The sequence below is a fragment of the Oncorhynchus kisutch genome, linkage group LG1 (assembly GCF_002021735.2).
Source record: "Oncorhynchus kisutch isolate 150728-3 linkage group LG1, Okis_V2, whole genome shotgun sequence".
NCBI classification, from domain to species: domain Eukaryota; kingdom Metazoa; phylum Chordata; class Actinopteri; order Salmoniformes; family Salmonidae; genus Oncorhynchus; species Oncorhynchus kisutch.
In genome coordinates, this window is record NC_034174.2 from 40,135,962 (window position 1) to 40,280,140 (window position 144,179).

Consider the following 144,179-nt stretch of genomic DNA (forward strand, 5'->3'; position numbering starts at 1 on the left):
TTCTAAATATGCTTTTCAACCATAGCTACACAAGCATTTGTGTAAGATTATTGATAGCTAGCATAGCATTAAGCCTAGCATTCAGCAGGCAACATTTTCACAAAAACAAGAAAAGCATTCAAATAAAAATAATTTACCTTTGAAGAACTTCGGATGTTTTCAATGAGGAGACTCTCAGTTAGATAGCAAATGTTCAGTTTTTCCAAAAAGATTATTTGTGTAGGAGAAATCACTCCGTTTTGTTCATCATGTTTGGCTAAGAAGAAAAAAACGAAAATTCAGTCATTACAACGCCAAACCTTTTTCCAAATTAACTCCATAATATCGACAGAAACATGGCAAACGTTGTTTAGAATCAATCCTCAAGGTGTTTTTCACATATCTATTCGATGATAAATCATTCGTGGCAGTTTGGTTTCTCCTCTGAACCAAATGGAAAAATGCACGCAGCTGGAGATTACGCAATAATTTCGACGGAGGACACCAAGCGGGCACCTGGTAAATGTAGTCTCTTTTGGTCAATCTTCCAATGATATGCCTACAAATAAGTCACAATGCTGCAGACACCTTGGGGAAACGACAGAAAGTGTAGGCTCATTCCTGGCGCATTCACAGCCATATAAGGAGACATTGGAACACAGCGCCTTCAAAATCTGGGACATTTCCTGTTTGAAATGTCATCTTGGTTTCGCCTGTAGCATCAGTTCTGTGGCACTCACAGATAATATCTTTGCAGTTTTGGAAACGTCAGAGTGTTTTCTTTCCAAAGCTGTCAATTATATGCATAGTCGAGCATCTTTTTGTGACAAAATATCTTGTTTAAAACGGAAACGTTTTTCTACCCAAAAATTAAAAGAGCGCCCCCTATATCGAAGAAGTTAATGAATTAATTATGAATGATGAATAAGCTAAAATCATGCAAATATGACTTGTCTGCAGTATATAAGAGAACTAACAGGAATTCCCCAGGCAAGCTCCTGATCGACATGTGTCCTTGGTGCATTGAGTTGGTTGGAATTGCCCTTCTTATAGAGTATTAGAAAAAAAGGTGCCATCAAAGTCCAGGTCCTGGACGAGCACCCAAATATGGCTGTTGTTGGTGAATGTTGAACTTCTCTCTCTTCTTTGTCTGTGTCTCTCAGGAGGAGGATGAGAAATGGGTCCAGGACTACTGTATGCAGGTGGGCAACGCCTACGTCATAGTTTACTCCATCACGGACCGCAGCAGCTTCGAGAGTGCCTCTGAGTTACGCATCCAGCTGCGGCGCATACGGCAGGCCGAGAACATTCCCATCATCCTCGTGGGCAACAAAAGTGACCTGGTCCGCTCCAGAGAAGTGGCTGTAGAAGGTAACGTTAATTCTAATAATGTAATCATTAAAGCGTCTCTCCACACCTTCTGAACAGTGACTTGATGAGAGCCATTTAACAATATGAGCAGCACTCTGCTTATAAAAGAGACAAACAGTTTGGCATACAATAGTCTGTACTGCACTTTCTGTGGCCTTCATAGTCAAATAAACAAGCAAAAGTTACAACTACAGAACATGATCATATATCAAATGTTGCAGTCCACACAACATACTATAAGTTGTTCCCTTAATATTCCATGATTTGCATTTACAGCACACATCTCATACACTAACACTGTATTTTACAATGTCACCGTAATTCTTGATGATTTGGTCAATGTTTTGATATTTAACCTGTTCTGCAGATGAGAATAAGCTTGTGCTAATTCTGGTGCAATGAATCAAATGTATTTATGTTACGAGTTTCACCTGATCCCTGACTAATGAAGACTCAAACGTACCCCTCTCACATGTAAACACCTCTCGTATGACCTCTTCTTCCTCTGTGCTCTGCTCTCTCCCAGAGGGCCGTGCATGCGCCGTGGTGTTCGACTGCAAGTTCATCGAGACATCCGCTTCGCTCCACCACAACGTGCACGAGCTCTTTGAGGGCATCGTCCGGCAGATCCGCCTGCGGCGAGACAGCAAGGAAACCAACGAACGCCGGCGCTCCGTCTACAAGCGCAAGGAGAGCCTCGCCAAGAAGGCCCGCCGCTTCCTGGACCGCCTAGTGGCCAAAAACAACAAGAAGATGGCGCTGAAGGTTCGCTCCAAGTCCTGCCACGACCTGGCCGTGCTGTAATGGTTGCTGTGTGACCAAGTGGTTCACGCCGACAGTGGTCGCAGACTTCAACTCTCCTCTTTGCCCTGATGCTGTGTTCTTCGGGCGGCCATCTTGTGGGTCAAATCCTTAAACCAACCAACGGCTGTATTGTACTGTCTAGAGAGACTAATTCTTTGCTCCAACCCCCTAGTGGTAAAGGGGATGGACGTTGTTATTTTCTATTTATTTCAGCCATTCAAAGCAATTGAGATGAGAAAATGTGAGGCAATGGAGACTTTTTTGTTGCTATATCACAAATCTGCTGAGAGTGAGTTTGCTAAACAGACACCTTATCAACTGTTTGCCTTACATCTAAGTCAATAGATTCCTAGACCAGTGTATCCAGACATAGATGGCATTTGAAGTCCTTTACGGTCTCCTTTGAGAAGGGTTTCTAAGATTATTGAGGTATGAAATAATCATTTTATTTTCTACCAAAGAAAGTGCTTTGAACACACCGTATGATGTATTTTTGCCATGAGGAAAGCAATGCCCACTTAGGTACTTTTAAGCAGACGTCACTAATGATTTGATTTCAAGGTTTTGCACTATGGGAGACAGTCATGTGTTGGGAGGAACCAATGGACATTATTCTACAACAACCAAGAGAGCTCTGGTTTAAGACTTCTGTTCTGTCTATGAGCCCATCAGTTGACAGCTAAATGACATGTGAATGCCGATGTTGTTTGGGAATCGAACACCATCGTGAACTTTCCAAAAGGATGATCCCGTCCACACCTTCCTTTACAAGCACCTCCTACGCTGGAAGGACCAGTGGGGTGTTAACAGTACAACTGTAATGGATGCTTTTGAAGAGGCGTGGTCTGATTGACCACAGTCAAAAAACACCATTGTATGATGACATGGTCCTGAAGAGACCAAAGAAGAAAAATGTTGAGTCTTCAATGTGTGTGTGTGTGTGTGTGTGTGTGTGTGTGTGTGTGTGTGTGTGTCCTGGTTGGGTTGGAAAGAGGTATTATCACTTTTGTACAAAGTTTGTAAATACAGTACATAAATGTCAAGGATTTTTATGAGAAAATAAAGGAGTAGGAAATATATTACCACTATACCATTGTCTGCTCTGGATTTTAAGGTTTGTCACATTTTTGTAACCTTTTATAAGATATATATATATATATATATATATATATATATATAAAATATATAAAAGCCCCTATATATATATATATATATAATAAATGGAAGAGATAGTTGTGCTACCTTTCTGCTTTTTTCCTCATTGTCAAGTGACAATTTGGCTGAAGTAAAACCAGACCAGGCTAGAAATTACACTCTGAACAACGTGATCATAGAGTTTTACAAGTGATAGTGATAGTTGTGCTGATTCTGGTGGGCACCTTTAGGCCAGAGTCTTCCATAAACCTGCTAAAGGAATCGGCGACTAGAGAACATAGTTTTACAATGTCTACTTCCCAAATGGCACCCTACTCCCTAAAAAGAGCACTACTTTTGACCAAGGCCCATAGGGCTCTGGTCAAAAGTATTGCACTATATAGTGATAAGGTGCCATTTGGGACATAGGACAACGTCTGTTTGTGTTCCATATGGAGTTGTATGGCTGCCTCGTAACGTTGACAAAGTACAGATGATCAGGAGGTTTCCATTGATTAATGACAATGCCCATGTTGTGGTTTAAACCCCTAGATGGGTAGAAGCTCATGTTAGCATGAAATTCATGTCCAGACACAAACGTGTTGGGATAAATATGGAATTGTTCAATGCAACTTCTTTCATTTCTTTTGATATGAAAGAAATACTGATCTCATTTGATGATCCAGTCTTATTATATTACACGTTCCTTACTTTGTTACATTATGGACATTTTTGAATCAAATTTGAATTACATCTAACATGACATTTAGATATTGAATTAATGAAAGGATAACAAGAAAAACATTAAAACATATATGAACTGGTCAACCCTGGATTATTCTATGGATAATACCATAATTGCATTTTATCGCCAAAACTGTCATTTGACACGGTTTAGATCAGGCCTTGGAATTTTACGTGGATTTCCATGATTAGTTGCTGGCTTAAAAAGAGTAACAACATAAGTGGATACTCTCCCTGCGTCTCAAATGGCACCCTATTCCCTACATAGTACACTGCTTTTCACCAGAGCCCCCACATAGGGCTCTTATCAAAAGTAGTGAACTATAAGGAAGGGTGCCATTTGGGACGTAGCCCCTAAGTGACATCTTCACAACCAACCAGAGCCCAATGTTAGCCAACCATGCAGACTGTATCATTGAAACTTCGGTGTGCTGAGAGGTCCTCAAGTGACATTCACAATAGGAGACTATTCACTCAGTGTTCATTAACACAGGTTATTGCACTGACATTTTGTAGCATTGATGAAACATTCCTGAACAAAATAAAACTCAAAAACAGGATGTAATAGAAATAACAGTTTTTCACTTGTCATTCGTACAATATATAACTTTTTTGTACGTTTACCCCTTTTTTGTGGTATCCAATTGGCAGTTAGAGTCTTGTCCCATCGCGGAAACTCCCCTATGGACTCGGGAGAGGCGAAGGTCGAGAGCCATGCGTCCTCCGAAACAAGACCCTGCCAATCCGCACTGCTTCTTGACACACTGTTCGCTTAACCCGTAAGCCAGCCGCACCAATGTATCAGAGGAAACACCGTCCAGCTGCCGACCGAAGTCAGTTTACAAGCACCCAAAGTCAGCTTGCATGCGCCCGGCCTGCCACAAGGAGTCGCTAGATCGCGATGGGACAAGGAAGTCCTGGCCGGCCAAACCCTCCCCTAACCCGGATGATGCTGGGCCAATTGTGCGCCGCTTCATGGGTCTCCCAGTCATGACCGGCTGTGACACAGCCTGGGATGGAACCCGATGCTGTAGTGACGCCTCAAGCACCTTGATCCAGTGACTTAGACGCTGCGCCACTAAGGAGGCCCGATGTGCAATATCTTAAAGTTCCAAGAATTCAACCAATATGGAACACTGGAATCCATAAAACGCCATTGCTCCTGGCTGCACCTCTGAAATTATGTTTTAATAAATGACAGGTTTTATGTATCTGGGTTTGATAGAATTTGAGATCAACATGCTAAAAGAGAGTTCCGATTCTACATAGTTACAGCAAAGGCCTCATGTTATGGCAGCATTGATTGTTAGTGTTGTGCTATGCCACCAGGATTGATTGTTAGTGTTGTGCTATGCCACCAGCATTGATTGTTAGTGTTGTGCTATGCCACCAGGATTGATTGTTAGTGTTGTGCTATGCCACCAGGATTGATTGTTAGTGTTGTGCTATGCCACCAGGATTGATTGTTAGTGTTGTGCTATGCCACCAGGATTGATTGTTAGTGTTGTGCTATGCCACCAGGATTGATTGTTAGTGTTGTGCTATGCCACCAGGATTGATTGTTAGTGTTGTGCTATGCCACCAGGATTGATTGTTAGTGTTGTGCTATGCCACCAGGATTGATTGTTAGTGTTGTGCTATGCCACCAGGATTGATTGTTAGTGTTGTGCTATGCCACCAGGATTGGTTCCATATATAAACTGATTTATAGAGGTTTGATGAGGTGAATTACTGTGGCTCACCACTACATATAAAGTCAAATCAGCATTACTGTATAGTTGAAAATGATGCGATATGGTGACCACCCACCGTAAGCAGCAGTGAAAAGTAGAATTTTGAAAGTACAACATTGAGTGGTCAAATCCCCCAAAAGCATTGATACAAGTTATTTGATCACTCATAGAAATGCTTATAGGCCTACATGTCAGGGTAGTGGGTTCAATTTCCAGGACTCCTCCATACGTACAATGTATGCATGCATGACAAAGTTGCTTTGGATAAAAGTGTTTGCTAAATGGAATTATTATTATTATTATTATTATTATTATATCAAATCAAATGTATTTGTCACACGCATCAAATAACACAGATGTTTACCATGAAATGCTTACTTACGAGACCTTTCCCAATAATGCAGAGCTAAAAAGTAAGAAAAAGGTGCACACAAAAAATAACAAAATAGTAACACAATGACGAGGCTATTTACAAGGAGTGCCGGTAGAGTCAATGTTCAGGGGTACGTGGCAGTTGAGGTAATATGCACATGTAAGTAGGGGTAAAAGTGACTAGGCAATCAGGATAGACAATAAATAGAGTAGCAGCAGAGTGTGCTGTATGAAAGAGTGTGAAAGTGTGTCTGTGTGTGTGTGTGTGTGTGTGTGTGTGTGTAGCGTCAATATGCATGTGCGTGTGAGTATGTGTGTATGTGTTGGAGTATCAGTGTAGTATGTGAGAGTGTGTGGGTAGATTCCAGTGAGTGTACAAGAGCCAGTGCAAAAAAAGGGTGTCATTGCAAATAGTATGGGTAGCATTATGTAAAAAATAATAATGAAATAAAACAAATAAGATCAGCGCAAAAACACAAAATAGCACAATTGGTCAGGACCCCATAAAACGCCTGCTACTCCTTCCAGCACCATAAAGTCATGTCCTGTTACCCAAAGGGTCATTTAATAATTTTGATTAGCTTCTTCTACTCAGTTCTATTTTTCTATTCAGAAAAATGCCTCACTTGTTTTTTTCACAAATTATATATGTTATTTTTAGGCATATTTATTCCGTTCCTGACATTATTTTAAGCTGTCCTCCCCTCAGCAGCCTCCTGTGCTTTACACTTCTGACAAACCTCACCTTTCACATAAGGTGCCAAAACCAACACATTTCACAGGAATAGTCAAAAGAAACATAAGCAAACAGTAGAACTAAGAATGTGTGTGAATAGTCTGTGTGTGCATGCAAGGCTGTGTGAGTGTGTGTGTAAATGTTATTGGAGCCTGGGTCGCATGTGTTGAGACAGCCACTGTCTGTGTGTCTGTGTGTGTGTGTGTGTGTGTGTCAAGCTCCATGAGCAGCAGCAGGAGGCCAGGCAGGGGGCCAGAGCTACATTGGGGCCAGGCCTGGCCTGACAGGGTTGGGTCAGCTCTTTCCACTCTCCCCCCTAGCACAGCACAGCAAAACCAGAGAGGGAGGAGGAGGAGAGATGTAGGGGGGTGCTAGTTGGCTCTGAACTCACTGCATTGATTTGGTCTGGGTAATGGAAAGAATGCACAAACCCTAACGAACACACACATGCACCATACACACGCATACGCACACACAGACCCACTGACATACGTATGTATGCAAACAGGATGTCACAGGTCACACGCAGACATGTAGAAACACACACACACATCAAACACTCTTACGCCCTTTCATTAATTTTGCATTATATCGTTAGCTGGAGTTATGAAGCCAAGATTCTAAATTGAATGAAATAATGGTGTCATTAGACATTATCCATCATCTGAGACTGATGTAATGGTTGTGGACAATTAGGTGAATTATTGTACTCACACTGTAAGTCATCTATGAAAAACTAAATCCACCATGTTTTTTACTGTACTGTCTAACTGTTGTGCAATCACAATGTAGAGTTTATAGATGCCACCATTAGCTATTCTTAGTAGAATAGCTAATGGATGAGTAACAGTGAAAAAGATCAGTCATTTGATAATCAACTCGAGAGTTTTGGGGAGAGTTTACTGCCTGCGGAGCACCGACAACAAAACAGCAGAAAGCAGAGAGCAGAATGGAAAAAGTGAATAAGAGCAAGAGGAGAAGGGAGGTGGCGGGGAATACAAGAAGATGAATGCTCCTGCGCCAGTCGCAAGGCTGGTTCTTGTTACGTGTCAAGAATCTGGCGTCCTCCAGATGTGTGTCATGTTTATATTGGGCAAATCCCCCAGAGAGATTTAATTCGCCGGCCCTGCTCTCTGGTGAACAGCTAGCAGAGATGGAGAGAGAGAAGGGGAGAAGGAGAGCGAACGTGAGCGAGCAAGAATGAGAGAGAGCAAGAGGGACAGAGAGAGAGAGAGAGGGACAGAGAGAGAAAGAGAGAGAGAGAGTGCGCACGAGAGAGAGATAATTACGGAAAGTTGGCAGCCAGCAGAGGAGCAAGCTGTGGCAGGACACAACGGAAAGAATAAGATTAAACACAGAAAAATGCAGGGTAATAAAGTTTAAGACAAAAAAGATGAGTAATGATCATGCTCCTCAGCCTCTAAAAGGTGAACTTCCTCTCCTAATGTTTTGGCTAGTTTGTCCAGGAGTGCAGACTGGTTGTAACAAGGATAACTTGTAAGGGAGGGGTGATCTCCAGGTCATGCGAAAGGTGTACTTTGGGGCTCTTGTTTCAGGGCAATTATTATTTTTGTTCATTCATTTTGTTTAGATCTTTTGTTTTTAAAATGTAAGACATGCAAATATTATAATCCATACATATATTCGGGGTATTTTCTCACTGACTTCGATAGTCTACTGGGAGAGTTTTAAGGCCAACTGTTCGCTGTCCTCTTTCTGTCCCTCTCCCACACTTCCTGTGTGGACCAGCACCATGGAAATCACGCTAATTAACTATCCTTGAACTGTAAATCTCAAAATAACATTCAAGATAGCAATCCAAAACCATGGATTTCAACATAAAGCCCTATATAACATGAAGGATTTCTTGTTACTTGCAAGAATGCTATGTATGTCAACTTCTTGTTGCTCCCCATCTGAAAATTAAATATTGTAATCAAACTCGAGGGAATTTAACTCTCAAACTACACTGTGTTTGAACGTAATATTGCCTGCCCCCGACTTTGACATAACCTCAAATGTAATAAAATGGGGATTATGTACAGTTTCAAAAGTGAAAAAAATAAGACTATTTTAAGGGAGAACGTGCAACTGGTATCAATACAAATGAAATGCTTGTCATACTGTACTCAAAAACATTGTTTCCTAGATGGATTGTAAGGAAAGAGTGCCAATTTGCCATGTAAAGGCTCCGACTTAACCCATACAGCCATTTCCACTCATCCTCCCAAACATCACTTGGAAAAATGTATTTATCAAGGAAGATCATGTAATAGTATTGGGACTCTGTGTCTGCTAGTTCATGAACTTACAATACGGTTGGCAACTGATCTAGACTTCAGATGCAGGTATATAAATATATCTATTGCTGACTGCAGATATGCATTGCTACATGGATTATCCAAGAGTCCAGGCCTAGGTCGAAATGGTATGGAGACGAGGTTGTGTAACAATGACTGATTTAGATTTAGTCTTTGGCTCCCTCCGGCGGATGTACTAAATGCCAGCACACAGTCTGTACTGTTCCTAGGGACTGTACTGTTATTCATCCAGTCAATGTACTATACATAGCCTATCTATTTAGGAACTACATTTTCTTATGTAACTTTGCCCTGTGCTTCTCCAATCTTGTACTTCCTATAGCCTATCGTGCACTGCTGCCGAATGTATTAGAGATCAGGGGCATACATCAATATATACTAAGCAACAAAATAATCACAAAGAAATCTATTACAAATTACATGACCTGATTTGTTTCCTCAAGTTCCCAGTTGTCTTGAACACACTGAAGTTGGAAGTCTGAATTTTCAGAGTTCCCAGTTGTATTGAACGCATTTCTACCACTGTATGGCATCACTACACGCGCTACTTGATTCGCTAGGTTCTCTACACGCCCACATTCTTGATACGCCAAGCACAAATATGGACTGATCGAACAGCCAATGGAAAGGTAAAAGCGAAATGCCCACCAATACTGGCCTTAGCGAGGAGAATGAGAGGGCAGGGTTGTAAACCAAAGTTACATATGGTCTCATTCAATATGTACATTCCAAAATGCTGAAAAATACTGACATTTAATTGATTACAAATGACATGACCCTCCCCTGAGCATAAATAATAATAATACTAAACCCTGTCTGAAATTGAAAAAGCATGACCATCCCCCATTTTCCTCCAGGTAACAATTGCGTAAATTTCAACCACTCCCTAAAAATAAAGGCTCAAGTCAGTGAGCCACCCAGTAAAATACTGCTTGAGTAAAATATTTAAAGTATCTGTTTTAAAATGTACTTAAGTATCAAAAGTATAAATTACATCCTATACATCAAATTCCTTAAATTAAGCAAACAAGACCGGCCAATTTAAAAAAAAATCTACAGACAGCCAGGGGCACACTCCAACATTCAGACATAATTTACAAACCTATTAGTTGCGTTTAGTGAGTTCGCCAGATCAGAGGCAGTAGTGACAACCATGCGTTCTCTTTGATAAGAGTGAATTGTACCATTTTGATGTCCTGCCTGAGCAGGAGCAAGTACTTTTGGGTGTCAGGGAAAATGGGAGTAAAAAGTGCACATTATCTTTATAAATATAGTAAGAGTCAAAGCTGTCAAAAATATATATACACTTGAGTAAAGGACAGATACACACCCCCCAACAACAAAAATTACTCACTTATTTTTACTTAGTTACTTTACACCACTACCTGCCAAGCAAGGAGGGAGATTTAGTTTAGTACCACGCTAATGCCTTGCTGCTCCCACTGTCTAGCCTAGTGTTCCACATTATTTGTAAGTGGGGTACAGACATTTTTTAACACATTGTGCCTTATTGTATACCCCACAGTATCCGTCCAACTCCCATTTATCCCAAGAAAAAAGCCTAGCTATTAGCAACTGTAATAAACTCAACATGGGCATCTTTTCAGGCAAGTAAACAGGAGCTACATTACAATCCTACAATTACTGCTAAATCGATCCTCTAGTGTAGTCTTCTTCTCCACTCCCTCATGTTGGCACTGATCGTTAGATGACATTCTAGAAGATGCTGTGTCTGGCTGATCCACGTGTCTAGAAGTTTGTTGTTCTTCTTTGTAGGCTCGCACGTCCTTTCAAATAAGTGTAGCCGAGCCTGTGAAAGTAAAACAACTCGAGGGCACGGCCTTCACGTTGGAAAGCTAGTTTGATACACTTGAATTACTTGCTTTAGTTATTTAGCAAGAGTAATGGCACAGAGATTTTGCTAACGCTCTTTATCTCAACCACTGAGGTGTGATCACAAGTTTATCGAAAACTACAGAGGACATTCAAGGATATTCAACAGTGTCATACGAAAAATACATACGCTAGGGGGTGCACAGTCCCATAGCATGACGGGGGTTTGAAGTTATGCAATGTGCAGTTCATTGCTCTTTAGAAAAACAAAAATAAGATACATTAAAGAATTAAAGATGGCTCCGGCTGAGAGTTTTTCTATATACGATCATCCAAATGTAGCTAGAAATGTTATTAATAGAAAAAGCGAAACTTTTGAAAATAAAACAAAACAGTTCATGTTATTCAGAGGGTTTCTGTTGATTTAAAACAACCGTAAAAGTAACAAAATGCATTTCATACAAATTGGTGACATTTTTGTTGTTGTCACCAATTAACATGAACGACAAATTATTTTTAAATAACCTTTTCAACAATGCCCCATGGGCTTGTTCAGTTGAGATAGTTTCAAACAGAAATGCAGTATATGGCCGACACAATTCCCTATTCAGTGTCAGTTCTTGCACAAAAGTATTTTCCATTGGACCTAAAAAAACAACTCTGACTTCCGGGTCTTCAAAGCATTGGTCACAACCTTACTTCTGTTTGGACTTCACAGCTGCTTTCAGTTTGGTGTAGAGATATCCACAATTCTTAAAAAGGAAGAAGGAAAGTGGATAAATGAGCACATGGTCAGTGTTTCTTGAGCAACAATTTCAGACCCTGGCACTAATGCATAATTAATATTGCATAATCTCACAATAAAAGAATATGCTTAATATCCCCGTTGGGAAAATGCACTTTTTTGGATCCAGTGACAGGGTTTGTTGACAAATGGGCAGTCTATGTATACCAACCTCGATGGCATAGTAGACTATCGCCAGGTAAGCAGCTATACAGCCCCCAAGGAAGAGGTCAAAAGCTGCTGGCTTAATCCTGGTGATAAAACATGTAGGGAACGAAATCCAGTTAACAATTACCAAACATAATGAAAACATGGAAACAACCTCACAAACCCAGACGATGAAATGCATTGTTTACTTAATGTGTATACACTATTCGTATAATAAAAATAATAAAAATATAAGGTTAGTCGTTGGATTGGCAAGTGTGGGTGTTTGGATACTGTTTTCCTCATTGGACTAGCACCTAAAATGTTTTTACACATTTAGTCCTCATACCTATACATCATCATTGGTTGCTCCATTTGGTCAAAAAAGGTAAGTTCAGGATCCCTGAAAGAGAAACAAAACATTCCCAATTCACTCTTAACAATCATAATTTCAAGGAACGAAAGGTAGGAAGAGGTGTTCTTTATGGCTGTGTGCATGTGCACGTGCGTGCGTCTGTCTGTCTTGTACCTCTTGTCTTGGCGGAAGGTGTGTCTGTGGACCTGGTGCAGATAGTACCTCAGCTCATGTTCCAGAGTGTTCACCAGTATGGTGTGTTTGGGATCCTTATCCAGCTGTGTTGCCCGTGGGATGGACGTCAGGAAGGACATCAGGCTAGACATGCGACTGTCCTGAAACTCCTATACCAGAGATTGAGATGGACAATTGAGGATGCATACTGTACAAGTTTAGGTTAGAGGTACAGTTCCTTCAGAAAGTATTCATACCCCTTGACTCATTTCACATGTTGTTGTGTTACAGCCTCAATTCAAAATGGATGAAATTTAGATATTTTTTCTCTCCCATCTACACACAATATCCCATAACGACAAAGGGGAAAAATGTATTGACATTTCAATAAATATTTAATTTACATAAGTATTCACACCCTTTTGCTATGACACTCCAAATTGAGTGCAGGTTCAACCAATTTACTGTTTCCATCTATCATCCTTGAGATGTCACTACAACCTCATTGGAGTCCACCTGTGGCCAATTCAATTGTTTGGACATGATTTAGAAAGAAACACACCTGTGTATATAAGGTCCCACAGTTGACAGTGCATGTCAGAGCAGAAAATATACCATGAAGTTCAAAGAACTGTCTGTAGATCTCAGAGATAGAATTGTGATGAAGCATATACTGTGTGTATATATATGAGGAAGGGTATAAAACTATTTCTAGCATGTTGAAAGTTTCCAAGAGCAAAGCGGTTTCCATAATTGGGAAATGAAAAAAAATAGAACTACCCAGACTCTGCCTAGAGCTGGTTGTCCGACCAAACTGAGCAAGAACGACCTTAGTAAAAGGCACGTAAAAGACCGAGATCATAAGGCAAAAGATTCTCTGGTCTGATGAAACAAATGTTACTCTTTGACCTGAATGCAAAGCGATATGTCTGGAGAAAACCAGGCACAGCTCATCACCAGGTCTAACACCATCCCTACTGTGGTGGCAGGATCACGCTATGGGGATGCTTTTCAGCAGCAGGGACTGGGAGACCGGTAAGAAGAGGGAACAATGAATGGAGCCAAATACAGGTAGATCCTTGATGAGAACCGTGCAAAAACGGCCTTAGACTGGGGTAAATATTTACGTTCCAACAGGACAATGATCCCGAGCATACCTCCAAAGAAATGCTGGAATCCCATTGACAATATGTGTAAAGAAAGACTTGAAGATGGCGGTTCACTACTGAGAGAAAAATGCCTGAGTCCAGATGTGTAAAGCTGATACAGACACATACCCAAGATGACTCAAAGCTGTAATCACTGCCAAAGGTACTTCTATAAAGTATTGACTCGGGGGGGGGGGGGGGGGGGGGTATTCTGGTTGTAACATAACGTGTGGAATAAGTCAAGGGGTATGAATACTTTATGAAGGCACTCCAAGACGGAATTGTTTCACACAAAAAGTGGCAATTAAGTGTTTCCTTAAGAATGTTAGATTTGTATCTGTATTTGTATTTATGGAACCCCATTAGCTGCCGCCAAGGTAGCAGCTACTCTTCCTGTGGTCCGGGAGAATTAAGGCAGTTATACAATTTTAAAAACATTACAATACACTCATTACATAATTCACAACACTCTAAGTGTGTGCCCTCAGGCCCATACTCCACTACCACATATCACAAAATCCATGTGTACGTGTGTGTATAGTGCGTATGTTATTGTGTGTGTATGCATATGTATGTGCCTATGTTTGTGTTACTTCACAGATCCCGCTGTTCCATTAGGTGTATTTTTACCTGCTTTTTAAATCTGATTCTACTGCTTGCATCAGTTACCTAATGTGGAATAGAGTTCCATGTATTCATGGCTCTATGTAGTACTGGGCGCCTCCCATTGTTTGTTCTGGACTTGGGGACTGTGAAGAGACCTCTGGTGGCACATTTTGTGGGGTATGCATAGTAATCCAAGCTGTATGCTAGTAGCTTGAAAAAACAAGTAATGATGATGTCAATCTCTCTTCTACTTTGAGCCATGAGAGATTGACATGCACATCATTAATGTTAGCTCTCCGGGTACTTTTAAGGGCCAGCCATTCAATTTTCACTACTGAACAATAGCCCAGGTGCGACAAAACCAGGGCCTGTAGGACCTGCCTTGTTGATAGTGTTGTTAAGAATGCAGAGTAGCGCTTTAGTATGGACATCTTAGCTACTGTTGTATCAATATGTTTTGACCATGACAGTTTACAATCCAGGGAAACTCCAAGCAGTTTAGTAACCTCAACTTGCAAAATTTCCACATTATTCATTATGAGATGTAGTTGAGGTTTAGGGTTAAGTGAATGGTTTGTTCCAAATGCAATGCTTTAAGTTTAGGAAATATTTAGGATTAACATATTCCTTGCAAAGCATTCCGAAACTAACTGCAGCTCTTTGTTAAGTGTTGCAGTCATTTCAGTCACTGTAGTAGCTTAAGTGTAAAATGTTGAGTCATCCGTATACATAGACACACTGGCCTTACACAAAGACAGTGGCATGTCGTTAGTAAAGAATGGAAAAAGCAAGGGGCCTAAACAGCTACCCTGGGGAATTCCTGCTTCACCCTGGATTATGTTTGAGAGGCTTCCATTAAAGAACACCCTCTGTGTTCTGTTAGACAAGTAACTCTTTACCCACATTATAGCAGGGGGTGTCAATATTTCCATAAGCAGACTATGATCGATAATGTCAAAAGCTGCACTGAAGTCTAACAAGACAGCCCCCACAATCATTTTATAAATCAGTTTCTCTCATCCAATCACCAGTCATCAGATTAATGATTCCCCTTGCATTATGTTTGCACTGTGCATAGGACAGTCAACTTCTGATAAATCTACTTGGAACTGATGCAACAGTGTACACTAAACTGGAGGACAGAATTGTTCCCTTCATGACTGTAGTTGCCTTTCCTGATTCTGGTAAAAAAAAAAGAATCTTACCATTTGGCCCTTGAAGACCTGTATGTCTTTTGGGGAACCCTATTGGAAAACAAATTGAGATGAGTTCATTTGTTTCCTCATTGATTAAAATAAAGTATTCTTGTGTGTGTGTGTGTGTGTGTGTGTGTGTGTGTGTGTGTGTGTGTGTGTGTGTGTGTGTGTGTGTGTGTGTGTGTGTGTGTGTGTTAGTACATGTTTTATACCTTGTCAGAGAGATTATACATAAACCGAGCTAGCGATTCTGCAATAACGATGGCATTGCGCTTCATCTTCCTCAAGTCCACGTGCAACCTGTTGGGAGGGTAACAGTCTCATTATGGACCTTTTCCAGACTCTGTAATAATACCAATATGTCTAAGAGTCTAGATACTAGACTGGGAAAATCTTGTGGAATATGCATTTAATATACTGTTGTCATTCCACCCTAAAATAAAACAGAGTAGTGCCACTCACACAGTGTCCAGGATGGAGCCTCTGAGTTCAGATTTGGGGTCCTCCAGGTGAGACAGCGTGAAGCCTGGTATCCTGCGCATGGCATAGCGCTCGTGCTCCCAGGAAACAGTGGACTCCCCCAAGTTGATCTTCTTGTGGACCATCCCAAACCTCACCCAAGGGAACCGGGAAGAAACTACCTACATGGAAGGTGGTGGGAAGCATGTACGTTTAGTTCATACAAGTGACACTGGGCCATCCAGCACCTCCACACTTCCTACAGTATCTGCTGGTGGGAGGAGTTACCTGCTCCAGATGTTGTACGAAGGCATGCTGAGGGGTGCCAGGTTTGGGGGGGCGGGACACGTGCAGGAACATGTCGTCCCCATTGGCCAGCGTGTCCAGACACAGAACAAACGCCACATTGTCATGGAGAAGGCTGGTCTCTGGACGGAGACAGACCACAAGGATAGAATCAACTTGAGAGAGACATAAGGCAAGGCTACAATCAACCAGACTGCAGGGCTGTTGTAGCAGTGTCCTCCCAGCCATGGTTCACCCACTAAACAGCAGATGAAAACACAAGGCCTACCTCCCTACTGTAGAAGCCGGGTGTACATGCAGTGGGTAAAGTTTAGGGTGTAGATGCTTTATGTTTCTGACTTGAGATGGTTGGTCTTGGTCTAGTCTTTGATAGTTCTGGTCTCGACTCCATAACTGAAAGACGATCAAGTGAAATAACAACTCACCGGCATGATCCATATTCTCCTCTATAAACCTCTTGGTACCCAGGAAGTTATACTTCCCACCGCCAGTCAGGGAGAAAAGAAGATGGTATCTAGAACACAAAGAACACAAGTGTCATTTCAAATGCCCAAACATTCCCTTAAAACCTGATTGGATAAGGTACTATTACTCAAAGTGTATGATATTTGAAATGTAATAGAAATGTAATATACAGTGCATTTGGAAAGTATTCAGACCCTTTGACTTTTGCACTTTGTTATGTTACAGCCTTATTCTAAATTAGATTTTTTTTTTATCTTCATAAATCTACACACAATATCCCATTATGAAAAAGCAAAAACAGGTTATACATTTTTGTAAATATATAAAAAATGTTAACTGAAATATCACATTTACATAAGTATTCAGACCCTTCACTCAGTACTTAGTTGAATCACATTTGGCAGCGATTACAGCCTCGATTCTTCTTGGGTATAATGCTACAAGCTTGACACACCTGTATTTGGTGGAGTTTCTCTCATTCTTCTCTGCAGATCCTCTCAAGCTCTGTCAGGTTGGATGTGGAGCGTCGCTGCACAGCTATTTTCATTTCTCTCTAGAGATGTTCGATCAGGTTCAAGTCCGGGCTCTGACAGGGCCACTCAAGGACATTTAGAGACTTGTTTTCCAAAAGACACTCCTTCATTGTCTTGGTTGTGTGCTTACGGTCGTTGTCCTGTTGAAAGGTGAACCTTCGCCCCAGTTTGAGGTCCTGAGCAGGTTTTCATCAAGGATACCTCTGTACTTTTCTCCGTTCATCTTTCCCTCAAGCCTGATTAGTCTCCCCAGTCCCTGCCGCTGAAAAACTTTGCCACAACATAATGCTGCTGCCACCACCATGCTTCACCGTAAGGGATGGTACCAGGTTTCCTCCAGACATGCCACTTGACATTCAGGCCAAAGAGTTCAATCTTGGTTTCATTAGACCAGAGAATCTTGTTTCTCATGGTCTGAGAGTACTTTAGGTGCCTTTTCGCAAACTCCAAGCCGTCTGTCATGTGCCTTTTAGTGAAGAGTGGCTTCCTTCTGGCCACTCTACCATAAATTGGTGGAGTGCTGCAAAGATGGTTGTCTTTTTGAAGGTTCTCCCATCTCCACAGAGGAACTCTGGAGCCATGTCAGAGTGACCATCAGGTTCGTGGTCACCTCCCTGACCAAGGCCCTTCTCCCCTGCTTGCTCAGTTTGGCTGGGCAGCCAGCTCTAAGAAGAGTCTTAGTGGTTCCAAACTTCTTCCATTTAAGAATGATGGAGGCCACTGTACTCTTGGGGAACTTCAACACTGCAGAAATGTTTTGGTACGCTTCCCCAGGTCTGTGCGCGACACAATCCTGTCTAAGAGCTCATCAAGGGGTCTGAAAACATTTTCCGAATGCACTGTACATGTGATTAATTATTTTAATTTCATCTATGAATAGTGATAATATTTAATATATATAGTAATCATTTATGCCACTTAGCGACTTAAATACATGTGTGCATACGTTTTACGTCTGTAAATAACTAAAAGATAGTGTGTTTAACTCACGCAGGCTGGCTGTGGGGGTTGCTATAAAGTTTCTGGAAAAGACGGACCAGCTCAAGCAAGATGATGACTCCGCTACCGTTGGAGTCTGCTCCATATGACAGCCACTGTTTTACACACGCACCAATATTTGTGATTGAAACTCCTTATTTGTGAATACATTTTTATTTCACTAGTATACGCAGCGTGCAGTTGACTTACTGGAGTAAGGCCGTAGGAGTCGTAGTGGGCCGTGATAACGATGGTGGGCGCATCCTCTCCAGCACCAGGAAGTACACCCTGAAGGCACACTGACCAATCACAATCTGTACACAAGTCTGACTTGGCTATGTTGGGACCAGAAGGCCTAATACAGTATTTCACATCCAATTATAATTCATTCCAAGGTTCATATGCCATAAGAATTAGCTGATGTCCTTGGTCATAGACAGGGTTGGAGAGAGACTCACCTCCAGAGTAATGATTGTACTGTCAGTGATGGGCTTGATGGGGTTGGTGTTGCTCACTAGAATCTGAAATACGGTGGCTGTGACCATACTACGGAACACTGACAGAGAGTAAAAGAAAGAAGTTCAAGTTGTGTTATGAAAGATGCTGAACCTATTACATTTATTATTATTAAAATCGATTTTCACATTGCGCTGTATCCCCCTCCTTTCTCTTCCCTCAGTCTACCTCCTTTCTTTCATCCCCTTTACTCATGCCCCTCTCCAACCTTCCTACTCTCCAGACCCTCTTCCTCCCATCCCGCCTTCTCCACTTACCTCGGACCAGTATAGAGGAGGTGCGAGAGGCTGCGGCGTGCTTGACCTCTTCGTACATATAAAGGAGCTGCTCGTCCTCCGGGGTCACGTACACAGGCATGATGGTATCCTTTAACAACGCTTCGCTCTCACTCACCATGAAGGTCTGTATGGAAGCAAAGGGTTAACATTATATTGGATTAAAGTGCCACATATCCAGAACTTGAAGGTGCAAGGTAGAGAAAACAGGCATTGTCATAAGCCTGTAGATTGTTGTATACTCCCAAGTGATTGATATTACAATAGAATGGGCCGCCAACCCTGATAAAAGGACTAAGATACCTGTATGATATCCTGGGGGACAGCGGACATGTTTTTGGGTAGCAGGAGGAGTACAGCGGCAGCGCTCTGCCTCAGAGCCTCAAAGTATCGCTCCACGGTGAAGTCCGGCAGCTTCATGATGACACAGCGTCGTGTTAACACTGGTTCGTCTGCTGAGCGGGCCTCCGCCTGCACGATGGCACCGCGACAACCTCCACAGGTCAACACAGAGGTCACATGAAAAAACACAGAAAATAAAAATACAAAATAATGAAAACAGTGCACAAATATCTTCTTTAGGAGTACAGCACATAAAAAGAAAGCTGCTCCACAGAGCTGCACTATATATTTTGAAATGATAAAATAACATGTGTAAACCTTTCTCTGGTGCAGATACTTAGTATGTCTGGCCAAGTGACCCTACCATGTTTTTCCTGCTGAATGGCATACTGCTGCATCCTATAGGCAGTGAACTCGTAGGAGGATACAGTAGGCAGCACAGAGGCATGCAGGAGCTGAACACACAGCATGAGCAGTGCAGCCGCTCGGGGCAAAATTCTCAGCAGCATGGCTCCACGTCCTGATGAGATCCCCTTACTGTCCTGACACAGAAATCTATGGAGGAAGGTTGGCTGTTAAAACAAGCACGATACATGTGCTTATTGAAAACACGATCGCTCAAATAGTATTCCTCTTTTTCAGGAGATTCCCCAGATACGCCAATAGAAAACTCCCTTACTCCTCACCTTACCAACAGATATAGCACTATAGCCAAAGGATTTACGAAGTACCTGAGCAGCTTAGGAGAGACGCATACCATTCTCTCCATGGCCTATGCCCAGAGTTAAGTTGGGGCCCAAACTATCCAGGGAGAGACACTCAGGGCCTGTATGTCTTTACTCACCTGTCTCCTAGGTTCTCTCCCTCTCGGTGGACGGACAGCGAGTTCTCTCCACACCTCCTCGCAGCGTGGACATAGACTAGCCTCCTAAGGGAAAAGGCTCAAGACGCCTCGTTGGTAAGCCGCTAAACCCGTGTCCACCATCTGTCCCTGGAGATAAAGTCAGGCTAATCACCCCCTCTTCCCTTCTCTCCCCTACCCTCCTGGCCTGGCCCATAGTTACTGTCACAACCCCAATCACTAGTGGAGGTAATAAATTGTACAAGCCCTTGGTCATTGGGCTATCGCCTACAATTTGCTCTATTATAAGTTCTCAAACGTTACAAAAATAAACATCTGAGGACATTATTTTAAATCTGTTTTCTATCCAGCACCTGACCATTGGCTGTGCATATTTTATATATCACATGGCGGTTGCACCACAACTTTTAATTCAGACCGTTGATATTTATTTGTAGACATGATACACTACACAGAACAATAACATTGTTACATACAGAAACTTTAATTGTTCACATCTTCATTAAAATCACAATGAGTGTCTGAATGATACCCCCCAAAAAAGCCTATGGGCAATATTTAACATCCGCAAAATGGCACTAAACTCACAATATTATGAGTACTGTAGAATTTCAGTGCAGTTTCATAGCTGTAAGTGCTGCCCTCGGTCTATGTTAAAATGTAGACCCCCCCCCAAATAAATTAAAACAAATAAACAGGCAATAAATATCTTCCAATACAATGCATTACTTAAGGCATACTCTACTTTAGACAACTCTGGGGTGAGAGTGAGTGAGTGATCAGAGAGTGTGAACTTGTGATCACAATGACAGGGGAAGCTAATGCTTAGCGCTCAGACAAAGCAGGGATACATTTCCATTGCTATTTGGATGATGCATCCTTGAATATAGACAAAGCATTTTTCCACTTCTTGCCTACTGAACACAGTGCTCCCTGTTTCGCACCATCCTAAAACAGCAGGTATTGTCATTATTTTGGATTGACCCGTTTGTGCATGATTTGTGTGTATTCAAACTGGAGTCAATCCCTCATATCATTCATTGCACTACAGTGGAATGCACTGGATAACCAAGCACCCAAAGAAATACAGTAAATAACATATTTACCTCATCCATCCCTTGCTTTACATATAGTGCGCTATACACAGTCTTGGATCATTAGACATGAGGAGCAATTTCCAATTTGAAGCGTTCCATAGTGCATTCTGTGTGTGTGTGCCATGTCTACTGTGCCTGTGTGATTGCACAGACTGTGTCAGTGGCAGTGAGAGAAGCACAATGTGGCGCTACAGCCTACTTCTGGAAGCACTATAGGAGGACATGGGCTGCTGTGTGTACAGGCGGACATTTTGCCCAACCACTATCATTCGTGTACTGGTAATATCCCTGCTCAGGAATTCAGAAGGACACATTCTCCATTTCAACTGGTATATTCATACAATATTTTAACACCATCTCATGTTAAATTATGGCTGTTATGCCCATGAAAGTGTTTTTTTTTGGACACTATTATACAAATACATTGTTTTTTTAAATGGCCTTTTGGCACAGTTAAACTACAGTACCCACAACCACTGGGTGCCAGGACTAGGAAATGGTACTATAGTATGGCAGGTACAGTAATGGTTAGCACATGGTTGTTAGCACATTAATCCTATGGAGCATATTGGGAAATGTGCTTTCATATAACAGTTCAAAGCAATTTACACGACAAAATAAAAAGATAAGAAGTACAATAGACAAGTGAAGACAGCATAGTGAAATCAACAAATAGTATACGTATAAGCAGGATGACCCAATATACAATTATATTGAGGGGTAACAAACCATTTAGTGTTACAGAAATATCCACTAAAATAAGTTATCATTTTCATGTGGACAGTAGTAGAATGGCACTAAATACACATTGGCTTCACCATACAGTATCGGACCAAGCCTGGTCCCAGATCAGTTTGTACCATCTTGCCAGCTCCTATGGTCATTGTCATGCCAAACAATGTGCAAGACAGCACAAACAGATCTGGAACCAGGCTTTGTGACCTTTGAATCCCATATCTTTTCTCTAAGTTAAGTACTGCACAAGAAAATGACCAGATCTAATTGGCGCTAGGGTGAAGTCGCAGTAGACTGGTCCCAGATCTGTTTGTGCCGTCTTACCTTGACCATACTTCAGTTTGTCAAAGTTTATCTAAGTGGCACAGTGAGCAACATGCAAAGCTGTTCTCAAGTCATATATCAAAGTTTTAAATAGGAATTGTTATTCTGTCGTCTTTGTATGAGAATTAAAATATCATCATGTGAAACACGTATCACGACAACAGGAAGAGAGAGAAAATATGATCAGAAAAGATAGAGGAGTGAGAAGTCAGACTGCTGCAAATCCACTCAACTCAAAACTCACTTTGCATTTTAACTTGTGAGATGCCTGCTTTGAGAACATAAAATAAATATTTGGGATTCCTCTGTGTTCGTTGCCGTATCTCCTTAAATATTCTAAAAGGTTTGATATTTGATTTTAGACACGTTACACACTCAGACAGCTCTTCAATCAAATGTTTGTCCTTTTTCCACGCTCACAGTACATTCCCTGTTGATCCCTCCATACAGTAACAGCAACAAAGACTTTCAGGAGGTCAAAAAAAAGTTTAAGACGACATAATCCTCAAGTGACCATCTTCGAAACACTGCCATCTCACACAAGTTCAGCATTTGAGACCTTTCCATTGCCATCCATGTAATATTCCAAGATGAGACAAGGGAGAGCTGCTTCTGAATACTACTCAGACATAAAGACCCTATAACGTAACAGACAAACGTATGCACATGTCCTACCATAGGAGGAACCAGTTACTCTCAGTAAATTTGTTCTGCATTTTCACCCTTTTCAAATCCACACTAATTCCAATACACCTATTCTTCTGTCCCGTCCCCACAATCATTTAAACTCCTCCTCTTCCTTGTTGCTGCCCTGGTGGCAGGGGCATCTGTCATGGGGGGGGGGGGCTACTGGATGTGGCAGGCTGAGGAGGAGGTGGCTTGGCAGCACATGCAGGTGGGGTTGACTGATTTGGGAGGGATCAGATCCAGATCCTCGTCGTCAGGGATCTCGTCTAGCCGGTAACCGTCCTTCAGAAGCTGGATGTTGAGGTCCTGGTTGATCTGCTGCAGGGGACAGAGTGGACAAAACATGATCATTTCCCAATCGTAATACAGTGTGTTCGGAAAGTATTCAGACCCCTCGACTTTCTCCAAATGTTGTTACGTTACAGTCTTACTCTGAAATGGATGACCATGTCCCCCCCTCATTAATCTACACACAATACCCCATAAGGACAAAGCAAAAACAGGTTTTTAGAGATGTAACAAAAATATATATATTTTTTCCATGTCACATTTACATAAGTATTCAGAGCCTTTACTCAGTACTTTCTTGAAACACCTTTGGCAGCGATTACAGCTTCGATTCTTCTTGGGTATGACGCTACAAGCTTGACACAACTGTATTTGGGGAGTTTCTCTCATTCTTCTCTGCAGATCCTCTCAAGCTCTGTCAGGTTGGAAGGGGAGCGTCACAGCACAGATATTTTCAGGTCTCACGAAAGATGTTCGATCGGGTTCAAGTCCGGGCTCTGGCTGGGCCACTCAAGGACATTGAGACTTGTCCCGAAGCCACTCCTCTGTTGTCTTGGCTGTGTGCTTAGGGTCATTGTCCTGTTGGAAGGTAAACCTTTGCCCCAGTCTGAGGTCCTGAGTGCTCTGGAACAGGTTTTCATCAATGATCTCTCTGTACTTTGCTTCATTCATCTTTCCCTCAATCCTGACTAGTCTCCCAGTCCCTGCCGCTGAAAAACATCCCCACAGGATGATGCTGCCACCCCGCTTCACCATAGGGATGGTGCCGGGTTTCCTCCAGACATGACGTTTAGCATTAAGGTCAAAGTGTTCAATCTTGGTTTAATCTGACCAGAGAATGTTGTTTCTCTTGGTCAGAGTTCTTTAGGTGCCTTTTGGCAAACTCCAAGCGGGCTGTCATGTGCCTTTTAGTGAAGAGTGGCTTCCGTCTGGCCACTATCATAAAGGCCTGATTGGTGGAGTGCTGCAGAGATGGATGTTCTTCTGGAAGGTTCTTCCATCTCCACAGAGGAACTCTGGAGCTCTATCAGAGTGACCATTGGGATCTTGGTCACCTCCTTGACCAATGCCCTTCTCCCCCAATTGCTCAGTTTGGCCGGGTGGCCAACTCTAGGAAGAGTCTTGGTGGTTCCAAACTTCTTCCATTTAAGAATTATGGAGGCCACGGTGTTCCTGGGGACCTTCAAAAATGCAGAAATGTGTTTGTACGATTCCCAAGATATGTTCCTTGACTCTGAGCTCTACGGGCAATTCCTTCGACCTCATGGCTTGGTTTTTGTACTGTCAACTGTGGTACCTTATATAGACAGGTGTGTGCCTTTCCAAATCATGTCCAATCAATTTAAATATACCAAGTGGAATCCAATCAAGTTGTAGCAACATCAAGGATGATCAATGGAAACAGGAAGCACCTGAGCTCAATTTCAAGTCTCATAGCCAAGGGTCTGAATACTTGCGTAAATTAGGTATCTGTTTTTTATTTGTAATAAATTTGCTAAAATTTCTAAAAACCTGTTTTCACTTTGTCCTTATGGGGTATTGTGTGTATTGTATTATTTAATTTTTTCCCCTCATCAATTTTACGATAAGGCTGTAACGTAACAAAATGTGGAAAAAGTTAAGTGGTCTGAATACTTTCCGAACAGACTGTAATAAAGAGCCACACACGTTATTATTGACTTGAAATGTCACAATGTTTTAGGTAAAACATAAGCGAGTACAGAAATGCTATGGGTCGTGCTAGTGCTAGTCATTGTATAGTCGCAGACCTAACACCAAGTAAAACTCAAGTGAGACAAAAATAAAATGACTACTTAAACACATATAGACCAAAACATGGATAGAAATGTATGGTGATGAAATGTATGGATAAATCACGACTGACGGAAACGCCATAGTTATACATTTACAAAAGTGAATGGTGATCAGAGGAGAAAAGAAATACAGGTTATAGGATAGAAGCTATGGGAATTGACATAAGCAGGGAAGTGACATGACAGGTTATGCAGTGCTTATGACAGCTTATGGTGACATTAGCTGTATGTAGTGCATAGATACCTGGTCCCTCAGACATCTCACCTCGGCTGAGGAGTATCCAGACGAAGAGTATCTGGACATGTCAAAGTCATCATCACTGAAACAAGAAGAGATGGTTAGTCTGACACCTAGATCTCCCAAACACCAGGACGTAACAGACATTGATAGGGACAGTAAAAAAAGTTAAATAAAACAATATTGTGCTATGGAGCTTACATTTCTAGATAATAAAAAAGGGAACTGTAAACTCATTTCGGGACACTTTTGAAAACATTGCTCAGCATTTCAGTGTGTTCCCTTCCAGAAAATGATTTATGAAAACCAAAAACACAGTGTTATATTCTAGATCTCCAGGCATCTCCCTAGTAGATAATTAGGCACCACGAGGAGCTGACATTTCAGCAGGATTGATTTATTCTAACAGAGACAACCAGCAGAGACAATCTGGAACGTTCCATTGATCCTGACTCCAGGAATGATTGGTCCTTTTCTTAATGAGGCTGAACTCTATCAGACATGCCCAAAGACAATAAAAATGTACTTTCATACATGTGTTTTTTTGTGTGTGTGTTTTTGAGTAAGGGCAGATGAAGGTCATGGAAAAACAACACAGGGTACAGGACCCATGTATTTGTTCCAAATGGCACCATATTCCCTTCATAGTGCACTACTTTTGACCAGGGACCTAGTCAAAAGCAGAACACTATGAAGGGAAAAGGGTAGAAAAGGGTGCCATTTGGGACGCATCCCATCTGTATCACACGCTGGGCAGGGAGCGCTGAAGGAGGGAGGACACTGTGCCTCTTTTCCCGGCGGTCCAAATCCCAAACCCCCTAATCCGGCACCCTGGGAGAGGATTTTCCCTACATTTGGGAATGAATCTGCCTGCTTGCCGAGAGAGGGAGGCTCGGAGCGGAGCTGTAACAGCCAACAGAGCAGTTACATTTTTCCTGCTTACCCCGAGTCGGATCACCCTTTTCTGGTATGTGCTACTCTTTCAGCCTGTATTGAATAGTAGAAGTAGTTAGTCCCCTACGCACTGTGACTGAGCTTTGAAAGGCTGAAGGCGGAGGTCTGGAACAAGTCTGTCGGCAAGATGTGAGATGGATATCTTCTTCTCACCCTTTTGAAATCCCATTCAGAGAAATATTAAATTCACCGTTACCTGTCTGTATCCAGCGCTACCAGGGGCTTCTCATCTGGGCTGGTCTGGTCTAAAGAGGAGTAGCCTTTGTTTGGCACCACCAACCTAAAGGGAAGTAGAAGAAAAGACACAAAACGTGTGTGAAAATGTCATGGGGATCCTCAAAGTAACATTTTCAAGTTTTCAATAAAAAGGGCAATATATCCCAAAATCGTAAACTTGAATGTTAGGTCAGTTCCAGTTATGTGGCGCCAAAATGAAGATATTCTGGTTCCTGGGTTTCTCCTCCGATCTCTTGAATGCAACAGATCTGTGGCTAAATCTGGGCCAAATCTGGGATATCATAAAATGGCACGAACCAGCCTCCTCCTCAGCAGCAGCTGTTAGTCACAGCAGGGGTTAGTATTCTCCTAGCCTGGTTAGAGCGCTTTTGGCTAAATCGCCATCCTCCAATCTAATGGGTGCTGCCCATAATCTGGGGCTCTGGGTGTAGGGGGAGCTGCTTTCACATCTCTGCTAATCCACCGAGGGACTAGGATTACAGACAAAGGGAAGGGCACCTGTTAGTGGGTTTGACTGAACCAGGCCCATACGCTTATCAACTAGAGTGAGTCTGAATTTAGCATTCACACAGACTAATTTCTAAAGTCCCTGTTTAGTTATGAATGGTTTATATTTTGAGTTTTAAAATGTTAATGTGTTGTGTATTTCTGATAACATCTACCATAAAGTCTTAAATGTTTTCTAAGACCCCTTTTCCATCTGTTCACCCAGAAATCAAAGCCTTTACCTATGGCTAAATTTTAAAGACGGAAAATACAGACTCCGCTTTCATTTGACACCCAATTTGATATGACCTATTAAGTTCACGTTGGTGCTCATTGGTCCTTTTCCATGGAAATGCCACAACATAATAACATGGTGAGGAAACCATAAAGTTTGAGCTTGTTACCGTGTTCTGGCCATGACGTTGTTCTTCTTGGGTTGCTGGTTGACGGGGCTACCCACGGTGCCATTTTTTACTGATACCTTCCTGGCCAGCTCTCTCTGTTTCTCTGCCAATCACAGGAGATATCATCATAGTTAGAAACAATTAACAAACAAGGCAACAGTAAACATGTAGTCCCCCATGGATGATGCAGCGCCCAACCTTGGGCCAATTGAGACAGCGCGCGTGACTAACAAATTTCAGCTAATTACTTCAGCCCCCGCCTTGGGCCAATCAGTGTAATTTTAGCAAATTCTGGATCTCTACTGCAAGACGCGTCATTCACCTAGGTTTCTTCAAAATCGGACCAGGGCTGTCTAAGATATCACGTGTCACTAACATATGAACGAACAAAAAGAGAGAGCTCCAAAGTCCCCTCTCCGATTTCATCGTGAGCGACAATGAGGGAAAGTGTCACCCCCTCCATCCCCATTGTCTACCTGAAAATGACTAAAAACAAAATGTTAGTAGGCAACCGTACTGCAACACTGGTTGTGCTGACATATGGAACACTGTGGTCATTTATAACTCATAGCCCTACTGGAGGGGCATGTGGGGTTTATAATGTAAACTTTGGGCTTGACTTTTATTGGACTTCCACACTGTCGTCTGTGTGCTTGGAATTCCTCTGCAGTCCAGTAGTGAATAAGCAGGCTGCCAAGACAATGATTGTGATGCAAAGCTTAATTAACATCAACATGACACTTCATTTATTTAATCTCTGAAGCACAGTGCTGCTGACCAACTGAGTACATGAGAGGGAGATAGGGTTATGGGATTGGAAGCGGTGACCTCAAAGCCCTTTCAAAGTTCCTGCCCTGGGTTACATTGAGTAACTTCAGCCTGTTACTGCTAGCAAGGGCAGAATGGCTATTGGGTATTGGCTTTAGGCAATATACCCCAAACAACCACAGAAATGCTCAGGGAGATCAAACACACTAAAGCTTTATTAGGCTTTATTGTGGAAACCATTTAATACAGTGCATTCGGAAAGTATTGAGACCCCTTTACCTTGTCTACATTTTGTTAGGTTACAGCCTTATTCTAAAATGCATTACATTATTTTTCTCACCAATCTACACACAATTCCCCAAAATGACAAAGTGAAAATAGGTTTAGACATTTATGCAAATTCATTATTTACATAATTATTCTGTGTCACAGGAAGGCCCCAAAAAAATGGTCAAAGACGCCAGTCATCCAAGTCATAGACTGTTCTCTGTGCTACCACACGGAAAGCGGTATCGGAGCGCCAAGTCTAGGTCCAAAAGGCTCCTTAACAGCTTCTAACCTCAAGACATAAGACTGCTAAACAAATTTATCAAATGGCCACTTGGACGATTTACATTGACACTCCACTCCACCCTTGTTTTTACACTGCTGTTACTTGCTGTTTATTATCTATGCATAGTCACTTTACCCCTACCTACATGTATAAATTACCTCGACTAACCTGTACCCCCACTAGAGTTGCAAAGGGTCGGAGAATTTCCGGTAAATTTCCCAGAAATGTTCCATGGGAAGTTAAGCCCAGGAATTTTGCTGAAATTCATTTTTTATAACAGTGAACCTTTGTGGGATACACAAGGCAATTCTAGGTCTTGTGGCATATTTTGGTTAACCTATCCCAAATTCAATGGAATTACAAGCCTTTGCATTCACAGTGCATTCTTCCATCACATGTGCAGCTGATTCTCAAGATCTTGCACACTAATGAGATGCTATTGAGCCCACACTACTACACTGTCTGAGCCAAGGACTATATGCTTTCTGGTATGTTTTGATTACAATACTGGGTGGGGTGAATATATTTAATATGACATGCATGATTTTTTGTTTACTAGTAAATAGTAGCCTAGAGCAGAGTGTGTTTAAATCATTTATAACTTGTTAATTTCGGCTAGTTAGTTTTTTTCTACCATGTGGGTTTTAGCTTGCTTGAGCCTGCTAACTAAGGAGTGTTAATTCACCTGTTTCCATACATGGTTCATTTTAAAACATGTATCTTACAAAAGGGGTTATTTAATCTAACTGCTTAACTATTTATCTGGAAATGGAATTGTAATTGTTAGTTTTTTTACTCATTTTCTTCTAATCTTTACACAAAAATGCCATGGGCACTATCTGATGTGTGGAGAATTTTCACTGCAGCCAATGTAGAAGGAAAAGCTGTGTACATTTGCAAATACTGTGCCAAATTATATGTTGGACCACAGAAGGTATTTGCACTGGTGACAGACAATGCTGCGAATATGAAGGCTGCTTGGTCTAAAGTGGAGGAGTCGTATCCTCACATCACACCCATTGGCAGTGCTGCTCATGCACTGAATCTGCTCCTCAAGGTTATCATGGCACTGAAAACAATGGATACACTCTACAAGCGAGACAAGGAAATGGTTAGGTATGTGAAGGGTCATCAAGTTATAGCAGCAATCGACCTCACCAAGCAAAGTGAGAAGAATAAGAGCACCACATTGAAGCTGCCCAGCAACACCCATTGGGGTGGTGTTGTCGTAATGTTTGCCAGTCTCCTGGTGGGGAAGGAGTCTCTCCAAGAAATTGCCATATCACAGTCTGCCGATATGGACAGCCCCATCAAGAGGATCCTCCTGGATGATGCAATTTGGGAGAGTGGTAAGCAACCTAAAACCTTTGGCAGTAGACATTGCACAGATTGAGGGAGACGATGCCATCCTGTCTGATGTTCAGACACTGCTTGTAAGAGAAGAAATCCGTACTGCCCTGCCCACTTCACTGTTGCTCCAAGCAGAGGAAACTGCAATTCTGAAATGCATTAAAAAGCGTGAAGACTTCTGTCTGAAGCCCATACATGCCGCAGCATACATGTTGGACCCCAAGTATGTTGGCAAGAGCATCCTGTCTGGTGCAGAGATCAACAAGGCCTATGGTGTCATCACTATCGTGTCTCGCCACCTTGACCTGGATGAGGGCAAGGTTCTTGGCAGTCTCGCAAAGTACACTTCCATGCAAGGGCATAGGGATGGAGATGCAATATGCTAGTTGTGCCAACATATTTCATTAGCCACCTGGCGGAAGGGACTTTGGGGATCTGAGGCTCTTTCCCCTGTTGCCTCCATCATACTCCAAATCCAACCAACATCAGCCGCCTCAGAGCACAACTGGCCCATGTTCGGCAACACACACACACACACTAAAGCACACAACAGGCTGACCAATACAAGGGTTGAACAATTGGTGGCCATCTGTGCAAATTCGAGGCTTTTTGAGCCTGACAACGAGCCATCCTCAACAAAGTTGGAAAGTGACAGTAAAGATGAGCCCTCAGAGTCGGATGTTCAAGAGGTGGACATTGAGGAGGTCCAGTGAGAAGACATGGAAGCCTGAGAGGAAGACAACCAAAGCTTTTGTTCCTAAATTCATTTTACAGATGTACAGTTGAAGTCGAAAGTTTACATACACCTTAGCAAAATACTTTAAACTCAGTTTCACAATTCCTGACATTTAATCCTAGCAAAAATTCCCAGTCTTAGGTAAGTTAGGATCACCACTATTTTATAAATGTGAAATGTCAGAATAATAGTGGAGAGAATTATTTATTTCAGCTGTTATTTCTTTCATCACATTCCCAGTGGGTCAGAAGTTTACATACACTCAATTAGTATTGCTTTAAAAATTTTACCTGCGTCAAATGTTGCAGGTAGCCTTCCACAAGCTTCCCACAATAAGTTGGGTGAATTTTGGCCCATTCCTCCTGACAGAGCTGGTGTAACTGAGGTTTGTAGGCCTCCTTGCTCGCACACGCTTTTTCAGTTCTGCCCACAAATTATCTATAGAATTGAGGTCAGGGCTTTGTGATGGCGACTCCAATACCTTGACTTTGTTGTCCTTAAGCCATTTTGCCACAACTTTGGAAGTATGTTTGGGGTCATTGTCCATTTGGAAAACCCATTTGTAACCAAGATTTAACTTCCTGACTGATATCTTGAGATGTTGCTTCAATATATCCACATAATTTTCGGTCCTCATGGTGCCATCTGTTTTGTGAAGTGCACCAGTCCCTCCTGCAGCAAAGCACCCCCACAACATGATGCTGCCACCCCCGTGCTTCATGGTTGGGATGGTATTCTTTGGCTTGCAAGCCTCCCCTTTTTCCTCAAACATAACGATGGTCACTATGGCCAAACAGTTCTATTTGTTTCATCAGACCAGAGGACATTTCTCCAAAAAGTATGATCTTTGTCCCCATGTGCAGTTGCAAACCATAGTTTGGCTTTTTTATGGCGGTTTTGGAGCAGTGGCTTCTTCCTTGCTGAGCAGCCTTTCAGGTTGTGTCGATATAAGACAAATTTTTCTGTATATATAAATACTTTTGTACCCGTTTCCTCCAGCATCTTCACAAGGTCCTTTGCTGTTGTTCTGGCGTTGATTTGCCCTTTTCGCACCAAAGTGCGTTCATCTCTAGGAGACAGAACACGTCTCCTTCCTGTGCGGTATGACGGCTGCGTGGTCCCATGGTGTTTATGCTTGCGTACTATTGTTTGTACAGATGAACGTGGTACCTTCAGGCGTTCGGAAATTGCTCCCAAGGATGAACCAGACTTGTGGAGGTCTACAATTTGGAGGTATTGGCTGATTCCTTTTGATTTTCCCATGATATCAAGCAAAAAGGCACTGAGTTTGAAGGTATGCCTTGAAATACACCCACAGGTACACCTTCAATGAACTCAAATTATGTCAATTAGCCAATCAGAAACATCGAAAGCCATGACATTTTCTGGAATTTTCCAAGCTGTTTAAAGGCAGTCAACTTAGTGTATGTAACCTTCTGACCCACCGGAATTGTGATACAGTGAATTATAAGTGGAATAATCTGTCTGTAAACAATTGTTGTAAAAATTACTTGTGTCATGCACAAAGTAGATGTCCTAACAGACTTACCTAACAGTGGTTGAAAAACGAGTGTTAATGATTCCAACCTAAGTGTATGTAAACTTCCAACTGTAGGTCTAATAGGGGAGAGGCGTTGAGTCGCTTTATCTGTTTTTTGAGACCAGGTTTGCTGTTTATTTGAGCAATATGAGATGGAAGGAAGTTCTATGCAATTAGGGCCCTATATAATACTGTACGCTATCTTGAATTGGTTTTGAATTTGGGGACTGTGAAAAGACCCCTGGTGACACATCTGGAGGGATAAGTGTTTGTCAGAGCTGTGTGTAAGTTGACTTGCAAAGAATTTGGGGTTTTCAACACATTGTTTCTTTAAAAAAAAAAAAAGTGATGCAGTCAGTCTCTCCTCATCTCCTAGCCAAGAGAGATTGGCATGTATAGTACTTATATCAGCCGTCTGATTACAATTAAGAGCAAAACATGCCACTCTGTTCTGGGCCAGCTGGAGCTTAACTAGGTCTTTCCTTGCAGTACTGGACAACACAACTGGACAATAATCAAGATTAGACAAAACTAGTGCCTGCAGAACTTGTTTTTTTGGAGTGTGGTGTCAAAAAAGCAGAGCATCTCTCTATTACAGACAGACCTCTCCCCATCTTTGCAACCATTGAATCTATATGTTTTGACCATGACAGTTTACAATCTAAAGTAACGACAAATAATTTAGTCCCCTCAAATTTGTTCAACAGCCACACCCTTCATTACCACATTCAGCTGAGGTCTAGAACTTAAGGAATCATTTGTACCAAATACAATGCTTTTAGTTTTAGAGATGCTCAGGACCAGTTTATTTCTGGCCACCCATTCCAAAACAGACTGCAATTCTTTGTTAAGTGTTTCAGTGACTTCATTACTGCGGTACAGCTTGCCGTGCGTCTTATGGCTTGGGGGCTGAAGCTGTTAAGAAGCATTTTGGACCTAGACTTGGCGCTCCGGTACTGCTTGCCGTGCTTGTAAGTAACCATTTCACGGTATTCGGCGCCAGTGACAAATAAATCTGATTGATTTGATTCAGACCCTTTGCTATGAGTAGTGGTGGAAAAAGTACCCAAATGTCATAAAGTAAAAGCATAGATACCTCAATAGAGAAGGTAAAAGTTACACAGTAAAATACTACTTGAGTAAAAGTCAAAGTATTTAGTTCTAAACATACTTCAGTATCAAAAGTAAATGTAATTGATAAAATATACTTAAGTGTCAATCATTTCAAATTCCTTATATTAAACAAAGCAGACGGCACCATTTTCTTGTTTTTAAAATATACAGATAGCCAGGGGCACACTTCAGCAATCAGATATCATTTTAAAACAATGCATTTGTGTTTAGTGAGTCTGCCTGATCAGAGGCAGTAGGGATGACCACGTGTTCTCTTGATAAATGCGTGAATTGGAATATTTTCCTGTCCTGCTAAGCATTCAAAATAGAACGAGTACTTTTGGGTGTCTATGAAAATGTAGGAAGTAAAAATAACATTTTCCTTAGGAATGTAGTGAAGTAAAAGTAGTCAAAAATATAAAAAGTAGGCCTCCCGGGTGGCGCAGTGGTCTAGGGGACTACATCTCAGTGCTAGCTGTGCCACCAAAGACTCTGGGTTCGCGCCCAGGCTCTGTCGCAGCCGGCCGCAACCGGGATATGCGTGGGGCGACGCACAATTGGCCTAGCGTCGTCCAGGTTGGGAGGGTTTGGCCGGTAGGGATATCCTCGTCTCATCGCGCACTAGCGACTCCTGTGGCGGGCCGGGCGCAGTGCACGCTAACCAGGTCACCAGCTGCACAGCGTTTCCTCCGACACATTGGTGCGGCTGGCTTCCGGGTTGGATGCGCGGCGTGTTAAGAAGCAGTGCGGCTTGGTTGGGTTGTGTTTCGGAGGACGCATGGCTTTCCAGCCCGTACGGGAGTTGTAGCGATGAGACAAGATTGTAGTTACTAACAAATTGTATACCATGAAATTGGGGAGAAAAGGGGGTAAAATAAAAATAAAAAAAATACTTGAAAGTACTACTTAAGTACTTTACGCCACTGGCTATGAGACTCGAAATTGAGCACAGATGTATCCTGTTTCCATTGATCATCCTTAAGATGTTTCTACAACTTGGAGTCCACATGCTGTAAATTGATTGGACATGATTTGAAAAGGCACACCTGTGTGTGAATTTGAATAGTTGAAAGTGCATGTCAGAGCAAAAACCAAGCCATGAGGTCAAAGGAATTGTCCGTAGAGCTCCGAGACAGGATTGTGTCGAGGCACAGATCTGGGGATCTGCAGCATTGAAGGTAAGGTCCCCAAGAACACAGTAGCCTCCTCCATCATTCTTAAATGTAAGAAGTTTGGAACCAAGAACTCAATGGTCACGCTGACAAGAGTTCCTCTATGGAGATGGGAGAACCTTCTAGAAGGACAACCATCTCTGCAGCACTCCACCAATCAGGCCTTAGTAGAGTGGCCAGATGGAAGCCAATCCTCATTGAAATGCACATGACAGCTTACTTGGAGTTTGCCAAAAGGCACCTGAAGGACTCTAACCATGAGAAAAAGATTCTCTGGTCTGATAAAACCAAGATTGAACTCTTTGGCCTGAATGCCAAGTCTGTAGGAAACCTTGAACCATCCCTACGGTGAAGCATGGTGTTGGCAGCATCATGCGGTGGGGATGTTTTTCAGCGGCAGCGACTGGGAGACTAGTCATGATCGAGGGAAAGATGACTGGAGGAAAGTACAGAGTGATCCTTGATGAAAACCTGCTCCAGAGCGCTCAGGACCTCAGACTGGGGCGAAGGTTCACCTTCCAACAGGACAACGACCCTAAGCCCACAGGGGAGACAACCAGGAGAACCTTGGGGACAAGTCTCTGAATGTCCTTGAGTGGCCCAGCCAGAGTCCGGAATTGAATCCAATCAAACATCTTTGGAGAGACCTGAAAATAGATATGCAGTGATGCTCCCCATCCAACCTGGCAGAGCTTAGGAGGACCTGCAGAGAAGAATGGAAGAAACTCCCCAAATATAGGTGTGCCAAGCTTATAGCGTCATACCCAAGAAGACTCGAGGCTGTCAAAGGTGCTTCAACAAAGTACTCAGTAAAGGGTCTGAATACTTATGTAAATGTGATATTTCAGCTTTATTTGTAAGAAATTTGCAAACATTTCTAAAAACCTGTTTTTGCTTTGTCATTGTGGGGTAGTTTGAGTAGATTGATGAGGAGAAAAAACAATTTAATCAACTTTAGAATAAGGCTGTAACATAACTAAATGTAGAAGTCCAGGGGTCTGAATACTTTCCGAATGCACTGTATCTTGGTTATGACTTTCAGTCAGTAACTCAAACCTATTTTGATAGCTCTAGGCCTATGTCAATCATTTTTTTTAGCAAAACATGTTACAAAGATGCATGCCAAAGAAGAATCATCACTTTGGTGCATCTGACTGAACCTGCCTTTCTGCAGGTCGCTGTGCTATAAGCCTATCATAAATATTTATTGTGCTTACGCAAAGAACACAGCATTGCTCCAAAAATAGATGAACTACTGAATGAGAATAACACCGTTGACTCATTAATACATTCTGTCTGGTGGATATGTGGTGTAGGGATGTTATATGATGTACTGTTTTATCTTTAGCTCATTTAGTACAAACATAGTTCACCGTTTCATCTTTTGTTTTAGATCTAATGTGGGTGCTTTGGTGTCTTTGGACCCCAGGACGAGGCAGCAGCTAATGGGGATCCCTAATAAATACATTAACCAATTGCTATAGCTGATTCACTCAGTTTGATAGCATGCCATCAATTTATGCATTTGCTCAAATGCCACAGCTGGTGGTTGTATGTTGTTATATATTGACTGACAGACTGAATGAAAGAATGATTTAATCATTTATAGACAGAGAGATGGTCTTATTGAAGGCCACCGTGTGTTAGTAGAACACAGACACATTGAGGATGTACAGAAAATGAGGAGTGGAGATCCTATTATAAGGCTCACCTATTTTCACTTGCAGTGGGGAGGGCTTGTAGTTCATGGCCACCGTTTCCCCTTCTCTAGTATCGGAGTCGGCCTCGGAGGTGGAGGATGCTGCTGGGTCCTGCTGCAGAAAAAAAAAGATGATTAGCTTTCCCAGGTTTGATATTGTCATTTTCTATCAGACGTGTTCAACTTTTTCCCCCCACCTTTATTTAACCAGGTAGGCCAACTGAGAATACATTCTCATTTACAACTGCAACCTGGCCAAGATAAAGCAAAGCAGTGTGACAAAAAAATAGAGTTACACGTGGGATAAACTAAAGTACAGTCAACTTTCAAGATTCACTGTGGTTGTTTTACATTTGACCTCTGGCACAAATCAGCTTCCATAAGCGACAGTCGTATTTTCAATTCCAAAACAGGCAGACTTCAGCTTAACTTCACAACCGGTGAAAAGATTTGTTTTATTTGACCATGCCCAAAAGGCCTTTTCCAGCCCCTTGAGCACCCTCTTCCCCTCATCTATGGCGTTCTACTTATATTTTACTGTTTAGTTAGCCTCTGCTTCCAGGCTTCGCTCACGTAAGGTGAAAGCCTGTGACAGAGACTACTGTTAAGTGTGTGCCTGCTTGTGACTCTATGCTTGGCCAGTTTCCACTGCCAGAGCATTCTACTTGTGAGACTGGGCTGGGAGTGGGCCAGTGAGGATGTCTGTGAGTGACGTCACTCGGGGGCCGTGGGAGAACAGAGGGGGTTCCTATTGGACGGGATTGTGTCCCAAATGGAACCCTACGTAGTGCACTACTTTTGACCAGGCTCTGGTCACAAGTAGTGCACTATCAAGGTAAAAGGGTGCCGTTTGGGACGCAACCAAGAGCTGCTGGATGGTGGAAGGTCTGGCTGGCTGGTCTGCCTACTCCATTGACAGAGCCCTGCATTATGTTCACCACAAGCCTGTCACAGGCAGCAAAGTAGGCCGGAGCAGAGATCCCACAAGGGCAGCCTGAAAGAACACTGCATTCTCTCCAGGGAACTGCCTGGCTGCCGTGGTGAAACAACAGACCACTAACAAGCAGTACAGCAGGCAGAGCATGAAACTACTATAGAGCACCTAGTGAACATATCCAGTATTGAGTCCCTCTCTTGCAGTTTACCCATTCTGCTGACTTCAATTTTATAAGCATAGTTGATTACATTTAAACACGTACTGTGTAGTCTACACTGTAGACAGACCTAAGTGTCATTACGTAATAGCCTATATTTATATTTGTCATCCAGAGCCACTAACACACACACACACACACACTTATTTCACTCCCAGAACAAGTGTTAAATAACAGACTCAGAGCTTTTCTCCCTGTCTAGTACAATTCATACCAGCACTGGACACAAACAGCTTCATCCGGTGAAATATTGTTCATTAAGCTGAACGAATTAATCAAAAGTGACAACGTGGTGCTAACAGAGCACAGGGACATGGGAAAGTACAACAATGAGCTATTCCCACTGTAACAGCCTGCAAACATCAGGCTATTTTTGTTCTGCGACAAAGACCCATTATTTTCTTTATGAGGTTTTCCAAACACCAGCTTCTCCTTCTACCCATTCAGAGTCACACCTTAGCTCACACAATAGAGCTCTGAGCAGCTGGAGAGAAAACTTAAATATTATAATTTTATCTCCACTCACAATAGATGAAGTGTGGATGATGTATCAAGTTATGGAATTATGTTCTCCTTGAGGTCTTTAATCTAGTATGGATGTATGTAGAAGATGCATCTGTTTTTGTGTGCGTTTTGATGAAGTGAGCTCTCACTGTGCAGAAGGTGAGGGATACATGTTAGAGGTCATACGACATATCATCAACACACACTGATACATCTTCTATATGCATCCATGCTTGATGAAAGACCTCAAGGAGATCATACCATACACCAGTTAAACCAGGTGTGATTCCATTCCCTGTTCTGGTCAGCTATGACCTCCTGAGCTAACAGCAGTGGTGGAAAAAGTATCCAATAGTCATAATTGAGTAAAAGTAAAGATACCTTAATAGAAAATGACTCAAGTAAAAGTCACCCAGGAAAATCCTACTTGAGTAAAAGTCTATTTGGTTTTAAATATACTTAAGTATAAAAAGTAAATGTAATTGATGAAATATACTTAAGTATCAATCATTTCAAATTCCTTATATTAAGCAAACCAGACAGCACCATTTTGTTTTTATTTATTTATTTACAGATAGCCAGGGGCAAGCGCCAACACCCAGACATCATTTACAAATGAAACATGTGTTTAGTGAGTCTGCTAGATCAGAGGCAGTAGGGATGACCAGGGACGTTCTCTTGATAAGTGTGCGAATTAGAATATTTTCCTGTCCTGCTAAGCATTCAAAATGTAATGAGTACTTTTAGGTGTCAGGGAAAATGTATGGAGTAAAAAGTATATACTTTTCTTTAGGAATGTAGTGAAGTAAAAGTGTTGGCAGAAAAATTCCAGGTCCCGTCAGTTAAATTGGATGTGGCATTTGGCTTAAATACATGTCACCCTTCTATAGTGCTGTTTAAGTTAAAGGGAGTGTTGGCACAACCCAACTCAAACCGTAGCCTAATTCTACAAAGGACAGCCTGTTTTATTAATTTGAAGTCAATTTCAGAACATTTGAGAGGCAGTTGTCAAGTTGATTCATTTGCTTTACCATTCACAAAGAACTGATTAGCATGAGAATGCACAGAGCTCTCTGTGCAACAGAACAGCTGGCTCTTTGACTCTCTGATATGGATTGAATAAGGATAGACTACAAGTTGTCACTGCGGTCTACGTAGACCTAACAGACCTAGCCATTGGATTTTCTTCAAGTAAATCAGGCAATCTGAAGAAACATATATATTTTTTAATCACTGACAGCAGTAGTACGTTGAAGTCTTATTACAAAAACAGGCTTGAGGAAAGGTGAATGTCAATGTTGAGAATTTAAAAGAAGTAGGCTGAGAGAAGAAAATAATGGCAATGATGGAGCTCTACCATTCGTTTATGACCAACACACACAAATACATTAAGGCGTAACCAGATAAAAGCATTAAATCCATGCCAGCATTAGCAGACGTGAGAAACATGAGAACATGGACTGTGAATCAAATCGATATGTTGAAGAGAAGCAAGACACGCCTAAATTATTCTCTCTGATTTTGTGCGGGGGGGGGGGCACCTTATAATATCAAGGAAGCCCCCACAGTGTAGTAGCACTGTATCTTTTTCACGTTCAAAGTATTTTCTATCCAATGCACCTTGAAAGAGAATATATAAAACCAGCAGACACTAGGCCTTCCATGGAATGAATTTGACACCCCGGCTGTTGAGGAAATTAAGGGACCTAACCACAGTGTATGGGGCACTAAACACACTGAATGGTGAAAACCCATGAAGAAACAATGAAGGACACTGAAAGACCTAGTTGTGGTGGTGAACCTATACTCATCCTGCACTGACAGGCACCTGCAGTCCCTGTTGAGACTCAAGAGGTACAGAAAGGTCCTTCCTGAAACACCATGCATATATCGAAGCCAGAATGCACAAATTAAAAGTGAATTGACACAGTGTCCAGACCAGTGTGAATGTATACAGTGCAAGTGCGAATGTTAATCTGTATCCAGAGTTAAGCCTATCAGTGGTAGGGTACTGTAATTCTCTCCTCCAGACGAACCTACCATCTTGGGCTATGCATCAGCTGAGGCTGGGACTGAGGCTGCCGGGCTGGGGCTAGGCATCAGCTGGAGACAGCGCATATTCACCCAGCCAACAGTCGTCATATCGAAGCGAGCTCTACTTCCCCCTCCCCAATTCCCAAGAAATAACACGTCACCAGTTTGGTTAGAAACTAATCGCGGTGGCAATGACGGCCAGACGAAGTCCATCCAATAAAATGTTATCGGTCAGAAGAAATGCTTAGGAAGACTCAAACATAATTGTCAAACGGGAACCCACCCACCCCCACCCCAAGCAAACAACACCAGGCAGTCGCTAACCAGCTGTCTGACAAGGATTTTCGACAAACACACCCGTACCACGCATTTACATTCTAGTATGGGCTTAATTTCAAGGTAATTTGAACGCAAATGAAGCTAGCAATAAACTAAACAAGACATGGCACTTACCAAGGGCTGCGTCTCCGTAACTGGGGGTACTTGGAACCTATCAATTTCTTCTTCCTTCATCATTTTCGACGATTGGTGTTAGCTAGCTACACCGCCAAACCGATGTAAGATCTTAATACTTGTAAGCACAAAAATACTCGACTTATTCCTTAGGTTGTCGCATAAACGATCTGTTATTTTTGTGTGATTCACGTTTGTTTTCTGCCTCTAGTCTGTCAGTAAGGCATGGTCAGATCTGGTGACTCAACCAAAACAGACAGAGCTACGTCGGTCCTAGTGATCTGTCATTCGCGAACAAACGGCTCTTTTTTGAATGTATCTTTTTGGTGAACGTCGCGAACATAATGGAATCGGTGAAAGAGCCGTACATTTGGCTCCCTGATTTGCATACTGCTTTTTGACCTCAAAACAACGTTTTTCTGCGGATAAGTTACAAAATAAGTATCTAAAGAGAGTGAATCCTCACTGCAAAAACAATAAATAATGGGGAGAACGCGTCAATCTGGTCCACGCCGTCTTGGAGCCAAATGAGCCGGCTCTTTTACGTGAATGGAGCCAAATGAGCCGGTTCACCAAAAAGACTCGGAATGACCATCACTAGTCGGTGCCATCTTCCGGGTCTGGAAAAATTCATACATTATTCATGACATCACCGTCCAATCATGGACGAATGATGATGGCAATATGAGATAACGCTTGAAAAACATCAATTTAGGAGATCACAACAACCACGTCGACAATATAGGAGGTCTAGACAAAAGCATGTCAGATAAAGGTTATATACATACATACATATATATATATACATACATACATACATATATATATATATAATGTAAATGTAAATATTTGTATGTACATAACAAGATTAAACAAATGACACATAAACTGAACAAGTTCCACAGACATGTGACAAACAAACATTTTATAATGTGTCCCTGAAAAAGGGGTGGGGGGGGGGGTCAAAATCAAAAGTAACAGTCAGTATCTGGTATGGCCACCAGCTGCATTAAGTACGGCAGTGCATCTCCTCCTCATGGACTGCACCAGATTTGCCAGTTCTTGCTGTGAGATGTTACCCCACTCATCCACCAAGGAACCTGCAAGTTCCCTGACATTTCTGGGGGGAATGAGCAGTATGGCTGGTGGCATTGTCATGCTGGAGGGTCATGTCGGGATGAGCCTGCAGGAAGGTTACCATATTTGGGAGGAGGATGTCTTACCTGTAAGACATGTTGAGATTGCCTGCAATGACAACAAGCTCAGTCCAATGATACTGTGACACACTGCCCCAGACCATGACGGACCCTCCACCTCCAGTTTATAGACACACACACACACACATATATATATATATATATCTGCCATGGCCAGCGAATATATATATATATATATATATATATATATATATACAGTTGAAGTCGGTAGTTTACATACACCTTAGCCAAATACATTTAAACTGTGTTCACAATTCCTGACATTTAATCCAAGTAAAAATTCCCTGTCTTAGTTAGGATCACTACTTTATTTTAAGAATGTGAAATGTCAGAATAACAGTGGAGAGAATGATTTATTTCAGCTGATATTTCTTTCATCACATTCCCAGTGGGTCAGAAGTTTTCATACACTCAATTAGTATTTGGTAATGTTGCCTGTAAAATGTTTAACTTGGGTCAAGCGTTTCAGGTAGCCTTCCACAAGCTTCCCACAATAAATTGGGTGAATTTTGGCCAATTCCTCTTGACAGAGCTGATTTATAGGCCTCTTTGCTCCACACGCTTTTTCCGTTCTGCCCACAAATTTTCTACAGGATTGAGGTTAGGGCTTTGTGATGGCCTCTCCAATAGCTTGACTTTGTTGTCCTTAAGCCATTTGGTCTGTACTTAAGCCATTGAGTGTATGTAAACTTTTGACCCACTGGGAATGTGATGAAATAAATAAAAGCTGAAATAAATCTGAAATTGTGAACAACTACATTTAAATGTATTTGGCTAAAGTGTATGTTAACTTTCGACTTCAACTGTATATACATATTCATATATATTTTACTCTTGGAGTGCATGCAAAAGGCTTGAAAATGGCCCTCCGTCCTTGTAGACTTCATCAACAAAATGTAGGCTGCATTTGGAATATCACTACCATTGACATGCAAAGGACAGCTGGAGGCGCTCGTGCTCCACAAGACCCAGACTGGACATGTTCGTTGGCACGGCAACTGATAAACACTTTCAGCAGCTGGAGTGGAGTTACAGTTTGAAAACTTTTCATCTCTCTATTTAAAAAATTGTTGTATAGCGCTCGTTATCTATACAATAAAAGGGTATTTCTTATCAATAGTGTGTTATCTCTTGGACACAATGCCTGTAGTTCACAAGACAGGAACTGTGAAATCCAAGCAGGTAACGTCAACGTTTTATAACGCTAACATTAGCTTTCGTTAGCTAATGTTTTAGCTAATAAGTTCGCTATTGCTGAATGCATGATTGTACAGTAACATACATTGTAACTACGTTGCTATCAAGTAGCACTAAGTGACTGATTTGCTGATTAAGGGCTGCATCTCAACGGTTTACAGTGGCTTCCATTATTTGTTCCTTCTCCTTATCTGCATTGAGGTGAAGAAACTAAAGTTGCTAGTAAACAGCTGACAGGGTCCTCCCAAGGTGATGCTGCTGAGTACGGCTGTAACTGACATTTTCTGCAATCAAAAGCAGAAATGTGCCTCTCATTCTTTGGGGAGAACTCTGAGAGGCAAATGTCTGGTTGCTATGGTCTACTCTGTTCTTTTCAGAAAATTGCAGATAAAGGAGAGAAGACGAGCAGACGAAGCCACTGACTGACTGTAGAATATTGAGATGCAGCCCTAGTGGATCATGAAACAAAGTTATGAAATATGTATGTCTGTTTTGTATAGGGGTCAAACACTCAGTCCCAGAAGGCACCCGCAGCAAAGCCTGCAAAAGCTGCCAGCAAGAAAAAGGTAGGTGGCTATTATAACTATACACACTAAATGACCAAATGACTAAATTCTATTTGTGTCATTGGAAGCAGGTAAAGCACTTCTTTCATTTGTGTTTCTTGTCACATTTGCTTTGAAGTTGTTACATTTGTATCATTTCACCTCACCTGTGAAAGTGAAGAGGAAATCCAGCATCTCTGGAGGACAGTGGAAGTTGATCAAAGGGGTTCTTTAAGATGGACCCTATTCGGTAAAAAGCAACACCCGTAGCTTCAGATTCTAGGCCTACAGTCTGTTTTACTAATAGAAAATGACGGAAGTTTATGTTTCAAAATCGACTCTTATTGGTCAGGTTTTTCTACCAATCCCGCCATGTTTTATGTTGTATTCCCATTTTGATTGGTCACTGAAACCATAGGAGGCAAGTTTGAAATACAGTGAGTTCCAAAAGTGTTAGAAGAATGCATTTTCTGTTGTTGTTATGGCTCTGTACTCCAGCACCTTGGAATGATACAATGACTATGAGGTTAAAGTGCAGACTGTCAGCTTTAATTTGACGGTACTTTCATCCATATCGGATGAAAACTTGTAGAAATTACAGCACTTTTTGTACGTAGTCCCCCCATTTCAGGGGACCAGAAGTGTAGGGACAAATAAGCTTATGTGTATTATAGTAGTCAAAAGTTTAGTATTTGGTCCCATATTCCTAGCACACAATGATTACTTCATTTTGGAGTCACTTTTATTGTAAATAAGAATAGAATATGTTTCCAAACACTTCTACATTAATGTGGATTCTACCATGACTACAGATACAGTGTATTTGGAAAGTATTCAGACCCCTTGACTTTTTAATAATTTTGTTACATTAAAGCCTTATTCTAAAATTGATTAAATTGTTATTTCCCCATGTCAATCTACACACAATAGCCCATAATGACAAAGCAAAAACAGGTTTTTAGAAATGTTTGCAAATTTATATAAAACACCCCCTGAAATATCACATTTACATAAGTATTAAGACCCTTTACTCAGTACTTTGTTGAAGCACCTTCTTGGGTATGACGCTACAAGCTTGGCACACCAGTATTTGGGGAGTTTCTCCCATTCTTCTCTGTAGATCCTCTCAAGCTCTGCCAGGTTGGTTAGGGAGTGTCACTGCACAGCTATTTTCAGGTCTCTCCAGAGATGTTCGATCGAGTTCAAGGCCGAGATCTGGCTGGACCACTCAAGGACATTCAGAGACTTATCCCGAAGCCACTCCTGCTTTGTCTTGGCTGTGTGCTTAGCGTCGTTGTCCTGCTGGAAGGTGATCCTTCAACCCAGTCTGAGGTCGTGAGCGCTCTGGAGCAGGTTTTCATCAAGGATCTCTCTGTACTTTGCTCCTTTCATCTTTCTCTCGATCCTGACTAGTCTCCCAGTCCCTGACGCTGAAAAACATCCCCACATTATGATGGTGCCGCCTCCATGCTTCACCGTAGGGATGGTTTAAGGTTTCCTCCAGATGTGACGCTTGCCATTCAGGCCAAAGAGTTCATTCTTGGATTCATCAGACCAGAGAATCTTGTTTCTCATGGTCTGAGAGTCCTTCAGGTGCCTTTTGGCAAACTCCAAGCGGGCTGTCATGTGCCTTTTACTGTGGAGTGGCTTCCGTCTGGCCACTCTACCATAAAGGCCTGATTGATGAGGAAAATGTTTTATTTAATCTATTTTAGAATAAGGCTGTAACGTAACAAAATGTGGAAAAGGGGAAGGGGTCTGAATACTTTAACCTCATAGTTATTGCATAATTTAAAATCCAAAGTGCTGGAGCACAGAGCCAAAACAACAACAAATGTGTCACTGTTGCAATACTTTTGGTGCCTACTGTATATACAACCCTCCTTCATGTCTCTTTTCTGTCCTGAACAGTCTTTTTTTTAAATCTCCAGTTTGGCATTTCTCTTATGATGCGGTTCACACAGGCACTGACGAATGAGTTTTGAACAAACCTTTCCCACTTTTGTTCCATGCTGGCTGTAGACCTAGCTAGCCAGTAACTAGCTAACAGTAGACACAAAGGGGAAACATATAAGTATCTTTGCCATAGATGAATAGGGTAAACTTGTAATGATATATGCTGACATTTGCCTACAGTAAATTGTTGGCACCAATAGAGGAGCCATCTCGCTATATAAACCACGCCCCTCTGCAAACACACCTTATCTGATGTTGGTTACAAGCCGGAACTACATATGTAAATTAGGTAAAAGAATATCATGTTACCATTGGTGTATTAAAATTAGAGTTAAGATGATGTCACCTTGTCCCCTTAGTAATGAATCCAAGTGTTTGACATGGGTGAGGGCACCTGTAACTTTATGATCAAACTTTATCAGTGTAGAAGCAACAGTCATTGTTCATACTTTGGTCATCATACTTTGATCTGGTTTCCTTCAAATATAATCACATTTCATGAAAAACGTGATTTTGACAGTTCATGACCTTTAAAACCTTATAAATACATAGACTGAGTGCATTTTTTATGTTATCAATAAAGATGCACTTTTAACAACTTCCACTGTCCTCCAAGAGTTGCTGAATTTTCTCTTCACTTCAGTTTGCTCCTCACATAATGCACCTTTCCCTTTGCATTTCACCTGTTAGAACCATGACCATGGGTAAGTCTGTTCCGCTTTGTGACCATAGTTGCGCCTTTACGATGCAGTAAACTGCTCATCTCTAGCCCAAACCTATCGAAAGTTATGACTCATTTACTGAAGCTAAAATGTTTCTTTCTATCGCGGCTTTGCGGGTCACATTTTATAATAATAAAACATTTATAATATTTTCAACGTTATAAACTAGACTTCTTGCGGGCTGCTCACTATTTGTTTGACAAGAAACAAACATGTCGAGCCATAACTTTTTGATGGCACTGAAAGATAGGAAAATAGATCAAAGACACTCATTACTAAAGCACCAGTGCTACCAATGAAAAAGTTCATTCAGAGCCCTGTATCCACATGATCACATCGTTAGCATTAGGCAAGCAATATAGCCTATGTCAACTTTTTTTAGTCAGACAAACATGTTGCTTATGTCCGTTTGGTCATGTTTTTTTGGTCAGGATGAGGAGGATGGAACAGAGATGGGTGAAGGAGATGAGTGGATGCAAGGGAAGACTCTGATCAAGCCACTTGACCAGCTGGATCTCACTGAGGCTGTGAGTTTACTGTAGCTGGACTGTGGTGTCTGGATTCCTGACATGGCACCAAACAGAGCCAGACTGTAATTGAGTCATAAAGGACACACAGAATAGTTCTGACCACAGATACTGTATAAGTAACTTCTTCTTCATAAGACTTTAAGGTTCTGGCTCATTCATTTACCAGTTGTATGTCATGTTTAGAAGTTGTTTGATGTACTGTATCTTTTTGTCACTTAACCAGGAGTTAAAAGAGGAATTCACCAGGATCCTGACTGCAAACAATCCACATGCCCCTCAGAATATCGTCCGCTACAGCTTCAAGGTAAAGTATTACAGTAACCTCCAGTCTAATCCATGATTTTATGAACAACTTCTCTCTTCTTCCCTATTGGGTCCATCATGTAATGGATATTAATGTAAACAAACAAGATTTTCAAGATACCTTGTATGATGGATATACATAAGCATTATCTCTCAGGAACGTTCATACAAGCCAATCAGCAGTGTGGATCAGCTGGCTGTCCACTTTGTGCTGGAGGGTAACCTGTTGCACCAGGACTCAGATGAGGCACGCAGACAGAGGGCCAAACAGGGCCTCCCTGAGGGTAGATAATTTTTGTGTGATCAAATATGCTGCCTTTTACAAGCGCAAACGTTTGAAATAACTTTGATGGTAACATGAGATGTTGATTATTATTCCAGAAAAAGCCACAGTTGAGACCGCTGTAGCTGAAAAGCCTGAGACTCCGGTAGGAAAGCACTTAAGTTATTAACATACCAAGAAGTTTGTGAAATAGCCTACATTCAGTAATTTGAGTGACTCTTAAGTGACTTCCAATCAACGCATGCCAAACCCACACAAGAGTCGGAGACAAGATAGTGAAAATTGTTCTCTGGTTCTTTCTTCTGGCTCAGGCTGCAGGTGGGGAGGATGCAGGGGATGTGGAGGAGGGTGGGGGAGAGGAGAGAGCTGACAGTGTGGAGTCCAAGGCTGGCAAGAAGGAGCAGAAAATCACCAACCAGTTCAACTTCAGTGAGAGGGCCTCCCAAACTCTCAACAACCCACTCAGGGTAGGTAGGTTAGGGCCAAGGCAGACCATGTTGCAGGAAGCATACATTGCCTATAATATTGTAGAAGGGCAAATCTGTCTTGCGAAGATTGTCAAGACAATAATTCTCCGAACTCCTTCTCAGGAAAGGGGATGTCAGACAGAGCCCCCTCCTCGTGCAAACTTCTCAGCTACTGCCAATCAGGTGAGAAATACATCATTTTGAGTTTGATGATTCTCATTGTTTGCTGGTCCTCAACATGAACTTTATGAAGGCTAGTGATACAACAGGGTAACCTCCTCCTCCTCCTGCAGTGGGAGATCTATGACGTGTATTTGGAGGTGCTGCAGAAGCAGGAGAAGAACAAGGAGAAGGCGAAAGCCGTCCCCAAGAAGGACGACGACAAAGGCAAGAAGAAGATGATGCTGGTGGAGACCCAGGTAAACCTCAAGTCAACAGCTATTCACTTTGACATGAAAAATAAACTATGACGTCAAGCCAATCAATTGGAGATAACACTTAGATAAATTGGGCCCTCAACAACACACAGACATTGTTGATCCCATTGAAGGTAGAGAACTGAAAAATGTCCCCCTGTTTCCCCCTCAGAGTGATGACATCACCAAAGTGGCCAAGGTGGCCAAGATCATCGAGCGGATGGTGAACCAAAACACGTTTGACGACATTGCACAAGGTAAGTACTTCCTTCCATGTTATTTTACCTTGATACAAAACCTCCTGATAGTCCCTGCATGGTGACATGATATGAGATGTCACTTCCCTCTTTTAGATTTTAAGTACTTTGAGGATGCTTCTGATGAGTACCGGGAGCAGGAGGGCACCCTTCTCCCCCTCTGGAAGTTTCAGTACGACAAAGCCAAGAGGCTGTCTGTCACTGCCCTCTGCTGGTCAGTCTTCTCACATTACAACAACAACGACAATGCGGCTTTACTATAAATGAAACAGTTCTGATAGGTGTGTGGCTTATAGACAATAGTTGGACCACTGGGAAAACCTGAAATCTTCCTAATATTTTTGGGGAAATGCATGAAAGAATTATAGTTTCTCTGTTCCTCCACAGGAATGAAAGCTACAAAGATTTGTTTGCCGTCGGCCTTGGATCATGTAAGTACGCAAGGTATACCAAACCTGTACCATTTTTTACTTCTTTCTCTGAGCTATCTTGACCCCGCTCTTCCCCCCAGATGACTTCACCAAGCAGGGGCGGGGCATGCTGGTGTTCTACTCCCTGAAAAACTCCACTTTCCCTGAGTATATCTACCCCACGACGTCGGGCATCCTGTGCCTGGACATCCACAAGCACCTGCCCTACCTGGTGGCCGTGGGCTTCTACGACGGCTGCGTGGCCGTCTACAACCTCAAAGAAGAGACGCTGCAGCCCATCTATAAGAGCACCGCCAAGTCTGGCAAGCACACCGACCCTGTGTGGCAGGTTTGTGTTAGTTTGTGCATGTTCTGTATTTTGGATAACACTCACTGACGCATGATGTTCCAAGACTTTGCTTGTCTGTCTGGCTGTCTGTTTGTCTGCAAATCACTGTCTCGGATGTGTGTTTTTTTGGGGTCATTGTGCTAAATTATGTTTGTGGCATTTATTTTTCAGGTGAAGTGGCAGAAGGACGACATGGACAACAATCACAACTTCTTCTCTGTGTCATCTGATGGCCGTGTGGTGTCATGGACTCTTGTCAAGGTGCTCGAGAAACACATTCACTTTCCTCAGTATGTGTGTTAATATATGCATGTCTGCTTGTGAGCATTTGTGCATATTTTGTATTAGGATCCCCATTAGCTGTTGCAAAAGCAGCAGCTACTCTTCCACAAGACATGAAACATGACATAATACAGAACATTAATAGACAACAGCTCAAGGTCAGAACTACATAAAAAAAAATTATATATATTACAAAAGGCACACGTAGCCTACATATAAATACATACACACAAACTCTCTAGGTCAAATAGGGGAGAGGCGTTGTGCCGTGAGGTGTTGCTTTATCTGTTTTTTAAAACCAGGTTTGCTGTGTATTCGAGCAATATGAGATGGAATGGAGTTCCATGCAATAATGGCTCTATATAATACTGTACGCTTTCTTGAATTTGTTCTGGATTTGGGGACTGTGAAAAGACCTCTGGTGGCATGTCTGGTGGGATAAGTGTGTATGTCAGAGCTGTGTGTAAGTTGTCTATGCAAACAATTTGGGATTTTCAACACATGAATGTTTCTTAGAAAAATAAGAGGTGATGCAGTCAGTCTCTCCTCAACTTTTAACCAAGAGAGACTGGCATGCATAGTATTTATATCAGCCCTCTGATTACAATGAAGAGCAAGACGTGCCTCTCTGTTCTGGGCCAGCTGCAGCTTTAAAAACATTAAATATGTGTTAATAAGTACAGTACGTGAATGTTCATGTGTGTGTGTACCAGTCAAACGTTTGGACACACCTACTCATTCAAGGGTTTTTCTTTCTTTTCTTTCTTTCTTTTCTTTATTTCTACGTTGTAGAATAATAGTGAAGACATCAAAACAATGAAATAACACATATGGAATCATGTAGTAACCCAAAAAGTGTTAAACAAATCCAAATATATTTTATATTCTTCAAAGTAGCCACCCTATGCTGAGCACTTGTTGGCTGCTTTTCCATCACTCTGCTGTCTAAATCATCCCAAACCATCTAAATTGGGTTGAGGTCGGGTGATTGTGGAGGCCAGGTCATCTTATGCAGCACTCCATCACTCTCCTTCTTGGTAAAATAGCCCGTACACAGCCTGCTGGAATGTTGGGTCATTGTCCTGTTGAAAAACAAATCATAGGCCCACTAAGCGCAAACCAGATGGGATGGCGTATTGCTGCAGAATGCTGTGGTAGACATGCTGGTTAAGTGTGCCTTGAATTCTAAATCAATCACAGACAGTGTCACCAGCAAAGCACCCCCACACCATCACACCTCCTCGTTCATGGTTGGAACCACACATGCGGAGATCATCCATTCATCTACTCTGCATCTCACAACAACATGGCGGTTGGAACCAAAAATCAGACCGAAGGACAGATTTCCAGAGGTCTAATGTCCATTGCTTGTGTTTCTTGGCCCAAGCAAGTCTCTTCTTCTTATCAGTGTCCTTTAGTAGTGTTTTTTTTTTGCAGCAATTCGACCATGAAGTACTGATTCATGCAGTCTCCTCTGAACAGTTGATGTTGAGATGTGCCTGTTACTTGAACTCTGTGAATAATTTATTTAGGCTGCAATTTCTGAGGTGCGGTTAACTCTAAATGAAATGATCCTCTGCAGCAAAGGTAACTCTGGGTCTTCCTTTCCTGTGGCGGTCCTCATGGGAGCCAGTTTCACCATAGCGTTTGATGGTTTATACGACTGCACTTGAAGAAACGTTCAAAGTTCTTGACATTTTCCGGAGTGACTAACCTTCATGTCTTAAAGTAATTTTAGCTGTTCTTGCCATGATATGGACTTGGTCTTTTACAAAATAGGACTATCTTCTGTATACCACCCCTACCTTGTCACAACGAAACTGATTGGCTCAAACGCATTAAGAAGGAAAGAAATTACACAAATTAACTTTTTCAAGGCATACCTCATTGAAATGCATTCCAGGTGACTACCTTATGAAGCTGGTTGAGAGAATGCCAATAGTGTGCAAAGCTGTCATCAAGGCAAAGGGTGGCTACTTTGAAGAATCTCAAATATAAAATATATTTAGATTTGTTTCACACTTTTTTGGTTACTACATGATTCCATATGTGTTATTTCATAGTTGTGATGTCTTCACTATTATTCTACAATGTAGAAAATAGTAAAAAGAAAGAAAAACCCTTGAATGAGTAGGTGTGTCCAAACTTTTGACTGGTAATGTAAGAGTATTTTTGTGTATTAATTTGTTCTCACAGTAGTTTTGATGTGGGTTTGAATGGTTGCAGAATGAGCTGGTCTTCACAGACATCATCAAGCTGTCGTTGGCGGGAGCTGTGTCAGAAGGACCAGAAGGCGTGCAACTTCCCATCATGGGTAAGACCTGTAATCAACTGACGCATCATTTCAACACTGTTTGATACCTGTTAGGATCATTGAAATATTTGACAATGTTTGTCGTCCCACAGCTTGTGGAACATCCTTCGACTTCCACAAACAGATTGACTACCTCTTCCTGGTTGGCACGGAGGAGGGCAAGATTCACAAGGTGAGCAGACATTCAAACATGGTCCCCAGTCATGTATCCCCCACTGACTATTGCTGTGTTCAGCCACTCCAAAATGTTTACTTATTTTATTGCAACTTAATGAGATATGAATTGTCTTGGGTGTCCTGACCGTCTGCTAGTTGCTCGTCTGAGGAATCAAATGGAGTCTTGTTCTGTTGTGTTTGTAGTGTGGTGTGTGATATCCTGCTGGGCCACAGAAGCAATGCCTTCTCCTTGTCTCTCAGAGAGTGAGGAAGTTCTCTCATTAGCACTAGGCTTTGGGCTTGGCACAGCCTCTTTCCAGCGGGCTGTAAAGCACCACTCTGAAGTGGTGCTTTACCTCTATCTCCGCTCTCAACGGTGCAGCCCTACAACTTGTTTAGTGGTTTTTCGGGGGCTCAGAGGGAAGGCTTTTTCAAATGCTAAATTTAAGAAGCGCTAAATTTAAGAAGAGGAGTAGTCTCGGCGATTGGCATAATTTATTTATTTTTCTTTCGTATTTGTCAGAGATTTGTCAGTCTATGCTAGGATTGTTAGTCTAGGATAGGCTTGTCAGTCTAGGCTGGCGCTCTGGGAGGCCCTCTCACGCGGTGCTAAGCATTTAATGAGAGCCAAAATGAGGGCAGACCCTCCAAACCTCTCCCAGATTTGCTCATTAACAGCAGACAGCTGTAGTTTTTGGCTGGCATCCATCCTCATTTGGCCTTCTCACACAAGTGTCTATCCAGCAGTGGTGCAAAGAGACACGCTACTGTGAGGTTCTGAACACACACACTGAAGCAGAGTTCTACAGGGGATCTTTTTTTTTTCCTCAATCTAGACGGGATGACGGATTCAATAAGGTTCCATCGCTCTCAGCTACAGCTTTGAGACAGATTGACTCAATCTCACACACACAGACAAACGCCTTTTAGAAGCCCCTTACAGAACTGCCACTGCCACGCAGAGCCTCAAGTGACAGGCAGCTCAGTCTACTCTCTCTAAAGGCTATGCTAATTGTGAGCCTTAGCCCACTGTGTTAGCTAGCTAGCTCCCTGCAATGTTATGGTTCGGTAAGCGCATATGCTAATGAAGAGTTTTGGCTGATTGCGAGCTCGCTGTAGCAGTGTCATCAAAAGGCCCATTCTGATTTTCCAGATCTTCCTGACTGTGCAAGCTCATTAGTTTCTCTTCAGTGTCTCGTTGTTGTGGTGTTTTTGCAACATCGGGTGGGAGATAGTTTCATCACACACACGCACTGTGGTCTAAGTCACAATAAACCTACAGTATTTAGTGTTTAATATGCCTACATTATAGGTTTTTGAAAAATCTGTACATTACATTGTAATGAAGGCCTTTTATGTTGTACAACAGGGGTTCCCAAACATTTTCTCTCAGGCCCCCCTGCCAGCATTGGGGAACATCCCGCCATGTTTATCTCTATGGGCATAAGCACTGTAAACAAATTTAGAAGGTTTTAAAGCTTATTTCCTGCAATTCTACACATTATGTCATGAGGTGCAGAGAATGTTCAGTTTGAAAGCAAATTTTCTTGCAATTCTATACATTTTGCCATGTCTAATGTGTATTCATGTGATATTTGAGTGACTGAAACATTACAACAAAATCTATGGTCAAAAAAGCCTAGCTAAAAAAATGTTAGCTTACATGGGCAAGTTGATCTGGACATTTCTGGCAAGTTGTAAATAGCTCTCTTAAGGTATGCAATGGCTGACATGACAAGAGAATTATACTAGTGCATTCTACTATTACAACTTTCAAGAGTAAGTTGAAAGCCGTGCCCCGCCCCACAGTTTGGGAACCACTGTTGTAGAAGATGCGAAGACGTTCATCAGGCTCATGATCGTGTGCTCTATATCAGGATACAATTGAGAGAAAAGATCATAGGTGGCACAGGAGTTTCAAGGTTGGGGAAACTATCTTTTCACCCGTCCCCCAAAAATCACCTATAAGATAAAGCATGCATCTATTATCCCATTTGCAGACTAATGTAAAATAGCCTACTATTTCTAATGTGATGAGAAGATTGAATAGTCATAAATTAGGATTATAATATAACTCAACATTTGCTAAATAATTAGGTTCTGAACAATGCTTTTTTTCTCCTTTGCACAGATTCAGAGCTCAGCCCTAGCTAAGGATTTTTTTGGGGGGGGGTTCGGAATAGATTTTTTCATTTTCGAAACACATTTCATGCAATTCTACGAACACTTTACATGACTGCCGACATATTAGCAGAATCCTAATCTTTAACAAAAATGACAGGGTAGCCTGCTCTGCTGACAAACTGACAGCAATAAAAACAACCTTGTCTTGAATGCAACCATCTAATCTAGGCCTATGAAAAGGTGAGACACATATTGTACAATATGACGTCCATCTAGCCTGGAGGAGGAAATTATATTTTCCTAAAATGACTTTCCAGTGGCACTGACTCACACAACGAATGATAAAGACAGGGAATATGTTCTCCACTAGTGCTAATACGATGGGCAATAATGTTTCGTTCAATTTAAGAATTGAGAATTTTTGTAACTAAAGACAGATTATAGTTTTTACTCTCTTTTCTCTTTAGTGTTTGTCCCACAATTGTATTTAGAAATATTGCGATATAGCCCTAGGACTATTTTAGATGCGTTTTACTGACAGCCGCAACCAACAAACAGCTATGTGCTTGTGATTTCAAACAATCCACAGCTATTTCTTAAAAGAAGCTAATGACCCTCTGTGGATAAATCATGCTCTCTGGTTTAGTCTTTTGAATGATTTAAAAAAGTTATTTCTATCATTTATATTATTATTTTATTTATTTATTCATAAATAGGATGAATTATAGCTAGCTCCTTGTCTCCTCCTTGTTAGCTCTAGCTAGCTCCTTGTCTGTGACATTTTTGATTCATGCAAACTCGCACAAATACACACCCACACACACAGCTATGCGTGTGATATCAGTTCCAATCTGTCACCTCTTGTTGGAAAACAGCCACCTCCGGGAGCTCTTGGGACAAATGTAATATCTCTGCTGTGATTTATTCACTACATATCCCCTTATATAAAAACCCCACTGGGCACAGACATCAGTTCAACATCTATTTTTATGTACATTTGTTGAGTTGTCAACTAACACGAAATCAACAAAACATGTCACCATGACATTGGATTTAGTTTTAGTTTTTAAAGAAATTCCCTTACGTTGGTGACTTTTTGCAAATCCAATCTGTTTTCCACGTTGATTAAACCTCATAATAATGAATTTCTTTGTTGAAATGATGTGGAAACAACGTTGATTCAACCAGTTTTGGCCAGTGGGGGACATACCATTTAGGCCTGGGCTGCATTTTGATTTATCTCTTTCATTTAACTCTGATACTTTCTCTGTGCTTTCACTCCTATCATTCTGTCACCGTGCAAATTATGTAGGTTGCAATAATAGTAGAGAGCAAGTTTGGTTCACAGCTACAGTACATTGTCTATCTGGAGTGGTTTATGGGTGAATGTGAGGACTGACTCCATATTATTGCTGTGTCATTTCCAGTGCTCCAAGGCTTACTCCAGCCAGTTCCTGGAGACCTACAATGCCCATAACATGGCAGTGGACGCAGTTAAGTGGAACCACTTCCACACCAAGGTCTTTATATCCTGCAGCTCTGATTGGACCGTCAAGATCTGGGACCACACCATCAAGTAAGTCTACTCACCATCACACTATTGTGCCCGCCCACCATCAAGTAAGTCTACTCACCATCACACTATTGTGCCCGCCCACCATCAAGTAAGTCTACTCACCATCACACTATTGTGCCCGCCCACCATCAAGTAAGTCTACTCACCGTCACACTATTGTGACCCGAATCAAACTATGCTGTCTCTGATATTTATTTTCACATTGACCACCTTAGATTAGAGGAGTAGCTAAATTCAAAAAGGTCTCGCTGTTCCAAATCTATGTCAGGCTATAATTCTGGTTTTAAAATGGCACCTCAAAAACATCCATTTGAACCCTGGGGGCTCTATTTTTGTCTGCCACAAAGGAGGCACAAGATAGTTTCCAATTTTATGATGTAAAAACTGGCGGTCTGGCATTTTCCAGCTCCAACGTCAGGTTCGGCAGTTTACCTGTCTAACATCAGCTCGATTGCGCTGAAGTGGGAGGGGTGGCAATATCTGAGGCCTGTCCTTAAAAACAAGCACAAAATAGAAAATGCCATAATGCGCTAATTAGAAGTTTTAAGACCCACATAAAGCAGGTCTTAAATGTAACGCATGGTTTTTGAGAGCGGATGCGCAGCCTAGCCAGCCATGACATGCGGTGCATATGGTGATTCTCATTCTTATAAACATAAAAAACTATTGGTTTCCCCCCATTTCGTTTAATTTGATTAGAAAACAAGCTTAGCCTACCCCCCCCCCCTTAATCAAGGGTGGTTTAGCAGCATCACATAGGTTTGTCTTTGTATCCTGGCCATGAGCCAAAAGTAGTATATGAATAAGGGGGTTTTAAATGGTCTACTGAGTGCTTTGAAATATTTTGGAGGTTTTTGCCCTCATGCTTCTTCATTATTCACAATTCACATCCCTGCATTTCACTTGTTCAAGTAGCCATCCATCCCCATTTTCAAAGAGCGCCCCTCGCTCGATTACCAATGACAGCACTTCCAAACTATTCAGTCCTCCGGTAATGCCATATCAATGGGCAATTTCTTTGAGAATCAGTCTCGCACGTAGGCAACGATACAATTGACAGGAGCCTCGTATTTTGTAGACATGCAAATGTTATGCATAAAGACATTTAGGCCTACTTGTGCACACAGTGCCATGAAATGAGAAAAGCGATTTATGACATCATGCTTCTGACCCGATCCTATTTAGAAATATTGTTGTTGGTTTAAAAAACAGTATGATTGTTTTTTGTTGAATTTGATTAAAAACCAAACATATTAGAAAGAATCACGTTCCATGGGTTTATGGCGAGAACGTACTGTACATGGCTCAAATGCAATATTGTCTGCTATTTCTGGAGATGTGCAAATGTGGTCTGTAAGATTGTTCCATGATGTTTATAAAACATTACATTTGCGAGCAGTATAACGGTGAGTGGACATCCCCCCTTTGTCTTTATATTGGATCTTCATCCAGCTCCTGTCAAAAGTTTGGATGTGTTTAAAACCCTCAATAGTCTAAGTTGTCTTGTCTGTATTATACGCCCACATGGAGCAATTATGGTTCCTGGAACTGTATTTAGACTTAGCCTATTTTAAAACAAGTTGTAGTTTTGTTTTTATAAGAACTTGATTAGAATGATGCACAGTTTTTTCAGGCCTTATCAATAGCCTAGTGATTTTAATCTTGCATGTTGACTACGTTTGGCATGTCCAGACTGTATTTACAGTTCGCCTAGCACATGTATCAGTGTACAGTAAATGCTATAGCCTATGTTTAACAAATCAAATCAAAAATACATTTTCACATGCGCCGAATACAGCAGGTGTAGACCTTACCGTGAAATGCTTACTTACAAGCCCTTAACCAACAATGCAGATTTGTTTGTTTTTTAAGTACTAAAATATTTACCCAAAAGTTAATAAAAATAAATAATAATAAAAATAAAATAATAATAAATAATATAAAACGAAAGTAAGTAACACAAAAGAATAACAGTAACGAGGCTATATACAGGGGGTACATGTACCGAGGCAATGTGTGGGGGTACAGGTTACTCGAGGTAATTGAGGTAGTACAGTATGTACTGTAGTGACTATGCATAGATAATAAACAGCGAGTAGTAGCAGCGTATAAAAGGGGGTCAATGCAAATAGTCCGGATAGCCATGTGATCAACTGTTAGCAGTTTAGCAGTGTACACTATAAACGCAACATGTAACAATTTCACAGATTTTACTGAGTTACAGTTCATAATGGAAATCAGCCAATTGAAATAAATTCGTGACTGGGAATACAGATATACAGTACCAGTCAAAAGTTTGGACACCTACTCATTCAAGGGTTTTTATTTATTTTTTACTATTTTCTACATTGTAGAAAACAAAATATACTTTATACTTGAGATTCTTCAAAGTAGCCACCCTTTGCTTTGATGACAGCTTTGCACACTCTTGGCATTCTCTCAACCAGCTTCATGAGGTTGTCACCTGGAATGCATTTCAATTAACAGGTGTGTCTTGTTAATGAGTTTAAAATCAAATCAATTCCAATTGTATTAGTCACATGCGCCAAATACCAAAGGTGTAGACCTTACAGTGAAATGCTTACTTAAAGGCCCTAACCAACAATGCAGTTTAAAAAATATGTATAAGAACAAGTAATTAAAGAGTAGCAGGAAAATAACAAAAGTGCAAATAGTCTGGGTAGCCATTTGATTAGATGTTCAGGAGTCTTATGGCTTGGGGGAAGAAGCTGTTTAGAAGCTTCTTGACCCTAGACTTGGCGCTTGCTGTGCGGTAGCAGAGAGAACAGTCTATGACTAGGGTGGCTGTAGTCTTTGACAATTTTTAGGGCCTTCCTCTGACACCGCCTGGTATAGAGGTCCTGGATGGCAAGAAGCTTGGCCCCAGTGATGTACTGGGCTGTACACACTACCCTCTGTAGGGCCTTGTGGCCGGAAACCAAGCAGTTGCCATACCAGGCAGTGATGCAACCAGTCAGGATGCTCTCGATGATGCAGCTGTAGAACCTTTTGAGGATCTGAGGACACATGCCAAATCTTTTCAGTCTACTGAGGGGGAATAGGTTTTGTCGTGCCCTCTTCATGACTGTCTTGGTGTGCTTGGACCATGTTAGTTTGTTAGTTATGTGGACACCAAGGAACTTGAAGCTTTCAACCTGCTCCATTACAGCCCCGTCGATGAGAATGGGGGTGTGCTTGTTCCTCCTTTTCCTGTAGTTCACAATCATCTCCTTTGTCTTGATCACGTTGAGGGAGAGGTTGTTGTCTTGACATCACACTGCCAGGTCTTTGACCTCCCTATAGGCTGTCTCGTCGTTGTCTGTGATCAGGCCTACCACTGTTGTGTCATTGGAAAATGTAATGATTATGTTGGAGTCATGCCTGGCTGTGCAGTCATGAGTGAACAGGGAGTACAGGAGGGGACTGAGCACACACCCCTGAGGGGCCCCTGTGTTGAGTATCAGTGTGGTGACTGTTTTGTTACCTACCCTTACCACCTGGGAGCGGCCCGTCCGGAAGTCCAGGATCCAGTTGCAGAGGGAGGTGTTTGGTCCCAGGGTCCTTAGCATATTGATGAGCTTTGAGGGCACTATGGTGTTGAACTCTGAGCTGTAGTCAATGAATAGCATTCTCACATAGGTGTTCCTTTTGTCCAGGTGGGAAAGGACAGTGTGGAGTGCAATAGAGATTGCATCATCTGTGGATCTGTTAGGACGGTATGCAAATTGGAGTGGGTCTAGGGTTTCTGGGATAATGGTGTTGATGTGAGCCATGACCAGCCTTTCAAAGCACTTCATGGCTACAGACGTGAGTGCTATGGGTCGGTAGTCATTTAGGCAGGTTACCATAGGGACATGGTGGTCTTCTTAAAACATGTTGGTATTACAGACTCGGACAGGGAGAGGTTGAAAATGTTAGTGAAAACACTTGCCAGTTGGTCAGCACATGCTCGCAGTACACGTCCTGGTAATCCGTCTGGCCCTGCAGCCTTGTGAATGTTGACCTGTTTAAAGGTCTTAGTCACATCGGCTGCGGAGAGTGTGATCACACAGTCGTCCGGAACAGCTGGTGCTCTCGTGCATGTTTCAGTGTAATTTGCCTCGAAGCGAGCATAGAAGTAGTTTAGCTCGTCTGGTAGGTTCATGTTACTGGGGAGCTCTCGGCTGCGCTTCCCTTTGTAGTCTGTAATGGTTTACAAGCCCTGCCACATCCGATGAGCGTCAGAGCTGGTGTAGTACGATTCGATCTTAGTCCTGTATTCACTCTTTGCCTGTTTGATGGTTCGTGGGAGGACAAAGTGGGTTTTCTTATAAGCTTTCGGGTTAGAGTCCCTCTCCTTGAAAGCAGTAGCTCTAGCCTTTAGCTCAGTGTGGATGTGGCCTGTAATCCATGGCTTCTGGTTGGGTTATGGACGTATGGTCACTGTGGGGTAGAGTAGAGGTGGTCTATAGTTTTGTTTCCCTCTGATTGCACATTTAACATGCTGATAGAAATTTGGTAAAACGGATTTAAGTTTCCCTGCATTAAAGTCCCCGGCCACTAGGAGTGCTGCCTCTGGATGAGCGTTTTCATGTTTGCTTATGGCGGAATACAGCTCATTGAGTGTGTCCTCAGTGCCAGCATCGGTCTGTGGTGGTATGTAGACAGCTATGAAAAATACTGATGAAATCTCTCTAGGTAGATAGTGTGGTCTACAGCTTATCATGGGATACTCAACCTCAGGTGAGCAAAACCTAGAGACTTCCTTGGATATCGTGCACCAGCTGTTGTTTACAAATATACAAAGTCCGCCCCCCCTTGTCTTACCAGACGCCGCTGTTCTATCCTGCCGATACAGCGCATAACCAGCCAGCTGTATGTTGATAATGTCGTCGTTTAGCCACTACTCCGTGAAGCATAACATATTACAGTTTTTAATGTCCTGTTGGTAGTTTAATCTTCCTCGTAGGTCGTCAAATGTAATTTTCCAATGATTGCATGTTAGCTAGTAGAACAGAAGTCAGTGTGGGTTTATTCAATCGCATATGAATTCTCTTCACGCAAATAACAGGGATTTGGGCCTGTTCGCGGGAAAGCAGTATGTCCTTCACGTCGGGCTTGTTGGACTCGTAAAAAAAAAAAAAAGCTTCTACCAGTTTGTGGCGAGTAATCGCTGATCTGATGTCCAGAAGTTATTTTTGGTCGTAAGAGACGGTAGCAGCAACATTATGTACAGAATAAGTGAACAAATAAGTTACAAACAATGCAAAAAGATTTACAAAAAAACACGGTTGGTTAGGAGCGCGTAAAACATCAGCCATCTTCTTACGGCGCCATGAGCCAATCAGTTGTGTTGTGACACAGTAGGGGTGGAATAGCCCTATTTTGTAAAAAAACAAGTCCATATTATGGCAAGAACAGCTCAAATAAGCAAAGAGAAACGACAGTCCATAATTTCTGTAAGGCATGAAGGTCAGTCAATCTGGAAAATGTCTAGAACTTTGAAAGTTTCTACAAGTGCAGTCGCAAAAACCATCAAGCACTATGATGAAACTGGCTCTCATGAGGACTGCCACAGGAAAGGAAGACCCATTATTACCTCTGCTGCAGAGGATAAGTTCATTAGACTTAACCGCACCTCAGAAATTGCAGCCCAAATAAGTTCTTCACAGAGTTCAAGTAACAGACACATCTCAACATCAACTGTTCAGAGGAGATTGCGTGAATCAGGCCTTCATGGTCGAATTGCTGCAAAGAAACCACTACTAAAGGACACCGATAAGAAGAAGAGACTTTCTTGGTCCAAGAAACACGAGAAATGGACATTAGACCGGTGGACATCTGTCCTTTGGTCCAAATTTGAGATTTTTGGTTCCAACCGCAGCGTCTTTCTGAGACGCAGAGTAGGTGAACAGATGATCTCCGCATGTGTGGTTCCCTCCGTGAAGCATGGAGAAGGAGGTGTGATGGTGTGGGGGTGCTTTGCTGGTGATACTGTCAGTGATTTATTTAGAGGCACACTTAATCAGCATGGCTATCACAGAATTTTGCAGCAATACGCCATCCTGCCTGGTTTGTGCTTAGTGAGACTATCATTTGTTTTTCAACAGGACATTGCCCCAAAACACACCAGGTTTTGTAAGGGCTATTTGACCAAGGAGAGTGATAGAGTGCTGCTTCAGATGGCCTGGCCTCCACAGTCACCCGACCTCAACCCAATTTAGATGGTTTGGGATGAGTTGGACCGCAGAGTGAAGGAAAAGCAGCCAACAAGTGCTCAGCATATGTGGGAACTCCTTCAAGACTGTTGGAAAAGCATTCCAGGTGAAGCTGGTTGAGAGAATGCCAAGATTGTGCAAAGCTGCCATCAAGGCAAAGTGTGGCTATTTGAAGAATCTCAAATATAAAATATATTTTGATTTGTTTAACACTTTCTTTGTTACAACATGATTCCATATATGTTATTTCATGGTGTTGATGTATTCACTATTATTCTACAATGTAGCATATAGTAAACATAAAGAAAAACCTTTGAATGAATAGTTGTGTCCAAACTTTTGACTGGTACTGTATTTATACTGTATATTGTTTCCTGATCTTTGTTATATCCCTCATATATAGGACAGACACTTCAGAAGAAACTTCCTTTAGATTTTTTGGGGGGGACTATCTGTTGTTCCATGCAGTGAATCTGTTATTTCATGCATTTGTATGGGCTAATAGCATTTTTCATAAAATAATTGTTTTATGTATTTCTTTGATACTTCAAGGGGTCTTAAAATTCTAAATCAAATAGCAAAATGATCCTTGGTATGACCTTCTTAAAACAGAATACTTTTTCAGAAATTGATTCTACATTGTTTAGGGAGCATGGTGAAGGAGCCACTTATTTAGTTCAGCAGTAGTTGAACAGTAGTCCCTCTGCACACTTAAATGGTCATTTGAATAAGATCATGTGGATTGATTAGGTCGGAACTACTTTTTCCTGTTGATACAAGCCCTTGTAACTCCATCTATCTGAATGGGCTGTGAGTGATGAGTCATGCGTCTCAGATCAGATCTAGCCTGAGTCACAAAATGTCAGAAGTAGTGTTACAGATTTCTGTGCAGGTTACAGAAATCAGGACTTCAGCCTGGCAGCCTGTGATAAACAAATAATATCATTCAGCTTACCCCGCACTCTCTTGACATCCTAGTTTCTTTCAGTAGATTCATGTGCTATCTGTCTGTTTATCCACATAGAATAACTATCTCTCTAGTCTATGGACTGGCTGCACCACTTTTTGATTGACAAAAAACAAGCATTTGGCTGCACCTGCAAATCTGTGTATGCGACCAATAAACGTTGATTTCTAGCCTACTTTGTATCTTATTTAACAGAAACGATTTAGAGTAAATGTGTTCTTTAACTGCCTGATACCACTTTGGAATCAGTGTGACCCAATCTGTTTTGTTCTCATTTAATGAAAAATCACTCCAAAGATATTTTGGATTGATTTCTTTAAACCAGGCAAGTCATTTAAGAACACATTTTTATTTTGAATGATGGACTAACGGGGAACAGTGGGTTAACTGGCAGAACGACAGTGGCAGAACAACAGATTTTTTTTACTTTGTCAGCTCGGGGATTTGATCCGGCAACCTTTTGATTAGTGGCCCAACACTCTAACCACTAGGCTATCTGCCGATATGGCATTGACCAGGTTCTATTTGCCATATGTCTTTAGTGCTACTTATCTGCCTGCCTGCACCTCAAAAGACTGAGGACAAACATTTCAAACCATTGTATTGTTCCTACAGTTCACCAAACAGTCTCACCACTGGGAGCAATAACAGTCACTGTTCATGTCTTCTTCCTTTTCTTTGGAAAGAATGGAATATAAGATACTGCAGTTCACGCACTTTCAAACGTATCATCCTGGATCCCCCGCTCTGCCTCATCTCTCTAGACCCTGAAGACCTCACAGGAGCAAATAACATCAATTATAATACACTGACAGGGAGGAGAGGATATCTTTGGTGGGATAAGAGGAGGGCGCAGGTTGCGTTTACTCATCGGCTCGACCCAATGTAGTCTATGTAGCCTGAAGAGGTGCTATTGATTTTTATTTTCAAGCCCTCTCTCTCTCTTTCTTTTTTTTTCTCTCGGGAAGAGTAATGTCTGTCTTCGTCTTTTTCACTCTTTACTCTCTAACTTTTTACTTGTACTTATGATGAACTTATGAAGTAATGTGACCTCTTACAAAAGTTTAGAGAAGGTGTCTATGATGTATTGTTTTCTGCTATCTTTAAGGTAAATAACGTAATCTAGATTTTATAGTATTAGTATTTGTATCCATTACGGAGTCCTTATACTTCAGTGTCCATGTCTCTGTAGGACCCCAATGTTCACCTTTGACCTGAACGCCTCTGTGGGAGATGTGGCATGGTCTCCTTACTCCTCCACTGTCTTCGCTGCAGTCACCACTGATGGCAAGGTATGTAACCAATTAGAGGCAAAGAGACCAAGGCATGCCCTCTCACTCAAAAGTTGTTTTTATGAAACTCCATCAAGGCCAATGTAGTCGAAACGTTGTTAACTAACAAAAGCTTAAATCACTTTTGAGGAGCAGCAAACGGTGAATGGACATAAATGTCTGTCTGTCTATCTTAATTTCTTCCGAAAAATATGTTTAACACAATGACTCTTATATGGCTAAGAGGTAACAAACAACTTATATTACAAGGGTATCCCCTACTGAAGACATGGTCTGTATCAAAAAGAAAGAAATCAATAAGCATTGCCAATGCAGGTTTGATGGAGTCCGTCCCAGAGTCATTTGTACTACAGCACTCTCCAAGTATTTTGTTCTGTTTATCTCGGTGTCTGTTGTTAGCGCGCCAGCCAGCTGTTGTCATTGGTCTACTGACGTGATTGGTCTTCAGTGGCTTGGCCGGTCCATTGATGCGGGAGTAGCTGTGGAGGTTGTCATCTCTCTGGCCTGCCTGGGAGTTCATCACATTCTCCTGTCTCTCTCTCTCTCTCTCTCTTTCTCTCTATCTCTCTCTGTGTCTTTCTGTCTCTCTGTCTTTCTGTCTCTGTCTCTCTTTCTATTTTGCCTGTCATGTGAAATTAAGGAAATTAGTGCCGATGAACAATGTGACGATGCGCTATGAACCATCTGCTCTGTCACTTTGTCTGCAAACATACAGATTAGAAAACTCTGCGGTGTGAATGGTGTCTGATATGGCTGAAAACTGAGTCCTGTACTCCAGGGGTTTTGGGCCTCCCCAGTCCCCCACAGACAGGAAATGATATGGTTCACTGATAAAGACAGTCAAAAGGATGCAATAGCCTACATAAAAAATCTGGGCTAATTCACAAAACATGTATCCAGAAAATACTCAACACAAACACAACAGTAGCCTCAATAATGGCAAATAATTACTGAAATCCAGTTACCTCAACATTTGATGGATAAATAGTTACTGTAGAAATGGAAAAGGCCACATTTACGTAACCAAAGGGATACATTCCATTAACACTATACCTTTATCTAATTCTCAGCAATGTCAAATGAAATACACTGACAGCCATAACAACACAATTCAACTATAAAGAAGAATAGAGACTTCCCAATTATATAATATTACAAGTTATTGACCTGTTTTGTATCTAATCCAGTTCCTAGATGCTAGAAAACTTTCTATGGCATAGCCTAGATTTTGTTTTTCAAGCAGTTTCACAGCAACATCAGTTTCTAAGCAGACAGACCAGAATATGAAATATTCTCGGTTAAGGTTGAAACTGTCACGATACAACCATTCGTTTTTTGTCCTATACAGTACCACTTGTCTAATGACTGCTACAATTTGTATCATTTGGATTATATTTACAGTCATTCATAGTTGTCTCATTGAGATGAAAAATCCCTATTATAAGTGATAGCAAGCCTAGAGGTCAACGGCAGCCCTTCTTTAGAATGTCACCGCTGGCTATGTGGGCTGCTTGCTTCGTCACTCCCGCTAATGACCAAAATACTCCCTCTACACTGTGTGTGTGTGTGTGTTGGTTGACATGTATTTACTGATGAATGGACCAATTTTCAGTGATGCTAAATGTCAGGAGAGGCAAGCTTTTCCTGTCAGAGTCATTTGAATAACAAGACATCGCGCACACACACACACTCTCTCAGTGTTGCGCAAACACTGGTACGAACACCAGATGGTCCGAGTTGCATCCCCACTGAGAATCTCTCTCGCTTGCCTTGCTGATTTGGTTTGTCACTCAGAGGTTCCCAGCTGGAATAGATGAGGATGGAACAACAAGCGCAACTAGATTTCTTTAGAGAATATCTCATATATTGTTCTATAAAAAACAGTATGAGTCAGCTTTCACACTCATTCCAAAAGGCAGCCGGTTCAAACATTTCTGTTCTCCACCATCCCACATTGTATTGCTTTTCAGGTTTGACCAAATGACTCCCCTTGCATTTGCATGAGATAATCTCCTGAACTTTCTATATATCTTTTGCTTTTTTTCCTCAGGTTCATACCTTTGACCTTAGCATCAACAAATATGAGGCCATCTGCCAGCAGCCGGTGGTGGCCAAGAAAAAGACTAAGCTGACTCACATTGAGTTTAACCCCGTCTACCCCATCATCATCGTGGGAGACGACCGAGGATATGTTACTAGCCTCAAGCTCTCGCCTAACCTGCGCAAAAAACCCAAGGTAAGAGCCTAAAGAGCCCAGCAGCGCTGGAGCTGTGTCAGCAACTCTTAGCATGGTAATTTGGTATGTTAAAAAAGCAGCCTTTCTTTGTTGGAATGGTGTGAGCATACCCCAACGACAGAATGGTGTAGGTGTGTACCAGTCATTTAAAAACATTAATTTAAGTAAGCCGTTAATTGGCCAGCTCATTCTCCATGAGGAAATAGCAGACTTTTTTAAAACAGTTTGTTTGAGATATTGAGATACAAGTTTGAGGTTTTTGAAGTGTTTTGTTTCTCTAATTTATGCTTTGGCCACAAATACAGGTATAGGGTGAGTCAATAACATTATTTGTGTGTTAGTTAACAGAAAATTAACTTTTAAAAGTGAGATTTCCACTGGACAGTTAGTTTAACAATCAAGCGCTAGTTTACCATGGATGTGTTGACTCAACAGGAAGCCATGGCACCCTATTGCCTATATTAGTATTTTGGACCAAAAGTAGTGCAGGATATATGGGAATAGGGTGCCATTTTGGATACTTTAGATCTTTAGACCCATTTTCAGAAAGGAAAGCTAGCTCACAGTGCTACTGATGATTAAAAAACGATTAGATAAGCAGTGCTCTAATGATGAGCAGTAGTTCAGTGTTTACTGATTTCAACAAAGTGAGATGAGAGTTTTTTCCCTCCTTGGAAACAAGAAGATGCAGTTTCTTCACTTCCTGATGACTTGATCTCAATGGGCCGGCCATCGATCGGGGACTAAATTGTTCATTGCCAGCCGCTGCGTAGCCGGCCCTTGTCACATGCATTTCTCATAAAGGAAAAACCTCATTTATAATCATTGGTGTGTCTAGCTGCCATAAAACACCATTGATTGAAGGCCTTTGTGCATTTGTTTATTTTCACCTCTGGAGGCTCAAGTGAAAATGGATTGAGGGATATTTTATTACAGTATGGGATTGTTTGTGGCAGATATCCATTTGAGGGCAGAGCGTTCGGCCTTTTAAGGTGCTCATGTTCATTTTCATACTCTCCGTATTAATTCTTTGATAGTTGCGTAAGGCCACGTATTTTCCAGTCACTTAAAATTTCATGTCATGCTGACGCATGGCCTTTCTTCAAGGAACACACTTGTTTGCATCTCAGTGCTACAATGAGACAGCAAAATGACTTCCAAAGCCAAATGCTTCTAATTGGCATCAACAATGCTCCGATAGGCGAGCAGAGTATACTAAATGACAAATCACATTTCAGGGGGCGTGCGGTTATCGTGTCAAAGATGATTCACTTCCTTCGTGGCTTAAAATGACTACACTCTGCTAGCGTCATCGGTGTACTACTTGTACATTCTGTGTTTTTCATTTGAGTGGGGAAACTTTACTATTCACCTGTGGCTGTATCCCACTCTAGATATGTATCTGGCCTTTGCATTATTCATACAGGTCTGTTGTTGTTCTACACAGCTGGGAACAGATCAAATGATTCATCATCAGCAATGCCTACACCCAACGCATAATGCAATAAATAACACTGTTATGTTGTCTCTGCTACTCTCTCCTCTAGGCCTCGAGACACACACACACCTCTTTCTTCCCCCTCCTCTCTTTACACTAAGTGCTTACACATAGGCCTTTGTACAATGTAAACAGTTGATTGAATCACGTGTATAGTATGTGTGGTTCAACATGGGACTACCACTCTCTCTCCCCCACTCTGTCCAATTAGATTTGGTTGCATATCGTGAAGTAGTTGTTTGTTTGTTCATCTGTTTAATTAGATAATCCGTTTCTAAATGATCGTTGTACTGTGGTGAGAATATATATATTCTCAGTTTCAGTTCTTGTTCCCTCTTGATGGCTCCACTGGAGAACATGGGGGTTAGGGTCCGGGCAATTCACGGAGTAAAACCAATTTGACACGGGAGCCTTCAGCTGTTCCCATCTCATTAGTCACACTCCCGTTGTACCCTCTGATAGTGGTGGCTAATGAGGTGTGGTGTTTATAATCACTGTGCGCTCAGTAACCACAGGCCAAGAGAAGGAGTCTCTGACATAAAGGACAACACGGACATCAGGCGTCAAGTCACGGCATATTAATTACACTCATTTTGGGGGTTAGCCACGGCTGTAGTTCCGGTACACGTCAGAGCATTTAACAGTTGGACTCTGATGTTTCTCAGTGACTAAATTAATCATTCATGGGAATCGTTGGTGTTGATGAGACCCGAGTTCTAAGCCAAGTTATATAGTTGAGGGCAAACATTTATCTGTCCAACTTCATCCCCAGCACAGCACCCTCCAGATGTTTATTTAGGAGCATTGTGACAACCAGCCTCTCCCCTCCGTCTCCCGTGGCTGTCCAAAGCCACTGACAGTGAAAAGACAAAGCCTGCCCAAAACTCAATCTGTTGCCCCAGGACACAGCAGAGACATCTCTTCCTTTGTCCACTGGCACACCAATGAGCCTGTAATGTGTATTCACAGTTACCACCTTCACAACGTTGCAGATAGACATCCAATGTATAGCCTAGAGCTGACATAATACACAGCCTAGCCTATCCTCAATGACCGAGATCCATGTAACTTTTACTCCAGCGATTCTCAACTGGTGAACACAAATATGGGTCGAGGGAGGGTTCGAATGTGTCTGAGTAAAAAAATATATATATATCATTTTTTTACTCAGATACATTCAAAAGCTCCCTCGACCCAAATTTGTGTTCAACAGTTGAGAATCGCTGGAGTAAAAGTTACATGGATCTCGGTCATTGAGGATAGGCTAGGCTGTGTATTATATATACAGTGGGGCAAAAAAGTATTTAGTCAGCCACCAATTGTGCAAGTTCTCCCACTTAAAAAGATGAGAGAGGCCTGTAATTTTCATCATAGGTACACTTAAACTATGACAGACAAAATTAGGAAATAAAATCCAGAAAATCACATTGTAGGATTTTTTATGAATTTATTTGCAAATGATGGTGGAAAATAAGTATTTGGTCACCTACAAACAAGCAAGATTTCTGGCTCTCACTGACCTGTAACTTCTTCTTTATGAGGCTCCTCTGTCCTCCACTCGTTACCTGTATTAATGGCACCTGTTTGAACTTGTTATCAGTATAAAAGACACCTGTCCACAACCTCAAACATTCACACTCCAAACTCCACTATGGCCAAGACCAAAGAGCTGTCAAAGGACAACAGAAACAAAATTGTAGACCTGCAACAGGCTGGGAAGACTGAATCTGCAATAGGTAAGCAGCTTGGTTTGAAGAAATCAACTGTGGGAGCAATTATTAGGAAATGGAAGACATATAAGACCACTGATAATCTCCCTCGATCTGGGGCTCCACGCAAGATCTCACCCCGTGGGGTCAAAATGATCACAAGAACGGTGAGCAAAAATCCCAGAACTACACGGGGGGACCTAGTGAATGACCTGCAGAGAGCTGGGACCAAAGTAAGAAAGCCTACCATCAGTAACACACTATGCCGCCAGGGACTCAAATCCTGCAGTGCCAGACGTGTCCCCCTGCTTAAGCCAGTACATGTCCAGGCCCGTCTGAAGTTTGTTAGAGAGCATTTGGATGATCCAGAAGAAGATTGGGAGAATGTCATATGGCCAGATGAAACCAAAATATAACCTTTTGGTAAAAACTCGTTGTATTTGGAGGACAAAGAATGCTGAGTTGCATCCAAAGAACACCATACCTACTGTGAAGCATGGGGGTGGAAACATCATGCTTTGGGGCTGTTTTTCTGCAAAAGGACCAGGACGACTGATCCGTGTAAAGGAAAGAATGAATAGGGCCATGTATCGTGAGATTTTGAGTGAAAACCTCCTTCCATCAGCAAGGGCATTGAAGATGAAACATGGCTGGGTCTTTCAGCATGACAATGATCCCAAACACACCGCCCGGGCAACGAAGGAGTGGCTTCGTAAGAAGCATTTCAAGGTCCTGGAGTGGCATAGCCAGTCTCCAGATCTCAACCCCATAGAAAATCTTTGGAGGGAGTTGAAAGTCCGTGTTGCCCAGCAACAGCCCCAAAACATCACTGCTCTAGAGGAGATCTGCATGGAGGAATGGGCCAAAATACCAGCAACAGTGTGTGAAAACCTTGTGAAGACTTACAGAAAACGTTTGACCTCTGTCATTGCCAACAAAGGGTATATAAACAAAGTATTGAGAAACTTTTGTTATTGACCAAATACTTATTTTCCACCATAATTTGCAAATAAATTCATTTAAAATCCTACAATGTGATTTTCTGGATTTTTTTTCTTATTTTGTCTGTCATAGTTTAAGTGTACCTATGATGAAAATTACAGGCCTCTCTCATCTTTAAGTAGGAGAACTTGCACAATTGGTGGCTGACTAAATACTTTTTTGCCCCACTGTGTATATATACATATACATATATATATATATATATATATATATATACACAGTACCAGTGAAAAGTTTGGACACACCTACGTATTCCAGGGTTTTATTTATTTGTACTATTTTCTACTTTGTAGGATAATAGTGAAGACATGAAAACTATGAAATAACACATATGGAATCATGTAGTAACCAAAAAAAGTGTTAAACAAATCAAAATACATTTTATATTTGAGATTCTTCAAAGTAGCCACCTTTGCCTTATTGACAGCTTTGCACACTCTTGGCATTCTCTCAACCAGCTTCATGAGGTAGTCACCTGGAATGCATTTCAATTAACAGGTCTGCCTTGTTAAAAGTTAATTTGTGTGATTTCTTTCCTTCTAATGCGTTTGAAAGTTTTTTCAAGTTTGTTCAAGTGCAGTTGCAAAAACCATCAAGTGCTATGATGAAATTGGGTCCCATGAGGACCGCCACAGGAAAGGAAGACCCAGAGGTATCTCTGCTGCAGAGGATAAGTTCATTAGAGTTATCTGCACCTCAGAAATTGCAGCCCAAATAAATGCTTCACAGAGTTCCGGTAGCAGACATCTCAACATCAACTGTTCAGATGAGACTGCGTGAATCAGGCCTTCATGGTCGAATTGCTGCAAAGAAACCACTACTAAAGGACACCAATAAGAAGAGACTTGCTTGCGCCAAGAAACATGAGCAATGGACATTAAGACCACTGGAAATCTGACATTTGGTCTGATGAGTCCAAATTTGAGATTTTTGGTTCCAACTGCCGTGTCTTTGTGAGACGCAGAGTAGGTGAACGGATGACCTCCGCATGTGTGGTTCCCAACGTGAAGCATACAGGAGGAGTTGTGATGGTTCGGGGGTGCTTTGCTGGTGACACTGTCAGAGATTTATTTACAATTCAAGGCAATCTTAACCAGTATGGTAACCACAGCATTCTGTAGCAATACGCCATCCCATCTGGTTTGCACTTAGTGGGACTATCATTTGTTTTTCAACAGGACAATGACCCAAAACACACCTCTAGGCTGTGTAAGGGCTATTTGACCAAGGAGAGTGATTGAGAGCTGCATCAGATGACCTGGCCTCCATAATCCCCCGACCTCAACCCAATTTAGATGGTTTGGAATCAGTTGGACCACAGAGTGAAGGAAAAGTAGCCAACAAGTGCTCAGCATATGTGGGATCTCTTTCAAGACTGTTAGAAAAGCATTCCTCGTGAAGCTGGTTGAGAGAATGAGTGTGCAAAGCTGTCATCAAGGCAAAGGGTGGCTACTTTGAAGAATCTCAACTACAGTTGAAGTTGGAAGTTTACATACACCTTATCCAAATACATTTTAACTCAGTTTTTCACAATTACTGACATTTTATCCTAGTAAACTTTCTTAGGTCAGTCCATTCCCATGGACGTTGGAGCACTGGACGGGTGCTCTATAAGCCAAGTCACCCATAACACCACTCCCATCCGCCTATGGGTGTCAGGGAACCACAGCGAGGATATTCGGTTCCTGCTCATCAAGTCCCCTCTGATTCCCGTGGTATTGGGATTCTCCTGGCTCCAACAACACAATCCCCTCATTAACTGGTCTACTGGTGCCATCATAGCCTGGAGCCCATTCTGCCACGCCCATTGACTGAAGTAAGCGCAACCTGCCCCGGGACTTCTTCCTGGGGGCTCGGAAGGTGCCCCAGAACATCCTGGTTCATCCGGACCCAACCTGTCAGTTCGTGGTGGAGGTGAGGGGGCTGTCCTGTCCCAGCGTTCTGCCCTTGACCTCAAGCTACATCCTTGCGTCTTCTCCCATTGCCTCAAAGCCACGGAAAGGAACTACAATGTAGGGAATCGGGAGCTTCTCACGGTGAAGATGGTGTTGGAGGAATGGAGACACTGGCTGGAGGGGGCGGAACATCTGTTCATCGCGTGGACTGACCACAAGAACCTAGAGTATCTCCGCAACGCCAAGCGCCTCAACTCCAGGCAAGCCAGATGGGCCCGGCTTTTCACACGGTTCAACTTCTCCCTCTTGTACCGGCCAGGATCCAAGAATGTCAAGCCGGATGCACTGTCCCGCCGCTATAGCCCCATGACTACTACCCTGGAACCCGAGACCATCCTTCCTACCTCATGCCTGGTGACGGCACTCAGCTGGGGAATAGGGAAGCAGGTTCGTGAGGCACTGCGTTCCCAGCCAAACCCCGGGGGGGCCCATGATGACCGGATGTTCATTCCCGACACTATCCTCTCCGCGGTCCTAGAGTGGGCCCACTCCTCTAGGCTGGCCTGCCACCCGGGAGCCCGTCGGACCCTGGCCTTTGTGCAACAGCGCCTTTGGTGGCCTACCATGGTCCCAGGCGTGTCCACATTCGTCGCGGCTTGCACAGTTTGTGCACAGAACAAGACTCTTCGGCAAGCTCCGACTGGTCTCCTCCATCCTCTGCCTGTCCCCCACCATCCCTGGTCTTGCATCTCCCTGGACTTTGTCATGGGTCTTCCTCCAACTGATGGCAACACCGCCATCCTGACCGTGGTGGATCAGTTCTCTAAAGCCACCCACTTCATTCCTCTCCCCAAACTACCATTTGTCAAAGAGACGGCCCAGCTCATGGTGCAGCACGTCTTCCGGATCCATGGACTGCCCGTGGACAGAGTCTCCGACCGGGGTTCTCAGTTCTAATCCCAGTTCTGGAAGTTTTTCTGCACCCTCATTGGGTCGTTGGCCAGCCTGTCCTCCGGGTTCCACCCCTTGTCCAACGGCCAGTCGGAGCAAGCCAACCAGGACCTCGAGACCACCCTGCGCTGCCTGGTCTCTGCCAAACCCACCACCTGGAGCCAGCAGCTAGTGTGCGTCGAATATGCCCGCAACACCCTTCCCTGCTCTGCCACGGGCCTATCTCCCTTTGAGTGTTCCCTCGGGTATCAGCCCCTCTCTTCCCTGAGCAGGAAGAGGAGGTCGGCATACCTTCTGCCCAGATGTTTGTCTGCCACTGTTGTCGTACCTGGAAGAGAGCCTGGAGGAGGGCCCTCCTCAAGACCACCTCCAGGTATCGACGACAAGCGGATCGCCATCGGACCCCGGCTCTCCGGTATCGTCTCGGGCTGAAGGTATGGCTCTGGGATCTGTCCCCTCTGGATCTGCCCCTCCGGGTGAAGTCTCGCAAACTTTCCCCCCGGTTTATCGGCCCTTTCCTCATCTCCAAGGTCAATTAGCCCCTTTGCTGTTCATCTTCTGTTGCACCGTACCCTTCGTATACGCCCCACCTTTCATGTGTCCCATATCAAGCCCGTGTCTCACAGTCCCTTGTCATCCATTTCCAGGCCCACCCCTACTCCCCGGGCCTTCGATGGCCATCCAGCGTACACGGTGAGATGCCTCCTGAGGGTTCGACCATGGGGCAGGGTTTTCCAGTACCTGGTTGACTTGGAGGGTTATTGCCCAGAGGAGAGGTGCTGGGTCCCTGCTAGAGACATCCTGGACCCAGCCCTCATCGCTGACTTCAACCGCCGGCACCCCGGTCAACCTGGTATGCGCCCAGGTAGGACGTCAGGTGTCGCCCCTAGAGGAGGGTGAGGGGAGTACTTTCACGCCCTGATCTGTTTCACATGTCTTTGTGATTGTCTCCACCCCCCTCCAGGTGTCACCCATCTTTCCCATGATCCCCTGTGTATTTATACCTGTGTTCTCTGTTTTGTCTGTTGCCAGTTCGTCTTGTTTGTCAAGCTTACCAGCATTCGTCCTGTCAGCTCCTGTCTTTTCCCAGACTCTTTTTTTCTCTCGCCCTCCTGGTTTTTGACCCTTGCTTGTCCTGACCCTGGGCCTGCCTGCTGTCATGTACCTTTGCCTCTGTTGCTATAATAAACGTTGTTACTTTGACACAGTCTGCATCTGGGTCTTACCTTATCCTGATTTCAAGTAAAAGTGAATGTCACCCAGTAAAATACTACTTGGGTAATAGTCCAAATGTATTTGGTTTTAAATATACTTAAGTATCAAAAGTAAATGTAATTGCAAAAATATACTTAAGTATCAAAATTAAAAGTATTAATCATTGCAAATAGCTTATATTAAGCAAACCAGATGGAACAATTTTCTTGTTTTTATTTATTTACAGATAGCCAGGGGCACACTCCAACACTCAGACATAATTTACAAACAAAGCATGTGTTTAGTGAATCCGCAAAATCTGAGGCAGTAGGGATGATAAGTGCGTGAATTGGACCATTTTACTGTCCTGCTAAGCATTGAAAATGTAATGAGTAATTTGTGGGTCAGGGAAAATGTATGGAGTAATAAGTACATTATTTTCTTTAGGAACGTAGTGAAGTAAAGGTGAAAGTTGTCAAAAATATAAATAGTAAAGTACTTTTTTTTTTTTTTACATATACCCCAAAAAATTATTTATTGTAGTACATTAATGTATTTTTACTTTAGTACTTTACACCACTGTGACTAAAATCCAGGAAGAACAAGTGTAGACATGATAATGATCCTATATTTTTTTATATTTCATTTAACATCTTAACAATTTTTCTTCAATCACAGTATTATTAGCAGAGGTATTTAGCGAATTTGGTTGATTTTGTGATCACAAACCAGTGACCTTAACATTATTCATAAAAAATATTGGCAAAATTGAATTATTGACAATGAAAAATGTTTGACTGTTGTCATATTATTGGTACATTTACTATCAATATAGCATCAAAAATAGTTTTCCAGCTTGCATTTTGGCAAAACATTATTCGCAATGTGAATATTGGATTGCGACTGAGACAACCTGGTTAAATTTGGGTCCCGAGGCAAAACCAATTGAGAACCACTGTTCTACAGTATATCTATCTGCATGCCCTGTAACGTTGCACCCTCCTGAACAAGCCCCTGATTTAGGAGCCTATGCGTATTATTAGTCTGCAATGCAGTACTGGGGTCTCATCTATACGCATAACCTCTAAACATTGAGAAATCCTATTGAAATAGGTAGGAGTGCCATGATTTGAAGATCTCTGTCCCATGCATGCCGACAAGATAAGCTCCCCCTCGGTAAAAGCTTTCTAAAAAAGGTTATGAATGAGATGTATTTTTTCAAGGCCAGTCAGCTATCTACTCACTGTACCACTGCCTAAATCAGGTCATCCACTACAGCATCAAGTCATCTGTAGCATTTTTGCAAAATATATTTTTGTAGTCTGTGAATATTGCAGCGCTCTGTCACTGAATTTCCATAAATTCAATATTAGACCACCATGTTTAACTGCTGTGTGTGTGTGTGAAGGTCCCTGTGCTATAACACTCTACAGCACAGCCCTGTGAGCTTTGAGTATCCCTATAATATAGTATACTGTAGTGATGTTGTATGAGGGGTGGAGCAGGAAGCAGGAACAGGAATGGGATGGATCTCACTCCACTACTTATCATCTCTGCCCATTCAGCTTTCTCTCTCTCTCCCGTATCTATCAGATATGATGAAATGCCTTAAACAGAGAGAGGGGGCATATTTAAACAGATAGGGGAGTATTTTAATTAAGATACTATGTCGGGTCTGCCCACCTGTCCTCGCACTTCTACCTTGCAACTTCTAGAAATAGCATTAGTGTTTTTCAAGAGTGTTAAAGCACTCTGTGCATGACATGTACCGCAATGCATGTTGGATTGAATCATACCCTTCCTTAGTCCTTACCAGTTAACAAGGTTGGGCAAGGACCACTGAAAATAACCAGCGCTCTCGAGTAAATAATCCAAAGGATGCTAATTCAATTAAAGTCTCACCCCAGGATACACAGTGTTCCATCAGCCAGGTTGGTAACCATAGTGATGATCTCAGATAAGGAGGAGGTACTTGATGTCCTCCCAGGGAGAAATGATGAACCTCCAGAACAGCATGGGAGAAGTGCCAGGTGGCCACATTACCACCGGACACCATGTTGGACCACTTCCTTTACCTCTTGTTGGCCACGTTTGAAGTCAATGGATAAGTTTTAACTGCCAATAACACATTCCATATTGGAAGTTGCACGCTCTGCAAGTCTGCCTTTTTCTAATTTCTTAGTCTCTGGAAAGAAAGGCTTTTATTGGATTTCATTTCTCCAGGTCTTTTATCTTGCCTTTGTTTACCATCCCTTCCTTCCCAGCTTGTTTTCAGTGTATGTTTTTCTTCATTAAGGTCAAGTTGTTTCCCCTGCAGTATTTGACATGTGTGCTACTGTGTCTCTCACCAGGAGAAGAAGGGTCAGGAGCTGCCCAAGGGGCCTGAGGTGGAGATCGCCAAGATGGAGAAGTTGCTGAGTTTACTGCGGGAGCCAGAGAACAGCAATGCTTAGAAACTATGACAACACCATGCAGGACTGTAGTCGCCCACTATTTCTACTACTGCACTCCAGTTATAAACCCACCACCAGTCATGCCTTATTACTACGGTCTTCTAAAGCTGCATACTAAAGCCAACGTTCCTTCCTGTTGAAGTATAGTGGGGTCTATTGGATCTGTGCAATATAGCCTACTGTTTTTCTCACTCTTGCGCTGTGCACTATACTAAACATATAGATAGTCAGTGTGCAACCAGCAAAGTCTCCTTTACCTGATGCGGCAAAACCACTCAAGCTTTGGGTTATATTTTTTTGTTTTGGAAAACAGAGTAGCTCAGTTTGTTTGGAAATATTAATAAAAAATATTTATCATTCCAATGTCTGGCACGTCTTGTTATTTTTGTTGTGAAGGGGAAGAGATGCTATGTCCTCGTCAGAACAAGTCACATAATAGGCGTTGTAGGAGTTCTGTCCTACAACAATGTGTGGGCTGTCATTGACACTGTATCAAAGGAGGTTAGTACTGAGAGGACCACATTTTAAGAGGACAAAGTGAACAAAGCCTCTAAGCTCCTTACATAACACTTAGTATGCATCTCTCAAAGACCACTGCTATGTATGAGTGACCATGACGCACACTCCACACAGCCCGCTGTTACCGTCAATACACACAGGCTTGTTTTTCTTCGCAAGAAAATGTCTGAAATTAGAAGCATTTAGAAGCTTTGGAGAAGTCCAGTCATTCAGAGAAGTCTGGTCCAGTCCTCAGACACTCAAGGTTCTAGCCTCTTTGACCCCACATGAATTAACCTTGTGTTAAACCATGTGTCTTTGACCTCACTAAGTTGTGTGTGAGTGTGTGTGTGTATAACACATTCAAGCCTGCATTCCGTTATACATGTCAGTACTATCAAGGACCAAGAAGATCAAACGGACTATAACAGTTGAGTTATTGATGCCAACTTGTCTCTGAGACACATTTTTAACTGTTACAGGTTGTTTCATTCATTCAGCTGCTGAAGTTAAGAGGAACAGTTATACTTAGATTTTTCAGAGGGCCAGTGGGTGCTGTCTGCTTGACAGTTGACATGCAGTTAGAGCCAATTTGTCTGGCGCCCATTCCTCTACTAGCCAGTTGGCTAGTAGAGATCAGTCTATTCGGTCTACTATACAGGGGATCAGTCTATTCCTCTACTATACAGTACCTCCTGGAGCATTTAATATACGCTGTGGTGCTCACTCTCTCTAGCTGCCAGTCAGGAGGTCAGCAAGTACTTGTGTTCGCTGCTCTGTTGCGGCTGCCCAGCGGGAACAGCCAGCACTGGCACCCTCTCCTGGCTGGAGGGCACCTTGCAGGCCCTGTAGATGATGAGGAAGAGGACAAGGAGGAGGATGGCCACCAGGGCATTGCAGGCGATGGCCACCACAGCTGCCGTGGACAGCCCCAGTCTCTCCCCGGACTCCATGACACAAACCAAACAGGAGCTGAGTCAACTGAAACAAGTCAACCAACACTAGAGTGGGCTCTCTTTAACTGTAGTCTCAGCGTAAGAGTATATGGTGTGAATCTATTCCAATATCTGTGGGTGGTTAGACTGGCGCCAACTAGAATGATTCTAGAGCTCTTGATGTTGTGATACTTGTGCAGGACAGATGATGATATATATAAAGATAGTTCCTCGACTCAAGCTCCCCATCAAAAATGTAACAACTGCTTTTAAGCTTTTAACTTGCTCCAAGGCTTCATCTTCGCTTTCATTCTTGTAATACTGAAGAACAACCTTTAAAATATTAATATATTAGAGTAAAGTATCAGTCCCAGAAAGCAGTCTATGCTTTCATTTTGGGGAAAAAATGTAATTCAACCCTCGATTTTCCTTACCAAAAAAAGAATTTCTTCTAATGATACAGCACTGTATATTGGAGAGATTTTTTAATGTCCTATAGTTCTCAAATCTCTCTTTCTATTTTGTCTGGAGTAAGTCTTCACCACAGCCCCTGCTATGTCTCAGAGTCAATCAGGGCCCAGTCATCAGGACCCCAAGGGTCAAACCGCTGCAGCTGGCTCTCCATGATGATGATCCACAGTGATGTTGGTACATCCTGGACATGTGTGTGTGAGGCGGGCGGCTCTCTGCAGGTTGGCTACAACGGTTGGCTTTACAGTGGTTGCCCTGCAACAGAAAACATTTGAGAAATGTTAGGAGGTGGAGAAAAAAAGCCTGTCAGAAAACAAATATATTTTTGATGCACAATGCAGTCCGTTCATTGTAGCCTTTAGACATTCCGTATTGCTTGTTTTGTCCCACTTACATGTAACATCTGCTCCCTTATCTGTAAATGATCCACTCAGCAACTTTACATCCCTGGGACATACCACATTCTGATGTTCTGAATGCAGCTTATGAGTAGTGAAAATGGAAAGCTGCTCTTATGCTCTTAACATTTGCATACCTATGCATTTTTATAAATGTTCTTGAAAAGCATCATTAAGCATGTATTAGGTAACATTTGTTTACATAGAGAGCATCACAAATTGCACCATGTTTCATATATAGTGCACTACTACTATGTGCCGGGCATATTGTTAAGCACTATGAAGGGGAATATGGTGCCATTTGGGACGCAGGCATACTGTACATATGTTCTTACACATGATTTATATTTAGCACATTTGTTTTAGGGTTGTCACTATACCAGTATCGTGATACTACGATACCTGATTTTCCAGGGCAAAAAGGAAAACACGAAGCAGACCCCATTCTTTGGTCCTTTAAAAAACCTACTGTATGTAAAATATTGTGTGCTATACTTTGCCTTGCAAAAGTATTCATCCCCCTTGGCATTTTTCCTATATCGTTGCATTACCACCTGTAATTTAAATCGATTTTTATTTGGATTTCATGTAATGGACATACACAAAATAGTCCAAATTGGTGAATTGAAATGAAAAAAAATGACTTGTTTCAAAGAATTCTTACAAATAAAAATGTAAAAGTGGTGTGTGCATATGTATTCACTCCCTTTGCTATGAATCCCCTAAATAAGATCTGGTGCCACCAATTACCTTCACAAGTCACATAATTAGTTAAATAAAGTCCACCTGTGTGCAATCTAAGTGTCACATGATCTCAGTATATATACACCTGTTATGAAAGGCCAGAGTGTCTGCAACACCACTATGCAAGGGGCACCACCAAGCAAGCGGCACCATGAAGACCAAGGAGCTCTCCAAACAGATCAGGGACAAAGTTGTGGAGAAATACAGATCAGGGTTGGGTTATAAAAAAAATATCAGAAACTTTGAACATCCCATGGACCACCATTAAATTCATTATTAAAAAAAAATGGAAAGAATATGGCACCACAACAAACCTGCCAAGAGAGGGCCACCCACCAAAACTCACAGACCAGGCAAGGAGAGCATTAATCAGAGAGGCAACAAAGAGACCAAAGACAACCCTGAAGGAGCTGCAAAGCTCCACAGCAGAGATTTGAGTATCTGTCCATAGGACCACGAAGCTGTACACTCCACAGAGCTGGGCTTTACGGAAGAGGGGTCAGAAAAATCCAATGCTTAAAGAAAAGAATAAGCAAACACGTTTGGTGTTTGCCAAAAGGCATGTGGGAGACTCCCCAAACATATGGAAGAAGGTACTCTGGTCAGATGAGACAAAAATGTAGCTTTTTGGCAACAAGGAAAACGCTATGTCTGGGGCAAACCGAACACCTCTCATCACCCTGAGAACAACATCCCACAGTGAAGCATGGTGGTGGCAGCATCATGCTGTGGGGATGTTTTTCATCGGCAGGGAAACTGGTCAGAATTGAAGGAATGATGGATGGAGCTAAATACAGGGGCATTCTTGAAGGAAACATGTCTTCCAGAGATTTGAGACTGGGACGGAGGTTCACCTTCCAGCAGTTGCTCAAGCAACCCTCAACTGGTTTAAGGGGAAACGTTTTAAATGTATTGGAATGGCCTAGTCAAAGCCCAGACCTCAATCCAATTGAGAATCTGTAGTATGACTTAAAGATTGCTGTACACCAGCGGAACCCATCCAACTTGAATGAGTTTTGCCATGAAGAATGGGCAAAAATCCCAGTGGCTAGATGTGCCAAGCTTATAGAGACATACCCCAAGAGACTTGCAGCTGTAATTGCTGCAAAAGGTGGCTCTACAAAGTATTGGCTTTGGGGGGTGTATAGTTATGCACGCTCAAGTTCAGTTTTTTTTTCTTATTACTTGTTTGTTTCACAATAAAACATATTTTGCATCTTCAAAGTGGGAGGCATGTTGTGTAAATGAAATGATACAAACCCCCCAAAAATCTGTTTTAATTCCAGGTTGTAAGGCAACAAAATAAGAAATGTGAAGGGGGTTAATACTTTAGAAAGCCACTGTAGCTTGGAAAAGGAACACGAGTCTTGGGGACAACGTAAGGATGCTTGTTTCCAACATTTTTCTCAGGAAATCTAGTCCTCTTCATGTTTCGTTTCCTTGCCACAATTTTGCGAGTATGGCATCGTGACAACCCTATTTTGTTTACCTGTAAATTTTTCATTTCAAGCTTGAAATGCTTTAGCAGATATTCCATGGCTAGATACTAGTGGCAGGGAGATGCATGGAGTGTAGTTTTCAGAATAAGTTTAACGGTTGACTCCATGACATCATCATACACAGTGGGGCAACTTCCTGCTAACGGACCTCAACAAAAACATAATATTTCAAGAAGTGACACTATTTTCACCCTGCCTCGAGGGCACGCCCCCAACACGAAGCAGGAAGAAAAATTATTTTACCAAAGGATACAAATAAAGAGTTTGGAGGGAGAGATGAGGAAGAAAATAGGTTCAGATACAAAGATAATCTATTGTGCAACAAACACATGCATGCTCGGACATACACACACCTACCGACTGTTACTGTAAAACAGATACTCACACTTATCCACTGTTAAACCGCGATGTGCTAGAGCCGGATCATATACAGTGTCTTCGGAAAGTACTCAGACCCCTTGACCTTTTCCACATTTTGTTACGTTACAGCCTTCTAAAATTTATTAACACGTTTTTTTCCCCTCATCAATCAACACACAATAACCCAGAATGACATTGCCAAAACAGGTTTATAGAAAGTTTTGCTAATTTATAAATAACCATTCACTCAGTAATTTTACGTAAGTATTCAGACCCTTTACTCAGTACTATGTTGGAGCACCTTTGGCAGCAATTACAGCCTCAAGTCTTTTTCTGTATGTCGCTACAAGCTTGGCACACTTGTATTTGGGGAGTTTCTCCCATTCTTCACTGCAAATCCTCTCAAGCTCTGTCAGGTTGGATGGGGAGCATCGCTGCACAACTATTTTCTCTTCTCTCCAGAGATGTTCGATCGGGTTCAAGTCCGGGCTCTGTCTGGGCCACACAAGGACATTGAGACTTGTGCTTAGGGTCATCAGCTTCCTATTTCTCAACAAGGCATCCTTCACTCAGGCTGCCAAACATGCTGCCAAACATGACTATCCTATCAATCCTTGACTTCCCGATGTCATTTATAAAATAGCTTCCAACACTCTACTCAGCAAATTAGATGCAGTCTATCACAGTGCCATCCATTTTATCACAAAAGCCCCATATACTACCCACCACTGCAACCTCTATGCTCTCGTTGGCTGGCCCTCGCTTCATATTCGTCGCCAAACCCACTGGCTCCAGGTCATCTAAGTCTTTGCTAGGTAAAGCCCCGCCTTATCTCAGCTCACTGGTCACCATAGCAGCACCCGCACGTAGCACGCACTCAAGCAGGTATATTTCACTGGTCACCCCCAAAGCCAATTCCTCCTTTGGCCGCCTTTCCTTCCAGTTCTCTGCTGTCAATGACTGGAATGAATTGCAAAATCACTGAAGCTGGAGACTCATATCTCCCTCACTAACTTTAAGCATCAGCTGTCAGAGCAGCGTACATATCATTGCACCTGTACATAGCCCATCTGTAAATAGCCCACCCAACTACCTCATCCCCATATTGTTTGTTTTTTGCTCCTTTGTACCCCAGTATATGTACCTGCACATTGATCTTCTGCACATCTATCACTCCAGTGTTTAATTGCTAAATTGTCATTATTTCGCCACTAAGGCCTATTTATTGCCTTACCTCCCTAATCTTACTTCATTTGCACACAGTGTATATAAACTTTTCTATTGTGTCATTGACTGTACGATTGTTTATTCCATGTGTAACTCTGTGTTGTATGTTTCGCACTGCTTTGCTTTATCTTGGCCAGGTCTCAGTTGTAAATGAGAACTTATTCTCAACTGGCCTATCTGGTTAAATTAAAACTTATTTAAAAAATTGTCCTGTTGGAAAGATCTCTCTATACTTTGCTCTGTTCATCTTTCCCTCGATCCTGACTAGTCTCTCAGTCCCTGCCACTGTTAAACATCCCCACAGCATGATGCTGCCACCACCATGCTTCACGTTAGGGATGGTGCCAAGTTTCTTCCAAACCCGACGCTTGGCATTCAGGCCAAAGGATGATCAATGGAAACAGGATGCACCTGAGCTCAATTGAGTCCCATAACAAAGAGTCTGAATACTTACATAATTTGAAAAAATGTCTAAAAACCTTGTTTTTGGTTTGTCATTATGGGGTATTGTGTGTAGATTGTTGAGGAAAAAAACGTTTTAATCCATTTCAGAATAAGGCTTTAACGTAACAAAATGTGGAAAAAGTCAAGGGGTCTGAATACTTTCCAAATGCACTGTATATTTAAATATATGGCTCGGATAGAGCAGAGTTAACCCTAATCCTTGCCACGTTGTAGCAAAATAATGGTCTACTCTGACTCTAGCAGCAGAAGAAGATTCTGCTGTGTGTGTGTGTGTGTGTGTGTGTGTGTGTGTGTGTGTGTGTGTGTGTGTCAGTAACAGAAGAAAGCAGCTGCAGTAATCACCTGGGGTGGTCATTCCTGCAGAGCTGGCAAAGGATGCACCGATAATTAAACAGGTGATTAGAAGGACTCACCAAGAAAAACTTCCAAAATTATTCCTTTGAGGTAGAAAGGAGTTGGAGCACTCAACAAAGAAAGCATACATTTATTTATTTTAGCTCACTTTAATCCATTGTACAGGATGCAAAATCAGATCAAATTTTATTTGTCACATACACATGGTTAGCAGATGTAGCGAAATGCTTGTGCTTCTCGTTCCGACAATGCAGTAATAACCCATGAGTAATCTAACCTAACAATTCCTTAACTACTACCTTATACACACAAGTGTAAAGGAATAAAGAATATGTACATAAAGATATATGAATGAGTGATGGTACAGAACGGCATAGGCAAGATGCAGTAGATGGTACCGAGTACAGTATATACATATGAGATGAGTAATGTAGGGTATGTAAACAAAGTGGCATAGTTTAAAGTGGCTAGTGATACATGTATTACTTAAAGATGCAGTAGATGATAGAGTACAGTATATACAGTGGGTCAAAAAAGTATTTAGTCAGCCACCAATTGTGCAAGTTCTCCCACTTAAAAAGATGAGAGAGGCCTGTAATTTTCATCATAGGTACACTTCGACTATGAAAATCACATTGTATGATTTTTCATGAATTTATTTGCAAATTATGGTGGAAAATAAGTATTTGGTTACCTACAAACAAGCAAGATTTCTGGCTCTCACAGACCTGTAACTTCTTCTTTAAGAGGCTCCTCTGTCCTCAACTCGTTACCTGTATTAATGTCACCTGTTTGAACTTGTTATCAGTATAAAATACCTGTCCATAACCTCAAACAGTCACACTCCAAACTCCACTATGGCCAAGACCAAAGAGCTGTCAAAGGACACCAGAAACAAAATTGTAGACCTGCACCAGGCTGGGAAGACTGAATCTGCAATAGGTAAGCAGCTTGGTTTGAAGAAATCAACTGTGGGAGCAATTATTAGGAAATGGAAGACATACAAGACCACTGATAATCTCCCTCGATCTGGGGCTCCACGCAAGATCTCACCCCGTGGGGTCAAAATGATGAGTAAGCAAAAATCCCAGAACTACACAAGGGGACCTAGTGAATGACCTGCAGAGAGCTGGGACCAAAGTAACAAAGCCTACCATCAGTAACACACTACGCCGCCAGGGAATCAAATCCTGCAGTGCCAGACGTGTCCCCCTGCTTAAGCCAGTACATGTCCAGGCCTGTCTGAAGTTTGCTAGAGAGCATTTGGATGATCCAGAAGAAGATTGGGAGAATGTCATATGGTCAGATGAAACCAAAATAGAACCTTTTGGTAAAAACTCAACTCGCCGTGTTTGGAGGACAAAGAATGAGTTGCATCCAAAGAACACCATACCTACTGTGAAGCATGGGGGTGGAAACATCATGCTTTGGGGCTGTTTTTCTGCAAAGGGACCAGGACGACTGATCTGTGTAAAGGAAAGAATGAATGGGGCCATGTATCGTGAGATTTTGAGTGAAAACCTCCTTCCATCAGCAAGGGCATTGAAGATGAAATGTCTTTCAGCATGACAATGTTCCCAAACACACTGCCCGGGCAACAAAGGAGTGGCTTCTTAAGAAGCATTTCAAGGTCCTGGAGTGGCCTAGCCAGTCTCCAGATCTCAACCCCATAGAAAATATTTGGAGGGAGTTGAAAGTCCGTGTTGCCCAGCAACAGCCCCAAAACATCACTGCTCTAGAGGAGATCTGCATGGAGGAATGGGCCAAAATACCAGCAACAGTGTGTGAAGACTTTTGACCTCTGTCAAAACACAGAAAAGACAGAAAACCTTTGACCTCTGTCATTGCCAACAAAGGGTATATAACAAAGTATTGAGATAAACTTTTGTTATTGACCAAATACTTATTTTCCACCATAATTTGCAAATAAATTCATTAAAAATCCTACAATGTGATTTTCTGGATTTTTTTTTCTCATTTTTCTGTCACACAATTGGTGGCTGACTAAATACTTTTTTGCCCCACTCTACATCTACATATGAGATGAATAATGTAGGGTATGTAAACATTATATTAAGTGGCATTGTTTAAAGTGGCTAGTGATACATTTTTACATCAATTTCCATCAATTTCCATTATTAAAGTGAGCTGGAGTTGAGTCAGTATGTTGGCAGCAGCCACTCAATGTTAATGGTGGCTGTTTAACAGTCTGGCCTTGAGATAGAAGCTGTTTTTCAATCTCTCGGTCCCTGCTTTGATGCACCTTTACTGACCTCGCCTTCTGGATGATAGCGGGGTGAACAGGCAGTGGCTCAGGTGGTTGTTGTCCTTGATGATCTTTATGGCCTTCCTGTGACATCGTGTGGTGTAGGTGTCCTGGAGGGCAAGTAGTTTGCCCCAGGTGATGCGTTGTGCAGACTTCACTACCCTCTTCAGGCTCCTGTGGTTGAAGAGGCGCTGCTGCGCCTTCTTCACAACGCTGTCTGTGTGGGTGGACCAATTCAGTTTGTCCGTGATGTGTATGCCAAGCAACTTAAAACTTACTACCCTCTCCACTACTGTCCCCGGTGAATTAAACAGGTGGGTGTGTTTACATTCAATCTCTTGAGCAGTTACACCTTCTGATAGAAAGGCATAGCCTACAGAAGGACAGAGATCATCAGGTTATGGAAGTGGATATGGATGTAGAATTCTCTCACTCTTCCTCTCTCTCTTTCAATCTCTCTCTCTTTTTCTCTCAACTCTCCCACTCTTTGTCCCATTGCACCACTGCACAGAGAGATAAAGAAGGCAAGTTGGCCCTGCAGGCCTCTCCAAATCCTCTTCCCAGGGAGGGGTTATCCAGAATATGTCAGAAGCGATATGAACCATGAAGAGGAGAACAGAGTGTGCCTAATTACCCAGGGGGTCTGCATTACACAACAAGCTGTATTTTACAAATGTGCCTGTCACACACACCACTCAATGACTTTCAGCTTGGCTCTCGGCATAGAGCATGGCCCAATCGCACAGTGTTTCAGGGTTTTCCGAGTAGGGAAGTCTGAATGAGCACACACACAGAGAGAGAGAGAGAGAGATTGTGAGTGAAGCCCAGCCATGGGCTCGGTGGAGTGGATCTGAGTGCCAGAGACATTATTAACAGTAGTTAGCTGGACCACTTTTAGACTATAAGGTTTGCCAGGAATAGTTCCCGTCAAGTTGGTAAATGTTGTTGTTGAGGATGTATATCTCTTGACACAATGATGAAAATAATCATTGCCTCTAAACCTTCAAGCTGCATACTGGACCCTATTCCAACTAAACTACTGAAAGAGCTGCTTCCTGTGCTTGGCCCTCCTATGTTGAACATAATAAACGGCTCTATCCACCGGATGTGTACCAAACTCACTAAAAGTGGCAGTAATAAAGCCTCTCTTGAAAAAGCCAAACCTTGATCCAGAAAATAAATAAAAATATCGGCCTATATCGAATCTTCCATTCCTCTCAAAATTTTTTGAAAAGGCTGTTGCGCAGCAACTTACTGCCTTCCTGAAGACAAACAATGTATACGAAATGCTTCAGTCTGGTTTTAGACCCCATCATAGCACTGAGACGGCACTTGTGAAGGTGGTAAATTACATTTTAATGGCATCGGACCGAGGCTCTGCATCTGTCCTCGTGCTCCTAGACCTTAGTGCTGCTTTTGATACCATCGATCACCACATTCTTTTGGAGAGATTGGAAACCCAAATTGGTCTACACGGACAAGTTCTGGCCTGGTTTAGATCTTATCTGTCGGAAAGATATCAGTTTGTCTCTGTAAATGGTTTGTCCTCTGACAAATCAACTGTATATTTCGGTGTTCCTCAAGGTTCCGTTTTAGGACCACTATTGTTTTCACTATATATTTTACCTCTTGGGGATGTTATTCGAAAACATAATGTTAACTTTCACTGCTATGCGGATGACACACAGCTGTACATTTCAATGAAACATGGTGAAGCCCCAAAATTGCCCTTGCTAGAAGCATGTGTTTCAGACATAAGGAAGTGGATGGTTGCAAACTTTCTACTTTTAAACTCGGACAAAACAGAGATGCTTGTTCTAGGTCCCAAGAAATAAAGAGATCTTCTGTTGAATCTGACAATTAATCTTAATGGTTGTACAGTCGTCTCAAATAAAACTGTGAAGGACCTCGGCATTACTCTGGACCCTGATCTCTCTTTTGAAGAACATATCAAGACCATTTCAAGGACAGCTTTTTTCCATCTACGTAACATTGCAACAATCAGAAACTTTCTGTCCAAAAATGATGCAGAAAAATTAATCCATGCTTTTGTCACTTCTAGGTTAGACTACTGCAATGCTCTACTTTCCGGCTACCCGGATAAAGCACTAAATAAACTTCAGTTGGTGCTAAATACGGCTGCTAGAATCCTGACTAGAACCAAAAAATGTGATCATATTACTCCAGTGCTAGCCTCTCTACACTGGCTTCCTGTCAAAGCAAGGGCTGATTTCAAGGTTTTACTGCTAACCTACAAAGCATTACATGGGCATGCTCCTACCTATCTCTCTGATTTGGTCCTGCCGTACATACCTACACGTACACTGCGGTCACAAGACGCAGGCCTCCTAATTGTCCCTAGAATTTCTAAGCAAACAGCTGGAGGCAGGGCTTTCTCCTATAGAGCTCAATTTTTATGGAACGGTCTGCCTACCCATGTCAGAGACGCAAACTCGGTCTCAACCTTTAAGTCTTTACTGAAGACTCATCTCTTCAGTGGGTCATATGATTGAGTGTAGTCTGGCCCAGGAGTGGGAAGGTGAACGGAAAGGCTCTGGAGAAACGAACCGCCCTTACTGTCTCTGCCTGGCCGGTTCCCCTCTTTCCACTGGGATTCTCTGCCTCTAACCCTATTACAGGGGCTGAGTCACTGGCTTACTGGGGCCCTCTCATGCCGTCCCTGGAAGGGGTGCGTCACCTGAGTGGGTTGATTCACTGATGTGGTCATCCTGTCTGGGTTGGCGCCCCCCCTTGGGTTGTGCCATGGCGGAGATCTTTGTGGGCTATACAACCACTATGGTGGTTGAAGATATCCCTCTAGTGGTGTGGGGGCTGTGCTTTGGCAAAGTGGGTGGGGTTATATCCTTCCTGTTTGGCCCTGTCCGGGGGTGTCCTCGGATGGGTCCACAGTGTCTCCTGACCCCTCCTGACCCCTCCTGTCTCAGCCTCCAGTATTTATGCTGCAGTAGTTTATGTGTCAGGGGGCTAGGGTCAGTTTGTTATATCTGGAGTACTTCTCCTGTCCTGTGTGCGTTTTCTAATTCTCTCCTTCTCTCTCTCTCGGAGGACCTGCAGCCCTAGGACCATGCCCCAGGATTACCTGACATGATGACTCCTTGCTGTCCCCAGTCCACCTGGCCGTGCTGCTGCTACAGTTTCAACTGTCCTGCCTTCTTATTATTCGAACATGCTGATCATTTATGAACATTTGAACATCTTGGCCATGTTCTGTTTTAATCTCCACCCGGCACAGCCAGAAGAGGACTGGCCACCCCACATATGCTCTCTCTAATTCTCTCTTCTTTTTTTTCTCTCTCTCGGAGGACCTGAGCCCTAGGACCATGCCCCAGGACTACCTGACATGATGACTCCTTGCTGTCCCCAGTCCATCTGACTGTGCTGCTGCTCCAGTTTCAACGGTTCTGCCTTATTATTATACGACCATGCTGGTCATTTATGAACATCTTGGCCATGTTCTGTTATAATCTCCACCCGGCACAGCCAGAAGAGGACTGGCCACCCCACATAGCCTGGTTCCTCTCTAGGTTTCTTCCTAGGTTTTGGCCTTTCTAGGGAGTTTTTCCTAGCCACCGTGCTTCTACACCTGCATTGCTTGCTGTTTGGGGTTTTAGGCTGGGTTTCTGTACAGCACTTTGAGATATCAGCTGATGTACGAAGGGCTATATAAATAAATTTGATTTTGATTTGATTTGATGTTGTTTCTGCATCAAAAATGCCTCTGTACAGACAGCCCGTCACTTGCAAATACACACACACACACACACACACCCACACACAAACCTTGCCTATGAATAACGATGAGACTCTAGTGATTAATATGACAGACGAGGGCAAAATCATTTCCTGGGAGATAAACACTCAGACACCTCACAATACCCAGGCAGGCAGCCTTGAGATCAGAGTCAGCTATGTGTGTCAGCCTGAATGTGGGAAGGACATGCACAGCAGATAGGCGCTTTGTCTGCCAGTGCGTGGGCAGGAAGGAAGGACTCTGTAAGTTCCAAAGAAGTGGGACACGGGAGCTGGTGATACCCACTGAGGCTGAGTAAGAGCAAGCCGAGCAGAGAGAGGGTAGAACAGCATTCTTCAACGCTGGAGACACACAGGGCAGGAAAGCTTTTGTTTTAGCCCAGTATTAACAAACCTAACTCTAAAAATCAAGGGCTTGATGATTAGTCGATTAGATGAGTGGGGTGCTTTAGTCGTGGGCTGGAAAAAAATGACTGCACACCCTGTGGGTTCCCAGGACCAGGTTTGAAGTAATCAAAGGCTTTTGACCTCTGTAAGTATTTGGTTCTTCTAGTGGAGGGCACTTTATTAGTTATTTAAAACTTACAGTTGAAGTTGTAAGTTTACATACACTTAGGTTGGAGTCATTAAAACTAATTTTTCAACCACTCCACAAATGTCTTGTTAACGAACTATAGTTTTGGCAAGTCGGTCAGGACATTACTTTGTGCATGACATAAGTCGTTTTTACAACAGTTCTTTACAGACAGGTGGTTTCACTTATAATTCACTGTATCACAATTCCAGTAGGTCAGAAGTTTTACATACACTAAGTTGACTGTGCCTTTAAACAGCTTGGAAAATTCCAGAAAATGATGTCAGGGCTTTATAAGCTTCTGATAGGCTAATTGACATAATTTGAGTCAATTGGAGGTGTACGTGTGGATGTTTCAAGGCCTACCTTCAAACTCAGTGCCTCTTTGCTTGACATCATGGGAAAATCAAAAGAAATCAGCCAAGACCCCAGAAAAAAAAAAATGTAATCATTCACAAGTCTGGTTCATCCTTGGGAACAATTTCCAAACACCTGAAGGTACCACATTCATCTGTACAAACAATAGTAGGCAAGTATAAACACCATGGGATCACGCAGGCCGTCATACCGCTCAGGAAGGAGACGCGTTCTGTCTCCTAGAGATGAATGTACTTTGGGGCAAAAAGTGCAAATCAATCCCAGAACAGCAGCAAAGGACCTTGTGAAGATGCTGGAGGAAACAGGTACAAAAGTATCTATGTCCACAGTAAAATGAGTCCTATATCGACATAACCTGAAAAGCCGCTCAGCAAGGAAGAAGCCACTGCTCCAAACCGCCGTAAAAAAGCCAGACTATGGTTTGCAACTGCACATGGGGACGAAGATTGTACTTTTGGAGAAATGTCCTCTGGTCTGATGAAACTGTTTGGCCATAATGACCATCGTTATGTTTGGAAGGAAAAAAGGGGAGGCTTGCAAGCTGAAGAACACCATCCCGACCGTGAAGCACGGGGGTGGCAGCATCATGTTGTGCGGGTGCTTTGCTGCAAGATGGACTGGTACACTTCACAAAATAGATGGCATCATGAGGAAAGAAAATGATGTGGATATATTGAAGCAACATCTCAAGACATCAGTCATGAAGTTAAAGATTGGTCGCAAATGGGTCTTCCGAATGGACAATGACCCCAAACATACTTGCAAAATGGCTTAAGGACAACGAAGTCAAGGTATTGGAGTGGCCATCACAAAGCCCAGACCTCAATCTTCTAGAATATTTGTGGGCAGAACTGAAAAAGCATGTGTGAGCAAGGAGGCCTACAAACCTGACTCAATTACACCAGCTCTGTCAGGAGGAATGGGCCAAAATGCACCCAACTTATTGTGGGAAGCTTGTGGAAGGCTACCTGCAACATTTGACCCAAGTTAAACAATTTAACGGCCATGCTACCAAATACTAATTGAGTGTATGTAAACGTCTGACCCCCTGGGAATGTGATGAAAGAAATAACAGCTGAAATAAATAATTCTCTCTACTATTATTCTGACATTTCACATTCTTAAAATAAAGTGGTGATCTTAACTGACCTAAGACAGGGAATTTTTGCTAGGATCAAATGTCAGGAATTGTGAAAAACTGAGTTTAAATGTATTTGACTAAGGTGTATGTAAACTTCCGACTTCAACTGTATGTATTATTAAAACATTTGTGGAGGATGTATGCTCCTCACGGAGCTATAGAGTTTGAGTCAAGTCACTGTATTACGACTGGTGTTGTAATCTTTATAAATGGTGTAAGAGTAACATTAACGTTAACATCGGGGCATAAGACAGCTGTTCTGTTTGTTATGAAGCCTGCGTACTAAGTTTGACTTCCATTTCGTCGCTGCTCAAAGTCAAGCTTTAAAAGGACAAATAACAAACGTCTTGTAAATCCTGGGGCTACTACGGAGCATATCAGACAGGCAGAACACATTGCCTCGGGACTGTGGATTGTAGGTCAGAGAGAGAAAAAAGAAAACAGCACGGTTTGGCTGTATATGGTAGCAGTATACATGGTCAGAATGTTGAGCAACACAAAGCATGCGTCCCTAATGGCACCCTATTCCCTGTATAGTCCACTACTTTTGACCAGAGCTCTATGGGCCCAAAATAGTGAATCATATTCCATTTTGGATGCACACAAAGTGTCAGACTAAATATTGGTTGTTTTTAAAGGCATGCCATATTTGAAGTCATTTTTATAGAGCAATGCTTTCAGGCAGATTTGGTTGCACTCTCTGGTATTGCATTTTGAATGTTGAATTCAATGCTGTTTATTAACCTAATATTGCATTAACTTCCTTCGATACAAAACAAATCTGTGATGTGCTGAGCTAACGGGAAACTGGTCTTTTCGCTCCTACTCATTTGTTTCCATTCCACGCAGAGGCAATGAACAGTGATTCTGAACCTCTTTCTTTGACTGCTTCACTGATCCATGACATTGAAATCAATTTAAATACGATACTCAACTCAATGTCTTTAATTAAGAGAACACATTGAATAGATGGCAATCTCTCATACGATAACAAGGTCAGCTTATCCTCTTGCCCAGCATTGACCCCAAACACAACGTTACTCAAATGACTGGTTGGAAACAGGGACTACCACTTAATCATTCATAGTAGCATGTACACTGGTCTTAGAGTGATACATTTCCTTGATTCCTCTCTCCTTGCCCCTCCTCAAAATGCATTGGAGGAGAAGATCCGAGGTTCCTCCCCTCTGACGTTCTTCTCCAATGCGTTTTGAGAAGGAAGAAAGGAGAGAGGAGGTGAGGAATCAAGGAAATACAATTGGGATTCATTCACATTTGGAGACATTAAATCAGAAGCATTAGCAGAAACTGAGGATGTTGCTCAAGCACGGAACGTAGAATCTTCAACAACAACAAACCACCCCTTCTTCACCCTGAAGGCAGCAGAACAAACCATCTGTATCAGCAAGGGGGGGGGGGGGGCACGACTGGCCTGGGCATTCATCTGAGATGATTCCCAAGGTCTAAGTCACTGTCAGTTTCGTTCTCTCTAGTCCAGGGGTCTCCAAACCTGTTCCTGGAGAGCTACCCTCCTGTACATTTTTGCTCCAACCAGTTGTAACTAACCTGGTTCAGTTCATCAACCAGCTAATGATTAGAATCAGGTCTTCTAGATTAGGGTTGGATTGAAAACCTATAGGATTGTAGCTCTCCGGGAACAGGGTCGGAGAGCCCTGCTCTAGTCTCACAGTGCCAATCTCAAGGTTAAGTTTACCCCCCCCCCCCCAGGCTCAAATAAGTACATCAAGCCTGCAAGGCTGTAACCCATTGACATCACCTAATTTGATATCTTCATTTTAAGATACTTCATGACATTCAGTCTTGACTCTTTTGTTTGCAGAGCCATGTTCAGTTCAATTGTTGCATGTGGGGGTTTCTGACTGCAGTCTCCTCTTCAGCAAGTCAAATGCATGCTTGACTGGAATCCCCAGTCTGAGGTCCTGAGCTCTCTGGAGAAGGTTTTCATCGAGGGTCTCTCTACACTTTGCTCCGTTCATCTTTCCCTCTATCCTGAAAAGCCTCCCAGTCCCTGCTGCTGAAATCCCCACAGCATGATACTGCCACCACCATGGGATTGTGCCAGGTTTCCTCCAGACGTGATGGTTGGCATTCAGACCAAATAATAGAATTATGTTTCTCATGGTCTGAGGGTCTTTAGGTGCCTTTTGACAAAACTCAGAGCGGGCTGTCATGTGCCTTTTACTGAGGAGTGGCTTCCATCTGGCTACTCTACCATAACGGCCTGATTGGTGGAGTGCTGCTGAACTCTGGAGCCATGTCAGAGTGACCATCAGGTTCATGGTCACCTCCCTGACCAAGGCCCTTTTCCCCCGATTGCTCAGTTTGGCCGGGCGGACAGCTCTAGGGAGTCTTGGTGGTTCCAAACTTCTTCCATTTAAGAAAGATGGAGGCCACTGTGTTCTTGGGAACCTTCAATACTGCAGACATTGTTTGGTACCCTTCCCCAGATCTGTGCCTCGACACAATCCTGTCTCAGAGCTCTATGGACAATTCCTTCAACCTTATGGCTTGGTTTTTGCTCTGAAATGTACTGTCAAATATGGGACCATTTATAGACAGGTGTGTGCCCTTCCAGATCATGTCCAATCAATAGAATTTACCACAGGTGGACTCCAATCAAGTTGTAAACCATCACAAGGGTGATCAATGCAAACAGGAGGCACCTGAGCTCAATTTCTAGTCTCATAACAAAGGGTCTGAATACTTATGTAAATAAGGTATTTCTGTTTTTTCATTGTAATAAATTAGCAAACATTTCTTAAAAACCTTGTTTTCGCTTTGTCATTGTGGGGTATTGTGTGTAGATTGACGAGGGAAATGTTTTATTTAATCCATTTTAGAACAAAGCTGTAACGTAACAAAATGTGGAAAAAGTCAAGAAGTCTGAATACTTTCCGAATGTACTGTATCTTCCTCAATTACCTCGTATCCCTGCGCACCGACTCTGTACTGGTACCCCGTGTATTAGTAGGCAAGTTATCATTTATTCATTTATTTATGCATTTATTATTACTTTTATTATTATGTTTTACTTTTCTATTAATTCTCAATTTTCTTTCTCTCTGCATTCTTGGGAAGGGCCCATAAGTAAGCATTTCACTGTGATAATCTACACCTGTTGTTTACGAAGCATACTGACGAATACATTTGATTTGAAATGATAGTTTCCAAATAATAAAGTATCGTTTTTTTTTACAAAGACATTGTTAATTTTGACAAACAATGGAGTAAAACCATTTATTTTTATTAATACTCTGGGTTATGATGGGGTAAGACAGTTGTAACCATTATGAAGCTTTAACTTATATTTTTGAAGAATAAAATGCCATTGAACAGCTGTAAATATTGCATTTGATAAGCATGTGTGCAGGCATTATCTCTCAACCCACTACACTACAGCCTCTGGAATATAGTCAATTTACTATCAGACAACTGAACCGAACAGGGATACTAAAAATAGAATTAAACAAAGAGCACAAAGAGCCTACCTCTTGAACACAGATGTAGATTCTTCTCAGGATAGGCATCTGAATTCATTCTCAAAGCAAAGCAGATGAAATGCCAACTGTTCTTGACACAGGGACTGTCTGGCTCCAGTCTGCGCAGTGAAATGCTTGTAACCTACTCTCAGTCACATGGTTTGTCACATGTTAACCCAGCAAATGTAAGGGAATTTCTGGATTCCTCTTCAAAATAAAGCTCCTCTTCAAAATAAAGCTCCTCTTCAAAATAAAGCTCCTCTTCAAAATAAAGCTCCTCTTCAAAATAAAAGCGTTATATATAAAACATATAAAAATGTTTTAGAAGAACATTTCGTTCAAATATACACGCAACTAGTACCACGTTTGACACCCCTTTGCCTCCAGAACAACCTGAACTCCTCGGGGCGTGGACACATTGCTCAATTGTCTATGTAAGTTTTTTGTTTGTTGTCAGAAAAAAACGGGGGAATAAGTGAAATTAAATATTACAAGAATCAATGGACCTAACGTGTGCCAGGAAAACATACCCCGTACCATTACACCACCGTCACCAGCCTGTACCGTTGACACCAGGCAGGATGGGGCCATGGTCTCTGCCATCAGCATGACGCAAGAGGAACTGGGATTTGTCAGACCAGGCAATGTTCTTCCACTTCTCAGTTGTCCAGTGTTGGTGATCACGTGCTCACTGGAGCCGCTACTTCTTGTTTTTAGCTGATAGTGGGGGAACCGGTGTGGTCGTCTGCTGCAATAGCCCATCCCTGACAAGGACCGAGAGGGCCCCTCAAATAATGCCCACTCACTTCATATTTGCTGTTGTTTCTTAGTCTACTTTTCTTGTTATCCCTCTCTCTTCAACTTAACATTACAAACCATACAAAATGTCTACTTGTCTTGGACCAAAGTGAAAAGGAATTGGATTTCATTATGACAGACACAGGTGTTTTGGTGTCAGGTGTGCGGCTGCAATCTCAATTGAACATAGCCGTAGAGACTGAGCCAATGAAAAGAAGCATGCAATGTCCTTTAATTACATTTTCCCTTTTGAATGGGGATATGTGGCATTTGGCTGCAAGATACTCTGCAGGGCAAGGCAGTTTCTGAGGAAAATATTGTATACATTTTAATATGCATGCTGTGGTATCACCCCATTGCCATTATATAATATAAAATAAACAGAGCTCTGATGAGAGTATCTCTGTGATTTACATCAGTGCATACCGCTCATCTCATCAGCTCATCTGTCTCATCTGGCATCAGTCATGGCAAAATGTGTAGAATTGCAGGAAGTTGCTGTAAAACTGCACATTTTTCTCTCTGCTCCATGGCAAAAGTAGCATAATTGCATGAAATTAGTTTTTAAAAATTCCTTCGACTTGGGGGGACCCCCAACCAAATCTCGCCTAGGGCCCCAAAAGGTTCAGGCCGGCCCTGGGTAGCACAACACAGCTTTGTTTGAAATTCAACCACACAACAGCAGTTAGAGGAGGAATTATTGTTTAAATCATTATTTCAGGGGGCTCAAAGGTTGTTCCATGAATAGAGTGCCTTTTATGTCCTTCAGACATTATGTGTGTACATTTTGATAAAACTAAATTTAACAGTGACTCTAACTAAACTAAACCATGTTAAAAAGGGGAGTTATTGTCACATCAGCTCCTGCATCGTCCTCTACTGCTCATCCTCTCCATGACCTGGGGGGTGTGCTGGAGTCAGAGCAGATCCCCACCAGCTGCAACCTGTTCCATAATGAAGACCTCTACAAATACTCAGCCCTGCCACTTCCACGCTGCCAGATTGTAATCTCTGCTCAGTCAGTCTATGGTTCTAGCCGTTTGTTACTATTCAGATCCTGTTATCCTTGCCTGACGCTGGTCCCTGTCTCCAGTCCCAGGTCTCATCATCCTGCTACTCTGTCCTGGATTCCCCACTATACTACTCCCTTGGATTCCCCTACGGACCTGCTTACCTTGTCTCAATCCCTCTCGCTCCAGCCTTAGCCTCCACACCTGGTTTCCAGCAACCCGCCCGAGCTTCCCCTGACCTGCACTCCATCTCCCCCATCTGTTTCAATAAATAACTTGGTTACTTCATCCTAGTCTTCTTGTCCGAGTCTGCTCTTGGGTTCCCCTGTTACACTCCACGTAACAGTTATGGCTGATTTAGGATAAAATCGTCAACCATGTTATGTCAACTGTTATAGTAATTTTCCCCTTAGTTTAACATCTTCAGATCGGAAAACATGTTTGCTTGGAAGTTGAACATACTCTTTATGACAGAATGTTAAAATTAGGTAACATAAATATAAAACATAAAATTACACTACACAAAAGGCCCTCTATTCGTGGAATGACACGCATATGCTTGAATTGTGGCATAATGCTTTGAGAGGAGGACTGTGCTTCACTAGTTGTCCATGACCTCACATAATACAAATGTCAACCCTGATACAAAAGTGTTGGAAGTGTCAAACCATTCAAAAAATAGGACTATTTGGGAGCTAATTGATGCCACAATGAAGAAATTAAGATTATACACAATGTCTGGCATGATGAGGAGGAAATCTGAATCTGAAATTTCTGTAATTTAATGAAACGTCAAATGGTTTGTACCATCTGGGGTGTTTATTCACTAGTGTCTGAGGCCCCCTACTGGTCAAGACAATATCTATATTTTGGGCCCTAATTTTCAAGCTAGAACAAGGAATATGCCCTGTTCTCAGCTTTGTAAGAAATAATGATTACATATTTTAAGCTGATGTTAATCAAAACATTGAGGACAATATTTCAATAAAATAACATCTTTTCTCATGTATTTATAGGTCTTTATTTGAAGAGCACACAGACACGTCTTAGTTGTCCATCATGGTCTGAAAGAAAGCCAAAATACAGGCTCAGATGAGTTTCACAAGGCAAACAAAACACATTTGAAACAGAACTAAAGAAGAACACCAAAACACTCAACAGTGAAATGGTTGGAGTCAAGCCCATTTCAACAATTCAGGAAGTAAATTCAGTTCCAATTTTCTTCAGTTATTTTCTATGAGGAAAATGTGGACATGGAATTGGAATTTGAGTTTCTAAATTGACTGAATTGCAATGGAATTGACCTCAACCCTGTGTGGTGATGTATAGCGATGTGTTTAGTGATCTGGTCATCAGCAACTCCGGTTACCTCATCAATCCACTCATTGTAGTCGGAGACGCGGGTGAAGACGGTGGGTTTCTTGATGTAGTTGCAGCCCTGGCCGGAGACGAAGCTAGCAATGCCATGCACCTCCCATACTCCCACAGAGTTCTTACAGTTCAGTGGGCCACCAGAGTCACCCTGAAACAGAACACAAAACACTTCATATCTTTGAAATGTTTACCTCACAGGTTGATGAAAATATAATGCTCATCAGCTTTGCTTGAATTTCTTGTATCTTAATTTTTTTGCTTGTATCTCCTGTATATCTAATTGTCTGCTCCCCAAATGGCACCCTGGGCACCTTATATTGCACTACTTTATACCAGAGCCCTATGGGTGTGTGTGTCTGACTCACGTTGCAGCCTCCCACCACTCCGTCCCCGCCGGCGCAGACCATGGACCTGCGAATGGACACGCCCCACCAGTCGCTCTGGGTACACGTATTGTGGTCCACCACGGGCATCAGGGCCTGCTGGAGGGTGTCGGGGGTGGGACCTCCGGCTGGAACACACACAGCAGGGGGATAATGAGCATGATTGTAATGAAAGAGAACAGACATACAGTATGCTGTCTTGGCCTTACATACAGGCAATTACATACAGGCAGAGACACAGAAGCATGCACGGACACGCACACACACACACACACACACCACTCATCACTCACTGGTGAGTCTTCCCCAGCCGGTGATGTAGCAGGGGTAATTATTGGACAGGATGGTTCCGGGGGCGGGGACACAAGCCAGCTGGACCTGGTCACTCAGAGTCACATGCTCTGCCAGTTTGATCATGGCGATGTCATTGCTGGTCGTTTGGGAAATTAGAGTATGAATGGATCAGAATAGATCAGAAACTGTTACTGGTTACTAGTTTACTGTTATCATGGCCATTGAAACCATATATAAGTTCAGTATTTAGAACAATTTCCCACCAATGTGTATAAACTATTTAATATTTAACTAACACTTAATAGGTTATAAACTCTTTATTGCTTATAAATCTGAAAATTCTGCGTCAATAGTGTAAATGTAAAGTTTTACTTGTGTTTTTACAAGCCATTGCCCAACTTACCCTACTGACAGGAGAACAGGGTTATAGTGTCTGTGCACGATGATTCCTTTCTTAGCTGGGAAGTAAGCCTGAGCACTGGGCTCAGCCTCTGCCAGGTTGTGCTTGCCCACAACCACACGATAATTCAGCTTCAGACTGTATGGAGGAATAGGGGAAAAACTGTCCCATTAAACATCATTTTGCAGACCTAATAGACCTACCCGTTCTTCACATTGGTCAAACACAATTGCTTATTTTTTTCACTGTTTTGTACTGGTCAACACCTTTAAAAATAGCAGCAGTGTGTCTGTGTGTGCTGGCTTACTCAATGCAGTGGGCAGCAGTCATAACCCAGTTGGTAGCGATGAGGGATCCACCACAGGTGTGTCTGTACTCACCATTTCTCTCATACTGCAGAGAGATCTACAAAGACTGACAATGATCAGTATATTCTTACAACACTTAGCAATTAACCTAAACGTAACATTTTAGAGTCCGCTCCATCAACACTTCACAGTCAATATCATAAACACTTCACTTTTACTCAAAACTATCAATGATTTACAGTAGATACAAAGAAAACTTTAGTTTGTTCCATCTAAACATTCCTGTAAGGTCCATTACCATTAAAAGTTTAATTCAGTCAGCACCTCCATCACCTTACCTATTTACAGTTACATTCAGCACCATTTACATTTTGAAATATTTAGTTAAAATTTGAAGTATCTTGAACGAAAACCCTGTCTCGACATCCTCACCTGCCAAGGCCAGCTGTTGGGGCGGGCATCCACGCCATTGACCACGCGGGTAGTATCAGGCTTAATGGCTGGGGTTCCACAGCCAGATGCTGCAGACGAGGAAGAGGTACATCCAGGACTTATTACACAAGGGGTGGCAGGTAGCCTAGTGGTTAGAGCGCTGGGCCAGTAACTGAAAGGTTGTTAGATTGGATCCCCGAGTTGACAAGGTAAAAATCTGTCGCTCTGCCCACTGTTCCTAGGCCGTCATTGTAAATAAGAATTTGTTCTTGACTTACTTGCCTAGTTAAATAAAGGTTAAAGAGACACATACATAAATATAACAGGTTTGGAGTGTTGCACATAGATCTATTTACAGGTTGGGGTCATTCCAGTCAATTCAGAAAGTGAACCAAATTCTAATTCCAAATGTTCCTCATTGAAAAGCATTGACGATTTTGGAATTTCAGTGTACTTCCTGAATTGACTGAAATGAAATGGAATTGACCTCAACCCTGTTATAGGCTATGTAAAGGGCTGTCAAGATGTCCTATTCTAGGCCAGTGTCCCTGAGATGCATAGCCGCGGGAAATAGTGAAAATAGTTGTACTTGTAAGAGTTGTTGCCCTGTCCCTTTCTCTGTGATTGTCATTCTAAGGGAATCCTGAAAGAACAAAACCCTGTCCTCAAACATGTACATCAAATGGTGGAAAGTTATGGACAAAGACACAAAACATCCAAATCAAAATAAATATTTTTCTTGATCAAATAACATGGAAAACAACAGTATTTTGTTCAATATTAATTGACCATCCTTACAAATCACTTAATGTAAATGTACATTACTGTATTGTACATAGGCTGGTCATCTAGGTTTGCACCTGAAGACTTTCCATCACCATGAAAAAAAACATTGCACAATACAGTAATTGAGTACAATTTAGACAAGCGGTTTGTGATGATGTGGCTCAGTTGGTAGAGCATGGCGCTTGCATATCTAGGGTTGTGGGTTCGATTCCCACAGGGGACCAGTAAAAAATAAGAGTGTCTACTAAAATGCAAAAGGAATGAATAGACCATTTCAATTTTCTCTTCAAAATAAGTATTTCAAGAAACTGGAAAACATATATCAAGCAAGTATTTTTAAATTCTACAAGTATTATCAGATTAACTGTTTTGACAGATAATTATCAGACTCAAGGTACAAATGCTGGTAAACACTTAGTTTACATTTTTTCCACATAAGTAGACCATTATAGTTGTCTTCAGCACAGGCACGTTTTTTTCTTCTGCATTGTTGGCAAAGATAATTGCGGCACCACCACCCCCAAACTACTTCCCGCAGCTATGCTGAGATGGTTAGCTAGCTGGAGGAAAAACCATAGCTTGTCAGTCGATATAAAACGTTTGAAAACACTGTTCCTTGAGATATAATGATAATTTAAACACAATAATCTACTTGCCATGTCTGTTAAAAATGCAAAAAGGTCTTACCACTGGCAACAAGGGCCAAGACCAAAATGATAGAAGTCATGTTGCTGCTGTCATGAGTACTGGTGGAACTCCTTTATACTGCTTTTTGTTTCTTATTCGTGACTGATAAGTGAGCTTCATCCAACTGGTTTCGTTTTTTTTAAACTTCCCATTCTGTCCAACTGATAAGCCTGATAAGCCAACTGATTAGTACAGAAGGTGTGAGAAACATGTGTCTGTCATTATTGCTCTTAGGCCAGAGATATTGATTCTGGCCTTCTTCCAACTGTCTGGCTTAGAAAGTCATGTAGGCCTACTCTGAACTGCTATCCGGTCAGGCCAAAGACAACCCAAATCCAAATGTGCATTCTTGCAGTCTTAGAATAATCATGTTCTGGACTTGGAAAACTTGGTCTACGGATTTAATAGGATTTGATTGTATTCACTACACATGTAAAAGAGATGCATCAGCAAAGATTTGTTCTAACAATTATTGTAATGGTCTACTTTTTTTGCTAAATGTAAAAGTACTGGTAATTTATGATGTCCTTAAGTGTAATGTGGAACAGGACATCCAGACAGCACTACTCTAAAACCAACATACAGTAGCCTTCATTTTGAAGGGTCAGCAACACCTGTTTACTTCCCAGAGTCTTCGCATCCACACTGCAAATGTTTAACCACGAGAGCACAACCAATGACAAGCAATTCAATCTTTATTTTTTACTTGAATATGAGAAACTACAGATTACTGAAATTACATGTATGAGGATCAAGTCACAGTGATAGAAAGAGAAATTGGCATGCTCAGCTCAAATATTTGTAGTAAAATAAATGTGGGTGCTTGGTTCAAAAGGCATGTACTAGAAGGAGGGAAAGATTTAGTGGCTTATTTCTTTGCAACAGAGGTCAAAACAAAGACACTTTTCGGCGGCAACCTTTGTCACATTTCTGAGTGAACAATTACGTTTTGGTGGTTCAGTCCGAATGAAGACAACACAACTCCCTGTCAGTCTAAGTTGCCTCTGGCACAGGAAGCATATGTGCATGGAGCAGCAGCAGATCCCATGTCTCAGGTTTCTGTTTACTGCCAGTTCCACATCACAAACCCAGGAGTTCCAAAGAAACATCAATCACACCGATTTGTCTAAAAACTGTTTTCATTTCGAGTGCCTGAGGTGTGTCTATTTGTGATGTGGTGTCTGAACCAGGAAGTTAGTTAAAGTTCCTTTCAAGCACTGAGCTCATGGATATAGTTTCTCTATCCCGAGGGTTTAGACAGTGGACGACACTCGGATGTGGGGTGGGAACTGTTTACCAGTGTGCCATAATTTTTATAAGACATTTATCCCTTCCTATGTACAGATGTCATATATTAATTTGCACAGCAGGAAATGCAAACTTGCAGGCTATTCAAGCTTTAAAAAGGCTTCTAAAGTTTATATTTTCCACTTTAAAATAGATTTGCCCAAATGAAAAATGTATCAACTCCTACAAAATTGTCAATTTATTATAAACCACATAATAATTACCTGTTGCTGCAGGAATATTTTCCTCCTCTGAGAAACTGGTCAAATTAAGATAGGAAATGTCACAGTTTAGTGTCAACCACCCAACACAGGATGTATGTAATGATGGGGCGGTGAGTCGGAAACAGGTGCAGGTGAAACGTTTTAATCAAACAACAAAACTAATAACACGACACTAACATAAGGCAGTATGCCGATAAACAAGAACAATACCAACTGGTGAGTGAAAATGGGAGACTGACATACAAATATGAGGAAATTAGGAAGGTAATGGAGTCCAGGTATGAATCATAATGATTCGCATGTGTGTGTAATGATGAGTACCAGGTGTGCGTAATGATGATTCCCAGGACCGGTGGTTAGTACTCTGGCGACATTGTACGCCGGAGGGGAGTTGCAGGAGTAGACTTGATAATTTAATATTCTCCAGCACACAACCCCAACACACAAGACCAGGACAGGTAAGTATGCTCAAGGTAAGTCATTTTAAATTCATGGGTTAACATGGATCGGACACAATAGAGCCTCCACTCAGGTAGGTTATCCTCCGTCTGACTCTCTCAGGTAAATAGCGGGCATGCAAAAGGGACACACTGCAATCTGAATTATTCTGACATGGCACTGCAACAAGATAGTTATTCTAATGGAAGGCTCTGCAAACAATATGGTGAAAGGCACTACAATGTCGCTCTGGTGCTGCATACAATATGGGATGAACCCTTGGCCCTGCTCAACTCTGCCAACCCCTTTGAAGGACTCTACTACTATGGGACAAAATAAGGAGCGTGAAAGACAGACAAGACAACATACAGAAAGGGTTGGGATAGATTCTCGATTTCTAGGGCCCAACAAGAACCATATCCCCACAAAATAAAATAAACGTCTCTGTATGGCGATATCCAGATCCGCATAGCTCCCTGTCCTGGAGCGCGCCTGGTCTGAGACTCTGCTTGGCGATGTCACCGATGGACCCACCTCCGGTGCTAAACAAGAGGAAGACAGACAGCAGGGAAACATGCCAACAATAGTGGGTTTCAGTGGCAGGGCAAAACAGCCCAGAGAGAGTAAGATTGGTGTAAATGGAACACGGGAAGAATCACGTCCCTTACTTGTGTCGTACCAATGCCTCTCTCGGTCCTCTGCTCTCGGATCGCCACTCAACTCCACAGCCCCAGTTCGTCATCAGGGCAACCACCCATGAGTTGCATCTGGGAGCGGTCTGAAGGTCGTTAGGGGCAAGGTTGCACATGGTTCAGATGAATGGCCCGTATTGGTCTCCTCCCTCTGGTCGGACACGAAAGACTGCCAGTCCAGGCCGAAGGTGTCCTAGAATGACAAAAGGCTGCGGCTGTCATCGGGGGGCTAGTTTACCCTGATCTTGTCATCGGAAGTTCTGCAGGAGCACCCGGTCACCAGCCATCAATGGAAGGTCCTTTCTCCGCTTGTTGTACCGCTGTTTGTTCTCACTCCTGCTAATGTACTGATTGTAGACCAGTCGTAGCTGGTCATGATGGTGCCTCAGCCATCCATCAAGGTCCATCTGCAGCGTCTTGGCCTCCACACCTGAAGTCACATCAACAGGAAGACCGACATGCCTGCCACTCATTACGAAGAATGGGGTAAGACCGGTGGTGCCATGTTCAGTGTTTTTGTATGCCTGGAGAAGCATAGGTAACTGCTCTGGCCAACCCATCTGCTCATCTTGCCCCAGGGACCCAAGGAGAGATAACAATGTTTGATTAAACCGCTTACAGGCCCCTTTGCCTTAGTTGGGCCTTTCAGCTCGGTTGACCCTCTCTGCTAATGATAGAAGGTATTGATGCTCCTGTTGAATCAGACACACCTGCCCGTCCGTGCTGGATAATCTGGAGAGAAAATCAGCAGTCTGGTAGAGCAACTGGGGTGGTACTTCACCAGAAAACTGGAAACTGTACAGCTGGGCCACCCAGTGCTGCGCAACTGACCCCAGTTTTGCAGTGTTGAGGTGGACCAGGGGGTTGTTGTCTGTGTAAACTGTGAACTTCGCCCCTCACAGGTAGTCTCTGAACATTTTAGTCACTGCCCATACAAGGTTTGAATGAACTATAGTTCTGATCATTCCTCTCCAGAGGAGACAGGCTCGGTCTGGCATAGGCAATTACTCTCTCCTTGTCACCTTGGACAGCACTGCCCCAAGGCCCCTCAATCTAGCGTTAGTGTAGGCGAGAAATGGTTTACTGAAGTCGGCATATGCCAGAATTGCGGCACTGCTTGACTCACCACATGCCCCAAGTAGACCACCTCCCTCTGCCAGAGCTGACATTTTGTAGGCTGCAATATCAGGACATGCTTGACAAGCCTCTTGAACACCTGATCTAGATGGGTGTAAAAGTCAGTTGAGTAGATAATACCATTAAGTAGATCAAAAGAAAGTTGTTTACCTTGCTTCCTAGACACTTCTGCATGAAGCTCTGGAAGGTGGCAGGGGTGTTGCATAGTCCAAAGGGCATGCCAGAGAACTCAAACAGCCCCAAGGGTGTGGTGAAAGAAGTCAGCCCAGGGACTCAAGCTTTCTGTGATTACCCCAGACTAGCATCCCTGCCAGTTGGAGTCTGAGCTCTGCGTACAGGCTTGGTGAAATTGGCTGGTGTCTCTCTAGGCTAAGGGGGGTGGACAGTACACACTTGACCAATGGGATAGGAGAGCATGGAGCCTTTGTTGCTGTGTTGGCTACCTTTACCGGTTGGAAATTTACAGGGGGTTGGCCATCAGGCAGTAACTGAACTGTCTGCACATCCACCTCAACTTCACCTGGTGTCTGGGTGCGTAGCACCAGGTCTCACTCTCCACAGATCTGAGAAGGCTCCAAGAGGGTAACAAGGGGGTAAGGGTTTCAATTCAGCAGTCGAAAGGGTAGCCTTTCTCCTTGCACTCTTGCCACACAACTCCATCATCAGTATCCTCCACCAGGGTTTAGCAGTCTTTGGAGGAGGTCCCACCAACAACTCCAGCCCACAGCAACTTTTCACTGCTAGCTGGGATCCCATTTGGGTCTCTCTTGGACAGGCATGCAGGTACCCCCTCATGCTCATCGGTCTGCATGACTCGTCTGCAGACAGTGAAAGCATTCTGCCACTCCTTCCTGGCAGCTACCCACAGTGGTGTTGAACCCAGTGAGACTCCTTCGAACAGCTCCTTCCAGCATTAGCCTATGACGGTCATCCCAATGATTACTTGGTCAGCCCCCAGACAGTCATCCTTGACAATCACAACCCCCTTGGCTGGAACTTGCACTCCTCCAACTATAAAATTCACAAACACATAGCCGACAAAGGAGATGTGTAGGCAATTGGCTGCCTTCAACGTGAGCCGGCAGAGATCTGAAGAATCTTGCCTAGGGAGATGAACAAACCACTTCTGGAAACCAAACACTGTTACATTAGACACCGTGTCCAACATACAGTTGAAATCGGAAGTTTACATACAGTTAGGTTGGAATCATTAAGACTCGTTGTTTACGAAGTTTACTTACGTAAAGTTGACTGTGCCTTTAAACAGCTTGGAAAATTCCAGAAAATGATGTCAGGGCTTTAGAAGCTTCTGATAGACTAATTGACATCATTTGAGTCTATTTGAGGTGTACCTGTGGATGTATTTCAAGGCCTATCTTCAAACTCAGTGCCTCTTTGCTTGACATCATGGGAAAACCAAAGAAATCAGCCAAGACCTCCAAAAAAAAATGGTAGACCTCCACAAGTCTGGTTCATCCTTGGAAGCAATTTCCAAACGCCTAAACGTACCATGTTCATCTGTACAAACAATAGTACGCAAGTATAAACACCATAGGACCACGCAGACATCATACCGCTCAGGAAGGAGAAGCGTTCTGTCTCCTAGAGATGAACGTACTTTGCTGCAAAAAGTGCAAATCAATCCCAGAACAGCAGCAAAGGACCTTGTGAAGATACTGGAGGAAATGGGTACAAAAGTATCTATATCCACAGTAAAACGTGTCCTATATCAACATAACCTGAAAGGCCGCTCAGCAAGGAAGAAGCCACTGCTCCAATACTGCCATAAAAAAGCCAGACTACGGTTTGCAACTGCACATGGGGACAAAGATCATACTTTTTGGAGAAATGTCCTCTGGTCTGAGGAAACAAAAATATAATTGTTTGACCATAATGACCATAGTTATGTTTGGAGGAAAGGGGGAGGCTTGCAAGCCGAAGAACACCCTCCTAACCGTGAAGCACGGGGATGGCAGCATCATGTTGTGGGGGTGCTTTGCTGCAGGAGGGACTGGTACACTTCACAAAATAGATGGCATCATGAGGAAATAAAATTATGTGGATATATTGAAGCAACATCTCAAGACATCAGTCAGGAAGTTAAAGCTTGGTTCCAAATGGGTCTTCCAAATGGACAATGACCACAAGCATACTTCCAAAGTTGTGGCAAAATGGCTTAAGGACAACAAAGTCAAGGTATTGGAGTGGCCATCACAAAGCCCTGACCTCATCCTATAGAAAATATGTGGGCAGAACTGAAAAAGCATGTGCGAGCAAGGAGGCCTACAAACCTGACTCAGTTACACCAGTTTTGCCAGGAAGAATGGGCCAAAATTCACCCAACTTATTGTGGGAGCTTGTGGAAGGCTAACTGAAATGTTTGACCCAAGTTAAACAATTTAAAGGCAATGCTACCAAATACTAATTGAGTTTATGTGAACTTCTGACCCACTGGGAATGTGATGAAAGAAATAACAGCTAAAAGAAATCATTCTCTCTACTATTATTCTGACATTTCACATTCTTAAAATAAAGTGGTGATCCTAACTGACCTAAGACAGGGAATTTGTACTAGGATTAAATGTCAGGAAAAACTGAATGTAAATTTATTTGGCTACGATGTATGTAAACTTCCGACTTCAACTGTACATGTTTTTTTTTTTATTACCTCCACTTCTATATGAGGACTGTTTCCCACAACAGCTGACTTCTCAGGGCTTTCCTCCTGCCTGGTGCCTGTAGCCCCGACATCGAGCTCTACAGTGGCCAGGGGATTCCTGTTTTAAAAGGGCCTGTTCATCTCTCTGGGTGGAGCAGAAGCATTTGATGTGGCCAGCCTGTCTACACCCCAAACAAATGGGTCTGCCCTGTCAGTCCCACTGGAATGGGGTTCTCTTTCCATTAGAGAAAGGAACATATTGCCCGCCTACTACACGCCCCTTGGCTACTCCCTCGGCCATGGTGGGGCAGCTGAATGAGACTTCTGCTGTATGACCTCTCACTAGGGTCTCTGCCAGGCTGTTCAGTTGCTCCTTCATCTCCTGCCATAGCTCACCACATGTTCTCCTTCCATTGCTCAAAGTCTGCAGTGGTTCACAGCGGCTGGGGTGCCACTTGTATGGGGAACAGTACGGCAAACCTGGCAGTCCTTTCCCTCCATCTCTCTGGCCAGAGACTCAGCCTTCTAACTAACCTTAATGGCATCCCTTGCTGTCGCTAGGCATACTTTTGGAGCGCCTGTTCCACAGGGCCCTCCTTTAGACCTGTACTGAATTGGTCCCTAAGAGTTTATTCATCCTTGGCATTTCCGGCTGGATCTGATTGGAGCTATCGGCTAAACAACTCCCATGTGCACAGGAGGTAGTCTCCCATAGGCTTATCTCCCCTCGGGTTACAGTCAAAGAAGTGGGACTGGAGAGTTGGTGTAGGGTCAGAGGCTGCCAAATCGGGCCAGTAATGCAGCCCACAAAGAAGCAGGTGAGTTCCTCTGGGCTTAACTAAACATGGTTTCTCTTTGCACGGCCATCTAAAGCTTCCATGATGAAATCAATCTGCTGCTGTTCTGCCATTCCTTGCACCCTCAATATTGCTTCCATTTGTGCTCGCCACTCCCAGTCCACTACTCTCAGCAGCAAATTTGGGAACCCAGGGTGAACACATGAACCAAGGCATTGCAACAGGAGTATACTGAGGTAGTGTGCATGCCCCTGAAGGACTAGAGCATTCTGCCTCCTGTGCTCCATCCCCTGGCTGATCATTAGTCCCCTGTGCAAGAGAAGTGTGCATGGAAAAATCGTGCCGACCCAACGCCACTTAAAGAGGTGTCACTGTTAAGTGTGAACCCCTTTTTACTCCACCCAACACAGGATTTAATGTTCTCCAGCACACAACCCCAACACAGGAGACCAGGACAGGTAGGTTTCATTTTCCATTCACAGGTTAACATGGGTCGGACCCCGTTTCCCCATCTCACACAGCAGACTGCGCGATAGTGTCGACATAATAGAGCCTCCCCTCAGGTAGGTTACCCTCCATCTGACTCCCTCAGGGAAATAGCTGGCATGCAAAAGTGACACTGCAACATACTGCACACTGATTTATTCTGATATGGCACTGCAACAAGATACAGTGCCTTGTAAAAGTATTCATCCCCCTTGGTGTTTTTCCTCTTTTGTTGCATTACAACCTGTCATTTAAATATATTTTTATTTGGATTTCATGTAATGGACATACACAGAATACTCCAAATTGGTGAAGTGAAATGAAAAAATTACTTGTTTCAAAAAAAAAAAAAAATGCATGTGTATTCACCCCCTTTGCTAAGACCCAAAATAAGATCTGGTGAAACCAATAACCTTCAGAAGTCACATAATTAGTTAGATTTCACACAGGTGGACTTTATTTAGGTGTCACATGATCTGTCACATATTCTCAGTGTATATATACACCTGTTATGAAAGGCCCCAGAGTCTGCAGCACCACTAAGCAAGGGGCATCACCAAGCAAGCGGAACCATGAAGACGAAGGAGCTCTCCAACCAGGTCAGGGACAAAGTTGTGGAGAAATACAGATCAGGGTTGGGTTATAAAAAAATATCAGAAACTTTGAACATCCCACAGAGCACCATTAAATCCATTATTAAAAATGGAATGAATATGGCACCACAACAAACCTGCCAAAAGAAGGCCGCCCACCAAAACTCACAGACCAGGCAACGAGGGCATTAATCAGAGGCAACAAAGAGACCAAAGACCACCCTGAGGGAGCTGCAAAGCTCCGCAGCAGAGATGGGAGTATCTGTCCATAGGACCACTTTAAGCTGTACACTCCACAGATCTGGGATTTACGGAAGAGTGGCCAGAAAAAAGCCACTGCTTAAAGAAAAATAAGCAAACACGTTTGGTGTTAGCCAAAAGGCAAGTGGGAGACTCCCCAAACATATGGAAAAAGATACTCTGGTCAGATGAGACTAAAATTGAGCTTTTTGGCCATCAAGGAAAGTGCTATGTCTGGCACAAACCCAACACCTCCCGTCACCCCGAGAACAACATCCCCACAGTGAAGCATGGTGGTGGCAGCATCATGCTGTGCCGATGTTTTCATCGGCAGGGGCTGGGAAACTGGTCAGAATTGAAAGAATGATGGATGGTGCTAAATACAGGGAAATTCTTGAGGGAAACCTGTTTTAGTCTTCCAGAGATTTGAGACTGGGACAGAGGTTCATCTTCCAGCAATACAATGACCCTAAGCATATTGCTAAAGCAAAACTCGAGTGGTTTAAGGGGAAACATTTAAATGTCTTGGAATGGCCTAGTCAAAGCCCAGACCTCAATCCAATTGAGAATCTGTGGTATGACTTAAAGATTGCTGTACACCAGTGGAACCCATCCAACTTGATGAACCTGGAGCAGTTTTGCCTTGAAGAATGGGCAAAAATCCCAGTGGCTAGATGTGCCAAGCTTATAGAGACATACCCCAAGAGACTTGCAGCTGTAATTGCTGCAAAAGGTGGCTCTAAAAAGTAGTGACTTTGGAGGGGGTGAATAGTTATGCACGCTCAAGTTCTATTTTTTTTGGTCTTATTTCTTGTTTGCTAAACAATAAAACATATTTAGCATCTTCAAAGTGGTAGGCATGTTGTGTAAATCCAATGATACAACCCCCCCCAAAAAATCTATTTAATACCAGGTTGAAAGGAAACAAAATAGAAAAAATGCCAAGGGGGGGTGAATACTTTCGCAAGCCACTGTAGGTATTCTTATGGAAGACACTGCAAATAATATAGTGAAAAGCACTACAATCTCGCCTCTGGTTCTGCACATAAATGGGACCTACCCTTGGCCCTGCTATACTCTGACGATCTGCTATGGGACAAAATAAGGAGGGGGAAAGACAGACAACATACAGAAAGGGTCGGGAAAGGTTTTAGATTTCTAGGGTCTGACAAGGATCATATCCCCACAAAATAAAATAAACGTCTCTGTATGGCGATATCCAGATCCGTACAGCTCCCTGTCCTGGAACGCGCCCGGTCTGAGACTCAGCTTGATGTCGTCACCAATGGAACCGTCTCCGGTGCTAAACGAGAGTAAGACAGACGGAAGGGAAACCACTAGACACTGGTCCAGTGTGATCACAGCAATGGTCCAAGACATGATCCCTTGAATAGGGGGCCGATCCCCACGGAGAGACATTCTCCGCTCAACTCCCAGCCTCAAACACCACAAAACACACAGCCTTTAATGGAAATGACAGCCAATCCCCAGCTTCCGATTAGCTAACTCGCTGGATATGCGTCTGATCACACCAGCCCCGCCACCCAATTATCCACTTATCTACGAATCCATCTCGTGACATACATACAGTATGTACAAGCAAACATTTTGTTTGTAACCTTTGTTGGCACCATTATGTAATCCAAAAGCACCTATAACTTGTAGCAAAACACTTCTTGGATAACAATTTGTTTGATAAAATAGACAAGAAATGTCAAACAGAAAGATACCCCGTAGTTTTGTAAAAACACGTTTTATTTTTCTTCCATAAAGCAAAACATTATCACACTTGACCTCACTAGGCTCTAATTTGAAACCACACTACCATAATGCATATCAGTATGTTTTCTTTTCTGGTAGCTTGTGAAAAGATGATCCTACCACAGCTTTCCTATATCTACCCTCCAGATTAGTTGGTGTGTGAGGTCTTAGCAGTGGCATCTTGAACATCCACAGACTACCGGGGATTTCTATGACCCACTACCCAAAATCCACATCTTACTACTCTTCTGACAGTCTCTTAAGGTAGGAGATGGATATGCACTGATGACATGCCATTTTAGGTCAAGCAGGGAATGTGCCTGGGCAGAGTATTCCAGCGCATCTTATTACCAAAGGTTCTGTCAAACTACCCGGCCACAGACCATCGTTGACCGTCTCCCGTACGGCTCTCAGGCTTAAGCCACTGACTGGCTGTGTGCCCCACTTGTCTTAACACGTTCTCAGGACTATCCTCTTTCCCTCATCATCATCACTGTTAGGTTATAATGCTGCGTTGCGTGGGAAGCATGATATTGAGAAGTGTCCAGTGAAACAAACTCTCAAGTGGACCGAACAGGTTACAACAGTGAAACTTGGTTGTGTGGAAACAGAAGCCTACATCAGTTTTGACTTGTGTGATTATTTCATGCATTAAAAACTCATTGGCCAATAGAAAATAATTTGCACAGGCCATCAACTTTCACTAGCCTGTTATAGACATTGTCATCCTTTACAAGGCAGACACTTGTCATTGCAATGCCATTGGCTGATATTCCATTGACATACTGTTCCCCTGTTACTAGTAGAGGCCCACAACTGAACTCCATAGAAACCAGGCCTCTCACAGCAAAACAAGCTGAAATGTAGCCTCACATTGAAGCGTTTTACCATTTTCTTTTCAGGACAACCAGGCCTACAAGTAGAATACAAAATAATTTGACATAAACAGTTGCATTCATGAGTTTTATTGACAAATGTCAATAAACAAATAAGGCCTGCCAAGCAAAAACCTCATAAAAAAAATGAATTTATAATAATGCCGTAAGTACAGAAATTGTTTACTCGGTGGGTAATGAATGTCCAACTAGTCAGTGACAAATGTGTGGATTTTGGAGTTTGTTACAGCAACTATGTGAGCTTATTACAGTACTATAGACATTATTTCCTGGGATTTCCTATGATCTTCTATGTTGAAGAACCCCTTACCTTCTAAGGACTGTTGTGTAGCTTGTGAGCGCCATAGAGCAAAACGTCAGAGTCTCAGCTCTTCATAGATGGTTCATAATAGTTTGTAGTTCACCATTCGGACTCTACAGACGTTTTTTATGAGAAGAACCGCCCCTTGACCCCGCCTCGGACCCCTTCTGCGCTTGTCTCACAATCACTGCTCTAACTCAGCCCCTGTTAATCACACATACTAATGGTTGGTATCAGCGGATACAGAAGAATAGACAAATCCAATGGTTCAACTGGAAGACTGTAGCTCAAACACCCAATGTTTAAAAGGGGTTAGTCCAAAACGAGCCAGTGTGATAGTGGGACTCAACAGGTAGTAGCTGAGTCAGCTCTTGTCCATGTGAGCTACACTTGGCAGAACACAGCAGGCTAGCGTGTCATGCAGCCCAACACCAGCACACAGGGGGACATCTGTCCCTATATTTAGCCAGTGATGGGTGATACTGTTACATATCAAACTACAGGATCCTTCCGACTCGGCAGATTGCAGGGGACTAGGGGAGAGCCAGGGGGAATGGGAGATGGGTGAATGAGGGCCAGAGCAGGTTGTGGGCAGTAATTAAGACCATCTGTGTTCAACCTGAGCTATCTGTGACCAAAACTAAACAACTCTCAGAACAACTCCTAAACCCTTCATATGCCCTGTCAATTGCAAACATGAACTTAAACCCAAATCTTAGTTTTTTTAAAGACATTTGTTACTAATTCATCTTTATTATGTAGCTATTCTAATATGTTACATTCTGTCGGTATAAAGTTGTTATTCCTGTATTTGCATTCTGTTTAGTTTTTAGTTTTTTTTTACATGAGAAGAAAACACTCCTACACATACAGTGCATTGGGAAAATATTCAGACCCCTTGACTTTTTACACATTTTATTACGTTACAGACTTAGTCTAAAATTGATTCAATCTTTTTTTCCCTCATCAATCTACACACAGTACTCCATAATGACAAAGCAAAAACAGGTTTTTGCTTTTAAATTTGTAAAAAATAAACAACTGACATCACATTTACATGAGTATTATTTACTCAGTACTCTGTTAAAGCACCTTTGTCAGCGATTACAGCCTCAAGTCTTCTTGGATATGACGCTACAAGCTTGGCACACCTGTATTTGGGGAGTTTCTCCCATTCTTCTCTGTAGATCCTCTCCAGCTCTGTCAGGTTGGATGGGTAAGGTCGCTGCACAGCTATTTTCAGGTCTCTCCAGAGATGTTTGATCGGGTTCAAGTCCGGGCTCTGGCTGGGCCACTTAAGGATATTCAGAGACTTGTCCCAAAGCCACTCCTGCGTTGTCTTGGCTGTGTGCTTAGGGTCATTGTCCTGTTGGAAGGTGAACCGTCTGCTCCCAGTCTGAGGTCCTGAGCACTATGGAGCAGGTTTTCATCAAGGATCTCTTTGTACTTTGCTCCATTCATCTTTCGATCCTGATTAGTTTCCCTCTCCCTGCCGCTGAAAAACACCCCCACAGCATGATGCTGCCACCACTATGTATTACCATAGAGATGGTGCCAGGTTTCCTCCAGATGTAACGGTTGGCATTCAGGCTAAATATTTCAATCTTGGTTCCATCAGACCAGAGAATCTTGTTTCTCATGGTCTGAGAGTCATTTAGGTGCCTTTTGGCAAACTCCAAGCAGTCTGTCATGTGCCTTTTACTAAGGAGTGGCTTCCGTCTGGCCACTCTACCTTAAAGGCCTGATTGGTGAAGTGCTGCAGAGATGGCTGTCCTTCTGGAAAGTTCTCCCATCTCCGCAAAGGAACTCAGGTCTGTCAGCGTAACCATCAGATTCTTGGTCACCTCCCTGACCAATGCGCTTCTCCCCAGATTGCTCAGTTTGGCCAGGTAGCCAGCTCTAGAAAGAGTCCTGGTGGTAACAAACGTCTTCCATTTAAGAATGATGGAGGCCACTGTGTTCTTGGGGACCTTCAATGCTGCAGACGTCTTTTAGTACCCTTCCCTAAATGTGTAACTCAACATAATCCTGTCTCGGACCTCTACAGAGAATTCCTTCAACATCATGGCTTGGTTTTGCTCTGACATGCACTGTCAACTGTGGGACCTCATATAGACAGGTCTTTGCTCTCAAATGTACTGTCAACTATGGGACCTTTTATATACAGGTGTGTTCCTTTCCAAATCATGTCCAATCAATAGAATTTACCACAGGTGGACTCCAATCAAGTTGTAAAACATCTCAAGGATGATAAATGGAAACAGGATGCACCTGAGCTCAATTTTGAATCTCTTAGCAAAGGGTCTGAATACTTATGTAAATAAGGTCTGATTTTTTTTGTTTGTAAAAATAAATAAATAAAAACCTGTTTTCGTATTGTCATAGTGGAGTATTGTGTGTAGATTGAGGAGGACATTTTATAATAAGGCTTTAACATAACAAAATGTGGATAAAGGGAAGGGGTCTGAATACTTTCAGAATGCACTGTACATATTTGGCAGGTGTAATATAAAGTAAAAAAGCAAAAGACATTTATGACAGTAAACACTCGATAGTTACGTGATTGACACATCAAACAACCCAAGTGGCACAATAATGCCACGTTCAGAACAACTGGGTACTTGGAAATCTCCTACTTCCAACTTCAGTTCAGTGCATTCAAGACAGCTGGAAAAAAATAGCTCCGACTGGGAAAATAGTTTTGAATGGTCATCCAACTCGGAATTCCAATTCGGAAACTCGGGGATCCTTCTAGAACTCTGACTATCCGACCTGAAAATCCCTGATATCATGATTTGACCTAATTTTTCCAGAGTTCCCGGTTGTCTTGAAAGCACCATAAATACAGTAATTGTCAGCATGTTAGTGCTACAGTGACCACACAGTTACCGCTGCAAAAAGTAATTGTTCACTCGTCCAACAGCCCACATTATCAATAAATGCACACAGGAATGGGCAGGTGTTTCTTCCTTTTCTAATGTGTGTGTATGTGTGTTTATTTACCAGAAGTCCTCACAAGGATAGTAAAACAAGGAAAATTCAGACAAGTGGGGACATTTTGCTGGTCCCCACGAGGAAAAACACTATTGTAGGCTTAGGGTTTAGGTTTAGCGTTAGGGTTGCAATTAGGGTTAGTGTTACAATTAGGGTTAGCAGTTAGGGTTAGGTATAGTTTTAGGGTTTGGGGTTAGGGTTAGGCTTAAGGTTAAGGTTAGAATTATATTTAGAAGTGAGGGAAAATAGGATTTTGGATGGGAATCAATTCTTTGGTCCCCACAAAGATAGCAATACAAAACTGTGTGTGTGTCTGTGTGCGTGCATGCGTGCGCGAGGTTTGTGCTGTGGGTAGCATGTGATCCAGAGGTCAGTGTTCCATACAGTCTTTCAAAAGCAGAGTCTTGCTTCTTAAGTTCTTCTCCCAGATAGAAGAGTAGAAAGGCTAGGTGTGGAGGATGTGTGACGGCGAGAAAAGATGGATACCACATCTGGAGTAGAGTTCCGTTCTTGAGAATGGAGATTACTGCCAAATCCGGGGCCCCAGAACCCTTGTCATAGTCCATTCAGAGAGGTGTCCATAGTCCATGTCTTTGAGAGCGACATTTACTTTGTTTGGCTTTTTCCAGGCATACTGCGCAACTCTTCTACAATTTATACTAGAATAGAGAGAAAGAAAAAACACACAGATGAGACATACACATAGAAGTATGCAAATCATATTTATATATGGTTGAATGCCTGTTTGAGTCTTTGTCTCTGTTTAATATTTGCATGTACTTTATGTCTGTTCAAATGGTTGTTGTTTTCTTTTAAATACTTTGAGCTTTTGATTGAGCCTGCCTGGAGTGCCAGATGAGCAGCGTTAGCACTTTCTGGGATATCCCATTGGTTACATTGTGGGGAATGGCTGCCACATTACCGTGGTGAAGTGAACGATGATAAATATGGCGATGATGAGGAGGCCGATGATGATGGAGGCGATGGCCACTTGGAGAGCTTTCTGACCGAGTCGTCGCGAGCCGTCATAGTCTTGCAACTCGTAACTTTTCCTGGACTGCATGGGGACAAGAGGGAAAACACTTCACTAAGGGAGCGTTCAACTTCACCAGCAGTCGTGGACTAAAATGTGTTGCTTTACCATGATCTTTTAAGGAGAAACATGTTCATGCCACATACTGTACCTACCTCATACTGAAGTAGACCTGTATTTGGAAAATAATTTGGAGTAAAAGAAATGTGTCATATTTACATGTGATACTCACATGTGAATGAGGTACGGAACACGTAACACCACACGTGGGTTCAAATAGTATCCGTTTTCTTTCTAATATTTTGAGTGTTTGATGGAGCCTGGCTTGAGTGCCAGATGGGTGGGATTTGCACTTTTTACTATTCCAGAAATACTGGAATAGTAATATACTATATGAACCCAGGTCTGCATAACATTGTGTGATTGTGTGTTTGAGAGTGAGAAAAGAAAGGTGGGAGAGAAAGTAATGGAGTCCAAACCCTTTGGATGGGAAAGTGTGTCAGTGACGTGGTGTTTTGAGAGGTGAAAGGAGCGAGCATGTTTGGAGGGCACATCGAGCATGTCAGAGGGCACTTCGATGAAACCCTGCCCTACCACAGACACATCTGTTCCTCTCATCAGACACATTTGGCTCTTTTTTCTTCCTCAAACACATACACAGACAGACAGACCGACAAGCCATGCACATACACGCACGGCCACACGCAGATATTAAAGTAAATACGGGATTACCGGTAGACTCCTTCCCATATTACCAACACCACTTCTCTTTCTTGGTCCCACAAAAACACACACACATCGTGAGAAAGTTGGGGCAGAGATCCTAGTGTGATCAGCCAGCTCTCAACACCATATCTTATGACCTGACATGTAGCTTAAGAACATATGAGAATTGCAAAGGAGAACTGTTGTGCTGGCAAACATTCAAAGCTGGTGCACCAGATATATTTTTTACGGCTTGTTGCTGGAATCCCAGAATATTATTATTTTCCTTTAGAGATGTAGTCAAAAGCTAGAGCAGAGTTGCTTTTCGCTCTCCTCCACTTTCCCCATGCTTTTGAATAACCGCTAATGGACACAATCAGTTTCCACTAGCATTGCTATATTGAAAAAAAATGCTAGCCATATTATTCTGGACATTGCTAAATAATTAGCTAATGATTTAAAAAATGGTTTGGAGGAAACAACATCCTAGGGAAGTTGAAAATAAGGTCAACTTAAAAAATGCGTACTGTCCCTTTATTACTACATAAACAGAATGTGATTAGGATTATTAGGATTATTTTACAATTGCAAAAATTGTGAAATACAACTGGCCGTATGTTTACAATGTATTCATCTTGCAACATATCACTCAAGATTGGCTTTTTCCTTCATGGAAATTGACCTGAGGTACTTTTCACATAATTTTCTATACATTTCTCATTCAGTAGTCGATACATTTATATCAGCTTTAAGACATATATTAGTCAGTGAGTAAACTGTTTCCCATATGCCTGTGATGTCCCCTACTCACCAGTACTGAAAAGACCAGAGCTACAATGTTGACTGGGTACGCGGGGCAGAAGCAGGTGAGGATTGTTAGCCACAGGTAACTGTGGAGGGGAGGTGGAGGATGCTGTTCCCCCATAAAACTAAGTCTGTCAAAGTCTGCACTCCCATTTAGGGAACTCTTAACACCCAAATGCCCTCTTATCGGCTCCAGAGCCAGAGGACGGGCCATGGTGTGGGTAACAGACGACAAGAGCGAAAACACAGCCAACGAGATGAAAAGAGAGACGAGCCACAAAACAACCAATGGAGAAAAAGGGAAAGTTAAAACAAAAGGAGATGAAGAAATCTCAGGCCAAAAGAAAACAGAAGGAAAAATAATGGCCAAATGGCAGAAATTCAGCCAATTGTAGGAATGGTACACAGCACAGGAACAACCCCACTCAGAAGAGGGAAAAAAGGGGCGAAGATCTGACTTGGAAAAATGAAGGATGGAATAGCCAGTGAAGGAGTAGAGTTGAGCAAGCTTCCAGGAACTGTCCAGAACTGATTGAGGGGTCTGAAGAAGGGAGGCTGGTGTGGAATGGGGGCGTCGAGACACCCCTACCCTTGCGTAGAGCTGACCTCATTTTTTTTAGGGTGGGCAACATTACCACCCTGTCTCACACACCCCTCCCCAGGCAAGAGAAAGGAGGGAGACGAGAGAGACCAGGATCTGACCTCATATGCTGTGGCTAACATTAATCTCCCCCTTCACACACACACACACTGGCAGCCAGTCCTGGCCAACACTGAGCAAAATGTGTGTGTTAGTGGTGGAGGTCACTGTTTACCACTGGGACTTTGAACATTCCCAAATGAGATTGTTAAGTGTATAACACTGTATTTCCCACACTCACAAACAACATTTACTCACACTGCAATCAATTCATCAATAAGACAAGGGTGACTAGCCAACCCTACTGCTTCTGTTTGAGCCCACCTTGAGCACACCTGGGTGGTGTTCAGTAGGTATGAAGTGGGACAAAATGTACTGTACCTAGTAAAATAAAGGTTACGTATTAATATGTGCTTTGTCCTGCCAAGGTCAAGAACGGTGCTAGAGTCCTTCCAAAATATGTGTTGATGCTTCCCCTACATGTAAGTGTCCTCCACTATAATAGGGCTTTCCAGAGGCTAGCTAATCACATGATGACATGTCATCGCATCGGGTGGAAGTACCTGTCCTGTGGGATCAAGTTTACATCAAATCTCAAGACATACAAAAAAACTGAGGTAACACTATGGCCTAATAATGCATTGTATGAATTGCTGTAAGGCATAAGTAGGGGTATTATAGGACAAATAGGCCAGTAACCCTCAAAATTCATAAATGGGTATAAAATCTTATACAAACAAATAAATCAAGAATGTTAATAATTTAATGTATTTCTTTATGGAAGTAGATTCATGCCCCCCAAAAATAATTGTATTTGAGCTATCATATAGCTAACATATAGAATTGTTTTAAGATGGTCATACCAAGGACAACTTGCAGACTTGTTTACGTGTTGCTGTGCGTTTTGTTGCCAACCTTACTTTGCTACCTGACAACTTTACGGTTTTTACTTTTTAATTACCGTTTATATTTTTGGTTTTTCCCTCAACTTTTTTTTTTCATTCAACTTTTTCACTCCAGACGCTTTATCCGGACATGGTTCGTCAGGACCTCCACCAACCGAAGCTAAGTAGTAACATTAACATGATGCCTTCTAATTGCAGTTGCTGTACTCATAATATACAGGAGAACGATCGCTTTACGGCGAGGATAGCTGTGCTACAAGCCCAGCTTCAGACGCAATCGTTAGGCAAGGGTCATTTCAGTGTATGAAAGGATGAAACAGCGTCTGTGCCACCAGTAAGTACAGATAGTAACGTTAGTATAAATCCACTCGCAAGGTCCCCGCAGCCGGACAACTTTCTCATGGTTTCTGGAGGGAAATGCTGTAGGAATGCTCAACCGGTGTCGCTCATTCAGCCGATGAGTCGGAGTTAGAGGCCGAGCCTTCTCTTGTCTCTACTCCTCCCGTTACGGGGTCTGAGACGCTGATGCTTCCCACCATTAGCTCTGACAAATTGAAAACTCTAGTCATTGGCGACTCCATTACCCGCAGTATTAGACTTTAAAACGAATCATCCAGCGATCATACACTGTTTACCAGGGGGCAGGGCTACCGACATTAAAGCTAATCTCAAGATGGTGCTGGCTAAAGCTAAAACTGGCGAGTGTAGAGAATATAGAGATATTGTTATCCACGTCGGCACCAAAGATGTTACGATGAAACAGTCAGAGATCACCAAGCGCAACATAGCTTCAGCGTGTAAATCAGCTAGAAAGATGTGTCGGCATCGAGTAATTGTCTCTGGCCCCCTCCCAGTTAGGGGGAGTGATGAGATCTACAGCAGAGTCTCACAACTCAATCGCTGGTTGAAAACTGTTTTCTGCCCCTCCCAAAAGATATAATTTGTAGATAATTGGCCCTCTTTCTGGGACTCACCCACAAACAGGACCAAGCCTGACCTGCTGAGGAGTGACGGACTCCATCCTAGCTGGAGGGGTGCTCTCATCTTATCTACCAACATAGACAGGGCTCTAACTCCTCTAGCTTCACAATGAAATAGGGTGCAGGCCAGGCAGCAGGCTGTTAGCCAGCATAGTGGAGTCTGCCACTAGCACAGTCAGTGTAGTCAGCTCAGCTATCCCCATTGAGACCGTGTCTGTGCCTCGACCTAGGTTGGGCAAAACTAAACATGGCGGTGTTCGCATTAGGATAAAGACCTCCTCCATTCCTGTCATTATTGAAAGAGATTATGATACCTCACATCTCAAAATAGGGCTCCTTAATGTTAGATCCCTTAGTTCAAAGGCAATTATAGTCAATGAACTAATCACTGATCATAAACTTGATGTGATTGGCCTGACTGAAACATGGCTTAAGCCTGATGAATAGTGACCATATCCCCCGTGCATCCCGCAAAGGCGGAGGTGTTGCTGACATTTATGATAGCAAATTTCAATTTACAAAACAAATATGACGTTTTCGTCTTTTGAGCTTCTAGTCATGAAATCTATGCAGCCTACTCAATCACTTTTTATAGCTACTGTTTTACAGGCCTCCTGGGCCATATACAGCGTTCCTCGTTGAGTTCCCTGAATTCCTATCGGACCTTGTAGTCATAGCAGATAATATTCTAATCTTTGGTGACTTTAATATTTTCACATGGAAAAGTCCACAGACCCACTCCAAAAGGCTTTCGGAGCCATCATCGACTCAGTGGGTTTTGTCCAACATGTCTCTGGACCTACTCACTGTCACAGTCATACTCTGGACCTAGTTTTGTCCCATGGAATAAATGTTGTGGCTCTTAATGTTTTTCCTCATAATCCTGGACTATCGGACCACCATTTTATTATATTTGCAATTGCAACAAATAATCTGCTCAGACCCCAACCAAGGAACATCAAAAGTCGTGCTATAAATTCACAGACAACACAAAGATTCGTTGATGTCCTTCCAGACTCCCTCTGTCTACCCAAGGATGCCAGAGGACAAAAATCAGTTAACCACCTAACTGAGGAACTCAATTTAACCTTGCGTAATACCCTAGATGCAGTTACACCCCTAAAACCTAAAAACATTTCTCATAAGAAACTAGCTCCCTGGTATACAGAAAATACCAGAGCTCTGAAGCAAGCTTCCAGAAAATTGGAACGGAAATGGCGCCACACCAAACTGGAAGTCTTCCGACTAGCTTGGAAAGACAGTACCGTGCAGTATCGAAGAGCCCTTACTGCTGCTCGATCATCCTATTTTTCCAACTTAATTGAGGAAAATAAGAACAATCCGAAATTCCTTTTTGATACTGTCGCAAAGCTAACTAAAAAGCAGCATTCCCCAAGAGAGGATGGCTTTCACTTCAGCAGTAATAAATTCATGAACTTCTTTGAGGAAAAGATCATGATTATTAGAAAGCAAATTACGGACTCCTCTTTCAATCTGCGTATTCCTTCAAAGCTCAGTTGTCCTGAGTCTGCACCGGATGTGTACCAAACTCACTAAAAGTGGCAGTAATAAAGCCTCTCTTGAAAAAGCCAAACCTTGACACAGAAAATATAAAAACTATCGGCCTATATCGAATCTTCCATTCCTCTCAAATATTTTAGAAAAGGCTGTTGCGCAGCAACTCACTGCCTTCCTGAAGACAAACAATGTATATACGAAATACTTCAGTCTGGTTTTAGACCCAATCATAGCACTGAGACTGCACTTATGAAGGTGGTAAATGGCCTTTTAATGGCATCAGACCGAGGCTCTGCATCTGTCCTCGTGCTCCTAGACCTTAGTGCTGCTTTTGATACCATCGATCACCACATTCTTTTGGAGAGATTGGAAACTCTAATTGGTCAACACGGACAAGTTCTGGCCTGGTTTAGATCTTATCTGTCGGAAAGATTTCAGTTTTAGGACCACTATTGTTTTCACTATATATTTTACCTCTTGGGGATGTCATTCGAAAACATAATGTTAACTTTCACTGCTATGTGGATGACACACAGCTGTACATTTCAATGAAACATGGTGAAGCCCCAAATTTGCCCTCGCTAGAAGCATGTGTTTCAGACATAAGGAAGTGGATGGCTGCAAACTTTCTACTTTTAAACTCGGAAAAAACAGAGATGCTCTAGGTCCCAAGAAACAAAGAGATCTTCTGTTGAATCTGACAATTAATCTTAATGGTTGTACAGTCGTCTCAAATAAAACTGTGAAGGACCTCGGCGTTACTCTGGACCCTGATCTCTCTTTTGAAGAACATATCAAGACTGTTTCAAGGACAGCTTTTTTCCATCTACGTAACATTGCAAAAATCAGAAACTTTCTGTCCAAAAATGACGCAGAAAAATTCATCCATGCTTTTGTCACTTCTAGGTTAGACTACTGCAATGCTCTACTTTCCGGCTACCCGGATAAAGCACTAAATAAACTTTGGCTTTCTCCTATAGAGCTCAATTTTTATGGAATGGTCTGCCTACCCATGTGAGAGACGCAAACTCGGTCTCAACCTTTAAGTCTTTACTGAAGACTCATCTCTTCAGTGGGTCATATGATTGAGTGTAGTCTGGCCCAGGAGTGTGAAGGTGAACGGAAAGGCTCTGGAGCAACGAACTGCCCTTGCTGTCTCTGCCTGGCCAGTTCCCCTCTTTCCACTGGGATTCTTTGCCTCTAACCCTATTACAGGGGCTGAGTCACTGGCTTACTGGTGCTCTTTCATACCGTCCCTAGGAGGGGTGCATCACTTGAGTGGGTTGAGTCATTGATGTAATCTTCCTGTCTGGGTTGGCGCCCCCCCTTGGGTTGTGCCTTGGCGGAGATCTTTGTGGGCTATACTCGGCCTTGTCTCAGGATGGTAAGTTGGTGGTTGAAGATATCCCTCTAGTGGTGTGGGGGCTGTGCTTTGGCAAAGTGGTGGGGTTATATCCTTCCTGTTTGGCCCTGTCCGGGGGTGTCCTCGGATGGGGCCAGTGTCTCCTGACCCCTCCTGTCTCAGCCTCCAGTATTTATGCTGCAGTAGTTTATGTGTCGGGGGGGCTAGGGTCAGTTTGTTATATCTGGAGTACTTATCCTGTCCTATCCGGTGTCCTGTGTGAATTTAAGTATGCTCTCTTTCTTTCTCTCTCTTGGAGGACCTGAGCCCTAGGACCAAGTCAGGACTACCTGACATGATGACTCCTTGCTGTCGCCAGTCCACCTGGCCGTGCTGCTGCTCCAGTTTTAACAAGTTCTTACGAACTTCTCAAATATCTTTAAAAAACTTCTTAAGATGTTTGTTGCTAGGCAGCTGTTTAGCTATCTATGTATATTATTATCTATCTAGCTAACAATGGCAATCATGTTCGCATATTTTTTACTAAGATTACGGTTCTAAAACATGTTCTTGTGTTTAAAATAATAAATACTGAAACTTTCAGATGAAGTTTTTGTGAATTAAACATGTTCCATTGCTTTCATGAGCTTTATCTCTCACTGCCCCGAGTTTAAGACAAGGGTTTAGCTGTCTTGGAATTAAGAACATTTCAAGAACTTTATTTTCAAGAATCTAATTTCTTCTTAACTTTTTGCTTAAGGAGAAGCATAAGAAAGAGCGCAATACAATTTCCAATAAACTTTTAGAGGAATAGCAACTTTGCTTATCTTTCTTGTTAAGTCTATTGTTAAGATATCAGTTAAGAATACATTTATTCTTAAGAAGTTTTTGTGAATCTGTGCCCAGGAAACCATTTTTATTTAATTCTTTAATGTATTTATCCCCTTATTTTAGGCACTAAACTATCTCTATATATATACTTCCATTATTTTTTTAAATGGTACCGGGGACCTTCAGAAGAGTCTTGTGAAGCTTGTGGGCGTGTCCTAGAGCAAAACGGAGAATGCCATCGTGTTTGAGTCTCATCTTTCAATATAGTGGTAGGCCAAACCGTTCAGGCGCTACAGACGTTTTTGTGAGAAGACCAATTTTAAGGATGTCTCATGGTCTGACAAACACTGCTCTAGCTCTGCCACCTTTGACCACAGACGCAGAAGGGCTAAAACGGCGGATGTGGTGGATTGAGACAGCCCAGATACCTCTAGCATAAACAGACTGATTTTAATTGGGATTTTTGTATTACATTAATTAGATTTCCGCTGGGCCAAAGAAATTGTAGAAGTAAAAAAAATAACAGAACCACAATCTCAGTGGAATGCTTTAAAATAATTTATTAGGAATTTAAAAATGGACATTTCCAGAGAAAAGAAAGAAAGAAAAAAGGAAATACAATAAGATAAAGCGGGTGGGGAACAGTCCAAATAAAAGTTTAGTTACAGTGTTGGTCAAGACCTTGAACTTGGAGCTTTAACAACCAAAGCCTTGCCCCTTTTCCGACCCTGAAGAAAGCGTCAACATAAACAAACAAAAACACCAGCATCTTAAACATCACTGAATCATTATTGTGCACCGGGAACGAAATCGGACAAGAGAAAAATATAATTTCCTTTTTGTTCTTAAAAAAAGTCTTAATGCCATGGAATTATCCATACTCCCGTTGCCATTAATAGCAGTATTAATATTCCTAAAATAAAAAACAACGTATTGCTTTTTGAAAGTTAGAAAGTTACAGTGTTCGTGTCCAGCAGTAGTTTTGTGTAGTGCCCCAGCCAGTTCGAAAAGGGCAGTACTAGCCAGTATAAAATGGGAGATTCTTGTTCATGTTTAGTGGAAGACTTTGTGGAACATCAACAAAATTCATTTGATTTTCATTGAAATAGCTCTGTCAAAAGAAAGGGGACAATTCCACTATGTCTCCTCCTCCATTCCAGCTACTGGTCTGTGTATAACTCTTTTCTGTACTGACTGGGACAGAGGCTGCGTTCCATTTCAGTTTACCTAGCCCCTAGTCCCTAGATCTGAAAGGACACATAGGATACGTGGTGTTAGACCAAAATGGAACCAGCCAAACATTTCAGTACCAAAATGGCAGTCAAAAAATGCATGTCATGTCAACTTTCAAATCTAGCTAATTCCATACGTCAGCTCACTATTGTGCGCGCACACATCACACACAAACAAACACACCTTCACACATAATGACACAATCACCTTCTAAGGTCATCAGAAGACAAATACAACCATGATGTAACCGTTTTTTAAAGAGTCAATTGCTTTGTTAAATATGTCCTTCATTTGTTTCTACGGTCCATATGACCGTACATAGAACAGCAAGAAAGAAACAAGAAACTAAATAAAACATAATGAAGGAAAATAGAGCAAAAATATATATACTTTCCCCCCAAAAATGTTGTATTAAATCTCACCCAATCCCCCTTAACCCCGACCATGCACCCTCAACATAGCCAATTAAAAATCCTCAAGGCCTCACTTCAGTTTTTCCTTATCTCTCAGGGATACATGGATGTCATGTCCATAGAAATAAAATGACTAGAACAGGAACCCCCATTCAAGTAACAATATTTCTATGGTTATGTCACTTGGTAAGACTGTGTCTTTAAGGGGTCCAATTCAATAGAAATCAGTTACTGGCATGTTCACAGTAAGAAACTAAATGAAAGGAAAGGGACTCAACTGTGTGAGAATTCAAGCATGTTCTCTTTTTGATACCAATTTCTAATGAAAAGGGTCTTATCATTTCGTCTTATTTACAAATATCATCTAGTCCTCAACCCTGCTAATGCATGTTGTTGGCCTAAACACCAAACAAATGCTGAGGGGATAGCCACTTTCAAATAGAAAATGACCTGCCACTGTACCACACATTTGTTGTAGTAGTTAAGCAGACTTCCAGTTAAATTGGCGCCAAACGATTAATAGTAACCCCGCCTGCTGATCAAAGTTCAACATCCCCTCCCTCCTCCCCTACACCAACCTTCATCCTCCCCTACTTCACCCTCCCCTCAAAATCTATATACAATATTTTACAGGAAGAAAATAAAACATTCCTTTCAAAACCAATTACGGAAGAAAATATCTAACCGATTATCATCATTATTATCATTGTGTTCAATATTAATAACAATATTACAAATGTTTTGTTTTAAAAACTATCAAAATATACATTTTAGTTTTCTTTTCATGTTTTCTGTGACACGTTTGTTAAAAATGGAAATTACATCATTTTTGTTCTTCCTCTGTTTAAATGGGTTAGGTACCCCTTTTGACAAGGAGACCCCATCCCACACACCAGTTCATCGCTCTCTAATCCTCTCTCCTCCTCCATCTCACATCAGTAACACATTAAAGGGAGGTCAACGGAACAGACAATACATCAAAACATTGCGATTAAATTAAAAAATCCTCAAATATAAAGCAAAACATATCTGACAGAATCTGTGTTTGCCTTGGGCGTAACCCACAAACGTTATTTTCTCACTTATTTATCTGCCAGAGCGATATTTAAAAAAAGAAACAGCATTGGATTCTAATTAAATAAACCTACGTGAAGGTAAAGGATAGGAGAAACAAGGGATTGAGAAGAGGGAGTGATATTAGTACAGGAAAACAGGATACAGAAGTAAAAAAAATAAAAGATCTTCAGTCAGTGGGTGGAGTCAGGGGGAGCCAGGGGGTGCGGGGTTTAAACTGTGGCCGCCATTCGGATTGTGCCATGGGTAGGCACACAGCAGTTTGATTGGCTCGTCAGCAGAAGGGACCTCCTCCCGTGCCCGGTGATGTGCTAAATCTGCTCAGTGGTAACCGTTGGTGAAGGCAGTAGCGATAAGAGGACCCTGGGAAAAAAAAGACACACTGACGATTAGAGACAGAGCAGCTGGTAGATAGTTTGAAATGAAGAAAGGATATGGTTGACAAAATTGCCAACATTTTATTGATTTGTCATTATATAATTTACTCTTCCATATTAAAAACTGGTAAACAAATCCCTGGTTTCCCCTAGCATCAGATACATGCCACCTAGCAGGCTCCTTTAGCTGACACTTATAGATCCCTCTTCACGATATTTCAACCATGGGTCATATTCATTAGGCACCAAAAGCAAGAAAACAAACTAAACTTGGGAGAGACTACTCAAATTTCCGTTGTGAAACATGATAGTGACGTACCCCAAGACCGTGGCCGAATCCTGAGTTGGGGCCGGGACTGGCTGCGCTGAGATAGCTGCTGAGTGCTGAGTCCTGACTGGCTGCCGCATACAGATCAGCCATTGGCCCAGGGCTGCTGGTGCCCAGGTAGCCTGCGTTACGTGACTGTGTGGAACCTGAGAGCGAGAGAGATGGAGAGAGACAGAGCAAGAGAGTGACAGTCAATCAGTCAGTCACATACACATAGACAACTGACAGGCAGAATGATCAAGGAGAATTATCTACCTCTCATAGCCGCTGCTGCTGCTGCTGCCATTGGTCCGTAGGCTGACAGTGGAATGGCTGAGGGACAGAGGGACAATTTCAGATGTCTTCTTTTACCTATACATCGCCTTACAAAACAGTGTTTGGCAGTGTGTAAATTAAGTTTGGCAAACATTTCATTGCCAGGTAGTTTCCCGTTTTTTCTGCCCAATTTCAATCTAGACTCATCATTGCAACTCCCCAACGGGCTTGGGAGGTTAAGGTCAAGTCATGCGTCTTCCCGAAACATGACCTGCCTAACCGTGCATTTTAACACACGCCTGCTTAAGCCGGAAGCCAGCCGCACCAATGTGTCAGAGGAAACACCGTTCACCTGACGGCCGAGGTCAGCCTGCAGGCGCCCGGCCTGCCACAAGGAGTCGCTAGAGCGCGGTGAGCCAAGTAAGACACCCACGACCAAACCCTCCCCTAACCCGTACAACACTGGGCCAATTGCACGCCACCCTATTGGACTCCCGTTCACGGCCGGGATCTAACCCGGGTCTGTAGTGACACCTCTAGCACGGCGATGCAGTGCCTTAGACCGTTGCGCCACTCGGGAGGCCGATAGTTTACAGTTTTAAAGATGGTGAAACCGTGTCCAAAATATCCAAGCGTAACATTATTCGGGTCAATTCCATGATTCATCAAAAACATTTAAAAAAAAATCAAAGTTAGGATTGAACCCTTCCAGATTGGAAAAAAGGAGGGCCATAACACCATTCCACCACAGGTTGGTGATGTTGCCTTATAAAGAGAGAGATTGTGAGCTACCTGTAGATCTTAGAGGAGTGACTGACCTGTGAGCTCAGAGGGGTGGGATGATGTCAGAAGGGTGGTCCTCTCTAAATGGAATTCTAGAACAGAAATGTCAAGAGAGTGCTTTTTTTAATACCAACACCAGCCACGTGCCAATCGACTCTCTCACACACACACACACACACACACACACACACACACACACACACACACACACACACACACACAAACACACACACACACACACACACACACACACACACACACACACACACACACACACACACACACACACACACATGTACATGAACATGTGCACACACAAGCAGCAATTTAGAATGAGTATGAGAGACTACAGGGGAGAAGGGTGGTAGGGGAAGGAGAGAAAGGAGGCGCAGTGGGGTCAGAGTGGAAGAAAGAGAAAACGGGGAGATTAAAGTGCAGCAGAGATGATTTCTCACATGAGAGGGGAGGGGAAGTAGAGAAAAGGACTGGGGAGAGGAGGAGGACATCAAAACCAAAATACAACTCTACAAGCAGCCAGACTCTGCCATATGCGTTTATACATGGAGTAAAAAGTGTAGGCATGTCTGTGTGTTTGGCACCTAGCGTAAAACTAACATCAGTATGTATCTGACATGATCACTAGGCCAATGCATTGTTTCTGTTGTCAAACCTAGCCAGTTCTTTGGATAATTAACAGACTCAAGTCGTCTGTACGTCTGTAACTCATACTCTACATAAATAAGTGTGACAGAGAGAGCGATGCTCATATACCAGGGAACTGGTAGGTGTATCCAGGCGTGATGCTAGGGTAGCCACGGCTAGCGTACGTAGCTGCTTGGAAGCCTGGGTAGCCTGTGAAGAGAGACAAATACGGTTCAAGGAGACGATTCTATTGCATTCATATCAGACCTCATGTAGCATGTAGCAACTAGCACCATAACTCAGTACCATGCTGTTGCCATAACTGACCTGTAGGCGGAGCAAGATACTATGACTTCACCGCGGGCCATAGCCTACTTGAATCCCACTGAAACACATCCCCCTCTACATCTCCTCCCATCTCTTTAGCCCTGCTCTCCAATTCTGGCCACAAATTCATAGATAGAGCGTCTCTGAGTAGGTCTCCCCTGTTATATACTGTAGATCATATTCATTGTTAAAAAGGCAAAACTGATCCTAGACCAGCACCCTTACTCTGAGAAGCTTTTTTTGTGGTTCCAGAGTGTTTAGAGGCAGCTAAATGACAGTGTTATTGTTCTTACCCAGCATGCCGATCCCCAGCATGAAGGCGTCCATGCCATAGGGCATCACCCTGGCACGACCTCGAGCCGTACCCGTCGGTGACATCACTTCCTTGGGCTGGGCTTTCTTGCACTCCACCTGGAGTGGAATGGAAATGGTTTGAAATATTCTGCACATAGACACACACACTCCTCACTATCAACACTGACGCACACATTCGCAAATACACACATGGCCTGCCTACATACCATTTTGTTGTTGATTTCGTGGAAATGGATCTCACACACTTTCTCCACCATGTCTTCATTCTCGAAGGTCACAAAGCCGAAACCTGAGGGACACAGGAACACAGACTGCTTTACCTTCCACTATGGCCATTTGTTTCCATTTTCTATGAAACTGAATGCAATCATGACTTCACATGTCCAGTTCTTCCAGGTTAGGGGTCACCAAGGAAGAAAAGGAGATGAGGGAAGGAGGCGAGGAAAGAAACAAATGATTGGGACACAACCCATGTTTAATACTCACTTTGTCCTCTTTCCTATCCTCATATCCTGTACACTTCTTTCCCCCATCCTTCTCTCCCTCAAATCATATTATATATATTTTAAAAAATTGCTTTCATCTATTCAATCCCTTTCAGATGACAAAACATAAAGGTAGCAGAGACTCCATCAAAGTTGGGGCGGCAGGGTAGCCTAGTGGTTAGAGCGTTGGACTAGTAACCGGAAGGTTGCAAGTTCAAACCCCCGAGCTGACAAGGTACAAATCTGTCGTTCTGCCCCTGAACAGGCAGTTAACCCACTGTTCCTAGGCCGTCATTGAAAATAAGAATTTGTTCTTAACTGACTTGCCTGGTTAAATAAAGGTAAAAATAAAAAATAAATAAAAAAAAAGTATTGAGACTCACCTGGTCTCTCCCTACTCCATTACATGTTCCTTCTCCCTTCCCTCCCCCACACCTCAAGAGGCTGTGAGGGGATTTAGCCGGGTTTGCGTGCCCTAACTGTCAATCTGTCGTCGTGGTAAAGGGGGATGGGGTAGAGTATTAGCTAAGGTTTTAGCCTGAGCCCCGATTAAACGAGCTGACCAATTAACCCTTCTCGCCTTCCTTTACTTGTTCCTCCCTGATTGATTCACACTATAGGGCCGACCCAAACTGTACTCCATTGTCTCAGATACTTTGTTTTCACATGGTCCTTTCCAGCATGGTTCCAACAACTATGGCCTAACCAGCTCAGCCCAGTACAGCTCCCGCACATTAAAATACTGTGTATCGGCATGAGTGTGTGTTTATCTAAACAATGTGTGAGAGTCTGATAATGTGTGTTAATGTATGTGTTATTTGTTTCCGCATAACATTATTTACACTACAAATCAATGTGTGCTATGCTGCCATTCCATGCATGGCTGAACCAAGGATCAGGCTCTTCAATACCTTCTCAATGCAAGAGGTTTACTTTTGCACCAACAAACCAGCTAGTATGGTCTGCCAACTTTTGTTTGTGTGTGTGTGTGTGTGTGTGTGTGTGTGTGTGTGTGTGTGTGTGTGTGTGTGTGTGTGTGTGAGAGTGAGAGTGTGTGTGTCGACTGGTGTTTCGTGGCAATACCTCTGTGTCTGTTGGTGGTTTTGTCGAACATGAGCATGGCGTCATCGACCTATGAGGGAGAGAGCGATAGAGAGAGAGAGAGAGGTAGAGAGAGAGAGAGGTAGAGAGACAGAGAGAGATGAGCTTGGACAAACACACACACACCATTACACAGCATGGGGCTTCATTGTCCCTTCTTCAGGTCCTGTGCTTTGGAGCAAGAGAGGAGAGGGGGCTAACAGATGGAGAAAGAGGAAGGGAACAAGGGGGGTGACAGGTGACAAAGGAGGAGAGAAAGAAGGGGGTACAGGGGAGAGGAAAAAGTGTGGGAGAGAAAAGGGCCGTTCTTTCTCTGTAAAGTTAAACAGTGTTTCACTCCCCAAGTTCTAGGAGGGAATATTTTCTCTCTCTCTCTCTTGAACTCTCTATGTAAATATATATATACACTGAGTGTACAACACATGAGGAACACCTTCCTAATATTGAGTTGCAACCCCTTTTGCCCTCAGAACAGCCTCAGTTCGTCGGGGCATGGACTCTACAAGGTGTCGAAAACGTTCCATAGAGATGCTGGCCCATGTTGACTCCAATGCTGTATCAAGTTGGCTGGATGTCCTTAGGGTGGTGGACCATTCTTGATACACTGTGAAGCGTAAAAAACCCAGCAGCGTTGCAGTTCTTGACTCAAACCGGTGAGCCTGGCACCTAATACCATACCCCGTTCAAAGGCACTTAAATATTTTGTCTTGCCCATTCACCCTCTGAAAGGCACACACACACCCAATCCATGTCTCAATTGTCCCAAGGCTTAAAAATCAGTCTTTAACCTGTCTCCTCCCCTTCATCTACACTGATTGAACTGGATTTAACAAGTGACATCAATAAGGGATCGTAGCTTTCACCTGGATTCACCTGGTCAGTCTATGTCATGGAAAGAGCAGGTGTTCATAATGTTTTGTGCACTCAGTGTATGTTTGGCGGTGGGGGGGGGGGGGGGTAAGCTTTTGTGTCCTGTTCTCTAGCCCTTTGTTCTCCTCTCCACAAAGTTTACTATTCCCATGGAGACCCTGTAAATAATTTCAATTAGGAGAATTTACTCTCCTCTCACTACTCTCACTATGAATAGAACTACAGAGAGAAAGAACTGTGTGAGGAAGAGAGAGAGAGAAAGGGTGAATTGAGAGAGAGGGACAAAGTTGAAAAAGGACTTACTAGAGGGAGAGAAAATGGATTTTGCGTGGCGACGCAGAAAAGAGAGGAGGCGAGAGATAGTTCAGGACAGAATAAGGATGGGAGGGGGATTGGTGCATACGAAAGAGTGGGTCGAGAGTGAAAAGGATAAAAGAGTTTGGGGAGAGAGAGTGAGGATTGGATGGACAGAAAGACAGACAGAAGGAGAGGCAGGCAGGGAGAGAGAGAGAGAGAACAAAGAGAAGTGGGGGCTTTGTCAACACGCACCCCTTTCATTCTTCCTTTCCCTCCGCTTTTTTCCCCTTTTTCTCCCACTCTTCTCCCTGCAGCCCTATTCATGCTTACCCCATCCCCTCTTTACTCTCCTTTTCTGGTAAGAAAGTTAGCACAAACTCCTCTAATAGAGGACCTGTGAAACTACTCCATGTTTTTCCAGTGAGAGACATCATCATTCTCAACCATCGCTTAGGACACACAGCATGACTGCATTCCTATTTTCATTACCTTTCAGCGTAATGAAACTTAACACAGGGTGAAATGTGAGTGGAGGAAAGCTCTGGACTCCAGTTTGATGTTTAACCTTTGAGATCATCTATTTGGTGTCATAATGAAAGCAGTACATATTACTAAAGTACTTAAGTAAAAATACTTGAAAGTAGCTTTTGGGGGTATCTGTACTTTACTTTACTGTTTCTATTTTCACTGGCACCCATAAGTACTAGTTACATTTTGAATGCTTAGCAGGACAGGAAAATGGTGTAATTCACACACTTATCAAGAGAACAACCCTGGTCTTCCCTACTGCCTCTGATCTGGCGGACTCACGAAACAGTGAGAGTGTTGGAGTGAGCCCCTGGCTAGCTGTAAATAAAATAAAAACAAGAAAATGGTGTCGTCTGGTTTGCTTAATATAAGGAATTTGAAATTATTTATACTTTTACTATTGATACTTAAGTATAACCAAATACTTTTAGACTTTTACTCAAGTAGGGTTTTACTGGGTGACTGTCACTTTTACTTGTCATTTTCTATTAAGGTACCCTTACTTGTATGACAATCGGGTACTCTTTCCACCACTGGCAATATATTTAGTTTGTTTGAATGATCTAATAAACAAAGTTTACACAAGCTGTGCTAGTGAGTGTGTGTGTCACTGCGTGTGTGCATGGAATATAGAAAAGGTCAGGGTTGGAGACCCGTTAGTCCAACAGAGCTATGATCTCACTATGATCTCTCTCTCTCTCACACACACAGCCCCCGCCCCCAGTCTACCCTCTGTCCTTCATTCAGTTTTTATCTCCCCCCTCCCACTCTTCACCCTTCCGGTCCTCCAAAGCCAATGACACAGCAAAGTCGGGACAGGGAGAGTAAGTGGACAGCTGCAGCACCAGAGACATGTTATCATAAGTGTTGTGTTACATGGTCAAGTAGGCAAGTAGACTCCAGTTAGCATTAGCGCTATTTATTCTAGACGCTAACCATTCGTTAGTATTAGGCTGACACATGAAGGTGTGAACACAAAACAGTCACCTTTAGCCATATCCAGTGAGGATGGCTAACTGTGATTTATTCTAATTCACTTGCTAGCTAACATCTTGAAGTTTGTAAGCTTTATTGTCTTCAGTGCTAAAAAACAAAAACTACTGGGCACAAACATCTATTCCACGTTGGTTCAACGTAATTTAATTGACATGATGTGGAAACAACGTTGATTCAACCAGTGTGTGCCTAGTGGGAAGTGTTAGACCTACTGTTACAAAGCCTCCTCGACAAAATCAATAGGGAAACAACCTGTTGTCCACTGTGTCCAGAGAAGTGTAATACAATCTGGCTGAACTATAGCGTCTTGTATTTACCTCAGCACGGCTCACACTCACTGCCCAGCACCTTTACAGTATGTCACATAACATTCTCATTTCGTAAAAATTGACAAGAAGCTTTTCAGGAACATTCTGAGAACATTTTCAGTCACAGAACTTTCTGGGAATGGTTTCAGAGAGCTGCTGGAAATGTACAGACAGACAACTTTTTCCACACAGAATGTTCTGTATCCGGGAATGTTCTCTTTCCGCCAATTTCAAAGAAACTGGACAAACCAATAATATTTTGCAGCCCTTTGTAAACATCCAGTGAAGAAAACTCTGTTCACTGTTTGCTGCTACGTTGGCTACGAGACAGTACAAACCGTGACCTATTTGCAATGAACATGTGGGCTTCAATCCCTCAGTTCAAACACCCAAACACAGTCAGTGTCTAATTCACCTCAACTGCCTTCCCCTCTCACCTCTGTTTAACTCTTCCTTCGCTCTCTTTCCCTCCCTCTCTCCACCCATCTCTCCAAACAGGCCGGCAGACAAAGTGTCCAGTGAAGCCCTCTAATCGCCAACTCACATGGTTGACTGGAGCCCAACTTGTTCCTTTCTGTCCTATCCACCCCTCTATCTCTCCCCTCCCTCTTTCATCCATTTTGGAAGGGTGAAGATAGGCCTGTAGTTTGTTGACTCTTCGAAGTGAAGCACCACGGCTGTGTTTTTACACTGTACTTTGAGGCAGAGTGTTATCCAATGGCTTCCCAGTACTGTTTGGGAGAGCAAGGCTGGGAAAAGGATAGTGGGAACGTTGGGATAGAGTGCCGGGGAGCACAGCGGACCTCTGGCCGGGCACGGCAGGGGCGTAAATCGAGACTTGTCTCTGTGGGATTCTGACCTGCTTCCCAGACAAACATGGCTGCCGGTGAGCGGTGGGATCAGCTCGTTTGAGGAACCCGTGTACGGTTACATCCGGTTGGTCAATCACACCAAAGACAAAAAGGCTTTCGTTTTGCACTAGACTGACATTGATGCCCATTTAAGCCCAAAAGCTCACAGAATGCTAATCTGATTTTGAAGTGTACAAAACAAAGAAATCGTCAGTTCTGTGTGTGTGTGTGTGTGTGTGCCGGATGGTTTCACGAGACTGCCCATGGTAAGAAATCGTCAGTTCTGTGTGTGTGTGTGTGTGTGCCGGATGGTTTCACGAGACTGCCCATTTCTAAATCAAGTGACAAACTCTCTCCAAGACACTCTGCTGTGGAAATCAAATGCTGGAAGCGCAATGTGGAAATCTGCAATGATATAATTTGGCCCAAGCATCTCCTATGTGGGGGTTGATACTTCACAAGATCCAAGCCTCCATCAGAATTCTTTCCTCTAACCATTTCCTCTCCTTCTCTTACACCCAACGGTTTCTTCCTCTCTCCGCCCTCAAAGTGACATCATCAAGTCCCATTAAGGGGATGGTGATTCTGTCTTTCTAGAACGTTCTCTATCCACTGCTGCTCAAAACAGTCAGGACACACTGTTTTAAGTCGGTGAATGTTAGACCTGTGTGACTGCCCGACCAGTACGTACATTTGCGTTTATGTGTATAAGCCTCACACACATTACATATATTTATTTTTTTCCCGAGTAGATTGCTAAATTACCAAGGGACAAAGGCTAAAAGCAGGTCACCAAGGCAACAGGCTGAGAGGGATGCAGTGGATAAGAGTGTGTTTTGGGATGGGGGGACAACGAACTGAGGTTGGTTGTGTGTGTGCGGGGGGGGATCTTGTGGCAAGAGCAGCTGTTGCATTAGATTAGTTCAGAATTAGCGACCCCCCCTCTTCCTCCTCCTCCTCCCCTTCGCCAATGTCCTCCCTCCCTAACTACACCTCTCTTCTAGGTCAAACTTCTTCACTCGTTCTCTCCCTAATACCTCTCCCTTGAAGAAAAAACCCTCCTATTTTCCTCTTCCCATTGATTCCAGACAGTTTGTCAACTTTTTGGGGGGTCAGTTCAGATCTTCATCCCGTTACAATACTTTTTCTTCTGCCATCACATTTCCCCCCTTTGCAGTTCTACGAGTTGGTTCTTCTCATTCTCATGCATTCCTCTTCTCTCCTGCAGTTTGAAAACATTTCCCTTCCCGAGTACACCTCTCTCTCTCTCCAGGAGGTGCCTCTTCACTCTCTTCACCCCTCTTTCTCCCCCCTTCCCTCTTTCTCTCTTTTAAGCCATCCCTCTGTCATCCCAGCATGCGTTTGCCTTTCACTGCATTTCATTCAAATAGGCTTAACTGGCTTGAAGAAAAATGGAACAGACGAAGCAACTCAAACAACAGCAACGGGAGCAAAATGGAAGACAGAAATGCTAATATCGATTAGAACTAATGCTGTTGTGTTCCCTCCCTCTTTCCCTCTCTCCTTCACCCCTTTCAACTCGTCTCTGAAATTAGCCACGCTTACCGTGTCTCTTACCCAAATGTGGAATGAGAGAAACAGAAAGAGAGAGAGAAACAGGGAGACAAATAGGCTGAGAAAACATGAGGGGACATTGAATGAAAAAACCGAGGGCACTTAAGAGAAACTTTGTCTGAAGTTGATCTTGGCAAAACGGAGAACAGCTCCTGATTCGAGATATAGAGTACATGTAATGTCATTTGCAGCAACAGCATGTCAACAAACGTGTCTGAACACAGTGCATCATTTACCTTTCCAAACTGGTCGAAGTATTGCTTGACGTCTTCGATGGTTGTGTTTACTGAGAGGCCTCCCACAAAGATCTTCTTTGTCCTGGTCACCAACTAACAACACAGAGAAAGAGTACACACGATCATTAACACACAACACATTGAAAAGGCTAGATGACTTAAGATAGTACTGTTAAGCAGTACAAATATATATATTATTTTTATTTAACCTTTATTGAACTAGGCAAGTCAGTTAAGAACAAAATATTATTTACAATGATGGCCTACTTGTAAAGCCCCCCTGGCCAAACCCTCCCCTAACCTGGGCCAATTGTGCGGCGCCCTATGGGACTCCCGATCACGGCCAGTTGTAATACAGCCCGGGATCGAACCCGGGTGCCTTAGACCCCTGCACCACTAGGGAGCTAGGGAGGGGGTTGCCAGCCACTCTGAACCACATAGTACAGCAATAACACAATTTATTTCAATGCAAATACAAAATGTGACACTGCAGGAAGACTTAATATTAAGACTGTGTGCGTATGTATGCGTGTATGTGTGTCTTTAGGCTGGCAGAGCCCCCCCCCGCTCCCTTCTATACTACCCCTATGTATAGGGGTAGTATAGAAGTCGGCTGAGGGTGGGGGATTCCCGCCCTTGTTGCCCTAAATCTGGTGCGGCAGGCGGGCCTCCCGTGATAGGACATGACGGCTGTGACGTCACCTTGGCCTCCAGGGGTAAACCCCATTAAGGATGAGAACTCACCTTGGGTTGGGCTCTACGAGGAAATGCCACCTTGGGATCAATCTGGAGAGAGGGGAGACAGAGAGTGAGTGAGAGTTAAAAACTGGTGGACAAAAACATTTGGAGACCATACTACCACTCACGAGTAATGGTGACTCACAGTTCAAGGCAACGGACCACAAGCTTTAAGGATACAAACTTTTCCGGTATTTGAGAGGTATTACATTCCATTTCTATGACAGCCCCCAAACCTGTGATACACTGGAAACATATTACTTTCTCCAATGCAGTGGCAGACTACATACCACTAGCCTGGTCCCAGATCTGTTATTTCTGTCTTGCCAAATCCTATGGTCAGACTATATGAGTTGGAAAGACAGCACAAACAGACCTGGGACCAGGCTAGCATATCGCTGTATAATTGCAGCACAACAACACTTTAAATTCATACAGTATATCAAGGAATAGACTCGTGTCGACACTGATATTCACAGGCGCTGTAAATCCGCCGGGAGAAAAAAAGCTTCTGTGCACAGCATTGTAAGCCATGGAGGATTTGCATAAAGGCTCAGGTTTCTCACGTGTCTTTCTAGTCAAATCATGGTCCGCGGTCTTGGAGGCTCAGTTGGTATGAGCATGGCTCAAACAACACCAGGGTTGTGGGTTCGATTCCTGCCGGGGTTGCACACTGTATACTAAAAGCTATGTACTCACTGTACTGTAAGTCGCTTTGGATAAAAGCATCTGCTAAATGACATATAGTATTTATTATATATTATGGTGACAAGCTGAGGAGCAGCAATGGCTGCTGTTTGAGTGAGACGGAAGAGACTCCTCCTCACCCCACGGTGTTGGACGGAGAGGAGGACTGTCCTCTCCAGCTGGCTTCAGAGTTGACGAAGGAAGGTGACTACAGAGACTGGAACAACAGCTCGATTGTTAAGCACCCGGGCACCTTTCGGATTCTGTCTCTTGTTTACTCCAAATGCTGGAACGAAACCATGAACTCAACTGATTATCTCATCCTTGTCACCCAATACATGTGCCTATAATGACACTGATTGGGTCAAACAAGAGCCTGAGCATCCCAGTAGCTAAGTGGCATTTTATTGTTCAAAATATTCCCGTCAAGCGTGCTCATGTCCCCTCTACTGCTCAGAAATCAGTAAAACAAAGCATGTCTGTCACAAAGATAGAAAAACACAACAAAGAGCCAAGGACCAAGACCCCTAAGTCTATTTTGGACAAAGTTTTGACTACTACAGTAGAGTGCTATAGGCTACATCATGCCATGCGGTTTAGTATCATCACATTATGAAGTAACGACGGGGTGCAGATCTACAGCACTGAGAACAGACCGTAGTCCAATAAACAGGAGCACAGGTACAGATAATACAGTGAGCGTAGGACTACACTACGGTCTCTATGGAAGACTCAGCATGCTAATCTTTTACTTCAGCCCAAATGGGCGTATTCCACAAACCAGGAGCAATGAGCCAGCTAATGTTCATAAATATTCAGAAACAACTCGGCATGTCCTGGACCGCGGAAGAACAACTTAAAATGGCATGTGGTATAAACTGACTTTTAATAACTCGTATTCAACGCTCTTTCTTCATAATAACTGATATTAATACCGTTATACTGGAGTGTTTATAAATGTTAGCCGGCTGACTTGTTCATGCTGCCTTGTGACATACAACCCTGATGGGTTTTAGAGAGCAGAGGAGGATCCCATCAAGCCAGAGCCTATTGCTATAGTTGTTTGTGTTAAGACAAGACTAGTCTACATCCGATAGTCACCTCAAACTGCCAAACCCATCCAGACATGTTTAAAACTGAAACAAACAAGCAAAGTGAAGGCATTACAAATCATCATTAGCACATGGTTGCCAACACGTCGCAAAGCAGAGAACCTAAAAAAATTGTAATCTTACAACGTTCACATTATACTCTCACAGCACTTCTGTTAGGCTACACTTTTGGTTTCTTTGGTTTAAATTATTTATTTTTTTCAATGTGTGTATGTGCGGGTTTTAAGGAAAAGGAATGGGGGAAGAGGTTGAATGAACAAGAAAGGAAGAATGAACTAAATAAAGACACAGTGAAGACATAACTAAATCAAAGAGAGGAGTTTGATTAAGTGAAGGAGAGGGCGAAAAAGAAGCAAAGAGAGAAGGAGCTAGGTCTAGACCGAGGGAGACGGGGAAAGACGGAGTGAGAGAGGAGAGAGAGAGAGTGGCTATTCATTTTAAAACAAAAACTCCACATGAGAAAGTGGGCCGCCCATTTGTGAGCAGGGAGTCCTGGCCCAGCGGGCAGCCCCTCTGATTTCATTAATTAACAGGACAAAAGGGGACAAAACAGATGGACCCGCAGAGGAACAGGGGCTCGGCCAACTACTCCCCACTCACACACCCTCATCGTGCGGTTAAACACATAAAACACACACACGCACAACATGCACTGCTTTTACTAACACATTCACTCAATAAAAATAATGTGGCCAGGAAAACACAAACGTACACAAATAGTTAATGAAAGTGTGCTATTCTATCCAATCCTAATTCAAAACTTTATAAAATACACCTGTTTAGAAGCAACCATACTAAGAAGTTTGGAAGGTAGGGCTAGCATGTCGCTTTGTGGACGGCAATTTGATTTGGGTCTGGGCCATTGGGGTCAATCTGCACAGCTGAACAATTGCAGAGTAATTAGTTAACGAAGTCCACTAATGAGGCCCCCTACTCTACACAAAGTCTTGGCTAGGACAACCAATGTGTGTGTGCATGTACGTGTGTGCGACTTATCACTTCCTTCAGGAGGGCAGGTACACACTCAGGGATGAGGCTATACTTCGGAATCGCAATCCGGTTTGTTTCCTTCAATCGGATTAGGTGCCTTTGAGATCCATACTAATTACGGATGTAGTTTCTTAATTTGATCACCCTGTTGAAGGGGAACCTTCCTGCTGCAATGCAGGAAATGTAAAACTCGTAGTGTATTTGATGTTTAAAAATACTTTATTTTCTCTTACGAAAAATGTATCAACCCCTACAAAACAAATTCCATTAATTAGAATTAACATAATTCCAGATTATCTGTGTCTGCTGGATTATTTTCCTGCTGTAGCAAACCTGCTCAAATTAAGATCCTACACATGTACAGACCAGGGCTGGGACTCTCTTGCTTTTCCCTTCCATCTTCTCCTCCACCCCCCTCTCGTCTCCTCTGCCCCTGTCAGCACCAGAGAGCTAATCTCCATAGAGCCATGACCTGGGACAGTGCTAACTGCTAATGCTAACCTGGTTCCCAACCCATACGGAGTCCAATCAATATTCAGTCCGTGAACAGACAGTCAAATTCAATGATCAGATTTGAATCGTTGCGAAGTGTGGGTTTTGTTGACGTGCTAAATCTCTATTCTTGCTCTGAGTCTGGTGATGAGTTTTCCTTTGTGAAAAAAAAAATATTATATTCTCGGTGAGCCATTTAGCATTGCTGCCAACTAACTTTAACCAGGCCTAGCACGGTTAACAAGGCCTGTGGTTTCACTAAACTGCTCTATAATGGCTAATTATCAGTAAACTGCCTATTCATGTACAGTACCAGACAAAGGTTTGGAGACACCCACTCAAGGGTTTTTCTTTTCTTTTTACTATTTTCTACATTGTAGAATAATAGTGAAAACATCAGAACTATGAAATAACACAATTGGAATCATGTGGAAACCAAAAAACTCGTAAACACACTTTTTTTTGTTTATATTTCAGATTCTTCAAAGTAGCCACCCTTTGCCTTGATGACAGCTTTCCACACTCTTGACATTTTCTCAACCAGCTTCATGAGGTAATCACCTGGAATGCGTTTAAATTAACAGGTGTGCCTTGTTAAAAGTTCATTTGTGGAATTTCTTTCCTTCTCAATGCGTTTAAGCCAATCAATTGTGTTGTGACAAGGTAGGGGTGATATACAAGTGAGAGCCCAATTTGGTAAAATACCAAGTCCAGATTATGACAAGAACAGCTCCAATAAGCAAAGAGAAACAACAGTCCATCATTACTTTAAGACATGAAGGTCAGTCAATGCGGAACATTTCAATAACTTTGAAAGTTTCGTCAAGTGCAGTCGCAAAAACCATTAAGCGCTATGATGAAACTGGCTCTCATGAGGACCGACACAGAAAAGGAAGACCCAAAGTTACCTCTGCTGCAGAGGATAAGTTTATTAGAGTTATCAGACTTATAAATTGCAGCCCAAATAAATGCTTCACAGAGTTCAAGTAACAGACACATCTCAACATCAACTGTTCAGAGGAAACTGCGTGAATCAGGCCTTCATGGTCGAATTGCTGCAAAGAAACCACTACTAAAGGACACAAATAATAAGAAGAGACTTGCTTGGACCAAGAAACACAAACAATGGACATTAGACCGGTGGAAATCTGTCCTTTGGTCTGATGAGTTCAAATTTTCTATTTTTGGTTCCAACCGCCGTGTCTTTGTGAGATGCAAAGTAGAGTAGGTGAACGGATGATCTCCGCATGTGTGGTTCCCACCGTGAAGCATGGAAGAGGAGGTGTGGCGGTGCTTTGCTGGTGACACTGTCTGTGATTTATTCAGAATTCAAGGCACACTTAAGCAGCATGGCTACCACAACATTCTTCAGTGATACGCCATTCCATCTGGTTTGCGTTTAGTGTGACTACCATTTGTTTTTCAACAGGACAATGACCCAACACACCTCCAGATTGATGGGGTGCTGCATTAGATGACCTGGCCGCCACAATCACCCGACTTCAACCCAATTTAGATGGTTTTGGATGAGTTGGATCACAGAGTGATGGAAAAGCAGTCAACAAGTGCTCAGCATATGTGGGAATTTCTTCAAGACTGTTAGAAAAGCATTCCAGGTGAAGCTGGTTGAGAGAATGCCAAGAGTGTGCAAAGCTGTCGCCAAGGCAAAGGGTGGCTACTTTGAAGACTCTAAAAACAAAAAAATATTTAGATTTTTTAATTGGTTACTACACGATTCCATATGTGTTATTTCGTAGTTTTGACATCTTCACTATTACTCTACAACATAGAATAGTAAAAATAAAGAGAAACCCTTGAATGAGTAGGTGTGTCCAAACT

General features: G+C 42.7%; 7 protein-coding genes across 13 annotated transcripts in view; 2 read left to right on the plus strand and 5 right to left on the minus strand.

Annotated features, from left to right (window-relative positions):
* Window positions 1–3,240, plus strand: part of LOC109894016 (GTP-binding protein REM 1-like) — a 13,425-nt gene extending 10,185 nt beyond the window's left edge. For both annotated transcript variants that reach the window (XM_031824323.1, XM_031824329.1), the window contains exons 5-6: window positions 1,143–1,350; window positions 1,877–3,240. In XM_031824323.1, the coding sequence (XP_031680183.1) occupies window positions 1,143–1,350; window positions 1,877–2,154 (486 nt within the window). In that variant the 3' untranslated portion in view covers window positions 2,155–3,240. The remainder of the gene's footprint in view (window positions 1–1,142; window positions 1,351–1,876) is intronic.
* Window positions 3,241–9,928: 6,688 nt separating this feature from the next.
* On the minus strand, window positions 9,929–20,285 carry LOC109872026 (nicalin-1). The gene is made up of 16 exons (XM_020463143.2): window positions 20,156–20,285; window positions 19,676–19,866; window positions 19,273–19,463; window positions 18,952–19,096; window positions 18,637–18,734; window positions 18,389–18,466; window positions 18,191–18,294; window positions 16,628–16,716; window positions 16,185–16,324; window positions 15,900–16,078; window positions 15,650–15,737; window positions 15,447–15,485; window positions 12,488–12,657; window positions 12,308–12,361; window positions 11,984–12,062; window positions 9,929–11,779 (listed from the first exon to the last, which is right to left on the minus strand). Exons 2-16 carry the CDS (start codon window positions 19,818–19,820, stop codon window positions 11,723–11,725), a joined length of 1,656 nt encoding a protein of 551 aa, XP_020318732.1. The 5' UTR covers window positions 19,821–19,866; window positions 20,156–20,285; the 3' UTR covers window positions 9,929–11,722.
* Window positions 20,286–20,633: 348 nt separating this feature from the next.
* On the minus strand, window positions 20,634–41,083 carry fam219aa (family with sequence similarity 219 member Aa). Of its 4 annotated transcripts, none has more exons than XM_020487204.2 (6): window positions 40,514–41,083; window positions 36,381–36,483; window positions 27,438–27,540; window positions 26,507–26,590; window positions 25,363–25,438; window positions 20,634–23,334 (listed from the first exon to the last, which is right to left on the minus strand). In XM_020487204.2, exons 1-6 carry the CDS (start codon window positions 40,574–40,576, stop codon window positions 23,176–23,178), a joined length of 588 nt encoding a protein of 195 aa, XP_020342793.1. In that variant the 5' UTR covers window positions 40,577–41,083; the 3' UTR covers window positions 20,634–23,175. The 4 variants fall into 4 exon arrangements, with proteins under 4 accessions (XP_020342793.1, XP_020342806.1, XP_020342799.1 ...); XM_020487217.2 differs by having other exon boundaries at window positions 25,384–25,438; window positions 40,514–41,042; XM_020487210.2 differs by having other exon boundaries at window positions 36,381–36,480; window positions 40,514–41,026.
* Window positions 41,084–42,709: 1,626 nt separating this feature from the next.
* dnai1.2 (dynein, axonemal, intermediate chain 1, paralog 2) lies at window positions 42,710–77,371 on the plus strand. 2 transcript variants are annotated; one of them, XR_002255820.2, is made up of 21 exons: window positions 42,710–42,912; window positions 43,428–43,493; window positions 46,582–46,677; window positions 46,904–46,984; window positions 47,141–47,267; window positions 47,365–47,411; window positions 47,578–47,733; window positions 47,857–47,916; window positions 48,027–48,152; window positions 48,322–48,406; window positions 48,503–48,620; window positions 48,794–48,837; window positions 48,918–49,165; window positions 49,337–49,426; window positions 51,674–51,761; window positions 51,854–51,933; window positions 55,469–55,617; window positions 63,974–64,073; window positions 66,124–66,309; window positions 74,012–74,229; window positions 76,910–77,012. XR_002255820.2 is itself a non-coding variant. In XM_020487189.2 (20 exons), the coding sequence occupies exons 1-20, from the start codon at window positions 42,871–42,873 to the stop codon at window positions 77,009–77,011; spliced, it is 2,091 nt and encodes a 696-aa protein (XP_020342778.1). In that variant the 5' UTR covers window positions 42,711–42,870; the 3' UTR covers window positions 77,012–77,371. The 2 variants fall into 2 exon arrangements, 1 of the variants encoding a protein (XP_020342778.1); XM_020487189.2 differs by lacking the exon at window positions 74,012–74,229 and having other exon boundaries at window positions 42,711–42,912; window positions 76,910–77,371.
* Window positions 77,372–98,402: 21,031 nt separating this feature from the next.
* LOC109893948 (chymotrypsin-like elastase family member 2A) lies at window positions 98,403–113,937 on the minus strand. Of its 2 annotated transcripts, none has more exons than XM_020487175.2 (8): window positions 113,585–113,937; window positions 100,592–100,680; window positions 100,159–100,256; window positions 99,855–99,989; window positions 99,451–99,587; window positions 99,140–99,285; window positions 98,770–98,922; window positions 98,403–98,464 (listed from the first exon to the last, which is right to left on the minus strand). In XM_020487175.2, the coding sequence occupies exons 3-8, from the start codon at window positions 100,179–100,181 to the stop codon at window positions 98,447–98,449; spliced, it is 612 nt and encodes a 203-aa protein (XP_020342764.2). In that variant the 5' UTR covers window positions 100,182–100,256; window positions 100,592–100,680; window positions 113,585–113,937; the 3' UTR covers window positions 98,403–98,446. The 2 variants fall into 2 exon arrangements, with proteins under 2 accessions (XP_020342764.2, XP_020342756.1); XM_020487167.2 differs by lacking the exon at window positions 113,585–113,937 and adding an exon at window positions 102,065–102,220.
* Window positions 113,938–115,974: 2,037 nt separating this feature from the next.
* On the minus strand, window positions 115,975–119,657 carry LOC109893939 (transmembrane protein 233). The gene is made up of 3 exons (XM_020487146.2): window positions 119,119–119,657; window positions 117,492–117,626; window positions 115,975–117,228 (listed from the first exon to the last, which is right to left on the minus strand). The coding sequence occupies exons 1-3, from the start codon at window positions 119,323–119,325 to the stop codon at window positions 117,217–117,219; spliced, it is 354 nt and encodes a 117-aa protein (XP_020342735.1). The 5' UTR covers window positions 119,326–119,657; the 3' UTR covers window positions 115,975–117,216.
* A 6,210-nt stretch (window positions 119,658–125,867) lies between these two features.
* LOC109893933 (RNA-binding protein Musashi homolog 1-like) overlaps window positions 125,868–144,179 on the minus strand; it is a 23,514-nt gene continuing 5,202 nt past the window's right edge. The window contains exons 5-14 of the mRNA XM_020487135.2: window positions 139,066–139,107; window positions 138,322–138,414; window positions 132,643–132,691; window positions 131,281–131,363; window positions 131,053–131,170; window positions 130,562–130,642; window positions 129,826–129,882; window positions 129,008–129,064; window positions 128,744–128,898; window positions 125,868–128,410 (exon numbers count right to left, since the gene is read on the minus strand). Coding sequence (XP_020342724.1) covers window positions 128,369–128,410; window positions 128,744–128,898; window positions 129,008–129,064; window positions 129,826–129,882; window positions 130,562–130,642; window positions 131,053–131,170; window positions 131,281–131,363; window positions 132,643–132,691; window positions 138,322–138,414; window positions 139,066–139,107 — 777 coding nt within the window. The 3' untranslated portion in view covers window positions 125,868–128,368. The remainder of the gene's footprint in view (window positions 128,411–128,743; window positions 128,899–129,007; window positions 129,065–129,825; window positions 129,883–130,561; window positions 130,643–131,052; window positions 131,171–131,280; window positions 131,364–132,642; window positions 132,692–138,321; window positions 138,415–139,065; window positions 139,108–144,179) is intronic.

Coding starts and splice junctions, on each gene's coding strand:
- LOC109893939 (XM_020487146.2), bottom strand. CDS start 119,325: ATGGCCCGTCCTCTGGCTCTGGAGCCGATAAGAGGGCATTTGGGTGTT. Junction 117,627..119,118: donor CTCTGGTCTTTTCAGTACTG/GTGAGTAGGGGA, acceptor GTCCCCATGCAG/TCCAGGAAAAGTTACGAGTT.
- fam219aa (XM_020487204.2), bottom strand. CDS start 40,576: ATGATGAAGGAAGAAGAAATTGATAGGTTCCAAGTACCCCCAGTTACG. Junction 36,484..40,513: donor TTACGGAGACGCAGCCCTTG/GTAAGTGCCATG, acceptor TTTTTTCTGCAG/CAGGACCCAGCAGCATCCTC. Junction 27,541..36,380: donor CCCACTGCAAGTGAAAATAG/GTGAGCCTTATA, acceptor TGTGATTGGCAG/AGAAACAGAGAGAGCTGGCC.
- LOC109872026 (XM_020463143.2), bottom strand. CDS start 19,820: ATGCTGCTGAGAATTTTGCCCCGAGCGGCTGCACTGCTCATGCTGTGT. Junction 18,295..18,388: donor ACTCCTACGGCCTTACTCCA/GTAAGTCAACTG, acceptor TGTGTAAAACAG/TGGCTGTCATATGGAGCAGA. Junction 15,486..15,649: donor TGTATAATCTCTCTGACAAG/GTATAAAACATG, acceptor GTTTTCCAATAG/GGTTCCCCAAAAGACATACA.
- LOC109893948 (XM_020487167.2), bottom strand. CDS start 102,104: ATGACTTCTATCATTTTGGTCTTGGCCCTTGTTGCCAGTG. Junction 100,257..100,591: donor CCAACAGCTGGCCTTGGCAG/GTGAGGATGTCG, acceptor CAGTCTTTGTAG/ATCTCTCTGCAGTATGAGAG. Junction 99,286..99,450: donor CGGCTGGGGAAGACTCACCA/GTGAGTGATGAG, acceptor TGTGTGTTCCAG/CCGGAGGTCCCACCCCCGAC.
- dnai1.2 (XM_020487189.2), top strand. CDS start 42,871: ATGCCTGTAGTTCACAAGACAGGAACTGTGAAATCCAAGCAG. Junction 49,166..49,336: donor ACACCGACCCTGTGTGGCAG/GTTTGTGTTAGT, acceptor TTTATTTTTCAG/GTGAAGTGGCAGAAGGACGA. Junction 66,310..76,909: donor ACCTGCGCAAAAAACCCAAG/GTAAGAGCCTAA, acceptor GTCTCTCACCAG/GAGAAGAAGGGTCAGGAGCT.